Source organism: Phoca vitulina, unplaced genomic scaffold, assembly GCF_004348235.1.
Source record: "Phoca vitulina isolate PV1807 unplaced genomic scaffold, GSC_HSeal_1.0 scaffold7, whole genome shotgun sequence".
Classification (NCBI taxonomy): Eukaryota; Metazoa; Chordata; class Mammalia; order Carnivora; family Phocidae; genus Phoca; species Phoca vitulina.
Genome location: NW_022589710.1, coordinates 45345648 through 45478038, shown reverse-complemented (window position 1 = coordinate 45478038; position 132391 = coordinate 45345648). Strand labels below are relative to the sequence as shown.

The window sequence follows — 132391 nt, the reverse complement described above, 5'->3', positions numbered from 1 at the left end:
TTTCTTTTGTTAATGTATTGTATCACGTTGATTGATTTGCGGATGTTGAACCAACCTTGCAGCCCAGGGATAAATCCCACTTGGTCGTGGTGAATAATCCTTTTAATGTACTGTTGGATCCTATTGGCTAGTATTTTGGTGAGAATTTTTGCATCCATGTTCATCAGGGATATTGGTCTGTAATTCTCCTTTTTGATGGGGTCTTTGTCTGGTTTTGGGATCAAGGTAATGCTGGCCTCATAAAATGAGTTTGGAAGTTTTCCTTCCATTTCTATTTTTTGGAACAGTTTCAGAAGGATAGGTATTAATTCTTCTTGAAATGTTTGGTAGAATTCCCCTGGGAAGCCATCTGGCCCTGGGCTTTTGTGTTTTGGGAGATTTTTGATGACTGCTTCTATTTCCTTAGTGGTTATAGGTCTGTTCAGGTGTTCTATTTCTTCCTGGTTCAGTTTTGGTAGTTGATACATCTCTAGGAATGCATCCATTACTTCCAGGTTATCTAATTTGCTGGCATAGAGTTGCTCATAATATGTTCTTATAATTGTTTGTATTTCTTTGGTGTTGGTTGTGATTTCTCCTCTTTCATTCATGATTTTGTTGATTTGGGTCATTTCTCTTTTCTTTTTGATAAGTCTGGCCAGGGGCTTATCAATCTTGTTAATTCTTTCAAAGAACCAGCTCCTAGTTTCGTTGATCTGTTCTACTGTTCTTTTGGTTTCTATTTCATTGATTTCTGCTCTGATCTTTATTATTTCTCTTCTCCTGCTGGGTTTAGGCTTTATTTGCTGTTCTTTCTCCAGCTCCTTTAGGTGTAGGGTTAGGTTGTGTACTTGAGACCTTTCTTGTTTCTTGAGAAAGGCTTGTATTGCTATATACTTTCCTCTTAGGACTGCCTTTGCTGTATCCCAAAGATTTTGAATAGTTGTGTTTTCATTTTCATTGGTTTCCATGAATTTTTTTAATTCTTCTTTAATTTCCTGGTTGACCCATTCATTCTTCAGTAGGATGCTCTTTAGCCTCCATGTATTTGAGTTCTTTCCGACTTTCCTCTTGTGATTGAGTTCTAGTTTCAAAGCATTGTGGTCTGAAAATAGGCAGGGAATGATCCCAATCTTCTGGTACCGGTTGAGACCTGATTTATGACCTAGGATGTGATCTATTCTGGAGAATGTTCCATGGGCACTAGAGAAGAATGTGTATTCCGTTGCTTTGGGATGGAATGTTCTGAATATGTCTGTGAAGTCCATTTGGTCCAGTGTGTCATTTAAAGTCTTTATTTCCTTGTTGATCTTTTGCTTAGACGATCTGTCCATTTCAGTGAGGGGGGTGTTAAAGTCCCCCACTATTATTGTATTGTTGTCGATGTGTTTCTTTGCTTTTGTTATTAATTGCCTTATATAATTGGCTGCTCCCATGTTAGGGGCATAGATATTTACAATTGTTAGATCTTCTTGTTGGATAGACCCTTTAAGTAGGATATAGTGTCCTTCCTCATCTCTTATTACAGTCTTTGGTTTAAAATCTAATTTGTCTGATATAAGGATTGCCACCCCAGCTTTCTTTTGGTGTCCATTAGCATGGTAAATGGTTTTCCACCCCCTCACTTTCAATCTGGGGGTGTCTTTGGGTCTAAAATGAGTCTCTTGCAGACAGCATATCGATGGGTCTTGTTTTTTAATCCAATCTGATAGCCTGTGTCTTTTGATTGGGGCATTTAGCCCATTTACATTCAGGGTAACTATTGAAAGATAGGAATTCAGTGCCATTGTATTGCCTGTAAAGTGACTGTTACTGTATATTGTTTGTGTTCCTTTCTGGTCTATGTTGCTTTTAGGCTCTCTCTTTGCTTAGAGGACCCCTTTCAATATTTGTTGTAGGGCTGGTTTCGTGTTTGCAAATTCCTTTAGTTTTTGTTTGTCCTGGAAGCTTTTTATCTCTCCTTCAATTTTCAATGACAGCCTAGCTGGATATAGTATTCTTGGCTGCATATTTTTCTCATTTAGTGCTCTGAATATGTCCTGCCAGTCCTTTCTGGCCTGCCAGGTCTCTGTGGATAAGTCTGTTGCCAATCTAATGTTTCTACCATTGTAGGTTACATATCTCTTCTCCCGAGCTGCTTTCAGGATTTTCTCTTTGTCTCTGAGACTCGTAAGTTTTACTATTAGATGTCGGGGTGTTGACCTATTTTTATTGATTTTGAGAGGGGTTCTCTGTGCTTCCTGGATTTTGATGCCTGTTTCCTTCCCCAAATTAGGGAAGTTCTCTGCTATAATTTGCTCCATTATACCTTCTGCCCCTCTCTCTCTTTCTTCTTCTTCTGGGATCCCAATTATTCTAATGTTGTTTCGTCTTATGGTATCGTTTATCTCTCGAATTCTGCCCTCGTGATCCAGTAGTTGTTTATCTCTCTTTTTCTCAGCTTCTTTATTTTCCATCATTTGGTCTTCTATCTCACTGATTCTTTCTTCTGCCTCATTTATCCTAGCAGTTAGCGCCCCCATATTTGATTGCACCTCATTGATAGCCTTTTTGATTTCTACTTGGTTCGATTTTAGTTCTTTTACTTCTCCAGAAAGGGTTTCTCTAATAACTTCCATGTTTTTTTCAAGCCCAGCTAGTATCTTTAAAGTGATGATTCTGAACTCTAGATCTGACATCGTACTAATGTCCGTATTGAGTAGGTCCCTGGCAGTCTGTACTACCTCTTGTTCTTTTTGTTGAGGTGATTTTTTCCGTCTTGTCATTTTGTGCAGAGGAGAATAGATTAATGAGAGAACAAAATGCTAGCAGGGTAACAACGTCCCCAGAAAATATACTCTAAACAAATCAGAAAAGACCTGAAGCAGTGGGAAAAGAAAGGGAAAGAGAGAAAAAAGAAAAGGAAAGAAAAAAAGAAAAAAGAAAAAGATAAAGATAAAAACAAACAAAAGCAGAACAAAACAAAACAAAAACAGAATGTGATCAAATATGATCAGGCTGGATTATAGATCAGTGCCACACACTAGATTTTGGGTGTATTTTGGTCTGTTAAAAGAAAGTCCCTCCCAAAATTTTAAAGAAAGAAAAACTTGTATATGTACAAAAATAAGGGTTGATATGATGAAGGGATGGAATATGACTGTAAAGATGGAAATTATAAAAAATTTTTTTAAAAAAGGATTTGATAAGTTGTTTGAAAAAAGAAAGAAGAGGATTAAAAAAAAAAAAAAGAAAAAAGGGAGAGAATGTGATCAGGCAGGGGAGTAGAAAAAAACCATACACTAGAGATTTAGATTATATTTTGATCTGTTAGAAGAAACTATCTCAAGATTTTAAAGAGAGAACAACTTATATATATATGCCAAAAATACGGGTAACTACTATGAAGGGATAGAATATGACTTTAAAAATGAAAAATAAAAATGTTTTTTTTTTAAAAAAGGGATTGATAAGATGTTGGTTGAAAAAGGGAAAAAGAAAAATTCAAAAAAAAAGAAAAAAGGAAAAAAGAAAAAAAGTTAAAAAAAATAATAATAATTAACTTTGAAAGACTAAAGAATCATGGTAAAAAAGCCATGAATTCTATGTGCAGTGTTCCCCTAGCGCTGGAGTTCTGCCGTTCTCATTGATCGGTAAACTTGGTCTTGGCTGGCTGTTCTCGCTGATCTTCTGGGGGAGGGGCCTGTTGCCGTGGTTCCCAAATGTCTTTGCCGGAGGCAAAATTGCCCCGCCCTTGCCGGTCCGGGCTAAGTAATCTGCTCGGGTTTGCTCTCCGGAGCTTTTGTTCCCTGCAAGCTTTCCGTACAGCTTTGGAGGCGGAGAGTGAAAATGGCGGCCTCCCAGTCTCCGCCCCGGCGGAGCCGAGAACTCGGGGTCCCGCTCCTCAGCGAGCCCCCCAGAGAAAAGCCGTCAGTCACTCCCGTCTCCCCGGTCTCCGGCCACACTCCGCGCTCACCCGGCCTGTGACCGCGCCTTTCTATCTGGCACCCGACCCCGGGTGGAGTCTCCAAACCCAGCAGATCCCCGCGGTGCGCTCCCGCACCTCTCCTCTCGGGGGAAGAAGGTGAGTCTCCCCGGATCTGCCGTTTGTTGGGTCCCTGCTGGAGGAGCAGTGGCCCGACTGTGCCGCGGATCACGGTTTATGGCAACCCCGAGCTGAGAGCCCGCGCTTGGGCTCCGTCTCTGCAGCCGGCTTCCCTGCTCCGATACCTGGGAGCTCTGCCGCACTCAGGCACCCCCGGTCTTTCTGTGACCCCGAGGGTCCTGAGACCACACTGACCCGCGAGGGTTCCACCCCCCACTTCGCCACCAGAGTGACGTCCCTCAGCGGAGCTGACTTCTAAAAGTTCCGATTTTGTGCTCTGCTGCTCTATCACTTGCCAGAAGCGGCCGACGGAGGCCCCTCCCCCGCCGTCTATCCTCCCGAATATCGCCTCGGATTCACTTCTCCGCACGTCCTACCTTCCAGAAAGTGGTCGCTTTTCTGTTCAGAGAGTTGTTGCTATTCTTTTCTTCGATCTCCTGTTGAGTTTGTAGGTGTTCAGAATGGTTTGATCCCTATCCAGCTGAATTCCTGAGAGGAGAGGAAATCCAGGTCTCCTACTCCTCCGCCATCTTCTGTCTCTCGTTTCTTTTTATCTAGAATACGTACTTCCCTCTACTACAATCAAGAAAAAAATTTTCTTTTTTTTTTTTAATTTTCATGGCACTGACTAGCTAAAGAAGCAGGGTCAGTTGTTTAACAAAATGGGCCACATTCTGGATTTGTCCTCTGTTTTCTTGGGACATTATCTAACTTGTTCTTTTGTCACCCTGTCATTTCTATAAACTGGAAGTTAGACTTAAGGCTTGATTATATTTAAATTAAACATTTTTCGTAAAAACGTTTCACAGGTGTTGCTGTTTGCATTGTTGTTTTAGAGAGAGAGAGCACAAGCAAAGGGGAAGGGGCAGAGGGAGACCGAGAGAGAGAATCTCAAGCAGACTCCGTGCTGAGTGCAGAGCCCGATGCTATGCTCGATCCCACGACCCTGAGATCATGACCTAAGCCAAAATCAAGAGTCGGACGCTTAACCAGCTGAGCCACCCAGGCGTTCCATTTGCATTGTTTTAAAAGTATTGCCATAGTATATTGCTCTATTTAGAGTGAACCAGGAAAGGGAAATAAGGTTCAACCCTTGGCTTTGCCAGTTCCTAGTTTTATGTGTCTGGACAAATTACTTGGTTTCTATGAGTCCTGTTTTCTCACCTAAAAGAGGAAAATAATACCATCTACCTTGAATGGTTGTTTTGAGGATTAAATGAAATCATGTCTATGAAAGTATTTTGGAAAATAATACACTCACTTGAGGTAAGCATGGGGTGATTGGCAGCTGTAGCACACAGCATTGTTTGGCTTAGGGCTGTCTTAGTTTGAAAATTGAGAGTTCTAGGGCGCCTGCATGGCTCAGTCAGTTAAGTGTCTGCCTTCAGCTCAGGTCATGAGTCGCATGAATCCGCATCAGGTTCCCTGCTCAGTGGGGAGTCTGCTTCTTCTCCCTCTGCCCTTCCCCCCTGCTCATGATCTCTCTCTCTCTCTCTCTCTCTCTCTCTCAAATAAATAAATAAATAAATAAATAAATAAAATCTTTAAGAAAATAAAATAAAATTGAGAGTTTACATTCCAGAAAATGCTACAGTCCTGAGCAAACAGTTTGTCATCCTACCTGCAGCGAGTGTAAAGGTGTGGATTTTATTTAAAGTAGTATTATTAAAGTATTATCTAAAGTAGTATTAGGAGCTTGTCACAGAACTGTGGCTACAGATCCTTAGAGGTCAGCATTGGAAACCTAGTCCTGAACCGCTGTGACTGGTGACAGTATTGTTTTTTGTTTGGACAGGTGGGGATGCATTCCAGAGGAACTCAGACGGCAAAGGAAGAGATGGAAATGGATCCAAAGCCTGACTTAGATTCAGATTCCTGGTGCCTCCTGGGAACAGACTCCTGTCGACCCAGCCTCTAGTCTCCTGAGCCTGTATGGCCTCCAGGAAACTGGGATCCAAAGAACTTCACAGCACACTTACTGAATGCAGAGAGCGCTTTCCTGGCTTTGTTCACTTGCAGACAAGGAGTGCAAGGCGGAGGCTCTGAAGCACTTTCCGTGTACACTTGGAGAGTGGCATTGCCTATTAGATAGGATCTAGGAGTGGTTTTGTTTTGGAGAATGGAAGGGCCCTGTGGCCCTGGCTTTGTCCTCAGTGACTGCCATAGCAACAGCAGCTCTGTACCTCATCTGGTGATCCCACCTTCGAAGAGGAGACACAATGCTCACCTTAATTTTGCTGGTAGCAGCTTATATCCCATTTATCATTTCACCATTACTTGGAAGCTGCCTTGGGAATTCAGCACCAGGCATTGCACCTCTGGGTGGAGAGAAAAGTGTGAAACTCGAGTGGGCTGGAACCAGGTGGGGCCCAGGCAGGGTCATCTGGAGAGTGGTAAAGCGGTAAAGCCTTCTCTGGAGCCCTGAGTCTGGGAAAATATGTCTGGTGGAGTCGATCTAGGGCTTGTTTTCAGAAAGTTCAGTTACTTTGCGCAGCTAAATGCTTTAGGAGGAAAAGTGGGCTTAGATTGCTTTTCCTCTGAGGGTCAATTAAAATGTCTTCAGTGAGGAGGAGAGAAAGAAGGCTAGGGTCCCTCCTCGTCACACAGCTGGGGTTGCCGTCTGTGGCCGATGCAGGTAGGATTTCCTGACTTTGTAAGGTACCTCAAAAAGGTGAGGTGTCTCTTAGAAAATTTAATCAGTGGGGCAATAGGAATGGCCTTAAGAGAAAACCATGAGGGAGAGAGGTCCTCCTTTAGCTGCCTCTTGGTATCTTAGGAAGGTCTAGAATGCCTCTGCCTTCGTGGCTCTTAGGGTTCTAACTTTGACTTCAGCAGCCCCAACCACTCCCTTTCTGTATGTCTAGTCAGTATTTGTCCCCTTTTGGTGTTTTATGAAGCTATATCAGTGAATCTGTATCATCTTTCCTACTTGAGTGGCCCAAAGCCAGCACCAAAACCTGGTAGTCCCTGAAGCCTAACAGGTAGAAGCTGCCAAGTGAAAGGAATTTGGCTGAGAGCTCCATTCTAATCCCATTGTCATTATTATGTCCTTATAGACAAGGAGCAAGCTAGCTTTCCCAAAGAGAGAGTGTCCTCAAAGCTTTTGATGGTTTTTACTTAAGGATGTGAGCTCTGTGTTTTCACCTAACCTTATGAAATGTTCCTTTAGTATTTTGGGTCGTAGGAGTTGCCTTGATGAGTCTCACCTCCTCCCTCCTTAGAAACCGCTAAATTAATTTTTGTTTCATTTTCCCCAAACCAAAAAATGAATGTTTGATATCTCTTTAATATTTTGGAAGGACCTGTGCAATGGAAATTTTGCCATTGCCCTAAAACTGGTGGGATAAAGGCTGATGCTTGGGGAAAACCCCATGCTGGGGATGGGCAACTCTGTTCAATGGGATTTTCTTTGGTTTGATGTTCCCATTGTTTTCTCAATTCTGGGAAGCCTAGTACAATGGTACTAACGTAATCACTAAAGCCTTTTCTTAAAATAAGGGAAGGGGCCAACCCCGGATTAAAGTTACAAGTTCTGGGGACTTGGGGGTTTGCTGTAAACCCCAGCAGTGGGTTTTGGTTCATCATGTAAATGCACCTTTGATTTTTTTAAGGACTGACTGGCTTTTCACGTTCCTGTATCCCTTATACCATCTCAGCAGGCCTGAGAGGCAGGCTCAGTTTGGGTGTTAATCCTGAGTATTGCTTCTGCTGTGGAACTGAGGAACAGGGGCATGTTGCTGAGACAGGGATGGAAGTGAGCATGGAAGGGAGGAGAGAGCACTGCTCTTGTTCCAGAGGGGAGCCATTCTCTAGCAGGGGAACACTGCTCATTTTCTCTAGCATGTTCCCTCGGGAAGTCTAGTTTGCTGTTAATCTGGCTGAGAATCTGAGTTCTGTGCCTTAGAGACAATTTGCACTTTCCCAATTGTGCCTGGGACAGCCATATGATTTTTCCCACCAAATAGCTATGCAAACAGAAACCAGTTCAAAGGTGGCAGCCATGCATTAGATAAAAATGAAAGGCAGCAGAAATGCCTTTGAATGGTCTTCTGTAGCTAATTCTCTTGAAGTTTGTCCTGCTTTTCTTTCTGCAGTGCTAGGTGTTTTCAGTTTCCCAGTAGTATTGCTTTTGAGTTATAGTATAACCTGAGTTACTCCTCTGCTCTGACATTGTTGCTGAAGAACTAGCTCATTGTTAGCCAGATGTTTGAAAGGTTGAGGGTGGAGTGGTTTGGCATTTCTGTTTTAAATAAACATTTAAACTCTCAATCAGTGCTATGCCTGCGCATGGACCTTAGTTACTGGGGATGAAACACCCAGATACTAGGCCTTCATGAATCTTTGATTCAATGAGTCTTTATCTAAATAAATAAAAGACCTTGTAACAGAAACAACACAAGGGACATGTGCACAGATAATCTTTGCTTTTTTTTCCAGTTTCTTTTTCTTGCTAACAATCATTTGTGCTGCTATAACTTTTTTCCCCCCAAACTTCTCAAATATAGTGCTTAAAGTGCAGAGGGAGGAAAAAAATGAGCCACTGAAAGAGGAAGGAGCATTTCTTATACTTACCTCCTCAATCACAGTGGGCTTTTTCAAGTGATAATGTGTATCTGTGTTTACAAAACTGTTTTCCCTCAAAGAGGGTGAACTGTATTTGGTCTCCCTGGCATAGCACAGCCAAGTTATCACTTCTCTTGGCTGAGCATTTCACTAAAGTGTAAAGTAAAAGCGGCCTTAAACTCACATTTCATTTGATTTGCCATATATTTGGAAACATCCGTAATAGAAAGAACAACTCTGGAGCAAGGATGTATTATAAATAAATTCTTTCAAATGAGTATCCCTGGGCCTCCAAAGAAGTATTATTCATTAGTGTCCTGCAGACTGGGCTAGCCGTCGTCAGGACTACAAAACATGTTCCTTCCTGCCACAAAACCAAAAATCATTTATTACTTCAATGATTAACTATGGAAATAAACATGCTGATCACTAAACCTCACAGACTCAGGAACATTAGAGAGAAAAACACTATATCACATCTCTGCTACTTCCTTTATAGTCGTGAAGAATGATAAATTAATGACCAAAAGCAAATGTTGGCCAAAAGGTACCAGGCTGCATTAAATACCCTGCTGTTAAGAAGTACTATTTCAGCACATCTGCATGTACTTTTATATGAAGTGAGTTTCACCATGAGATCTTCTTCCCATTGCTTAACCTTTTGAACTTTAAAACTTATAACATTTGCTTGTACTGAAGGTTCTTGGATAAAGTATCACACGTGGACAGTACCAAGCAGCATTATCCACTGTCATCCTCTGCTATCCAGGAAGGAACTTAGATAGAAAAAGGGTTCTGACCTCTTCCCAAAGAGCAGATCAAGCTAAATTCAAAAAGACTAATAACTATTCCTAATCTTATCAAGGCCTATGCATTATTAAGATTGGAGGGAACACTGAGGCATTGACTATTGCGTTACTTCTCCAGCAATATAAGAATGAGTAACTGCTTCCTGTGTCTACAGAAGGCATTCCCCACACATACATTTGTTCTCCCCAGAGGGCCCTGACCTGGGAACTTAATCACATCATCCAGGATCCCAAACCCAAGTGCCCGTGGGGCCAGGCAGGAAAGGTGAATAAGTGCCAGCGGGCCAGGTGGGGCTGTGGTGATCGGCAAGGTCAGCCCATCTGAAGGAGCACGCGGTTGGGGCTCTGCAGGGTTGCTGGCCTGGTATTTCCAGAACTTCCGGCTTTTCAAGAGATTCTCCATATCCCAGTTTTTAAATGTCAGATCTATGTCAAATTGTAGGACAAAGCAGTCCATAGGCTACCACTTTGCGGCCTTGGCCACAGCTCATTCTTGCCATCTACTGCTTTTACCATCAAGTGTGAAACTTAACAGTTTGTACTTCACTAGACTTGCCTGGGGAGTGTATATACTGGGTTAAATATGCAGTGGTATGTGAGGTTTCTTCAAGTGGCCAACCTAAAGCCCCACTATGTGATCCCTCTTTTTCTTTGCAACAGTTAAGAAGAGCATAAAGCAATTCAAAAGGTACTGTTTTTTAAGTATGTACATTTTTTTTTTCAGCCTAGAGCCCTGTAGCTTCACAGCTAAAGCCTCAAATTCACATTTCAAATTGGTCTGATCTATCAGCCCAACCATTCAGCAGAAGCTGCAGAGGAAATGGAACAAGAGTGAGTGGTCATTTGTTGTTAGTAGAACATGGTTTTATTGTCTGCTTAGTCACCTTGGCCCACATCAGGTTGGGTGTTTTTTCTCCAGTATTTAATTTTTTTTTTTTTTAAGATTATTTATTTATTTATTTGACAGAGAGAGACACAGTGAGAGAGGGAACACGAGCAGGGGGAGTGGGAGAGGGAGAAGCAGGATTCCAGCCCAGCAGGGAGCCCGATGCAGAGCTCAATCCCAGGACCCTGGGATCATGACCTGAGCCGAAGGCAGACGCTTAACAACTGAGCCACCCAGGCGCCCCTTAAACTAACAATTTGAGTGATGCTCTCAGGACAATAATCCTACTGTTATTTCAGATCTGTTGTTCTATCTTCATCCTATCTCAACTGATACTACCGCAGACAGGCATTACCTTATCATTTCTCCCATCTGACCAATCTAGGACTTACTCATTTTATTAGTTAATTTTAAATCCCCAAACCCATTGATTGAAGGTCTAATTGTGAAGAGTACCTGCAGTATGCACAATTCTGCACAGAAAAAATTTAAAAGATCCGGTATCTTTTTCATCAGAGTTTACTTTCTAAAAGAGAAGTTCACTGTGGTATAATGGCAGGGACATGTGACACGGCAATGTCCCAGCTTGCTTTGATGGTAGATTTTACTGCCGCATTTAAAAAGCCATACACCCAACCTGATTTCAAAGCAGAATGCCAGCAATAACTGAAACTGAAGTTTCTTCCTTCCTTCCTTTTTTTTTGCGGGGGGGTGGGAGGGAACATATGAAATCCTTTAGCCAAGTGCAACTACTGAGGCATACAGGATGCTCTCTCCCAGCCCTACCATGTAAAGCACATAAAGATGAGGTTCCCTTTATGGCACAGTACACCGCAAGGAGGGTTCAGGATATACTGGCGCCCTAACTTTACATACTGGTATTGGCTTTTGGCCAGGACCATACGTCACGGAGGTCAAGGATGAATTTCCATTTGCCTTACAGCAAAATCATATTATCTTTTATGAGATACCACCTGGGTAATCATGATCCTCTGACACCAACTCAGTCTCATGAACCGACGTCTTGCAAGAGCAAGAAGAGTGAACAGGAACCACGCATACATGCAGAGCAGGGCAGGAAGGCACAGCAAACACAGGCACTTAGCACAAACCACAGGTCAGCCTTGCGAGAAGAGAGCTTTAATGTAGCCTGCTCACTACTCCTGAGTCTTCGCCCATCAGTTCTTAGGGCACTAACAAGGCACACCAGCCTGAGGCCGTGATTTTGTGGGAAGCTGAGGCTTCCTTTTGCCTCCCGCTGCTTAGCAATGGGTCTCTCCTCACTGATTTAAGCTCTGCAGGCAGGTGTGGGAGATGTAAAAGTTTTAGTTCTATTTTGCATCAAATTATTCTACTCCCGTTTCTTGCTGAAGAGAAGCAGAGCCTTCTGAGGCTTCCAACCGTTGTCCACTCAACTGTAATGCTTCCTTGGAGGTGGAGGCCGGTTCTTAATGGTCTTACACTTGGGAATGTGCCGCTCAGCCACCTTGGGAGCAAAGTGGCGGCTACAGTGAGGACACTGAATATAATCTGGATTTTCTGCAGGCAGGATGGGAGGCAAGTCTGAGGGGTTTCCACCTTTGGCAATGACCTGCTGGACCTCTCGAGCGTGACGGAGAGTACGGATGAAAGACTCATGCTTCTGTCTCCAGTTGCTCTTCTGAGGAGGTTCAGCCTGTAAGTGTGAGGAAGACTGATCATTCAACTTGGTGTTTACCACATCTCCTGAGTCTTCATCAGAATGACAGTAAGGAAATGGAAAGGGTGTTCATCCATAAGATCAAAGAGAACAGGAAGGGAGCAACAGAGCTGACTTGCCAGAGTGGAGGCACTTAAGCTAAGGGCCTGCTTGGTGCTTACAAGTACAGGCAGTGGAGAGGGAACAGGTGCAGGGCTGAGAATAAATTGGATCCCTGGGGCCCCTCTCCCATCTTGCACATCCAAGTGTCTGTCACTTCCCACACTCTCACAGGAGAACAGGGGTTTATTCTCTGGAGAAACTGAACCAGACAGGTTTCAGACTCAGGAAGTCCAGGCATAGTGGAGAACAGGGTAATATTGAGGCTGAAAGTTGGGATTAAGTGCAAGTATACGTGATGAATTATGGAACTGTTGGCCTCCTTCTCCCACTCAGCTCCCAGGATATCAAACACATTGGCACCCTCATAGGAGATAGGAGTTCTCTGAATGCACCAAGGAGTCGAGAGAAAAGCCATTAGATGCTGACCTTGAGTGACTCCAGTGAAAAGGCTCACTATTTGATAACCCTAATATGAAGGCCTTTAGTCAACATGCCCCACTTAAGCTTAAATATGAATGGACAACCTGGGATCATCAGATATTTGAGTAAAGCTCTAACAAGAGAGAAACCAAAACAGGTACATGAATTCTCTCTCGCTCTCAGGAAACAGGGATAAGACAGGTAAAAGAAAACTTAAAACCAGAGAACCAGAAAGAACTATTATAAATCAAAACTGTGATAGCTAAGGGGCACCTGGGTGGCTCAGTCAGTTGAGCATCTGACTCTTCATTTCAGCTCAAGTCATGATCTCGGGGTCATGGGATCGAGCCCCATGTCGGGCTCCATGCTCAGTGCGGAGTATGCTTGTCCCTCTCCCTCTGCTCCTCCCCCTGATCACTTGCTCTCGCTCTTTCTCTCTCAAATAAATAAATGAAAATCTTTATTAAAAAAAAAGACCATTAAAAAAAAACAGTGATAGCTAAAAATAAAAATAGAAATGTAAAATGTCAAGAAAATTACTCAGAATGGGAAAAAAGATCAAGATGGAAAGTAGAAAAGATTAGGATATTAGAAAGCCGATCCAGGAAGTCCAACACCTGACCAAAAGGAGTTCCAAAAAGAATTAAAAAAGCACACAGAAGAAATTATTAAATAAATAATACAATAAACATTCCTAGAATTAAGGTCACTGCTCTTGAAATAGTCTACCAAGTATCCAACACAATCATTGTAAAATTTCAGAATTTCAGAATAGAGAGAGAAGCCTGTAAGCTTTCAGAAAAAGAGAAACACCGAAAGAGGTTTCATACAGTGGAGCAGGAAGCAATATGGCATCAGATTTCTCAACAGTAACACTGGATGCTAAAAGCTAGTGGGAAAACCCCTTAAAAGTTCTAACAGAAAATAATTTTCTACCTAGAATTCTATACCTGGTCAAATCATCCATCAAATATAAAGCTATTGTATAGATATTTTCATTCATTCTGAGACCAAAAAAAAAAAAAAGCTTCCCATGCACGTTTCTTGAAAGCTTCAGCAAAGCAAGGATTAAAACAAGAAAAAGGAAGACCTAAGAAGCTGGAAACAGGACCCAAGACAGAAAAGAAGCAAAGAGAAGTCCCGAAACAATAGGTCTGCACCAGGCCTACAGAATAACCAGTCCAGACTGGTGCAGGAGGAGAAAGGAGTGATGGGAGGGAAGTTTCCAGAATAAGAAAAAAAAAATCATGGGCGCCTGGGTGGCTCAGTTGGTTAAGCGACTGCCTTCGGCTCAGGTCATGATTCTGGAGACCCGGGATCGAGTCCCACATCGGGCTCCCTGCTCAGCGGGGAGTCTGCTTCTCCCTCTGACCCTCCCCCTCTCATGCTCTCTGTCTCCCATTCTCTCTCTCAGATAAATAAATTAAAAAAAAAAAAAAGAAAAAAGAAAAAAAAAATCAAACCAATGGATTAGGTGTTTGAGCATTTACAAAAACACTAATAGGTGCCTGATATCAGATGGATCATTTAGGAAAAAAAAAATTAAAACATAATTAAAAAATTATTTTAAAAAAATTAAAGACAGGTATGTAGGAAACCAAGCAAATGAAAACATGAGTCAGCTATTAATTCCAGGTACATGTGTTCACTCATCGGTGAACAAAATTTACATGGTTATTATAATGTAAAAGCTGACTACTGGTTTAACCCAAAATTGTGATTCCACTACAATGGAAGGAGAAGGAAGGAGAAAAGTAAAAGGAGAGGAGATGTGAAAGAGAGCTTAACCCGAAGCATTCATAGGAGGAAGTCAACAGATAATGTGCAAAACTGATTAATCAAGAAAATAAGCATATTACTGAGAAATATGGAAACGCATACCAGAAGAGTCATCTATCAGGAACTGAAGCTGCCACTGGGGGCCCGATTAGGCTGGAAAAGGGTGAGGCAGGATCCTACTCGTTGCCCTTATAGGTCACTTAGTACATGATTTTTTAAATGTATTCAAATATTATTTAAATTAATATAAAATGAATTTTAAAAAGAAAAAAGAAAGAAGGCAAGTAGCTGTTTGGTGATCTGATATCATTAATGATGAATGACAGGAAGAGATATTATCAAAGCAAAAGGATCCTTCAGGAGAGAGTGTTACTGAAATAGACAAGAAGGCAAGAGAATTGGTGTGTTAGAGACGGTATCCAAGAACTTTTTAAAAGAATTAGGGGGAAATTCCTCAAGTATATGATAGTTGGGGCGCCTGGGTGGCTCAGTTGTTAAGCTGAGGTCCTGATCCCAGGGTCCTGGGATCGAGCCCCGCATCGGGCTCCCTGCTCGGCAGGAAGCCTGCTTCTCCCTCTCCCACTCCCCCTGCTTGTGTTCCCTCTCTCGCTGTGTCTCTCTCTGTCAAATAAATAAAATCTTTAAAACAAAAAGAAAGAAAAAATCCAACTTATCTTTAAAAAAAAGGATATGATAGTTCATCATATTGAATGAACTATTAATTCATCATATTGAAATCTTATTCAATTAACACTTATTAATCACAAACCACAAAGATGTGGTCTCTGTGCTCGAATGAGACCAGAGCTAGGAGTCTGCTGGAAGCTATGTGAAAATTAAAGGACAGAAGGAAAGTCACCTGTTCTTGTGAATACACTAGAGGAATAACAGGGAGACACAACCACTTGGCTTCCAGAGGCACAAAGCTTTGGAATAAGACTTAGAACATTCCAAGGAGGGGAGTGCATCTCAATCCAGATCCTTTCTGCTTCGGTGTCCTCAATGCATCATATTCCCCCCCAAAACTAGTTTCCACAAAGCTCAGGCGTCTGATCTCAGAAATCCAATTCCTTTGCTTCACCGTTACTGCATTTAGGAATTTAAGAAACACAAGATTCTTTCAGGGGCCTGCCAGAAACACACTATAGTAGGATGGAGAAGACCCCGGTGGATTATTGGGTTGACCAGAAAGCAAACAGGAAAGAACAGGAAGCAGTGATTATATCATTATCTGCAAGAACAAAATGTTAAATTCTTGTTGGAAACTGGACTTCAGGTAGATTATCTCTGAACACAGAAGGGACTTTTTTGTGTTTATCTTCCAAACTGTACTGAAAGAAATAACCGCAATCAACTTCTCCTAACAGCCACCACATAAATTTGGGTTTTTAAAGGCCCCAGCAAGTACTGTAGCTCATAAACTGTAAAGTGCTTAGCGGACAAAAGGTGCTAGTGCGGCATAGGGACGATTGGAAAGAAATGAAAACAGAATATGCTCTCCTATTTTGTTAGAAAATTAGAGTTGGATGGGACTTTGAGATCATGTGATCTAGGTTTTCCCAAACTTTGGTCATTTGCATACCACTTTCACTTTATCCCCCTAACCATAAATTACTTAATATTTTTCTTTAAGTTCATGATTCCTAAAAACCATGGGCTTCATATCTTGTTACATTTTTCTAATACACACTAAAACTACTAAAATAAAAAATGTTTGCCAGCAAACTGCACTTTGAGAAACACTCATTTACAAGCCAAGGGGCATAACGTTGACAGGGTGGTAGACTTATTCATGAGACAATCTCCAGATCTGACTGTCCAAATATGCCTGTGAAGTACCCCTAAACTTACCATGCAAGTGTCTCACAGTCTTTACAACCTAGTTTTTCTGCAGCTGGAATGTTAACCAAAAATAGTATCCTTTACCTTTAAGGTGTTTACACTCTAAATGGGGAGAAAAAGGATTGCAAACTTAATTGTGTTTCATGTATTTACTAAGAAGGTATATCAGAATTGAGCTAATCTTGAAAAGGTAGATACAGTTATAGGAGTTGTAACGAATCCTGATCTTGGGAGGTGGCAGAGTATATTGCAAAGAGCAAGGAACTCTCTCCCAGGGGTGAAGTGCTGCATCATTTTTTTCTTTATATTTTTCAAATCTTTCTAATTTTCTACAGTAAACATTTATTACTTTTATAATCAATAGGACATGTATTTTTTAAGTCTAGATTTTGCAGTCATTCTGACCCAGATTTATATGCTGACTCTGCCATTTATTATTATTTTTTTAAAGATTTACTTACTTATTTCAGAGAGAGTACACAAGCGGAGTGAGGGGCAGAGGGAGAGAGAGAATCCTCCAACAAATTCCCCACTGAGCACAGAGCCTGATGTAGGGCCGGGGCCTGATGCGGGAGCCCAATGTGGGGCTCGTGGGGCTCGATCCCAGGACCCTAAGATCATGACCTGAGCCAACATCAAGAGTCAGATGCTTAACCGACACTTAACTGACTGAGCCACCCAGGCTCCCCATATGTGCTGACTCTGCCATTTAAAGCTGTTTGTGATCTTAAGCAAGTTAAACTCTCTGCGACTTGATTTTTGAATTGATTAAATAAGAGACAACGAAACCCTCACAGGGTTGTGGTGAAGATCTTATGAAAAGCTCCCATCACAGTGACTGGCACACAGTTGTAATCAATAAATGTTAATTCTCACTTTCTCCCTATATGACACATGAATTTGTTCTAAAGAAAACTGATATAACATCCCCTTTACAATGATCCCCACTCAAAGTCAAATCCATAAGGCCCTTGCCTTGTTACCTTGACTGAGGCTGGTCCCTTCCAGTTCAAGTACTGCTCTAGTTCTGTGCCCTTGGCCCGGGCCCTGGAGGAGTCAAACACTTTCCTCTTGGAACCCTGCATCCTGCGGCAGACGTTGGAGTGTCTCTCCAGCCTGAGCAACAGAAACTTGCGTCCACAGTGGCTACATTCGCCAAGTTCGGGCTCTTCAGTGGAACAGCTGGAAACCGAGGAGTCTGGTACCCTAGACAAACTAGGATTGCTGGTGGCTCCCCGCAAAGCATGGCCAGGCCCTTCTGAAGACTGAGGACACTCCTCTGATGGCTCTGAGACTAGGTCTCGGATTTTGTTATTGCTTGCCACCAGTCTTTCCCTTTTGAGCTTCTGTATTCCATAATCAGAGAGCTGAAATGGACTAGAATTTTCTCGAGACCGACCCCAAGTTTTATCCTCCCCCCTGTCTCTACTGAAGACCTCCTCAGACCCGAATTCTGGGGAGAAGGTAGGTTTGTATGAGGTGTTGCTATTACCTTTACCTCTCCTCCTGGGGAGTGTCATTCTCTGTAGCTCTCTTTTTTCATTTTCCTTAGGCTGTTCCTTTTCTTTCTGGATCCTTCTGAGTTCCTCCTCTGTCTTCTTCAGCTTTTCCCTTAGAAGGGTCTCTTTTCTTCGGATTTCCTCCTGTAAGCTCTCCCCTGCAGCTTCTAGTCTTTGGATCTGCACCCACTCAGTCCTGTTGGGGTTTGCAACAACAGCACGAACCACAGCTGGATTCACCCAGTTCCTTGTATCAAAACTGCTGTATGGAAACTCTCTTGGTTCAGGGGGTCTTGGAGAGACATTCTGGTCCCCATCAATGCCAGCCTCACGTGTACTATGAGACTTCGTATGGAACACGGGTTTCAGGGGGTATGCCCGGTCTACCCCAACTCGCTTCTTTGTGAAGGGGATGAATTCCTGATTATTTGCTTTGGAACACCGGGACTGAGGACTTGATGAGTAAAACAAACCCTTTGCTTGGCCCTGGGGATTGCTTCTTGAATCTTGCTGGCTGATTCCAACACAGTGGGGATAGGAGTAGTTCCGGGCTTTTGTGCAGGTGTTCCACTTGGAGTGAGTGTAGAGATCATCCAGTGTCAGCTCTTTGTTGCTCAAAAGCTTCTGCCGGGAATTGTTCCTCAGATGCCCCACGGAGGACCGCTGAGAAGAGTCACCTTTTTCATAGGGCTTTTGTTTAGCTGAGAGGAGCCCTGGAGCTTCTGTTTTATTATAAGGAAGCATAACGCCCACAGGCAGAGGTGGTGCCAACTGGAGGCCAGCCATTCGGGGACTGGACTGAAGCCTGGAGGAGATTTAAACCAGATATATGTGAGGAGTTTGTCTGAGGTTCCCCCCCACTGCTAAAGTAAAACTGTTTCTACATTTGTCCTACCTACATATTCTCTTGAACTTTTTAGGGACAGTGGTGCTGGGTCTGCCAGAGCTTTCCTTCAATAAGCATTTGGTGAATGCTCATTATTTCCTGTGGGTGCTTATTATGTCCTGAGGATAGAAAAACGAGTGTGACACGGGTGTTCCTGCCACCTAGCTTTATTCCAGTACCAGTCTCTGCCATACACAGTGATACTCCTGCCATACACAGCAGACTCCCTAGTTGGGGGAAAGATTTACTGGATCGAAAGTCAGGTTTTAGGCCTGTGACACAGGACAAGCAACTTTCCCTTCCTGGCTGGTTTCTTCACCCGTAAACTGAAGTTTCGCTCAGAGTCACATGACTGGCATTTAGGGACCTTAGGACTCTGAGTCCAGCCCTATCGGTTCACAGGTGAGCAAACTGCGGCCTAGAGGTAAGTGACTGGCACAAAGAGCTCTCCAGCTTCCCTCCTGCTGGAACCGTGCTTGACTCCAAAGAACACAGAGGCCGCTCGTGGCCTGCAGCAGGTGCCCGGCTGTCAAACCCTCACCCAAGAAGTCCCCGCGGCGCGGACAGCGAAAGGTCTGTAACCTGAGAGGTGGAGGCCACCTGACCTGGCCGCCGCAGCTTTTAGATCCGGAACGCTGAAGTCACGCACTGTCCCACAGGGTCAGCCGGGGCGCCCCCACTGGGGACTCCGCTTTGGGAACAAGCCCTCGCTCTTCTGTCCATGGGGCCCTTGGGAAGTTGAGGTGCTGACCCCATGTCTGCCCCCCCTTCCGCGTACCTGAGGCTCTGGCGGACGGTTCCTGCTCAGGGAAAACCCCAGGACTTAGTTTTCCAGACCAGACCCCCCCCCCCCACCTCAACCGATCGCCGCCCAGGCGCTCTCTGCGGGCGTCTGTTTTTCTCGTTGCCTGGAGACGGAGCGCGTGCGCGCCCAGCCCCTTCCTTAGCCCCGAACGCCGCCCGGAAGCGCGCGCAGGCGCAGCCCGCACGCGGTCCGGAGACGCCCGCGAGGGGGGTGTGGTCAGTTTGAGCGTCACTTGACCCGGTGTCCCGCCAACTCTGCAGCTCGGTCCCGCCCTGCCCTTGGGGAACGGGAGAGGGGGTGGGAGAGGCTTTCTGGGGCTCCATCAAAGAGCTTGTATTTTTCTGAGAACGATGCTCGCAGACCTTGGGGTGTGCCCTTCTCTGGCAAAAGACGGCGCCCCTAGATGTGCCTTGGAGTCATCCTGCCGCAGGATTCCGGTGTCCGCCCACTTAGCGGGAGTGGGCCTGCTGCTAGCCTTTCTTAGCACGCTCGGCTGCTTGGTACGGGCCCCAGGTATGGCTGTCCCTCCGTGCTTTTCCTAGCCAACAGTTTGGAGCTTGCGGTCAAATTTTAGCAACTTGGCTAGGTTTTGCTGCTCAATATCTTTCCGAGGTAGTTTTTGTAGCCAGTCTAATTATTTTGATAATATGTTTTACTCTCACGTGGTAACTCTGGCCGTCTCTTCGTGGGGCCCGAGAGTGACTCAGCCAAGTGTAATGATAATAAAGTTAACTACCAGATTGAATATAATCTGTATAACCTGGTTTTCAACGCTAAATAATATTCTATAGCTTGTTAATATTAGAAGAGCGTTTGTCTTCATGCTTTAGTTCGTTTGTGTAAGCTGTTTGGAACAGGCAGTTTACTTTTTTCCTGTAACTACTCAGAAGATTCAGGCACATGGGAAATAAAGTGGACAGCAGTAGTCAGTGTTAATGCTTCAACATGTCATTATTACAGTTTTACATGTTCCAGAGAAATTCCTTGGTGGGCCCTCCAGGGCAGTCCTTGTTTTCTTTCCTAGCTGACTCTGTCGCCTTCTCTATATACGCAGTTTCAGACATTTCCCCCTACTCTCAAGGTCCTAATTATCTCAGCATCTGGCCTGCCTGTCATCAACTCCTGCAGTTCCCCTCCAATCTGGCTGAATTCCCCAGAATGCCTCCCTCCATCTTGAATTCCTTCCCTCTTGTATCCGAGGAAAAAGAATCTTCCTCTTTCCGTGAGTTCTGTTGAATTAGTCCCTTCCCTTACCCTCCAGGAATTGACTCCATCACTTTATCCCTCCATCTTGTTCACTTCAAGTTGTATCTATCCACACACCCCTTCTCTTTGTTTTTAAAATGTTTCACTTTTCCCTGCAAAACAAACTTATTTCCTGTGACCTGCTGCCTCTCATCTTAAGGTCCCACTTATTTCTCCTCTTCTCCACAAGCCTTCTTAATAGACAACTGTGCATTTGGGGTCCCCATTCCCTCCTCTGCTCCTCAGTGTCCAGTCACTGTGGTCTGGCTCCCACCTTTTCCATTTTATTTAACTGCCAGGCTGTTGATGACTTCCCAATGGCCAAAGACAAAAGCTGCTATTTCTTTAGCCTACTCATTTGCCATCATTGATTTTTCACTCCCTCGGAACTCTCTTCTCACTTGCTCCTGTGCCTTCTTGGTTTCTTCTTTACGTTTTTGCTCCATCTTCTTCCAGGTCTTGGGCATTTATGTCTTTTCCTCACCTGCCCACCAAATTTAGGTGTTCTCCAAAGCCCTCTTATTTCTCATATACACACAGTCCCAGACATTCTCTTCCTTAATGATTTCAACCAAATGCTGAAATTTCAGGTCTCTCCTATGTTTAAATGATACTCAGAGCTCTCTCCTTAGTTACAGACTCAAATTTCTAGCTGCCCATTTAGCACCTCCACATGAATGTTCCTCAGGAACCTCAAACTCAATATGACAGAAAACAAACTCATGATCATCTCCCCATTTCCCCATCTACATGTCCAGTGTTCCCATTTAAAAAAAAAAAAAAAAGATATTTATTTATTTGAGAGAGAGAGCACAAGTGGGTGGAGGGACAAAGGCAGAGGGAGAAACAGACTCCCCGCTGAGCAGGGAGCCCGATGTGGGGCTCAGGGCTTAATCCCAGGGCCCTGTAATCATGACCTGAGCCAAAGGCAGACGCCCAACCAACTGAGCCACCCAGGTGCCCCTTGTCCGGTGTTCTCTTTTGTGCTGAAAGCATCAGTCATCTTGCACTCCTCCCTCTCTTTGTCACCCCTTCTGTCCAATTAGTCAGCAGGCTCTGTTTAGTGTACTTTGCAATGTCTCATATATGACTGTTCCTTTGCATTTCTACTGCCCTAGGTGAGTTCTTCCTCACTTTTCTTTTGGGACAGCATCACTCTCCTAACCGCTATTCTTGCCTTCAACATCTGCTCCCCAAGCTCATTTTTTACGCTGCTGCCAGGGTAATTATCTTAAATACCTCTGAGCCCATCATTCTCCTACCCAGTGGCTTCTTCTTTGCCTATACCTTCTTTACTTTTACCTTTCAAGTTGAAACACATAATTTAACATCGTATTTCAATCTGCCAGATTAGGTCCAGCCTACCTTTCCAGCCCTGCCTGCCCAGAGTCTAGTCCAGTGGATATCAACCCTAGCTGAGCTTTAGGACTCCCTGGAAAGCAACTTCTGGGGGTGAGACCTGGGTATTGGTATTTTTAAAAGCTTCCCCCAGTGTTCTAATGTGCAGCCGGGGTTGAGAACCCCTGGTCTAGCCACACCTGACTACTTGCACTTCCTCTCCCTTTCTTTTTCTCTCTCTCTTTTCTTTTCTTTTCTTTCTTTCTTTCTTTCTTTCTTTCTTTCTTTCTTTCTTTCTTTCTTTTTTTCTTTCTTTCTTTCTTTCTTTCTTTCTTTCTTCCTTCCTTCCTTCCTTCCTTCCTTCCTTCCTTCCTTTCTTTCTTCCCTTCCTCCCTTCCTCCTTCCTTCCTCGTTTCTTCCTTCCTCCATCCTTCCTTCCTTCCTTCCTTCCTTCCTTCCTTCCTTCCTTCCTTCCTTCCTCCCTTCCTCCCTTCCTCCCTTCCTTCCTTCCTTCTCAGTGGTATTACCTTGACCCAAGCTCCATGCACTGAGAGGTGGTAGAGCATAACATTTATGGGAGTGCATTCTGTACTCAGACTGCCTGGAAATAAATCCCAGCTCCATCACTTACTGGTTGTGGTTGTGTAACCTGGATAATGTGCTGCTTCCTCCAAGAACACTTTCCCAATCTTCTCAGTCAGAATGAATCTTTTTGCTCCTTTGTACTCTCAAGTATTTTCTGTTCTTGTTGTAGCACAGGGCTGAGTCATGATGAGCTCTCAATGGATGTTCATGGGATTAACTAGCATGTTGTGCACTTTATTGTTGTTATGTGCATGCATATTTGTCCCTTATACTAAATAAAAAACTCTTTGAAGACGAAGATTATATCATTCATCTTTGTATAGCCTACAGTGTCTCATATGTAGTAGACAATAGTTTTTTTTAATTCTATCGAGAAACTTGTTTTTTCAAAATGAATTTTAGGGGCACATGGATGGCGCAGTCAGATGGGTGTCTGACGCTTGGTTTCAGCTCAGGTCGTGATCTCAGGGTCATGAGAGATTGAGCCTGCTTGAGATTCTCTCTCCCTCTCCCTCTGCCCCTCCTGCTAGTGCTCTCTCTCTAAAATAAATAAATCTTTAAAAAATAAAGATAAGGGACTCTTGATTTCAGCTCAGGTCAGGATCTCGGGGTTGTGAGATCAGGCCCTGAATTGGGCTCTGTACAGGATGTGGGGCCTGCTTAAGATTCTCTCTCCCCCTAGCCCTCTGCCCACCTCCCTCTCTAAAAAGAAGTAAATAAAAAAGATAAAAATAAAAGTGAATTTTAGAGAAAGAAATAACATCAGCCAGGCACTCTGTTTAGCCATTATTTTCAAATATTGCCAAGAATAACATTCAGTCCAGCTTCCCACCCCACCCCCACTCTGGCACTGAGGTTATATGATTCTTCAGGATCTGGATCTTCACTTTTCAGTGGGGGAACAAGTGAAATGATTAATCTTTATGGCTTCCATTGCAAATCCATCTCACTTCACCAAGTCTGCCCACCTGGAATATTCACATATGGAGCCTTATGCTATGAAGGGATGTAATGTATACAAGCAATTCAAAGAAGAAAAATAAATACTACAGTTTTCCTTCATACATTCTTAATCATAAGGGTAGCTGGATTCAAATGCCTGCAAGGTAACTGTACCTTTAATAATCATCAGCCCCAATTCCCTTGACAATTCCGTTTTCTCAAAAGAAATTCATGCATTTTGGTCATTTGGCTTCGATGGATTCAGTGGTGATTCTGGAGCCATGGGTTATTTTGCATGTGCTTGTGATTGATTGATTTAGATAAGCATTATTTAGAGGTTTCTTAGTAAGGTAGGGCAGCTTCCAGAAACACAGGAGGAGGAATAACCTCCTCTGGGCCTTCCTATTCACATATCTCCCTTGCTACCAATTCCAGACTGGGGCATGGCCCCAAATTTGAGGAGAACTGAAAGAAGAAGTCAGGGCGGAAAGGTACAGGCATACCTCAGACACATTGTGGGCTCTGTTCCAATCACTGCAATAAAGTGAGTCAAATAGAAATAAAACTTTTTTTTTAAGATTTTATTTATTTATTTGACAGAGAGAGTGAGAGTATAAGCAGGGGGAGTGGTAGAAGGAAAGGGAGAAGCAGGCTCCCCGCTGAGCAAGGAGCCCGATATGGGGCTCCATCCCAGGACTCTGGGATCATGACCTGAACTGAAGGCAGACACTTAACCAACTGAGCCACCCACGCGCCCCAGAAATATAGCTTTTATATGCACTGGTTTCCCCATGAACTATATTGTAATCTATTAAGTATGCATTTGCATTATATCTAAAAAAAGTACATACTTTTTTTTATAAATGTACATACCTTAATTTAAAAAAATTGCTAAAAAATGCTAACCATCATCTGAGCTTTCAGTGAGTTGTAATCTGATCATACATCGCCATAACAAATATAATAATGATGAAAAAGTTTGAAATACTGTGAGAATTACCAAGGTGCAACTCAGAGACACAAAATGAGCAAATGTGGTTGGAAAAAATGGTGTGCTGGACTTAATCAATGCAGGTTTACCAACCTTCAGTTTGTAAAAAACGTAGTATCTGTGACGTGCAGTAAGGTAAGGTATGCCTGTATGTGTCCTATTCGATTTATTTATGTATTTAATGTTTATTTTCCATCTCCCACCTCCAGAATTTAAGTTCCTCCAGGCCAGTGATCCTTTTTGTCCACTAATGTAGGTCAACCACCTAGAACTGTGTCTGGCATACAGTAAATATTTATTGAGTGATTGAATTTATTTCAAGTCCTTCTTCATCTACGCCTTTCTCCCCACGAAAAAAATGAGAAAAAATGTGCTTAGTGACAGAGGTGGGGTGAGGCCTGGGTCTGTAGAATCGGAGCTAAGACTCTGGACAGATCCCCAACCTGAGGCTTGCTACTTCTCTCAGACAAGAGCGTTTGGAAATCCCACCCTCTGGGCGGGCCCTGGGCTGAGCGCGCCATTTCTGATTGGTTGCTGGAGGTGATGGGCGTGAGAGACAGCGAAGGAGGAGCCGCTCTCTAGGCTTCCGGGCGCCGAGGTTACCCGGCTGTGGGAACCGTTGGCGTGCTGGTCGCCGGTGTAGTCACGGGCGCCCGAGAGGAGGACGAGGAGGGTGAGCCTGAGCTAGGGCCCCGTAGCGTGTCCATAGTTTGATACCCCTAAAATGTTAGTAGAAGGGGATTCTGGTGGCCAATGGAAGCTGGGTCCCTGGGAAGAGGAAGGGATGGAGAGGAAGCCAGACGGGGGACGGGTGTGGGGAGGCAATTGGATAAGCAGGTCATTGCCCCAAAGGGGGCCTCTGTGGGCACTTGAGACCAAAGCTCCTTGGCCCAGGCGTCTTCCTGTTACTTCGCACACCCGGGCTTGCACGGGTCCGCTTGCGTGCTCTGGCGTTGGAGGACCATAATGTCAGGGTGAGGTCGCTGTGGTTACAGATGAAGTGTGGGTCTGGCCCTTTCTTCCTCGGGATTTGGGGTCCTGGAATAGGATAATGAGCCCTTTACTTTTCTGGTCTCTGACAGGTGTAGGCATGAACATGGCAGAAGGGGACACCCTGATATCAGTGGATTATGAAATTTTTGGGAAGGTCCAAGGGGTGTTTTTCCGCAAGTACACTCAGGTATGTGGCCTACAGGCTTTGGGGACATACCTAGGTTACGTGTAGGGGAACAAGAGACCATGTTCCTGACGAATAAATGTGCCTTGGGAGAAGCCCGCTTTTTGGTAGCTGCATGGTGGTTTGTAGAGCAGTGGGAATGAAAATGCTTTGCAGTGGATGAAAGGCAATGTAAATGGCAGAATCATGTGCTGTTATTATCGTTCTTTTCTGACAGTGGTACCAGGGTACCTAGACACATATTAATGAGCTTCTCTCTTCCCAAGGGGAATTAAGGGCTTCCCCAGTTCTCCTTGTTGTGGCCTCATCAAACCAGATCACAGTTCTTGTAGGAGGGCTAACGTTGATCAGATGGCATTTAAAGATTTTATTTATTTACTTAAGAGAGAGAGCATGAGTGAGGGAGAGAGGCAGAGAGAGAGGGAGAAGCTAACTCCCCGCTGAGCAGGGAGCCTGATTTTGGGCCCCATCCCAGGCTCCCGGCACCATGACCTGAGCCGACAGCAGACGCTTAACTGACTGAGCCACTCAGGTGTCCCAATCAGATGGCGTTTAGGTGAACTCATGATAGTTATGAAATTTACGTAATTGCTTCCTCCGTAGCTGCTGCATTTTCTTCAGACCTTTTTCATTTCTTCAACCTTCTCCATTCCCCCACTTGATTCCTTTCTATTCATTATGGCTCTGAAAGAAGAGTTACCTCTTTAAAGCTTTTCTCATGAAAATAGTTGATTTACTCCAGGGTAAGTAATGGTAACACTGAACATGGAGTCTAGTGTTCTATTACAGTAATATGGAGTACCTGTGGGGATGAACAAACCATGGACAGCCTGTACCTCTGCCTTAATGTCACTAATCTTCCTGCAACATGCACATGCAGTCGCAATCTCAATTTCCCTTCTGTCTCTGTTAAGGGGATATCAGGCCATTGCCTTCCCAATGTATGGCCAATCCCAAAGATAATGAGTTAAGACTGCGGAACTTTCCAAGTGTCACATTCCTTACTGTGGTACATAAAATTCAATCCTGAAATCTTTGAAAAATGAATGTTACATGTCATTATCTCTTTTCCAATCACTTGCAAATCATTTCCTCCTGTTTCATACTCATATATGAAGTGCTTGTTGAAAGAGAATTGCTGAAAAATCATAGCAAGAGCTATGTTGCAGTTAGCTTTGGTACCAATTATGCAGGGTAAATTCCTGTGACTTAGTAAATGGGGGTGACAGCTTCAAAGATTAAAGGACCAGACAGTAGTATAGCCCATCTTTCTCTACTGTCCCCATACCCCCCAGTTCAGAGAGACAATAAAAGAAACAGACAACAAATATTGATTTGGAAAACTACAAGGAAAATGCCATCTCTGGGCTCCTGTGTGGCTCAGTCGGTTGAGCGTCTGCCTTCGGCTCAGGTCATGATCCCAGGGTCCTGGGATTGAGCCCCACATCGGGCTCCCTGCTCAGTGGAGAGTCTGCTTGTCTCTTTCCCTCTGCTTGCTGCTCCCCTTGCTTGTGCTCTTTCTCTGTCGAATAAATAAGTAAAATCTTAAAAAAAAAAAAAAAAGAAAATGCCATCTCTTTTTCTTCTTAATTAGACTTGTAGCTTATTCTTTACCGCTTACAGTCATTTAACCATGTGTTCATTTTAACAGTTTTCTTTCATGACAGTCTATATGTTGATATCATCTGGCCTCTGAATTCAATCCCATCAATCACTCATTCCCAGAATGAATGATGAGAGTACTCAAAGGAACTTTTTTTAAAAGTTGGAATATAATTGACATCCCATAAAATTCACGCTTTTAAATAAAAGTGTGTAATTTAGTGGTGTTTAGTGTATTCACAAAGTTGTGCACTAATTCCAGAACAAAAAGAAATCCCATTCCCCCCCCAGTCCCTACTAACTTCATTTCTGTCTCTATGGACTTGCCTATTCTGGACATTTAATGTAAATGGAATCATGCAATATGTGGTCTTTTGTGTTTGGCTTCTTTCACTTAACAGTGTCTTCCAGGTTTATCCATATCATAGCATGTATCAGTGTAGTAGTCCCCCTTATCTGCAGGTAATACATTCCAAGCCCCCCAGTGGATTCCTGAAACTGTGGTTAGTACCAAACCCTATATATACTATGCTTTTTCCTATATGGACCTACCAATGATAAAATTTAATTTATAAATTAGGTACAGTAAGAGGTTAACAACAATACTAATAATAGAAAATAATAGAAAAATTACAGTATATTATAATAAAAGTTATGTAAATGTAGTCTTTCTCTCTCTCTCAAAATATCTTATTTTACTATACTCACTCTTCTTGTGATGATGTGAGATGATAAAATGCCTATATGATGAAATGAATTGAGATGAATGATGTGGGCATTGTGACGTAGCATTAGGCTACTGCTGACCTTCTAATGACACTTCAGAGGGATGATCATCTTCTGAACTGTGGTTGACTGAGGGTATCTGAAACCATGGAAAGTTAAACCACGGATGGAGAGGGACTACTGTACTTCATTCCTTTTTTCTTTTTTTGAAGATTTTATTTACTTATTTAATTGACACAGAGAGAGAGAGAGAGAGAGAGAGACAGCATGAGAGGGAACACAAGCAAGCGAAGTGGGAGAGGGAGAAGCAGGCTTCCCGCTGAGCAGGGAGCCCAATGCGGGGCTCAATCCCAGGACCCTGGGATCATGACCTGAGCCGAAGGCAGTCGCCCAACCAACTGAGCCACCCAGGCGCCCCTACTTCATTCCTTTTTATGGCTGAATAATATGTCACTGTATGGCTATACCACAGTTTATATATCCATTCACCAACTGATGGACATCTAGGTTGTTCCCACTTTTAGGCTATTATGAATAATGATTCTGTGAACATTTATGTATTTGTTTTTATGTAAACATTGTTTTCAATTCCCTTTGGTATATATACCTAAGAGCAGATTGCTGGGTCACCTGGTAAGTTTATGTATAACTTTTTGAGGAACTGCCAAACTATTTTTCAAAACAGCTGTACCATTTATATTCCCACTAATAATGTATGAGAATTTCAATTTCTCCAGATCCTTGTCAACAATTATTGTCTATCTTTATTATTAGAGCCATTCTAGTGAGTATGAAGTGGTATGTCATTGTGATTTTTTGTTGTTTTATTTCATTTTAAGGTATTAATGAATTTTAAAAGATTGAAGTCATACAAAGCGTGTTCTCCGTCCACAATGGAACTAAACTACAAATCAATAACAGAAAGACAACTAGAAAATCTCAAATACCTGGAAACTGTGCAAAACACTTTCTTTCTTTTTTTTTTTTTTAACGATTTTATTTATTTATTTGAGAGAGAGAGAGAGAATGAGAAAGAGCACATGAGAGGGGGGAGGGTCAGAGGGAGAAGCAGGCTCCCCGCTGAGCAGGGAGCCCGATGCGGGACTCGATCTGGGGACTCCAGGATCATGACCTGAGCCGAAGGCAGTCGCTTAACCAACTGAGCCACCCAGGTGCCCCTTCTTTTTACTTTCTTGATGAAAACTTTGAAGCACAAAAGTTTTTAATATTGATGAAGTCTAATTTATTTTTTCTTTTGTTGCTTGTGCTTTAGTGTTATATCTAAGAAACCTTTGCCCAATCCAAGGTCATGAAGGTTTTTGCCTATGTTTTCTTCTAAAAGTTTCTTCTAAGGGTTTTATCACTTAAGATCCTAGCTTTAGATGTTTTATCCAGTTAGAGTTATGTTGTGTGAGGTAGGTAGATTTTATTCTTTTGCATGTGGAGCTCCAGCTGTCCCAGGATCATTTGTTAAAAAGACTATTACTTTCCTCCATTGAATTGTCATGGCACCCTTGTCAAAACTCAATTGGCTATAAACATAAGGTTTATTTCTGGATTCTAGTTCTAGTCCATTGACCTGTCCTTATGACAATACCACACTGTGTTGATTATTGTAGCTTTGAAGTAAATTTTGAAATTGGGTTGTGTGAGTCCTTCAACTTTGTTCTTCCTTTTCAAGATTATTTTTAGCTATTCTGGGTCCCTTATGTTCCCCTGTGAATTTTACCATCAATTTGTCAATTTCTGCAAACGAGGCAGCTGGGATTTTGATAGAGATTGCTTAAAATCTGTAGACCAATTTAGGAAGTATTATTATCTTAACAATATTGTCTTCTAATTCGTGAACATGGGATGTCTTTCCATTTATTCACATCTTCTTTAATTTCTTTCAACAATATTTTATAGTTGTCTGTATATAAATCTGGTACGTCTTTTGTTAAATTTAGTCCTAAGAAATTTATTATGTTCAATACTATTTATAAATGGAATTGCTCTCTTAATTTCATTTTTGGTTGTTCATTGCCAGTTTATGGAAATACAATTATTTTTGCATATTGGTCTTGTATCGTGCAATCGTGTGAACTTGTTTATTAGTTCTAATTTGTGTGTGTGTTTGTGTTTATCCCTTAAGATTTTTCTGTAAATGAGACATGTCATCTGTGACTAAAGGTAGTTTTACGTCCTCCTTTCTACTTTGAACGCCTTTTATTTCTTTTTCCCTGCCCTGGCTAGAATCTCCAGTATAATATAGAGTAGATGTGGCAAGAGCCACTTGTCTTTTTTTTTTTTTTTTTAAGTTTTATTTATTTATTTGACAGAGAAAAAGAGCGAGCGCACACAAGTAGGCAGAGTGGCAGGCAGAGGGAGAGGGAGAAGCGGTCTCCCCGCGGAGCAGGGAGCCCGATGCAGGGCTTGATCCCAGGACCCTGGGACCATGACCTGAACCAAAGGCAGATGTTTAACCAACTGAGCCACCCAGTTGCCCCAAGACCAACTTGTCTTGTTCCTGATCATAGGGAGAAAGTGTTCATTCAGTCTTTCACCGTTAGGTATGATGTTAGCTGTGGGTTTTTCACAGATGCCTTTTTTTTTTTTTAAAGATTTTATTTATTTATGAGAGAGAGAATGAGAGAGAGAAAGCATATGAGAGGGGGGAGGGTCAGAGGGAGAAGCAGACTCCCTGCCGAGCAGGGAGCCCGATGCAGGACTCGAGCCGGGGACTCCAGGATCATGACCTGAGCCGAAGGCAGTCGCTTAACCAACTGAGACACCCAGGTGCCCTCACAGATGCCTTTTTATCAAGTTGAGTGTGTTTCCTTCTATTCCTAGTTTGAGTGTTGGATTTTGTCAAAATTTTTTTTCATCTATGAGTTGATCATCTGTTTTCATCTGGTTTCTGTTTTATTTATTAATATGGTTTGTTATATTGTTTTATTAATACTGTGTTTTAGTTAATATGATTTTTAAACTGCGGTGTATTGATTTTTCTATGTTGAACCAACCTTGCATTCCTAGGATACATCCCAATTTTTCATGGTGGGCCATCCTTTTTATATGTTGCTGGATTTGATTTGCTCATATTTTGTTGAGTTTTGCATCAATATTCACAAGTGATACTAGTTTATAGTTTTCTTGTGATGTCTTTGCCTGGTTTTGATATGAAGGTAATACTGGCTTAATAGAATGATTTGGGAAGAGTTTTCTTCTGTTTTTTTGGAAGAGTTTGTGAAGGATTGGTGAAAGAGTCTGATTTAAACATTTGGTATAATTCACCTGTGAAGCCATCTAGTCCTGGGCTTTTCTTTGTAGGAAGTTTTAAATTACTAACTCAGTCTCTTTACTTGTCTTGGCCTATTCAGATTGCCTATTTCTTCTTGAGTCAGTTTTAGTAGTTTGAGTCTTTTTAGGAATCTTCCCTTTTCATCTAAGTTCTCTAATATGTTGGCACACAGTTGTTTATAGTATTCCCTTATAATCCTTTTTATTTTTGTAAGGTTGGTGGTACTGTCCCCTCTTTAATTACTGATTTTAGTAATTTGAGCCTTCTCTCTTTTTTTCTTTATTTGTCTAGCTAGAGGTTTGGCAATTTAGTTGATCTTTCTAATCTTTACTATTTTTATCTTTCTGCTTGTTTTTTTTTTTTTTCTTTTTCTTTTTTTTCTTCTCTTTCAAAGATTTTCTTTATTTGACAGAGAGAGACACAGCGAGAGAGGGAACACAAGCAGGGAGAGTGGGAGGGGGAGAAGCAGGCTTCCCGTGGACCGGGGAGCCCGATGTGGGGCTCGATCCCAGGACCCTGGGATCATGACCCGAGCCGAAGGCAGACGCTTAATGACTGAGCCACCCAGGCGCCCCCTTTCTGCTTGTTTTGAGTTTGGCTTGATCTTCTTTTTCTAGTTTCCTAAGTTGGAAGTCTAGGTTATTGATCTGAAGGGACTTTCTTTTTAGATTGAAACTGGAGCTGGTGATTATATTACTTAAAATAATGTTTCCAGAATATGGTTATGAGGAAAAATTAGCTTTTTGGAATTTTCTTAGGAACAAACACTATTTGCTTCTTTAGATAGATACTCAAAATGGAACATGAGTCAGCAATATTATGGTATTTAAAAATAACAGAATCAAATGCACAAATAAAACCTACAGGAAATTCCCATTCTCAACACTAATCAAATTTGGGAGTGTTTTTTTCACTCTTAGGAGTTCAGATAAATCACATTGCGATTTAAAAACTTATTTGACTTTGTAAACTCCTGCTCAAAACTCAATACAATCATTATTATAGCTAGTTACCATATAAGGTAACTTTGAAGAGCTGGGGATAGCTGACTGTCCTAGGTTAATTTGAAGCAGAAGAGAGCAATTGTTATGCAAAGTAAATTGGATGTAGTCTTCCTTAAAATCCATTCTCTGCATCCTTTTTTATGCCCCCATCTTTGGCACTTAATGCGTGCTATAGGTATCTTCTATTTTTCTTCCTTCCTTAATTTCCTCTGTATTCCTTAAATTGTTATTTGACTGCAGTCTCTTTTTGTTCATTATACAAGCATGTCTTTGCTTTGAACATAACTGATTTGATAGATACTTTAGTTTCTCATCAAACATGGTTTTGCTGTGCATAACATTTTCTTTGGCCAACTGCAGCAATTTCCCATATTTACTAGGTCACTCCTCTGGCATTTGGGCATGCAGTCATGGTAACTCCCATTTTCTTTTGTAATCCAATTCCTTCCATTTAGATAGGTTACTTAAATGATAACTTTTCTAATATTTCTGCTTGCAAATTAAAAAAAAAATTACCTCTAAACATTGCTACCTTTCCCAGTTTTCAGTCATTCCACAGTTTCATGACTTAAAGGAAAGAACATTGGAAAGGCTAAGAGAAAAGCAACTACAATGATTAGATGGTCTTCATAAATTCAACTTTAAAGGTGTGATTATTTAGACAGAAGAGAAGAAAGTCAAGTAAAAACCTAATAGTTATGTAGTCTCATGAAACTTTGATGTTCAGAGGCTGATCACTACATGCTTTTTCCTTCTGTAGGAGGAGGACAGAACGTGGGCTTTGGATGCATCATAAAGACCTTGGGTTAGACAATTTTTCTAAAGTGAGAACAAAGGAATGAGTTGCCCAGGAAATAATGATCTTTAAAGATACAATGGACACTCATTCATCTGGATTTGTTTAGGTGTGGTCCTGGCTGAAGACAAAGAGAAGGATCAGATAACTTCATGCTTTTTCTATTTAATATACCCACTAGATTCTTGATTAGGAGAAGGGAAAATGAGCAAGATACAGCCCAGGATCCTAACAACAATCAGCCTTAGGGAATCATTTTAAAAGCATCTGATTTGCTTTAGTACTTAAGTCTTTAGTACTTAACCAAATTGACTACGTAGTGAAAATTTCTAGTGCCTAGGTTTTATAGGGCAGAAGGAAATGGAGTCAAATGGCCAACACTTCATGTTAAGGTCAGTGAGATTCTCCTTGCTGTAGTTCTCTTGTGACTGTTCTGGACAACATCAAATTAGTTTCAGTGGCTTGATTCTAGGCCAAGATTCTGACAACACATTGTAGTCTCACTGTTTTGTTCAATCTCACTGGATTTTTCTCTCGTATTTTTCTTGCCCTTAGGCTGAGGGTAAAAAGCTGGGATTGGTTGGCTGGGTCCAGAACACTGACGAGGGCACAGTGCAAGGACAATTGCAAGGTCCCGTCTCTAAAGTGCGTCATATGCAGGAATGGCTTGAGACAAGAGGAAGTCCCAAATCACACATCGACAGAGCAAACTTCAGGAATGAGAAAGTCATCGTAAAGTTGGATTACTCAGATTTCCAGATTGTGAAATAATGACCTGAATTTAAATTTTCTAAGATAAACTCACTGGTTTTGTTTTTATTGTTAATATAGAACAGTCTGTGTTCAGTATTAGAATTGGTCAGTAAGTTATGTTAGTATCAGATATTTGAATATTACTGTATATTATATGTATGATAGAAAGATGACAAACTCTACACAATTCTAAATAAATAAAAATACATTAGAACCTTCTGCATAGGGTACTGTCTTTATCTTTGCTGAACTTCATTTGGGGCAAAATAAGAGGTATTTATTCAGTGAACATCTGTGGGAAGAGAATTTTGATGTAATTTAAAGAGAGCTGAAAGAGAAAACAGTTACTTTGAATCACCTTTTTTTTTAAAGATTTTATTTATTTGACAGAGGACAAGTGGGGGGGAGCGGCAGAGGGAGAGGGAGAAGCAGGCTCCCCCCCTGAGCAAGGAGCCCAATGTGGGGCTCGATCCCAGGATCCTGGGATCATGACCTGAGCTGAAGGCAGACACTTAACTGACTGAGCCACTCAGGCGCCCTTGAATCACTTTTTAAAATGGTTTCCATGAAGTTTTCTTCAGGAACTTGCACACCTAATAATAACAAATACCACAATTTCAATTTGTTAGGTGTTCAAATGACATTTTGGACTAATTACTTTTACTTTTCTGGAGTTTCTGCTGTCATTCCTTTCCTCTGGGCAAGGATTTCATACAAAGCTATGTTATGGGCTTAAATTACATCACACACCCCCAGCCCACCCCAAATTCATATGTTGAAGTCTTAACACTCAGTACCTCAGAATGTGCCAATCTGGAGATAGAGCCTTTAAAGAGGTAACTAAGGTTAAACGAGGTCATTAGAGAAGGCCCCAATGCAGTATGCCCCAGTGTCCTTAAAAAAAGAGGAAATTGGCCACAGACATGTATGTGCACAGAGGAGAGAACATGTGAAGACAGGGAGAAGACAGCCATCTGTGAGCCATGAAGAGAGGTCTCAGAAGAAATCAACTTGTCAACACCCTGACCTCAGACTTCTAGCCTCCAGAACTGTGACAAAATAAATTTCTATTGTTTAAGCCACTCAGCCTGGTATTTTGTTAGGGCAGCCCTACAAGCAATAATCAGGATTTTGCTTCATCAGCCCTTCATGTTTCCCAATTTGGCTTGGTCAGCCATTAAACAGGTATATAGGAAATGATTACTGGATTTAACAAGTTTGTCATAAATTACAATTTTTGAAAATAATAGGTTTCGATGAAAATGAGACAGAAAGCAAAAACTGAGGATTGGTTAATAATTTCCCAAACACCTATTCTCGCAATGTTCTTACAGTTCTCATTCAGTCAGAAAAGGAGCTGCGGTGGCATTAGGAACATATCAAAAAAGTAAATGAGTCTTGGTGTCTTTACCTGTAAGTTAAGAGGGTCGAGCTAGTTTCTCAGTCTTTTCCACCTCTGAAATGCTACAACTGTATAAGATGGAAGGCTGTGGATTTATTCATCCACTGAATGCCTAACAGGACAGGCACTGTAAAGTAAACAAAATGGATAAAATCCCTACCTTCAAATAGTTTACATTCTAGTGAGAGAAGACCTACAAAACACAAAATAACATATATATTGAATTAAATGGTAGTACGAAGGAGGAAGGGGGAAAGGAACACAAGAAAAGCAAAAGTGAAAATTGCTGGAAACAGCTTTTCACACCATGCTAAAGGGGTATAACTATTGCGAATTCGGGGACCAATGTGAAGAGACCCCCCCCACATACACACACCCACCTAGTTTCCCAATCAGAGAACAGCTGATGCGCATGCGCACTTGGGTGTCACCGACAAAAGCGCGTTCCCCGCGAGTCGCCTCGGAAGCGCATGCTCGTGGCGCGTGCATGAGCCTCGCGAGCCAACGTGCCCGCGCCCCGCGTCCGAGGCGATTGGTAACCGGGAGTTGGTGAAGCTGTGTTCGAGGTGACTTGGGGGAAAGCACGCGTCGAAGGGACGGTTCCGGGAGCCCTTCTAACGGCGGAAAGGCCCTGACGCCCGCCGCGGGCGTGTTTGGGACCGAGCTGCGCAGGGGCTGCCGGAGGCCTCCTGCGTTAGGGCGGCCGGGCTCGGCCTGCGAGTCGGGGGGAGGGGACGGGGTGGAGCCTGAGCCTGAGCCTGGGGGATGGTCCTGCCCCCGCGGAGCTTTCGCCGATGGAGGCCCGGACCGAATCGTCCCCTTTGACTGTGGCCCGGGAAAGACTGGGATGTCATCAAGAAGTCGTTAAGTTGGGTAACAGTCGGAATACCAGTTAAATGTTTACCTCTCAGTTGCTGCCGGCTGCAAAGTTCCCTACCTTAAAAAACATCAGATCTGCGATTATAGCTCTGGTGTTCCCGGGTTTGGAAAACTAGCCCTGCCACCTGCGAGAGGTGCAGCTCCTGCTGCTGTCTCACTTCTGAAGAAGGGAGGAGACCTTTAGTGGCACTATAATCTTAATATTTTAGACCTGACAGGAAAACGTAAAGTCAAGTTCAGACAGCCCCAGACCATCACTCTTGTGAGGGTAGTGTGTAGCCGTCTGTAAATACCAAAAGACTGTTAATACAGGGACCTTCTGAAAACTTTTTATCAAAGTAATGTGTGAATAAGATGTAAAAATCAACTGATACAGAAAAGTTGATAATGAAAAGGCAAGTCCTGCTTTACCCTTTTCCATTCCCAGTCTCTTTCCTCTGAGGCAACATTTAACCAATAATAATAATGAATAATAATCTCTTAATGCCCATTTCTTCTTGATACACAGCTTGATTTTTTAAATTTCCTCTGTCTTAACACTTCATGATGAGTTTTTACTAAAAGTCGTGGTTATTGTGTAATGTATAAATATTATGAAACTAGCTTGGACTTTTTTTTCGTGAATTTCTAGCTGAATTTAATTTAGACATCTGTTTTTGGTGAAGTGATTAGAATTTTGAACACTGTCTTACGGGTCAACTTCAGTTGTGATTATGATTTCACTTTAGGGCATGTGGGATTTAGAAAGGAGCAGTGAAAATTATGAAATTGTAAATGCTGCTTTGGATATTAAATCCATTGCACCAAACATGAGCTGTATGATCTGCCTAGAGATCAAAGCTGTAATTTGTTTTGTTTTGTTTTTTACAGTGAGGTTTAATAAGAGATTTAATTTACCTCAAATGGTATTTCTTTGTAATGCTTGAGAGAAATGGATAATGCTGTGTAACTCTGAGGCTTTGATAGTGTGCGTGCTTTTTTTTTTTTCTCCCATAGGCAATTATTTCCAGTGAGGGAAGGAAACCCGTGCCTGGCATTCTTACCAGCTTTCTACCTGCCATGATCAAGTGCTTGTCAGTTGAAGTACAAGCCAGATTGCGTTCTGGTTTGGCTATATGCTCCTTAGGCCAGTGTGTTGAGGAGCTTGCCCTCAACAGTATTGATGCTGAAGCGAAATGTGTGGCTGTCAGGGTGAATATGGAAACCTTCCAAGTTCAAGTGATAGACAATGGGTTCGGGATGGGGAGTGATGATATGGACAAGGTGGGAAATCGTTATTTCACTAGTAAATGCAGCTCTGTACAGGACTTGGAGAGTCCCAGGTTTTATGGTTTCCGAGGGGAGGCCTTGGCAAGCATAGCTGACATGGCCAGTGCTGTGGAAATTTCATCCAAGAAAAACAGGACAGGGAAAACTTTTGTGAAACTGTTTCAGAATGGAAAAGCCCTGAAAGCTTGTGAAGCTGACTTGACTAGACCAAGTGCTGGGACAACAGTAACAATATATAACCTATTTTATCAGTTACCTGTAAGAAGGAAATGCATGGATCCTAGACTGGAGTTTGAGAAGGTTAGGCAGAGAATAGAAGCTCTCTCACTCATGCACCCTTCCATTTCATTCTCTTTGAGAAATGATGTTTCTGGTTCCATGGTTCTTCAGCTCCCCAAAACCAAAGACGTATGTTCCCGATTTTGTCAAATTTATGGACTGGGTAAGTCCCAAAAATTAAGAGAAATAAAATTTAAATATAAGGAATTTGAGCTTAGTGGCTATGTCAGCTCTGAAGCGCATTATAATAAGAATATGCAATTTTTGTTTGTGAACAAAAGACTAATTTTAAGGACAAAGCTTCATAAATTCATTGACTTTTTACTGAGGAAAGAAAGTATTATATGCAAGCCAAAGAATGGCTCTGCTGCCAGACAAATGAATTCAAGTCCTCGGTATCGGTCTCACCCAGAGCTCCACGGGATATATGTAATCAATGTGCAGGGCCCGTCTTGTGAATATGATGTATGCATGGAGCCGGCAAAAACGCTCATTGAATTTCAGAACTGGGATACTGTTTTGGTTTGCATTCAGGAAGGAATGAAAATGTTTTTAAAGAAAGAAAAATTATTTGTGGAATTATCAGGTGAGGACATTAAAGAATTTAGTGAAGATAATGATTTTAGTTTATTTAGTGCTACTCTTCAGAAGCATGTGTCGTCTGATGAGAAGGGTGACCAGGTCAGTTTCCAAGAGGCATGTAATAGTATTTTGGATTCCTATGAAATGTTTAATTTTCAATCAAAAGCTGTGAAAAGAAAAGCTACTGAAGAAAACAGAAGAAACACACAGAATTCTAGAGATTCGGAAGGTATCAGAAAAAAGACAAATGATTCATTTTTGCGCATTTATGAATCAGATGGCCCAGGCCATAGTAAAGTGACGGAGTCATCTTTACAAATCAAAGATAGCTCTTGCTCAGAATCAAGGATCTTGGAACAACAGACAGCTGAAGTATCAGAATCAGGAGAAAATGAAAAACATAAAAAACTTTGCTTAGAACTTAACTGTTTAGAAAATCCCTGTGGAACCAGTTCAGAAATGTTGGCAAGCCCTTTTCAGACATCATACTGCTTTGAGAAGAGTGGAGATGATCTAGAAATACAGAATGCAAGTACTATTATTAATGGCATGGCTACCAGTATCCTGACAAATAATGGAACTCGGAATCAACTAGAGAGATTTAAAGATGCTACTGAAATGGGATGCCAACCTCTGCCTTTTGCGACAACGTTATTGAGAGTACATGGTGCCCAGAGAGAGGAAGAGAAAAGAAGAAAACAACCTAGTGATTGTGGAAGAATAAACATTTTTAGTTATGGACAAGTTAAATTAGGTTCCACTGGCTTTATAACACATGTGGTACAAGATGAGCAAACTAAATCAACTGAAGGAGAACATTTACTTAAAAACTGTATTCAACCTGGTTCTGCGAGTGCCAAAGAAACATTTGTAAATAGAGCATGCCATTCAGTTGAGACTCCAAACATCAAAGATAGAACCAGCACTTTAAGTAAAGAATTTGCCCAACTGTCTAACAAAATATTGTGCAGAACAAATATAAATTTGGGGCTAGAGAACAAACCAATAGCAACTTATAAAAATGTTTCTATTTCTCAGGAAAGTGGTAAAAAACCACACGCAGGTTGCTTATTACCTGACACATCCTCTTCTTCCCTGTGGCGTACACATCTTTCAAACTGTAGTAAGAAAATAGATGAATTGATTGGTTCCTCCAAACCCATAGCCCATAAGAAGCTAAGCTTAAGTTCACAGCTAGGATCTTTAGAGAAGTTTAAGAGGCAATATGGGAAGGTTAAAAATCCTCTGAATATAGAAGTGGAAGAAAATAATCATTTTGAAATCTCTACTAGTCTCAGTCCTCAAGTTGAACCTGACATTCCACAGACAGACCAGAATCACTTAGACAACTCAGACATTTGTAAAGTCACTACTATGAAACATAATGGCTCAAATAATAGTTGTCAACCAGTAAGTCACATCCTTTACTCAAAGAAGTTTCCATTCTCCAATGAAGAAGATTGTTTGGAACAACAGATGCCTTGCTTAAGAGAAAGTCCTATAACTCTAAGGGAGTTACCTCATTTTAACAGAAAACCTTTGTGTGTCAAGCAGTCTCCTAAATCTTTAGCCTCTAAATTATCCAGAATGAAAGGTTCGGAAAGAGAGACTCAAGCAATGGAAATGATGAGTCATTTTGATGAACTTCCACTATCAGATTCCAGGAGCAAAGACCATGACTTGTGCAGTGGGTTAACCCTAGATTCTTGTAAGTTATTTCCAAATGAGTATGAAGAAACAGAGCGTGGCATCGTTCCAGTGTTGGACTCTGTCACACAGGATAATTCCTTCCATAAAGATAGTGAAACATACTCTAACAATACAACAGGGAATTCTGTGATACCAGAAACTCCTTTGGTGTTACTCTGTAATCATTCTAAAGTTGTCAGTAAGGATTCAGATGTTCTTGTAGCTTTGGAACCACAGAGAGGAGGTCCTGACTCTCCCCGTAGAATGTCAGTGAGTCACATAGAGGATTCCACCTCTGACCAAAATGGAACATGTTTTCAGAGTGAAGAATCTGTAGCAAGAACTTGTTCTGGAGATGAGGAGTCAAGCACATGCTCTTCAGACTGGCAGCAGCATTTTGATGTAGCCCTGGGAAGAATGGTTTACATCAACAAAATAACTGGACTCAGCACATTCACTGCTCCTACTGAGGATGTTCGAGCTGCTTGTACTAAAGACCTGACAACCATAGCTGTGGATGTCATACATGAGAACGGTAAGCATGTAGTATTCACTGGCACGAAATGCTTTTAAAGGTGGAAATAATGGGCAAGGTGTGAGATAATCATCGCCCAAAGAGATTATCTCAGCTGACAGAACATTTTGAAGTTTAATTATAAAATGTGTTTTATGGTATATGAAGATTTTCTAGGTCCAATACTATTTATATCTAGAAATACAATGAACGACTGATAATAGAATGGAAGTGTATGTATATGTGTCTATGGGTGTGTGGACGTATAGGAGGATGAGACCGTTTTTAATGAAAATGATACTATTAATAGTTGAGAAGATCCACAGTGCTTCCCTACCCCACTTTCTTCTCTCTCCTAAACATAAAATTCCTGCAATGTCAGTATGGTATTTTACTGGAAGTTGCTCTCTGCAGCTCCCAGGTAAAGGGCCAGGATGATCCTGTTATCATCCTAGGTTTCCCAGATAATCTATGGCTCAGTACAGTACTATATATTGATGAACTTTTTTTGTGTTTTTAGAAAAAAGGACTTGACCATAAATTTTTTGGAATGTAGATAAAGTATGTACTTTCCTAACTATACTTTTCAAATATAGTTTATTATAATACATATGCTAACCCATTTGATCTGTTTATGCTATAAGTAGCTGTTATTCAGGAAGACAATGTAGCTTTTTAAATCGTACCACAAGGCTCCATCAGAGCCTACATTGGGACTCTTGAGTTCTCAGGTCCCAGTCAACATTAAAAGTGACATGGTTTCGGCAGTGCGTTGAGAGCCAGATGTTGGGAGATGGTAAAGCTGATTTCCATCTGGCTATAATCTTGGTTTGGCATCAGGAGGATAAACATTAAATGTGCATCCATATTAAAAGTCTTGAATATTGCAAAAGAATGTAAATTGTATGAATGTAATTGCAAATTAATTTGTAATTCTCCCTAGGATGAATATCTCTAGCAGGAGGCTCGATTTATCTAAGGTTAAATAAAACCTTTATTTTTCAGTGGTTTCCAGTTTTGTCCTTGTGAAAAAATAATTACTGTAGTAACTTACAAAGTATTAAGTAGGAGAAAACCCTTGTCTTTCAGTACTGCTCCTGAGACTCTCAGGCTGCTCCTAAAGACATGTATTTTTCAATCTGTGTGACTTAATGTCCGGATTTGTACTGAATGCTTCTCAGAGGTAAGCCTACGGCGCTGGCACCTCATCTTCCTGAAGTGCACCTGCTTCTAAAATGGTGACAAAAAAGGACTTGATTACATTAAACTGAGGCGGTTGTTGCTAAAACAAAGGGGGAATCTTGCTGCCATACTCAACATAAACATCTGCTCCTGTGAAATCAATCTAGATGTTTAAAACACGTCAACCTACTTAACTTTCTGGATTTGCAAGTCTTGTAGTGAACTTTGAAGGATCATGTTAACTCAATTTCATAAGGAAAAATAAAGTGTGTTGGGTATAGAAACAAGTTCCATGGAAAGATGGCCCCTAAGCGCCCTCTATTCACATGGAATGTTACCTGTCTGGAGAGGATTGATGTATGGTAGGACATTGGAACACCGTTGAACCATACGTAAAATGTTACAGAGGAATTGTTAAGAGGTAAATTAAACTGTACAGAAGAGAAGATCTATAAAGGTAATTTTAAGGAGTAGTGTCAAGTTTGCAAGCCCTGGCAGTTTTTTTCTTTAAAATGCCTTTAATTCTGTCCTTTCTATTATGGTGACACAACCTTATTTCTCCTTATCCTTTAATTTTATCATTCTGAATGAATCTCTCCAATCCTTGCTCAACAGATTTATCTTTTTGAAATAATAGTTTCATCATGTTTTGCCCCCTATTCAAAAACTGTCAAATTCAGGCATTATTTCTAAAACTCAAAATCATCGTTCAGAGAGAGGGAAGAATTTGGGCCGGATCTTACTGGACTTTGGAGTTTATATTGAGAACTTTTCATCCTCTTATCTATTCATGTATTCATTCATTTATTGACTGTTCATACTGTGCTAGGTTGCAGATTCACTGACTTGCCTTTTAGGAGTTCACAATCTATTAGGGAAGACAGCTATCTAAACATAATATGGTGAGGATAAATGTTATAATAGAAACATATTTTGCGTATAAGAGACATATAAATTGGGGACTTGTGAAGTTTGCACCAAGTAGTGAAGGATAACAATTAAGTACCACTATATATTTAATATTGGCTATCTCAACCATGACACTGTTGACATTTTAGACTAGATATTTCTTTGTCCTATACATTGTAGGATATTTGGCAGCATCCCTAGCCTCTATCTGATAGATACCGGTAGCACCCCTCACCCAAGCTGTGGCAACCAAATGTTGCCAAATGTCCCGCATACAAAATTGTGCCCATTGAGAATCGGTGATCTATTTTCGGTGCTCATTCTGTGGTATAGATGGATAATGGGACTAAGCATTAATGTAGGTTCCTAAGTTAGCAGCATAACTTCATTAAAGAACTCTGTCAATCTAGTGTTTAGTAGTCTGCCTTATATCTTGATTTGGTTTGTGCAGAAAGATTTTTTATGCAACTTGATTTTTTAATAATTTATATTCTGAGTTCAAATGTGTAGGTTTCCTTTTTACATTTAGGATCTCAGTACAGGTGTCATCCTTTTAGAAGCGACCTCGTTCTTCCTTTCCTTCCAAGAGCTCGGGAAGAGAGGACTGTGATGAGACAGAAGAACAGAGGTAGGGGCAGTAACAGAGATTGCTGGGACGCCTGGTATGTTCTGTAGCACCTAACTCAAAACTTTTTTTTAAAAAAGCAGGTTGTATTATTAAGCTTGATCAGCGCCAGCTGTGGAACCAGGCATTCCCCACGGTCCTATTTAACAGCAGAACTAAGTAATTCAGTGCATGCATTTAGATCAGAAATTACTTTTCCAGACTTGAAGTCAATACTGGTGATGATGCACAGTCTGTGGTGTCTCGTGATTGAGAAAATACCTCTTATTTTTAAAGATTGGAGTTGTGCTCCATATTGTAGTAGTTTTATGTAAGCAAAATTCCTATTTTCAAAAAAAGCTACAGACATTATGTTTGTTCTTTGTTTCTAAAAATACGTAAGGTATGTTTTCATCTAAAGAAAGCAAGACTACTAATTTGAACCAGTTTCTTCTTGACTTGTATTCTGAAATATATCTTGAAAATAGTTCGGAGAAAAACTATAATGCCAGAAGAGACAGTCATCAACTCTAGTTTAAAAAGTAACAGATCAAAACAATTTAGCGATCCAGCAAACACTGAGCATTTGTAGACTATTGGAACAGTATGTCTGATCTTTGGTCTTGAAGCTGCACCACACCCAATATGAGATGCCATTTACTTTTGTCTTCTGAGCTCTTGATGCCAACTATACGTGTCCCCTTTTGCCTTAGATACTGTGGATGGTACTGTTGGTAGAGAATCGCTTCAGTCTTTGTTCTCAGAATGGGAAAATCCAGTATTTGCCCGTTATCCAGAGGTGGGTGTGCAGCAATTTTTCTTTGCTTATTATTTTAAAATTTGAATTTCATTTAAGTTAGTTATGGGCATGAATGACTGTACTAATTTTTAATTACAAATGGATAGTGGGCATGTTTCCAAATAATTTATTTGGAAATACTATTTAATGTAGAGAAGAGGAATCAGAATTCATAGCATTTTGGGAGCTTACACATTTTGGATTAAACGTGTAATGTGTAATCAGTGTGTGAATAGTGAATGTGTTTGCCACTCTTAGAAAACCTGACTTGCAGCTTTGGCAAAGTATTTAGGGGGGTGATAATTTAAAAAAACCAAAAAACACGTTAAATCATTATATAAAGTAGTGAGTTTTCTACTGGCAGGACAGTTCATTGTCGGATGTGAATTTATGTTCTCTCAGTGGGTTATCACAGAATGTACTTCATGTATTGTAATGAAGATAGAGAATAAATAAGCATTTATTTACTGATTTTTCAGCTAAGATGTGTTTAAGAACTTGATCGTGGTGCATAAACAAATTGTTATTCTGAAACAATATTGTTTTGGTTAGTAATTTCATTTATAACCAAAAATTATTATTTAAGACTAATAATTCACAGAGCTTTTTGAATTTCTGTAAGTTCCCTGAATTCAACCCACCTCTAATAGGTTCTATGAAAATGAATGTTTTAAAGCACTTTCAGACCTTTAGTAAAACAGTTCTGCAGATATAAAGAATTAAAATTTAAATGATGTTTATGCTGGGTCTTTCTAGGTTGCTGTTGATGTAAGCAGTGGCCAGGCCAAAAGCCTGGTGGTTAAAATTCACAATGTCTTGTATCCTTATCGTTTCACCAAAGAAATGATTCATTCGATGCAGGTAAAAAAATTGACTTTGAAATCTCATAAAAATATATGTAAGACCTAAACTGGACTAACTCTTGTGAAACTGGATTTATTTGATGATCTAGACCACCCTGGTCAAGGCACATGTGTTTTTTAAAATCTTACTGGAACTTCTATTATCGGAAGAAAAAGCAAAGTACTAATTTTAATTACAAAGAAAAAATGTCTTTAGTAGTGTGAGCAGGTTTGGAGGGATGAATTATGGATTGAGGCTCACAGTTTCAAGAATTATATATATTGACTTTATATTTTGACAATAATTAATAAATCAAGTAAATGCTGTAGAGACATTGTCCTTAAGTGTACGACAGTGCCCCTTTGTAAACGACCTTCTATTGTGTGAGGCTATAAATGACATGGCTTAGGAGACTCCAGATTGAGGACCTCTGTTAACAGAAGGGACCCCTTGTCTCATCTGCTTTGGTAGTTTGCCCTCTCCCTATACCACTCAGGCTGTCTTCATCTCTTTATTTTCAGTATGGAAACAAATTAGGAAGTTAGACAGATATAGGTAAACTCCTAAACTGGCATTGACCTGGTGCCAGAGCAAAGTAAGCTCTTGATCTAGAATTAGGGGAGTGGGGCAGGGAAGTACGGGGAGAACCTTATCTGTACCTGGACAGAGAGGAACCACCAAGGCTTCAAGCCCCTGGTGGCTTTTAACTTACTGCTTTAAGGGACTAGCTCCTCCAAAATGGTTTTCCTTGCTTTTGCATAGATTTTCAAAATTTATTTCAGCCCCATTTGTTAGCAGTCTTTGGTCATATTTTTTTTTTTTTTTTTTAAAGATTTTATTTATTTATTTGAGAGAGAGAGAATGAGAGAGAGCACATGAGAGGGGGGAGGGTCAGAGGGAGAAGCAGACTCCCTGCCGAGCAGGGAGCCCGATGCGGGACTCGATCCAGGGACTCCAGGATCATGACCTGAGCCGAAGGCAGTTGCTTAACCAACTGAGCCACCCAGGCGCCCCAGTCTTTGGTCATATTAATAATTCTCTGGTCATATTACCTATTAATAAGAGTCATTCTACTGGGAACATTTCAGGTCTACTCTAAGGTTTTGTTCGCATGTCCCTTTTAGAATCCTTAGCCTGTAGTCTCCTTCCTTTATGTGTTCTGATCATTCTACTTGCCCATTTTTAAATTCTTCCTAATGACTCCCTCGGGTTCATCAGCACTTTACCATAGTCTTAGATATGAATGTTATAATGCAAATGACTCTTATTTAAGTACACTTTTATCTCTTTATATGCAGATAAGACTTCATTAATTTTTTTTTTTAGTGTTGTACCACTTATTTTAATGTATGGCAGGTTCTCCAACAAGTGGATAACAAGTTTATTGCCTGTTTAATGAGCACCAAGACTGAAGAGAATGGTGAGGCAGGTAAGATTGGAGTTTAAGGGGTGCTCAGTTGGTTGAGCAGCTGCCTTCCACATGGGTCGTGATCCTGGGGTCCTGGGATCAAGCCCTGCATTGGGCTTCCTGCTCAGCAGGGGGGTCTGCTTCTCTCTCTCCCGCTGTGCCTGCTCCTGTGCTCTCTCTTGCTCACTCTCTCTTTCAAATAAATAAATAAAATCTTAAAAAAAAAAGATTGGAGTTTAGCCTTGATTAATAAGCACCTGGTCTTCTGATAGCCTCCTTTTAAGGTATTTTTTATATACAATACAGTTGCAATGATTTGGACAGATTAAAACCAATTGGGAAAACCAATCTAAATTAATATTATGAAAGAACAGTTTTAAAGTACATTAGCTTTGTATACATATATAGAGACATACATATATAAGATACATTTTAAGCTATTAATAGTAGTGACAATGAGAGTGGGCAAAGGGGAAATTTCATCTTTTAATCTCTAAAATATTTTATACTGTTTGACTTTTTTATGATGTTTCATGTATTCCCTTTATAATAATAGAAAGTTTATATAATGAACTCTGCTAGGTTTATCAAGAGTTACATACAATATCTTGGTGACCTGCCTTAATAAAACAATAATAGTTTGTAAACAATAACATTAACTCATCGAACAAATATTGATTGAGTGCCTATTGCATGAAAGAGACTGTACTAGGCCCTAGAACTACAATGGTGGGGAAAAATACACATGTAAGAGAAACAGATAAGTACATAAACATTAAAATTTTAATTCTAGGGGCGCCTGGGTGGCTCAGATGGTTAAGTGTCTGCCTTCGGCTCAGGTCACGATCCCGGGGTCCTGGGATCGAGTCCCGCATCGGGCTCCCTGCTAGGCGGGGAGCCTGCTTCTCCCTCTGCCGCTGCCTCTCTCTATCTCTCTCTCTGACTCTCATGAATAAATAAATAAAACCAAAAAAAAAAAAAAAAATTTTAATTCTATCTAATGTTACAGAAGAGAGAAACAAGATGCTTGTTTTTTTTTTTTTTTTTTTAAGAGAGCAAGAGAGAGAAAGCCCGATGTGGGGGAGGGTCAGAGGGAGAAGCAGACTCCCCGCTGAGCAGGGAGCCCGATGCGGGACTTGATCCCAGGACCCCAGGATCATGACCTGAGCCGAAGGCAGACGCTTAACCGACTGAGCCACCCAGGCGCCCTGAGAAACAAGATGCTGTAAGAAACTGTACTGAGAGATTTGATTTAGTCAGGGAAGCCTGGGAAAGTTTTCTTGGTAAAGTGGGATCTGAAGTATGAGTGTGAGCTAACTAGGTAAAGAAGGGAGGGAAGAGTATTCTAGGCTGAGGAGTGACAAATGACACATGTGATTTCCTCTCCTCTCGTGAGAGGAAGCAGGACAAGGGCAGCTGGAGTGAGAGCATGGAGATGAGGCCAGAGAAGTAGGTCGCAGCCAGATCTTAAGTGCCAGTTACAAGCTTTGTATTTGGTCTCAACACCAATTGGAAACAATGGAAAGTTTTTGTTTTCTTTTTTTATCGTTTGTTTTTGCAGTGGTACATGTCACATCACATTTGTACTTTGAAAATATTGCTCTGGTTGCAGTATGGAGAATGGGTTGGGGATGGGGTAGAGTCCCAGTAACTGCAGAGAGACTGTAGGAGGATATTGCAATATCTAAAAATGATAGTTAACAAAGACCAGGGTGGACTGGAGAGAAATGAGTGCATCGGAAAGGTATGTAGGAGATAAAGTCAGCAGGGTTTGGTGATGCATTGGGTATGCCAGGGACATCAGAGATGACTCCTCGTTTTCTGACCTCCAGAACTGAATGGATGACTTTGCAGGACCAGGTGACAGAGATCCCCAGGAGAGACTCAGAAATCTGTGACATGGAAGAGAGGGACTGAAGGAGGGTGGGGGTGAAAGGCTTGGTTTTTTTTTGTTTGTTTGTTTTTACCCGGAAGACTCTTGGACACATTTACAAGGAATGCTTGGTAGTGCGGGTGGCTGAGAGGCCTGAGCACCAGTGGAGGGTTTGGGTCCAGACAGGTAGACCTGCAGGGGAGTGCTTTGGAAGTTTGGAAGCAGTTTATTCTCTGTGTATTTCAAAGTATTCCCTTTACATTGCTTACATTGTAGATTTATTTCGTAAATGTCATCATAGATCAAAGGCAAATTAAAAGTTCTGTCAGAATTGTTATACATATAAGTGAAAGTCAAATTCTAGTAGTTTTACTGTTTTGGGAAAATAGATTTTTTCCAAGGTTTTGATTACCTGGAATTCTTTGTTGTTTAAAGATTTTATTTATTTATTTATTTATTTATTTATTTGAGAGAGAAAGAGAATGAGCAGGGGGAGGGGCAGAGGGAATCCCAAGCAGAATCTGCACACGCTGAGCATGAAGCCAGTGCAGGGCTCGATCCCACAGCCCTGAGCTCATGACCTGAGCTAAAATCGTGAGTCGGACGCTTAACTGACTGAGCCACCCAGGTACCCCTCTTTGTTGTTTAATACCAAAATCTCTACTAATGGCACCTGAGATGAGTGTAGCCACAAAATCTGAGATGTTCAGAGAAGCAAAAGGGACCTATTTAAATTTCTCTTGAGCTTCTGTATTATCATTGGATTATAGTTGACCATTGGAACAATGCAGAGGTGCCCCAAACCCCCACGCAATCAAAATCCATGTATAACTTCTGACTCCCCCAAAACTTAACTACTAATAGCCTACTGTTGACCAAAGCCTTACCAATGACATAAACACCTATTTTGTATGTTATATATATTATATGCTGTATTCTTACAATAAAGTAAGCTATAGAAATTGTTACTAACAAAATCATAAAGAAGAGGAAATACATTTACAGTACTATATTTATTGAAAAAAATCTGCACATAGGTGGACCCATACAGTTCAAATCCATGTTGTTCAATGGTCGACTTTAATTAGATACCACCAAAGAGTACTCTTAGATAAATACATTTTTTTAAATCAAAATGTGTTTTTACTGTCACTCATGAATACTAGAAGCAATTTATTCCTATAATTGACTTATTTTAATATTTGCACATATTTTTGTAATCAACAAATATATTGTTTTAAATTATAGTGAAATTAATGCCATATAATCATAAATTGGCATTTTATATTGCATATTTCCACCTGTGGTAAAATACAGTTGTTCAGTTATGATACCCGAAAGAATAAGGGTTCATTCATTTATTCTGTAAATATTTATTGAGTGTCTGAGACACTCAATAAATGGTACTATTATACATGCTGGGAGTATAACAGATAAAATTCCTTGCCCTTATGAAACTGCTATTCTGTTGTGTTAGAATATCAAAAATACAGCTTCTGACATGTCAGATTAAATTACCTTCATATATTCTGCTTTATTCAAGGAATGGAAAATGTTGTGAATCCTATGTAGACTATAAATCAGTCTGCCACCATCAGGTACAAAATTGATTTCCTAGGATCCCTGACTCTTGGTAATTCACACCGACTCCAGTTTTAAGTTTGAGGTTACTCCCTCACAATTATTTATTTATTCCATTGTTTTGCCAATACAGGATGTTCCTTATTCATCACAACCAGCTGCAACTCCTCCTATCCTCAAAGGAATTTAAAATTCAACATTTTGGGGCCTATTCCCGTGGTTGAACATGCTGTCAGAAAAATTATTTCCTTTTTCCCCTTAAGTCTTAAGCTCTCATGCCATGAATTTGATGGTGTCATAGAAACATTAGATTCTTTAGTAGAAATAGGAAAAACAGGAATTATCTATTTTGATCAAATTCAAGAGGAGAACTTTTATTTCATTATAGCCAATAGCAATAGACCTCAACCCTTTGGCCCAAAGTAATAAAATTACAAGATAAAAAGATGTATTAACGTAATTGAGAGTCAGTCCTCCTGTCAATGAGAAAGGGATTTTCCTGTAGGTTTGGCTTTTAGGGTCAGGACATTCTGCCTTCTCTCTTGCACTTGAAAGTCAAAAGCCTTGCTACTCAAAAGCATGGTCTGTAAATAGCATCACTTGGGAGTTTGTTAGAATTGTAGAATCTCAGGGCGCCTGGGTGGCTCAGTTGGTTAAGCGTCTGCCTTTGGCTCAGGTCGTGATCTCAGGCTCCTGGGATGGAGCCCGTATCTGGCTCCCTCCTCAGCGGGGCGTCTGCTTCTCCCTCTCCCCCCCAGCTCATGCTCGCTCGCTCTCTCTCAAATAAATAAATAAAATCTTAAAAAAAAAAAAATTGTAGAATCCTTTGTCTCATCTCTAATCTGCTGAATCAGAATCTGCATTTTAATAAGATCCACAGGTTTGGATCAAAGTTTGAGAAGCCTGAGTCTAACAAGGCCAACTATGGCTGAGGGCCAAATCCAGTCATCGCCTGCTTTTGTGCACCCAGGGAGATAAGAATGGTTTTTATATTTTTAAGTGGTTGAAAAAAGCAAAAGAATAATATTTCTTGACACGTTAAAATGATATGAAATTAATGTTTCAGTATCCACAAATAAAAGTTTTATTGGAACACAAGCTACAGTGTTAACATATTGTCTATGACTACTTTGGTTCAAAAGGAACAGTTGAGTAGTTGTGACAGAAGCCGTATGTCCTAAAAAGCCTAAAATATTTACTACCTGGCCCTTCACAGAAAAAATTTGCTGACCTCTGCTCTAAAGTGTACTAGAGGGTGCCTGGGTGGCTCAGTTGTTAAGCGTCTGCCTTCGGCTCAGGTCATGATCCCAGGGTCCTGGGATCGAGTCCCACATCGGGCTCCCTGCTCGGCAGGAAGCCTGCTTCTCCCTCTCCCACTCCCCCGCTTGTGTTCCTGCTCTCGCTATCTCTCTCTCTGTCAAATAAATAAATAAAATCTTTAAAAAAATAAAGTGTACTAGAGGGGTGCCTGGGTGGCTCAGTCGGTTAAGCGTCTGCCTTCGGCTCAGGTCATGATCCCGGGGTCCTGGGATCGAGTCCCGCATCGGGCTCCTTGTTTAGCGGGAAACCTGCTTCTCCCTCTCCCTCTGCCGGCTCCTCCCCCTGTTTATGCTCTCTCTCTGTGTCAAATAAATAAATAAAATCTTTAAAAAATAAATAAATAAATAAATAAAGTGTACTAGATCTGGCGGCCACCTTTTTAATATGTAAATGGTTTGTGAGAAAAGTTTAAATTGTCCAGAAGAAGCCTGTTTTTTAAAAAAATTCTAATAAACTTAAATTTAAAATATACAATTATTATATAATTTAAACCAACAAATTGAATTTATATGTTTGGTTATAATGCTTCTTAAAGCAAATCACATCTGTCATTTATTAAAAGTGTACTCTCTGGGGGAAAAAAAGTGTACTAGAATTACATTCTTCGTAGGCTCCAGAGTAGCTTGCAAATCAAAGTCAGCTGATTATGATAATGTGTTTAAGGTCCTTCATTGTATCAGTTTGAATTAATAAAGCAGGATCAGTATTTAAACATTAGGAATATAGGGCTTTAACCTTGTTTTAGAAATGAAATACAATGAACTAAAGAGTTTTTCATCAGGGATAAATTTGTTGTAGTTTTCCCCATAATTTCAATTTTTTACGAAATGAAAGATACAGTTGTTACTACTAAGTATGTATGGTTCCCTTATGCTTATGTTGTTAAATAGTTTGAATTAACCTTTTTTTTTTTCCCCTCCACACAACATGATTATTTTAATCTAGATCTGAGAATTTGAGACTCCAGTAATCCTTGCTCATCTTCTAGGTGGAAATCTGCTAGTCTTAGTGGATCAGCATGCTGCCCATGAGCGTGTCCGTTTAGAGCAGCTCATTACTGGTAAGGATCTGTTTAGAAATAGAAAAGATTTGAGACTCCCCTGCAGAACTTGAATTTGTATACTGAAGGAGTTTTTCTAACTGTGACTGTTGTGAGGAACAATGAATTATATGTTTAAAAAATTAAGCTGAAGTCTTCTGGTTTGGCTTCTTTTATAACTGAAAGAATGTAGTGATTCACTTTACTGATTCAAACTTGGTGGCATTACATGGTCAAAGATATATTTGCCATACATTTATCATTGACCCTGAGGGTTGAGTACCTAAGAATTAGGCTACTTTATCATGACATCCAGCATAAAGATATGCTCCTCTGTATGCCCATATGATCTTGGTATATATATCTTCTTCACAGTTCATCAGGCAGAGACTACCACCAGCTCAGAAGACCCAATATATTATTTTTATTATAAAATTTGTTTTGAATAGGTGGTATAATCAAATAAGTTCAAGTCTGACAGGTATAAAAGGTAATAATATAATAAAGTCTCCTTTTTACCCTTGTTCCTCATCCCACCTAGTTTCTCTCCCCAGAGACAACCAATATCACTAACTTGTTATATGTTTTTCCAAAGTTAGTATGTGCTTTTTAATCTTTGCTACCCTCTTTTCTCATCATGAGGTAGTATGTTCTCCAAATGGTAAAATCCCAGGAAGATCTTTACTCCTGTGGTCAAGTAATGGAAAACTAATGTCAAAAAGTTAGGGGAGGACCTAGGGAGATAGTTCATGGACTAGAATGGCAATGATATTACTCCGTTCACTTACCCTTATGAGATGAAGACCTAATTGCTAGGAAAGATACAGTAAAATTAGCAGTAGGAAAACTTGCTATAGGCTCAGGACCATTTGAGAACAGTACTGACCAATTGTCTTCAGAGACTGGGAAACCCTTTTGAAGGAGTGGGGAAATCTTCTTGAGCCATAGGATTTTATAGTAAACCAATGTTATTTCCTCAGTAATCAACATTATTCCCCCACCCCCCTATTATTAAAACCACATTTATTGACTATCTACAGGAATACTGCATTGTTCATTTCAATGTAAGACTTAAGTCTTACATTTCTTATTTTGGAAAATACTGGTGAAATGAATAAATGGACTGGATATTTACTAGTTTGACTTTAATAATGGAAATTCAAAGCCTATGACTGAACATTGCAGATATCATTAAGCATAATAATAATTAACATGGCTGTACCTTACCGTGCCTTCTTTTAATCTGATTCTGGAAGACTTCACTTCCTACTCTAACCCATTCATCTTTTTTTCCAAAAGATTCCTATGAGAAGCAACAGCCACAGGGCTCTGGTCGGAAAAAATTACTGTCTTCCATTGTAAGTCCTCCACTAGAGATAAGAGTGACAGAGGAACAAAGGAGACTCTTACGGTTAGTACCACCATGAGGATGTGATGCTTATAGTATAAGCTCTCACAGTAATTCTGTGAGGTATAATTATTGTTCCTTTTTTCAGATGAGGCACCTGAGACCAAAGGGAGGTTATGTAACTTGTTCAAGGTTATAACAACTCTTGAGTGGTGGAGCAGGCGTCTAGATGCAGATCTTCTGACTCCAAATGCTCTTCTTTCCACTATATCACAGCTGTTGAGTATAGGATAGAGTTTCCTTGATAATTTTTTCCAGCAGTTGGCTTGGAATACCCTTACCATTTCTTGGAAAAGTCCATGTTTATGCTGTGCTGTTTCTGAAAGCAACATTACTGCAGTAATTGCTTCCATTGTGCTTTGCCTTGGTGCATTCTAGATTCTTAGTTTTCATTACCATAATCATACTGAGAAGAAAGTAAAACACTGGGCCGCAAGGAAGGGGTAAATCATATGGTGAGTCACAAGATAGGGCATTTTCCCACTTTTGAGCAGCACAGATTATTGGAAATAAGAAAGAATTGTCTCTGAATTTATGTCAGGTTTGGGAATATGCTACTGCCAATAAATCTTTTTCCCTGGGGCATAATAGAGGCAGATTCATTTATTTACATGCCGTTATTCAGGACTTCTCAGTTCCTAGGGCTGTTAATTACCTCCCTGCTTCAATGCTGATTCAAAACATTCTCAGCCCTTTTATTTGTGCCAAACTCCTTGAAGTGCCAGCAATGAGAAGTTAGCAATTCCTCAGTGAAGAATAAAAACTTAGGAACAGGACTTAGAAACAAATTGATTCTCTCAATGGAAAAGAGAAAAAAAAAAAGAGAAAGTTACTATAACTCAAAAAAGGAAATTTGATAATAAAATCCTAAACAAATGACCATAAGTATGAGAAGAACAGTACAATTTTTAAAACTTGTGGCTCGCTTCTCGGCCTTTTGGCTAAGATCAAGTGTAAAACTTGTGGCTGCTTTTGAGAAACTATTCAGTGTTTGGAACTAGTACTGAAATGCAAATGAAGTAATACTTTTGTAATTGAGGTTATCTCTCTAGGTGTTACCACAAAAATCTGGAAGATCTGGGCCTTGAAATTATATTTCCAGACACCAGTGATTCTCTGGTCCTTGTAGGAAAAGTACCACTCTGTTTTGTAGAAAGAGAAGCCAATGAACTTCGAAGAGGAAGATCTCCTGTGACCAAGAGTATCGTGGAGGTAAGACAGAGCTTCAGATGTTGAGGAAATTGCTGAGTGAAGGTAACCTCCTGTTTTCTTTAGAAATTCTCTATATTCATCTTTTATCCAGCAAGCATCTATGAGATCCCTGCTGTGTGCCAGGTGCTAGAGATTCAGTGATGAATTAACTCAAGGGGAAGAGGAAGGACATTTAAGTAATTATAAGTATAATGAAATTTGGCCAGTAGAGGTATGTTCAAAAGTGCTATGGAAATACAGAATGATTACCATGCCCAGGCGGATGGAGGTCAAGGAAACTATCACAGAAAAGCTATTTTTTTTCCTTAGGAAAAATCTTGTAGAACAGTAGGAGCCTGCCAAGTACAGAACAGTGGAGAAGGGCATTCTAGACAGAACAACCGATATCAGAAACACGGAGCAGATCCTGTGTTTAGAGAACTACCTGTATATATGGCTTGAATGAAGATATATATGTGGTGGTGGACTAGATGAGGCTAAATAGGTCATCAAGACCAAGTCATAAAGGGATTCAGCATATTCTGCTAAGTAGTTTGCATTTCATCCTCTACATATATGTTTTGGTAAAGGTCTGGAAAGCTGCTGCTGGGATGTGGCATTGGAGGTGTTGAAGAGAACCATACTTCTTACTTTATGTGTTTCACTTTTATTTTTTTTTTAACATAAGCTCCATGCCCAGTGTGGAGCCCACTGTGGGGCTTGAACTCATAACCCTGAGATCCAAGACTTGAGCTGAGATCAAGAGTCAGATGCTTAATGGACTGAGCCACCCAGGCGCCCTACACTTTATTTTTTACAACAAGACAATTTATTTTGTCTTTGTTGCCTTTTCTTTCCTCCTTTATGGTTTTCTATTAGAGTGTTCTTTATTTCTCCTTTTTTTTCCCTCTGCTAGTTTAGAAGTTACATATTCCATTGTATTCATTTAGATTAGCCTTGAATTTCAGCCTTAACAAACTTTCAGGTAATTTGTTTCTCTCTTCTCCCTAAACTGTACAAAAACCTTACAACCCTTTATCTTCCAGCACTCCCCTCCCATCTTCCATGCTGTTGCTCAGTATTTTAACTCCACCTTGTTTTTAATCTCCTTAGCAGTCATTAATTTTATAGTCAATGTTTATTTTAATTTTTAAATTTAAATTCAATTAACATACAGTGTATTATTAGTTTCAGAGGTAGAGTTCAGTGATTCATCAGTCTTATATAACACCCAGTGCTCATTACATCACGTGCCCTCCTTAATGTTTATCACCTAGTTACCCCGTCCCTCCACCTTCCTCCCCTCCAGCAACCCTCAGTTTGTTCCCTTATGGTTAAGAGTCTCTTATGGTTTGTCTCCCTCTCTGATTTCATCTTGTTTTATTTTTCCCTCCCTTCCCCTATGCTTCTCCGTTTTGTTTCTTAAATTCCACATATGAATGAAATCATATAACTGTCTTTCTCTGATTGACTTATTTCACTTAGCATAATACTGCCCTTTAGGTCCATCGACATCGTTGCCAGTGGCAAGATTTCTTTCCTTTTTTGATGGCTGAGTAATATTCCATTGTGTATATGTATGTATGTATGTATATATATATGTATGTATATATATATATATATATCACATCTTCTTTATCCATTCATCTGTCAATGGACATCTGGGCTCTTTCCATACTTTGGCTATTGTGGACATTGCTGCTATAAACATTGGGGTGCAGATGCCTCTTTGGATCACTACGGTTTGTATCTTTGGGGTAAATATCTAGTAGTGCGATGGCTGGCTCGTAAGGTAGCTGTATTTTTAACTTTTTGAGGAATCTCCATACTGTTTTCCAGAGTGGCTGCACCAGCTTGCATTCCCACCAGCAGTGTAGGAGGGTTCCCCTTTCTCCGCATCCTCGCCAACATCTGTTGTTTCCTGAGTTGTTAATTCTAGCTATTCTGACTGGTGTGAGGTGGTATCTCATTGAGGTTTTGATTTGTATTTCCCTGATGCCAAATGATTTTGAGCATTTTTTCATGTGTCTGTTGGCCATTTGTATGTCTTCTTTGGAGAAATGTCTGTTCGTGTCTTCTGCCCATGACCTGATTGGATTATTTGTTCTTTGGGTGTTGAGTTTGATAAGTTCTTTATAGATTTTAGATACTAGCCCCTTATCTGATATGTCATTTGCAAATATCTTCTCCCATTCTGTCAGTTGTCTTTTGGTTTTGTCAACTGTTTCCTTTGCTGTGCAAAAGCTTTTTATCTTGATGAAGTCCCATAGTTCATTTTTGCCCTTGCTTCCCTTGCCTTTGGAGACGTGTCTAGCAAGAAGTTGCTGCGACTGAGGTCACAGAGGTTGCTGCTTGTGTTGTCCTCTAGGATTTTGATGGATTCCTGTCTCACATTTAGGTCTTTCATCCATTTTGAGTCTATTTTTGTGTATGGTGTAAGAAAATGGTCCAGCTTCATTCTTCTGCATTTGGCTAGCCAATGTTTATTTAGATTAACCAAAATATTCACCAGAGTCTTTGTTCACTGTTGGTCCTTGAATCCCACTGTTCATTCCGTGTTCGGCTTTCTTTTTACCAAAATCTTTTAAAAGTTCTTTTAAGAGTCCATAAATGGGGCGCCTGGGTGGCTCAGTCGTTGGGCGTCTGCCTTCGGCTCAGGTCATGATCCCAGGGTCCTGGGATCGAGCCCTGCATCGGGCTCCCTGCTCAGTGGGAAGCCTGCTTCCCCCTCTCCCACTCCCCCTGCTTGTGTTCCCTCTCTTACTGTGTCTCTCTCTGTCAAATAAATAAATAAAATCTTTAAAAAAAAAAAAAAGAGTCCATAAATGATAAATTGTCTTTGAAAATGTCTTTTTTTTTTTTAAAGATTTTATTTATTTATTTGAGAGAGAGAGCATGAGAGGGGGGAGGGTCAGAGAGAGAAGCAGACTCCCCGCTGAGCAGGGAGCCCGACGTGGGACTCGATCCCGGGACTCCAGGGTCATGACCTGAGCCGAAGGCAGTCGCTTAACCAACTGAGCCACCCAGGCGCCCGAAAATGTCTTTATTTTTGCCTTCACATTTGCATGATTGTCTAGCTAAAAACAGAATTCCACATTGTCAGTCATCCCTCAGCATTTTGAGAACATTCCATTACTTTGACATTCTATATGCCATTGGAGTCCATTGTCAACCTAGTTATCATTACTTTGTAGGTAATCTGATTTTCTCTCTGGTGGATTTTAAGATTTTCTCTTTGCCTTTGGTGTTCTGCAATTTCCCCATGATATATCTTGTTTCCATTTCCTTCTTGAGATTCATCATGCTTCTTCCATTTGGAAAACGTACAGTTATTATCACTTCAAGCACTACTTCTTCCGCCATTCTCTCTCGTCTCCTAGAAATCCTGTCAGATGTCTACTGGACCTTACCTTTTTAACTTCTCTGTCATATTTCCCATTGTCTTACCTCTTTGTGATACATTCTGGGAAATTCCCTCATTTATCTTCTAGTGAACTAAATTCTCTCTTCACCTACTGTTTAATCAGATGTTTAACTGATCCACTGAGTTTATTTCAGTGACTGTATTTTTTTACTTCCAGAATTATGATTAGGTTCTTTCTCAAATCTATCTGTTCTTTTTTCATAGTGTCCTGTTTAATTCACTGTGGTTTCTACTCCTTATTTATTTCTAACTCTTTCTGTTTGGAGCACAGGCAAATCCACATGAACTCAGTCTACCATTTTTCCAGAAATCTGAATTGCTTTAGTCATATCTAAAAATAAAAAAATTAGAAGATCAATTTGGATAAATTATGTGATAGATTGATACGGGAAAGGTTTGAGGCAGGGAGAGTAGGTGAGAGGCTATTGCACTGGTTCAAATAGGAGAGGATGAGGGCCTAAGTCAATAGCATTGGGAATGGAGAGGAGGGATATTTGAAACATAAGATGGAAGGTAGAATCAAGAGGACCTGAGCAATAGAAAGTATAAAGGGGATAAAGGAGAAAAGATAAGATAGGATTCTGAAGGTTCTAGCTTGGATGACTGGAAGGATGGTGGTGCCATTGCCAGAAGAAGGAAGTAGAGGAGGAGGAGTACACCTGCTGGGGAGTTAAATTATGAGCCTGGGTTTAGACGCAGTGAATGTGCCTTCAAATGGGGATTTGCTAATGGTTAGGCAGACTTACAGATCTAGTGCTTGGGAAAGAAGCCTGGGCTGTATGTACCTATCTGGGAGTTAACAGTGTATATATTTTGATGATATCAGAAGCTGGAGAAGGGTCTAGAGGAAGTGAGAGTATCTAGGGGAGAATATGAAGAATAAAAAGAGGAGAGCAAAGGGTGGAGTTGATGGAACACCAGCATTCAGGGTGCATATGTTTTGGCAAAGGTCTGGAAAGTTACTGCTGAAAAGAAGAAACTGGAAAGGATGATTGAAAATATTTGGTCAGAGAGAAAGGAAGAAAATCAGGAAAAAGTAATATCGGTAAAGCCAGAAGGAAGAAAGAAATGGTCTACAATAGCCATAAAGCTTGAAAAGTTGGATTTGGCAGTCATGAGAACAGTGGTGCCATGGTGGAATCTGTTCCTGGGAGTGGGGGTGCAGAAGACAGATTGCTATGGGTCCAGGAGGGAGTGGAGGGAGAGGAGACGGAGCTAGGTATTGCTCTTTCAAGATCTTTGGCTGCATTCAGAAGAAGAGAGAGAGGGTGATAGCTAAAGGTTAGGGGTAGTCTGAAGAGTGGGGCAGGACACAGGGTTGAGGAAAGATTTTTGATTGTTTTCAGATGGGAGAGACTTAAGCATGTCTGTAGGCTAAGGGTGAGAAGACATTCGAGAGGAAGAGGCAGTTAATAGTGCCAGCTTTTGGATTACCAAGAGTTTAGCCCTTCCAAAATTGCCCTTTGATCAGACAATCTTTGCTTTGCTTTCTGCAGTGCTCTTTTTCCCAACACAGCCTTGTTCTCCAAGGCTCCTCCTCCAAACTGTCTTAAATCCAAAAGATAGGATCTGTTAGAATCTTTTATTGTAATTCAATCCCTAAGTATTTAACCAGAAAATTATAATAAAAACTTTTCCCAAAGTGACTTCAAAGACTACTGGTAAGGAGTTTACTTCAAATTGAAATAAAACTTATGGCTTCAGAAAATCTTGACTATGTTAAGTCACACTGATCAGGAAAGATTTTGTTGATTCTGGAAGAAGCTGGAAGTTTTGGTGTCTTAAAAAAGGAGGTAGCTACTTGGATCTTAACAGTTGAAAGCTCATGAATATTTTCTATAAAGTTCTGTCCTCTAGCCTGATGAACAAGCCTTTTTAATATTATTTAAATTATCTAGCATTAATTGAACCATTAAAATGTGAAATGAACAGAGAATATGATCTATCTCCCCCTCGCCAGGCTTAAAAAACGGTATTTCATATGTCCCAGATGAACAAGCACAAGAGAAAATGGCAAAGAGGTTAGGTTTGATCACTGTCCACATTGAGCTCTGTTAGTGGGTCAGGTATTATGAGACATCTTTCTGTGTAGATTTGTTTGGAAAAGTACATGGCTTTTGAAAAATACATGGTATCTATCCCCTAGCTCTTAGTAACTGTGCTCATTTACGAGCATGGTGGACTAGAATGTATATGAGGAAAGGGGGAGAATTTTCTGAGTCTGGTTTAAAAAGAAGATCTATCATGTTGTACTCTTAGGAAGGTGATTTATACATCACCAGTTCTAGGAGTAAAAAAATCTTGTGTTTTCTTATGAAGAAAGTATTAAATGTGCCTTATCTCAAAACAGTTTTTCATCTCCAGAGGTTAAACAGATTGGTAGCATGAAAAAGAGCGTCTGCTTTAAATTTCTTTGAAGTCCTTTTGTAAATATTAACATCTGCAGGGATAACTATTGAAAAGGCTACCCGAGGGACAGAGATGCTAGTGAGGAGAAACTTCTGAACAAAATGCCTCAGAAAATAAGCTTTTTGACCTGAAGGGAATTGTCAAAAAAAAAAAAAAAAAAAAAAGCCTGTGGGAACTGAAGTGACTGTTTATGTTTATGATATATCTAAGTGAGTGTCAGACTCAGTGCCCAGTCGTGTTGATGATCGTTACATATTTATTCTGTTTGTGTGTAATATTATACTCGTTCTGGCTAAGATCATAAATACAAACAGCCTCTTAGTGAGAAGCCTCCCTGATATTTAGACTCAGTTGAATCATCAAGGCTGCTCTCAGCAGTTACATAACCTCATGAGTTATGAGTGATCTCTGGAGGAGGTTTCAGTAGCTAAATATATTCTCCTATTCAGTAGGAGTTCTATTAAATTGTCTTGGTATTTTCATACTCAGAGTGCCTCACAACAAATAAATTATTTGCACCTAAGTGCTATATCGCTGGAACTCTCTTCTTTAGGAGGTGTATTTTAAACTATAAAAGGATATAAAAGGACAATTATAACAGTAGAGTAAAGCCTGTTTTTCTTTCTGCTTTGTAGGAATTTATTCGAGAACAAGTGGAGGTAAGCCTTTCTCTTATTTTGGGGTTTCACACAGAGGCGCCACACACAAAAGGCTCTGTGGTCCCATTTCCTTGTCCCATTAATGAAGAACGTGTTTATGCATTAGCTACTCCAGACCACGGGAGCCATCCAAGGGACTTTGCCACTGACGGTCCAGAAGGTGTTGGCATCCCAGGCCTGCCACGGTAAGACTCAACCCACCAGCTAGTAAGTGCTTCCAAATGCTAAGCGCTGGCAGGGGTGTAACAGTTATGAAAGAAGTAGAAGGCACATTTACTACTCACTTCTTGGAGGGTACAATTTGGATCAAGAAGCTGGATACACCAAAAGTGAACACTAAAAATTGCTTTTACAAAGCAAAATACCAACACGTACGTTTGACCATAATTCTGACTGACATATATGAGTGGAGGAGTCACTCATGGAGGAGATGCATTTTGAGTCAAGCTTTGAATGAGCTGAGGGACATGGATTCACAGGATAGAAGGGAAAGTTTACCACAAGAGGTAAAAATAGCCTGTGCACAGACTCAAAGGCAGAAACAAATTAGTTATATGAGGAGCAGCAAAGAATACCAAGGATACCAAGAAATTAGGCTGGTAAGAAAAATCAGAAGCCTACAACAAAAATTTATAATTATCGTATAATTACTTGTTCAATGTTTGTCTCTCACCTATTAGACCCAGTAGATCATAAGCCTGTGAGGGCAGAGACCATTTGTCTCATTCACTGCCTGCTAGGAAGTCTATACTTATAAATATTGGTTGACCGAGAGAATTAATGCATGCATAAAGGCAGGTTCTGACCACATGAGAGTTTAGATCAGGAAGATTATTATGGAAATAGAAAAAAGCAAATAAAATGGACATTGTAGGGCACAATCAGAGATCTTGGTGATAGATTGGCTAAAAGATGACCTTGATTTCACAGCCTGTAAAAAGTAGGAAAATATTGCCCCTGCCTCTTGAGAAAAACTCTGAAAGCAAACTCCTAACAAGTTAAGGAATGCCTCCTCGAGGGATTAGAAAGACAATGACTCCATAAGGAAAAGCTGAGAGACAGGTCGGTCCTGAAGCCTTAGTTTCATCCATGGTCAGAAAGCGCCAATTTCAAGCAGTGTTAAAGTCACATGAAGAAGCCTAAGAAACCTTTTACTTTTCCCAGATATTTGGCTCTGGCCCAGGGTCGGGATTGGTTTCCCACTATACACACCATAACCTTCTTGTTTCTGTCTTTCTTTTAGGGGCCATTAAGTTTAATGATGGGCTGAGCCCAGAGGAGAGCCGCCGCCTTATTGAGGGCCTGTCCCGGTGCCAGCTACCATTCCAGTGTGCTCATGGGAGGCCCTCGATGCTGCCACTGGCCGACACGGACCACTTGGGGCAGGAAGGACAGGTACAGTGACGGCCGACAGGAGAGGAGGAGGCGAGGCTTCGCTCCTCTTTCCGGTCCAGCTCCTGTTTGCCAAATGCAGTCTACCCTAATCCTCTCCAAAGTACGAGAGTTTTGAAGAGTATGCATTGAAAGTTTATTTATATAAAATCTCACCATTTCATCTTCTCTCTCAAATTCAGCACGGAGCTTAGGCTGCACTGTCAGATTACACACAGGATGCCTTTGTATTTTATAAGCTTAACACATGGACAGACTGACATACCCTGAACATCTGTTGCCTCCTGGCTGTCGGTTCAATAAGATGTAGAAGTTCTCTGTGGGGCTCCAGACAGTGGGTAGAAGCACAGCAAATCCACTGCTAGCAAATACAGTCTCAGCAGCCGTGTGCTTGGCGGTACTTGCTGGAAGTGGTGCCCTTGCTGGGAATGGTAGCCATCTCCAAGGATCTCTAGAGTTATGATTTGGGGATCATCAGGCAGGAAACCAAGCTTAGATTTTCACATTATGGTTTGGCCTTGATTACTCAGCAGCTCAGGAACAATGATGTGGATAATGCAATAAAGGCCCAGAGTGGTTTAAATTAAAGAACATTTTCTGTTCTTGTTATAATCTTAAATGAAACAGAACATGAGAGCATCATAGGAATGTCCGTGTTGCTGCTTTCCAAAATCTTTTCTTTTGCTTGCCTCTCCTTGTAAGGGCTAGAAAGTCTTTCCTTGCATGGAATTTTCTGGTACTTTTGTTTTCTGATGCATCCAGTAGACTTTACTCCATTAAAAACTTACTGTTTCACATGATGTGAAAAAAAGTTTTGTCCTCATTCCTGAAGAAATGGAAATGTAGACTTACAGTTTACAGTCCCCACTTATCCTAAGGAAATCTCTCACCTTTTCTGAAGCCAGAAATTAGAAATCTGAACAGATTGGAATAGCCATAATTAGGAAATTTTTATATGCTCCTTGGCTTTTCATGCTGCATACGGGAGTTACTCTCTTTCTTCCCACAGATTAAACCCAATCTGGCTAAACTTCGCAAAATGGCCCAGGCCTGGCATCTCTTTGGAAAAGCAGAAAGATGTGACACAAGGCAAAGCCTGGAGGCATCCGTGCCTCCTTGTGAGCCACCATGAGAACAGATTTACTGATCTGTAAGGAATCAAAGGGATGCTCCTATATGCCTCTGCAGAGATCATGAGCCGCAGGTACCAGCAGAGTCTTGAGTTGGCCTGTGCCCCCAGGCAACGTGACCGGTCAGTCTTGAGCAGATGATCCCTTCAAGCTAAAGCTAGTTCGTTCATCTGCAGCCCTGGACACAGGAGGTTGCCCTATAATATCTACTTTTTATAACTTATTTAGAGATAAAATTTAATGATTAATTGGTTCATTTGTGGAGTTTTTTGGGGGGGGGGGTGGAAGTGGTTTGGTTTGGTTTTGCAATTTTTTTCCAGCCTTATAGTTGGCATTGATGTGATTTGCCTGACGCTGAACTCCCCAGGATCCTATCTGCCTTCCTGCACAGCCCAAAGCCGCGCTGCATTGGTCCCCTCCTTCCCCCCAGTCTTCTTCACTTCCTGCTCCTGCCTATATTTAGATTATTTTAGGGATAAAAACTATTGGTAAAGAGAAACAAGGACAAGGATAGAATAGAGAAAATTTGAAGTCCCGTCCTGGTTGTTTGTCTTATTGCCTCTTTAAAATCTCATTCAGAATCTGATACTGTTCATATCCCAATTGGTAAAATGGTGAAAATACTACAAACTTGTTTGTTTTTTTTTTTTAAGATTTTATTTATTTATTTGACAGAGAGAGATATAGTGAGAGAGGGAACACAAGCAGGGGGAGGGGGAGAGGGAGAAGCAGGCTCCCCGCCGAGCAGGGAGCCCAATGCAGGGCCGATCCCAGGACCCCGGGATCATGACCTGAGCCGAAGGCAGACACTTAACGAGTGAGCCACCCAGGCGCCCCTATGAACTTGTTTTTTAAAATACAATTTTGGGGGGTACTTTAAAAATCTCTCTATGTGAAAGCAATTTTCATATCAAAATGCAGCATTTATTCTTTCAACCTAACCAGATATGTTCTCTACATTTTTTCAGGAGACAATGGTTCTTTTGGTCCCTTCCAAATCCTATCTTGGTTTTATTACACTATGCCTATCTAATGACCTCATAATTTCATTTGGGACCAGAACTGATCTTTGCTTGTTATGCCATCCTTAAGCTGTATTTCCTCTACCTTTTTAGAAGGTTTGATTTCTGGTTAATAAGACTCAACAGACTAAAGTTTTATAGAAGGACAAAAAGAAAAGCAAAAAACCAGCTGGCAGTGTTTACTGCAATTGGGATACCGTACAATGAGAAAGACGTTGCAGTGAGAATTTCCACTGTTGTATTTTGCAGCCGGCTCAAATTGGCCTTTGTATCAATGGAATGATTTTTCTCATTTTTAATACAGGAAACAAATTTGTGCTCATGGAAGAAAAGTTTGTTTGCCAGTAGCCCTGCAGTGAATCTTACAGGAGCAATGAAGTATTGCATTCATTAGTGTGTGTCTCAGAGAAGGTTCAGGAAAAGCCTTCACTGGTTTTCAAGGGGATCCTTGTAGAATTACGTAATTGGAATCCTGAAGAATAGGCACCACTGTCTAAAAATGGCCTTTATTCTTCTAAATACATATAAACGGTTTCATAGACTGGGAGACATGACCTTCGAAAAGGAGGGTGTTTTCAGGGGATTTGCAAGGCTCTCAGGGACTCTGCCTCCAGGCCCAGTGGGGTGCTGTGGCCTCTGGACCTCTGTCTTCACTCACCAGAGCTATACGGAGGCCAGCTGTCCTGGGAGTTTAAAAATTTTTTTAGGTTAGACCAATTTGTGGGATTAAAAAAAGTGTTATGATACCCCTTATATTAGGATGATGGGGTACAGTTTCAAAGAGTTTTGCTATAATCCCAAATCACCGTGTTTTTTTGTTTCTTTTTTTAATAGCAGAGGATTAGAAAAAGTTCTCCATAAATTATGTAACCAATCTTCCTGGCTAGCCTGACTCAAGTAATGGAAGAGATAATTATCCTATTTTAATAATTTATAAACTCAGTTGCATACATCAGCATAAAACCAACCTATTAACCAAAAATATCTAACATTACTTTTGTTGCCTATTAGGATTTTGTTTTGTTCTGTTTTGTTTTTAACTTACCTGCCATAGAGCAAAGATATATTTAGTTTTCTAACACATGATAGTAATCATTAACACCTTTATGGTGCCTTAAGGTTTATAAAATAATTTTTGCATATGTTATTTGAATTTCTTGGCAACCCGTGAGATAAGATGATGTTATGCTCCCCATTTTACAAAGGCTGAAATATATTAAGTGATTTGTCTAAGATCACATAGGTACTAAGTGTAAGTAGTAGAGCTGAGAATGGTAAATAAGTTTTCTGGCTTCAATAACAAGAATAAATATACCCAACGCTTTGTGTACATTATTTCTAGTCCTTACAACAGTTCTGTTAGCAAGCTAGTGTCTCTTTTACAGTGAGACTGCTGAGCCTCAGAGTAGTTTCCCCTTTCGTTAAGAGAGTCAGAATTCAGACCCAGGTCCATGTGGCTTCACGTGGCACTCTCCTTCACGTGGCTTCCCATTGTTAACCCATACTGCCCATATATTTCTAATTTGTGAGGAACTTACCAGTTTGTCAGCTTAGTTCAACTTTATTAGAGTCTGGCTGGTGGAGACTTCATTAATTTCAGAGTAACACTTGACAGATGCGATGTGCAATGAAGCCACCCTCCAGGGTTCCTTTTTTGGGAATATTCATCACAATTTTAGTGAGCAATAAGGGTGCATGCCTGCAAGAAGCTTAACTTTAGTCAGGGAGAGGACAAGGAAACTGATGATTGAATGCGATAACTTCCTCTAGGTTTAGGGGTCACTCAGTTCCAGCTATGTAGCTTTTACTGGGATAAGGGGAGATAACAGTTCTGTCAGAAAGTAAGGCTATAGATGGTAATAGGAACTAGTATCAGAAAAGCTTAAGGCGGGGGCGCCTGGGTGGCTCAGTTGGTTAAGCGGCTGCCTTCGGCTCAGGTCGTGATCCCAGGATCCTGGAATCGAATCCCGCATCGGGCTCCCTGCTCGGCAGGAAGCCTGCTTCTCCCTCTCCCTCTGCCTGCCTCTCTGCCTACTTGTGCTATCTCTCTGTCAAATAAATGAAATCAGGAAAGAAAGAAAAGAAAGAAAGAAAGAAAGAAAGAAAATCTTAAAAAAAAAAAGCTTAAGGCAAAGCTTAGAGTATAGAAGGGAGGGGAGAGACTGAGGAGAAGGCTAGGGAAAGATCCAGAACCTAGCTGGGGATCTGTAACTCCATGAGCAGTTGAGAATGGACAGGTTCTAGCAATCACACATCAGAGCAAGGCAAAGAAAAGGTCAGACACAAATGAACAGATGGGATCTGAACCTAACAGTGGAAAAAAACAAAGCAGCCAAAACGGGCGGAGCAGGAGGGGGCCCAAGACCAAGTTCTAGAGATGTGTAGGGGGCCGAGGAAGCCATGCCCGGTGAGCAGAACAGACGCAGCCTCTCAGTTCCTAGAACGCACTGACAGCCGTGCTTGGCTGGAGCCTCAAGTGGGCGCCCGCAGGGGCGTATCCGGCGGCATGTCCGAAGGAAGCGGGACGAGCCGTTTCTGGAACAAAGAGCCAGACTCCTCCTACCTGTTTTCTACCTGAAGTACCACCCCATTCCAGGAAAACCTTTACACAAGCAGGCTAGCGAACTGACCGCTGGGTTTGCCATTATCTGTCATGCCCTTTCACCCTTTCTCAGCTGAAGCTGCTTAGCGACAGGAAGATAGCAACAAGGTGGACTCAGAAGGAGGAAGTCTGGGAAACCGAAAATCTAGATAATCGGTACCAATTAAACCCTTCCTTCTCTTTCTCTACTTATTCATCATTCAGTAACTGAGTGTATGAGTCCCTTCTAAATGTATCAGAATTTGTGGGGATATAAAGAAAAAAAGAGGCTCTCTCCTGGCTTAGGATTTTTCAGACCCCTGGATCATTTTCACCCCATCCCCGTTTGTCATAGAGCACTCTGTGCTCAGAAACATCTGATAAAGTGCAGGCGACCGGATCCCGGGCTGGGGGATCTGAGTGTCGGTGGCGCCCGCAAGCTAGCGGGACTGCAGCAGCCGTATGAAGGAGCTAGGGTTGGCCTGACTTTCCCCTTACAACTTGCCCGACTAAACAACTTAATCTTATTTACTGCAAAAGCAAGGAGTATGCAGTGGTGGTGGCCTGTCCACGCCCCCGTCCCCACCCCCGCAAAAGGGAAAAAAAGGTGGTTCAGAGTCGGAGTTCACTACTGCTCTTAGTGTATCATTTATTCAAGGTACTTGGTCGTGCCTCTTTTTTTTTTTTTAAAGATTTTATTTATTCATTTGACAGAGAGAGACACAGTAAGAGAGGGAACACAAGCAGGGGGAGTGGGAGAGGGAGAAGCAGGCTTCCTGCAGAGCAGGGAGCCCGATGCGGGGCTCGATCCCAGGACCCTGGGATCAGGACCTGAGCCGAAGGCAGACGCTTAACGACTGAGCCACCCAGGCGCCCCTTCGTCGTGCTCTTACAGTAAACGGCAGAATTTTACATACACATTATGAATTTTAGGAATCTTGTCACGTTTTCGAGGAGCTTCCTTCTTCTCGAGGCAGGTCTTAATTCTAAATGTAACATGCCTGAAAAAACACTCCCGAAAGGCTCCTTCTCTTCAGCTCAGTATTTAATATAAACATCAGGCAGTCAGAGTTGTGTGGTTAGGCTCAAAGGCGGCCCTCCATCGTGCAAAAGACTGAAAGCTTAGACTATAAGCTCTTTATTAATAATAATTGCTTAGCCATTGCACAATAACCTGGAACAGCTGTTTGGTGAATGAAAGAATAATTCAAAGCGAAGTAGGCCAGATATAAAACCCTTCCAAACCACATTTCAGAAGAGCTCCTTTGTGTCAACGAGGTGCATGTCTGCAGAAGGAGTTTTGCGAGGACAGGTGGATAGTATGGGGCCTTTACAATAATTACATCACCGTCTGGTACTATCTTTATGGCCAGTTCGGATGTACTGAGTTTTACATATGTGGTGTTATAGAGTCACGTAGCTCGATGATGGAACCGCGGGACTGGCAGCCTTCATTATGCCAAAGACTGGTACGACGGATTGCTTTGAGAAATGATTTTCGAAGCACATCTGTGAAATGTATGATCCTACGGGTACCGGCATGTATTTCTTTGAGGTATCACTTTTCGCTGAAGTTTTCCTTGGTGGAGTATTTTTCAGAGACTTTTCTTCTGAGGCTAAATTAGGAATTTCTGTTCCTTATTTGAGTTCCAAGAATTGTGCCTTTCCTGCCCTCCGCCCAAATTGGAAGATATAAACCGTGGGAAAAGTGTCTTTACACACTGTATTGAGTAATTCTCTAACTTGGTTTATTTAGCATATCCAGGAAGGCTTTCACATCCACGGAATCCTCTTTCTATTAATTCTCTTCAAGCTAAAGCTACAAGTTTTTGTCCTTAGTTTCCGGGTCCCGCCTGCGAAAGCAGGGGCGGGAGACAGGCACAAAGGCCAATAGGTATAGGAAGTTAACATGGAGCCGCTGTCTCTCCCTGTTCAGATCAGGCTCTCCGGTTCCAGTATTTACTCTTCCTCAAACAGGAAAAGGGAGAAAGGGAAATACAAAACTGAGGCCTATAAATAGCTTTGTGGGATTTGCTTAATTGAGGTCCTAAAGAGCCTAAAGAATACACATTGGTGCAGTTCTTCTGTCCCAGGAACTTCAAGAGTTGACCAGAACGAGACAGAGCCTCTACCCTTGTAACCTTCGTCCATCTCACTTATGCCTGGGAAGAATGTGGGTGCTAATTTTAGACCCAGAGACTAAGATGCACAAAGGACAAGTATCATAAAGCATTTTTGGAGCCAGAAACAGATTTAAGTTCCTTGACTCACTGCTGCTTTTACTCCAGACCACACAGTTGTACCCAAGTGAATTGCTGTAAGAATTGGTGCCTTCAGAGACAATTGCTCATAATTGGTAGCTATAAGCCACTTCACTGAGAAAGCACGGGGTCTTAGATGCTTTAAGAAATAATTGACAGACTGAGGCCTGAGTGAGTCAGGCTCTTCTGAGTCATAGAGCTTTTAGGTCCATCTTTCAGACTGACCTCTTCAATCTTGTTTTCACCCTCTTTCGGGGAAGACAAGGACCCTAAGGCAAAGATATACCTCAAGTTAATGTCAAAGAGTAGAGGCCTTTCCCTCATAGCCTACCTCTGGCCATTGTTTACCAAAGTGTGGTTATCAAATCACCTGTTAAAATCCCTTGGCGTGCTTGTTAAACATGCAGACTCCTGGTGCTCCCTCCCTCCACCCCATAGACAATGCCGCAGGAGACAGGAAGCTGGCCTCTGACCAGCATCCCAGGGGTTCCTCAGCACACCAAGTCTGCCTTGGACCTCTGGACCAGTGGTTCCCAAAAATGACAGATCGTCTGGATTACCTGGGGAGACTTTTTTTTTTTTTTAAAGATTGTATTTATTTGAGAGAGAGAGGGAGAATGAGCAGTGGGGAAGGGCAGAGGGAGAGAGCTAAGCAGGAAGCTGATGCTGGGCTCAATCCCAGGACCAGATCACGACCTGAGCCTAAACCAAGAGTTGGACGCTCAACCAGCTGAGCCACCTGGGTGCCCCTTCTTCCAGACTTTTATCCTACTGCAGGAACATAATGTTTTGTTTTAATGAAGTAAAGGTCATATTATGCATAGTGCTCTGCAGCTTGACTTTTTCCTAGCTTGTTCTATCTGTCCCATTCTTTTTAACACGAGGCTCACAAAGCAAATGCCTACAGGGGTTAAGCAGGTAATGTAAATGAGTTAAATGGGAGAGGGGTGAAGCAGGTAACCTAAATGAGTTAAATGGGAGGGACTGCAGAAAAGGTTTTTCCATTTAATGGAGTCAGAAGCTGCCCAGCTAGTCAGCTGCTGCCATTTGGGAAATTGGGCCCAGAATTGCCAAAGCTTGTTTTCAAGAGAAGCAAGAAATCTGAATTTGTTTAATGTGCAAGCTCCACATTTTTCTTTTTTCATTTTTAAATATTGGTAACTAATTCAAATTAAATACAGAGTGAACCAGCCAAAAACGTCTTTAATCCAAACACTGCCCTTAAGCCACCCTTTTGAAACCTCTACTGCAGTGTATACATAATGTTCCACAGTATGTCTTACTTGCTTTAAGCAGATTCCAGGTGCCATCCCAAAGATCAGATGAAGTACGTCTGGGATAGAGCCCAAGATGGTACATTTTTTTAAGTTCCCAGATGATTCTGATGATCAGAGAGGTTTTGGAACCACTGTCTTAGATTACTAACAAGTTGTTTGGGACCACTGCCAGTGAATTAGGAAGGAAACTGTAAATACTTTCATTTGCATTTGTTTTAGCTGGCTCCCTCTAATTACAGCACTCCATGAAAGCACAAAAAGGGCTCTGCGCCACTGTTTCAGGCAGTTCAATCACAGCAGAACAATAAATAAACCAACTCAGGAATCTTTAAGAAGCTTTTATTGGCACAGCCCAGGAAAAGGTGTGGTAGCCATTTCTGAGCAAAAACCTGTATCCCAGCAAGGTCTTCAGTGTTAAGTTTAACACCCCACTGAACCAGAAAGTTTAAGTTCCTGAAACTTAAGTTCCAGACTCCCCAGGTCACTAAGAGGTTAAGAGGTACCCCCACCAAAAAAAATTTTAAGTAAACTCTATGCCCGACGTGGGGCTCAAACTCACGACCCTGAGATCCAGAGTCACATGCTCTACCAACTGAACCAGCCAGGTGCCCCAAAAGACTTCCAAAATTTATAGGTCAAGCCCTGCTGCTTCTGTTAAGATCAGAAAGGCAAGAGACAGTCCTGAATGTGCATCCTTGTCATGGGATGACTAAAAGAGCAGGAAACAGTATTAAGTTTTTTTAGATTGACTCCAGGTCACTCCCCATTACAAGGACGATGTTTTCAGCAGTCACACTGAAGTCCCTCTCCATTCTGTATTCGGCTAAGCAGCTTCTGCTTAGGACAGGTGGTGGTCATAGGACATGATCATCAGGATGGTAGAGTTCACTCATCAGGCGGTAGATGTAGGAAGGTGCATTCCCACCAATGTTGGAGATAAAGAGGGTAATGAGCTCTGGGGGGACGTAGTCAAACACAGGGCAGTGAACGCTGACCTTCTCCAGAATGTCCCCTGAAAGGCAATCACACGTGCTAAAGATAAAACCGAGGTCCTGCTCTAGTAACTAACCGCACAGATTGGAGGCTCAATAACGCAGGCATACTTGCTACCCCAAGAAAGGGAAGCTGCAGCAAAGCACAAACCAGAAGAGGACTGCACGGCACGGCACCCCTGCTTCAAACTCTCCGATGCCCTTCCATAGCCCTGGGAATAATGCCATCTGGGGAAAGTCGCCCTCAAGATCTGGCCCCTCCCCACTGTGCTACACTAATTATAACTTATCCCACTCTCCCTCGTGCTCACTACTCTCCAGCCATATGGCCATCTTGTTCCAACTGGCTAAGCCTGGACCTAACTCAGGCCTTTTGCACCGACGCCTGGGAGACTCTCCTTGATCTTTACATGGTGGGGCTCTATTCGTTCTGCACTCAGCTGAAATGTCCTCTCATTTAGACCCTCCCCCACTAACATAGTCTCCTACCGCTTTCCATCCCATCATCCTTATTTGTTTTCTTCCCAAAACATCCCATGACCTGACATATTCGTGTCTGTCTTCTGCAACAGAACATAAGCTCCGTGGGAGCAGGGCCTGTGTTGTTCATTGTTACATCCTTAGTACCTAGAATAGGGCTGTATACATAGTGGGTACTCAAAAGATACAAAGAATCCTTGAAAAAATGCATGTGTGAATAAATGGATGAAGTTATTCAACTTCTAAGAATTAACACCCCAAGTATGGTGCCTCCCAGAGGGCGTTTAAGGCCATCTTATGTTGATGAGGTGGCAGGCTCACTAAGCACAGCTGCTGCCTTCAGAAGTCAGAGAAAAGGACCCCAACACATGAAGGTATCCAGGTTACAGGCAAGTTTTATATTAGGAACATTTAGAGCATGCTTCCTTTGGCAGCCATGTCACCAAAACGACTCCCTACAGCAAATGAGAATGAGTACATTTTCCCATTGGGCTGCTGCGTGTGTGTCAAGCAATGTGCAAAGCCAAACCCCATCAATGCTGAATGATCCAACCCACCATAGCCCCAGTACTCAGTGAAATATATTAGTCTCAGAACAAAATGAACATGGACTAGATGAGGTGCCCCCACACTCTAAGATGCTAAAGAGAAGTCCCCACGAGAATTACGATAAAAAGCACAACCGGGCAGCATTCAATCCCCACTGACTACTAAAACAAAAGCAAAGAGACCAAAACACGTACACGTGCACATGCATGCGCACACGCCCCCCCCCCCCCACACACACACAACACACCCTTCTGTACCTTCTGTGAAAGGCAGGACTTCTTCAGGAGCCACAAACTTGTGAAATGAATCTTCTTCATTGGGGAACTAGACAAGAAAAAAATTAAAAAAAAAAAAAGAGCGAGAGAGATCCAGCAAATTCCAGTTTTAAGTATACACCCAAGGGAAATAAAAAAGGTATGTCCACACAGAAACTTGTACACCAGTGCTTACAGCAGCATTATTCACAAAAGCCAAAAGGTTGAACAGTCCAACTGCCCACCAACAGGTGAATGGATAAATTGTGGTAGGTCCCTGCAACCGAGTATTATTCAGCCACAGAAAGAAACCAAGTGCTGTGCTACAGCTAGGAACCCTGACAACATGCTAAGTGAAAGAAGTCAGAAACAAAAGGCACATATTATGATTCCTTTTATATGAAATATCCCAAACAGGCAAAGCCACAGAGACAGAAAGCAGATTAGCGACTCCTAGGAGGTGGGCAGAGGGGGCAACAGGGAGTGATTACATAATGGGTACGGGGTTTTTTCTAGGATGATGAAGGTTTGAAACCAGAGAGTGGTAGTTGCACAATGCTGTGAATGTAATAAATGCCCCTGAACTGTACATTTAAAATGGTTAATTGTATGTTATGTGACTTTCACCTCAATTTAAAAAAGAGAACTGCAAATAGGTTGGTATTTCAAAGCAAACAGCTTCTATTGCTAACGAAGTGGCTCTTCACTTTGTAATACTGCTTGTATTAGGCTATGGGGAAAGTCCCTCCAACGATGAAAAATAAAACCGATTCTGTGTTCTGGGTTTCAACTTGTTCGGCATTTTCAGAAATGATCAGCGTGATGGGCAATGGTGGCAATGTCAACAAAGGGCCTTCCCCAGCTACGTACTATCCTGACCTTACAATTTTGATTTCTCCAAACTGACAAGTTATAACTATCAATTTTTTTTTTTTCCTGGTTCAAGACTTCTGTGGCTTTTTCTGGCCTCTATGGGGTCTAATCCATTTAGTAAACGCAGATAAAGAGAAGCCCCAGAGTGAGTAGGCTGAAGGCCCAGAGTTCAAGCCTACTCCTTGGCTTCCTTCTCTCTGCTGGCTACAGACAGACATACCTGTGGGGAAAGCTTGAACATGGGAGCACACACGATGAGTGGCGTGGAGTGGTGTTTTGCTGCCAGTGCTAGAGTGTGAGTTCCTGTCACAGCTCTCAGGGCACCGTTGGCCAGGATGGTCTTTGTGCCAATGATCACCTTTGGAACAGGAAGCAAAATGTGAGTCATCCTAGGGATGGAGCCTTAAATGGGCCATTGGGCACCACAGGCTAAATGCTCAGGCCTCAGTCTCGACATTGTGAGGGTCACACACTAGTCAGGGAAAAGGGATTCTATGGTAAGGACCATGAGTTCTAGCTCAAGAGTGGCTTCCCAAAGAAAGAATGAATATTGTATGTGACAGGAAGCTGCACTATCTCCTGCTCTTAGCCCTGCCTTTTCTGGAAGCTATTTGCCACACCTCCTGAGAAAGCTAAGAGCCTTTCTATTCACCATCCATCACTGTCAAGCTCTCTGAGCAGAAGGCAGGGACCCTCTACCCAATCCCTAGCAGCTGCCACACTTAGCCTTATTTCATTCTCTTCAATGCTTTCACCAAAAAGAAGCTACCCTGGGGCACGTGGCTGGCCCAGTCAGTAGAGCATGGACTCTTGATCTCAAGAGTTGTGAGTCCGAGGGCGCCTGGGTGGCTCAGTTGGTTAAGCAACTGCCTTCGGCTCAGGTCATGATCCTGGAGTCCCTGGATCGAGTCCCGCATCGGGCTCCCTGCTCGGCAGGGAGTCTGCTTCTCCCTCTGACCCTCCTCCCTCTCATGCTCTCTGTCTCTCATTCTCTCTCTCTCAAATAAATAAATAAAATCTTTAAAAAAAAAAAAAAAAAAAAAGAGTTGTGAGTCCGAGCCCCATGCTGGGTGTAGAGACTGCTTAAAAATAAAATCTTTAAAACAAAAACAAAAAGAAGCTACTCTGAGGAACAATGATATAGATAAAGGGAAAAGAACTCAGGTTAATATATTAAAAAGGCCCAGCCTGTAGTTTTAAAAGGCGCTAGAACTTTTCTTCTCTTCTCATGTATATTATAGGAGGGAGAAAAAAAAAATGAGTATTTTAGAAGTATAATCTTCATGAATTCAGTATAACTCCAAATACACCCACCTTGTTGACTCTTGACATAACAGCAAAAATGGCAGCATCAGTCATGACAGTTGTCTCAATACCTGCTTTGGATAAATTGACTGCCATTTCATGACCCTACAATAGGAGAGAAAGGCCTGATGTTAGGAGAGAGGGTGAGAGAGAGTGGAAGGCATCTCCAGTGGAACTGGATCTGGAGAATTCTGTGACACTGGGCACAGCAGACACACACCTGCCAACAGGTAATTCCTTTTTCTACTCATGGTAGGTATTCTCTGGTCCACTGCAGAGAAGCCCAGGAGAAGCCAATAAATGCTGAATTTCCCACAGGAGCACTAGCGCAACCAGAAAACTGGAAATACTGCTTGCTTGTGTAATTAGGGAGCGCTGACAGCACAGCTCCTGGCTCATTCTTTTATGACCCCCTGCATCCTTACATATTTCCTTTCTAGAGACCTATTATTTACGTAGGGATTGACTGAGGTCAGAGCAAGCATCAGTCATCCCCAAGGTAATTTACCCTATTTTGATTCCTAAAAGAACCAATATATTTCTTTTCTTGGACCCAGCATTTCCTCTAACTTTCCTAAACCAATGTTTAAGAATGTTGACAGGATGAGGGCACCTGGGTGGCTCAGTCGTTAGGTGTCTGCCTTTGGCTCAGGTCATGATCCCAGGGTCCCGGGATCGAGCCCTACATCGGGCTCTCTGCTCAGCAGGGAGTCTGCTTCTCCCTCTGCCCCTCCCTCTGCTTGTGCGTGCTCTCTCTCTCTCTCTCTCTCTCTCTGTCAAATAAATAAATAAATAAAATCTTAAAAAAAAAAAAAAAAGAATGTTGACAGGATGAACAACTCGAAAATTCCCTTCACGGTTTTGTGTTCTCAATGTCTTACTTATCAAGTCAAAGTTGGCATGGAGCCCATCTATCACTTCTTTATTCCCTCCTCATTTTTCACTTTTCTTAGCAGCTCCAGCAGTCCCCCTACCTGACAGAAAGGAGCACACTCTGCCACAATGACATGGAATTTCCTCTTTTGGGCAGCCTCTTTGAGGAAGGCTTCTACTGTCCGGGAGAAGCCAATGGTCATGATCACCTCATTGGAGTGGATGTGCTCCAGAGCCTGGGCCGCAATGTTCTCTGTAGTCCCTTCTGCAAGAACAGTCGGTTTGGCAAGGAAAATGTGAAACTGCCATATGCCACAACACGAGACAATCGTGACAGAACATGGAAAGAGACAGGTGCCCTTCACACAGACAGCCCACCTAGCAGACCTAGTGGTAACACAGGGTGAAGGGACTTAATGTGAAGGTCACCTTTTCTTAAAAGCCACGCTCCTCTGGGATCTTCTACTTCCCAAGTTCTCAGCCTACCTTCTTTCCCAGCAGAACCCCTACTCATCCACTTACCCCCAACTCTGCCCCACACGATACCAGCTCCTTAGAATTCATTTTGAAGACAATGAATTCAGGCAAAAAAATGGCCCAATTTGAGAAACTGTAAGGTGCTGAGAGTGGGGTAAACAGAGTTTCCCCCTAAAAGAACTCTAAAAGGTGGCTGCAACACCCCCACCTGAAAAGGAGGCCACAGAAGAAAAACGGGAGGAATTTGGAAGCAGCAGCTACAGACACACAGACCCAGCTTCTTCCTCCCTTGGGGAACTCTGATTGTAATGAATACATGCAGGTCTCCTGGGTCACAAAGACAAGGGGAAAGGAGGTGGTGCATCTGTGTGTATAAAAATTCAAGAGGAAATTTAGGGAAGAAGAGTCTACCATCTGTGGTTTTGGGGAGTTCATCTTTAACATGAAAATAAAGCTCTGTCCTAACAGTCTCTGCAGCAGTGGATCTGCAATCTATCAAGGGCTGGTCTGTAAGGACATGTAGAGAGGGCTGTCTTAGTCCTGCCACCCGTTCCAACCCTTTCTCTTAATCAGGATGGAGCACAAAGCTCAGAGAACCACAAGACTGGTTATCTCCTATCTCTACTGATGAACAACTTCCAGGGTCTTCTTTTCCCTCATCTGCCTGTCCATCAGGGATCAGGACTCTTACCCAGTTCCACAAGCAGCTCATTAATTGCCTCAATGATGTTGGACTGGAGTTGGGCATAAGGGAAGCTGAAATCCTCGCTCAGGCCTTCGGATGTCAAGAGTTTGTGCAAGGACTCCTGCTGATCGCTCTCATCGCTGCGCCCGTGGAGTCTAGGAAGGCAACAAGACGCAAACAGGGAGGGGGGCGGAGGTGTAGTAATTTAAGTAAGAGGAGCTGCTCAGCTCCACTAAAGGCTTCAAGCAGGGAGAGGGGCTTGTGCAAAAAGGCCCACATCCTGACCTGCCATACTCCTCCCGGATGATCCTGAGCACTCTCCGCACCATGTTGCCCACTGTGGTCTCTGAGGGCTGCGCAGCCGTCATCCTCTGGCCCTCTCGGCGGATCAGTTCCATCAGTTTCTCTGCAGTCGAGGGAGAGAGAGAGGGCACGAGCGCGATGAGGCTGGGCGACTCTCCGCCTGAGGATCGGGGTCGGACAGTGGCTAGGGACGCGACAGAACTAGACCTGCCTTACCTGCGTTGCTCCAGCGGTGGTCCGTGATGATCCGGCGCAGCAGCCCCAGGGTCTCCCGAGCCATGTCCTCGGAGCTGCGCCGCCCGCCGTCCCGCTTCAGGGCCTCCACGAAACTCTCGATGCTCTCGTACAACTCCGAGCCCTTAGCCGCGGCTCCTGGCATCTCGAAAAAAGCCGCCTCGCCGGCGGAATCCACACCTGTACGACCTCAGTCCTTGCACTTCCGGGGCGGGTGAAGTCGACTTCCGCTCCGCGAGGAAAACGCCAGTTTAAGGGTCCACAGGCCACGCCCCCTCGGTGCCACATCCCGCCTCCTCCATCTGCCTGAGCCAATCAGAGGCTAGGAGCTCGAGTTACTGAGTTACAGCAGAGCGACCACGAGTCTCGGAGGCGGGAGGACCGGAAGTGGCCTTTAGTGCCTCTTCAGACGCTGAATAGAGGTGAGGAGTGAGGCCCCGTGAGGGTGGCTTGTCTCGTTGCTGTGGAAACAACCAGTCTCGGCGTCCCCCTACCCCCCAAGACCCGGGGCTGCGCTGCACAAGTTGCCGCCCTGGTCCTGGTCCCCAAGCGAACACCCGCTCTCCTGACCGAGACGCTCAGATTGCGGGTCCAGGACCCGCTGCATTTTGGGCAGACGCGTCATAATGCTCTTTTACTGCATGGAACTGGTTCGTTTGCGCCTTTGTGTTTCTGATAGATTCAGCTCCCCGAGGGCGGGGACCAAACCTTTTTTGCCTTTGCATTCCCAACGCCTCACACACCTAATGTAAGACAGGAATCAGGGATGAGACCGAATACTCCCCAGTAAGGAGATTCAAAGGGGGAGCTTACATGGGAGCGAAGATGATGTCCTTCCATTTGGACAGACTACAGAGGCTGGGAAGCATAACAATACCAAGAGCTACTATTGACTTAAAGTTCACTAGGTGTTGAGCACTGTGTGTGAATGATCTCATCTATTGCGATTTATGAGGTAGGTCCTCTTATCCTCATTTTACAGGTTAGAAAACAGCCACAAAATTTAAGCAGTTGGTAAGGGGATGCATTCGTATTTAAATCTCTATCTGAATCCAAAGTCTGTGTGTAATGAGAATCCCTATTTCTTTAAGTTCTTAGAATCTTTGGACACACACATTTAAAAGACATTTGTTACTATTGACAAATTGCCCTCCAAAAAGATACATCAGTACCAAAATCAGACAAAGCTAGTACAAGAAAAGAAAGCTACAGACCAGTATCCCTCACGAACACAGATGCAAAACCTGTAACAAATTAGCAAATCAAATCCAGCAATGTATAAAAAAGATTAAGACATCATTACCAAATAGAATTCAAACCCAGAATGCAAAGCTCTTTTAATATTTAAAAATTAATCAATTTAACAAGCCATATTAACAATATAAAAAGTGAAACCACTTGATCATATCGATGCAAGAAGGATTTGACAAAATTCAACAGCCATTGAATTAAAAAAAAAAAAAAAACTCAGAGAACTAGGAATAGAAGGGAACTTCTTTAACTTAGTAAAAAGCATCTCCAAGAGCCTGCACTTAACATAATACTTTATGGTGAAAGACTGCCTTCTTTCTAAGATCAGGAACAAGACAAGGATGTCCACTCTCACCACTCCTATTTAACACTATACTCAAAGTCCTAGACAGTACAGTAAGAAAAGAAAAAGAAATTTTACAAACAGACAGACTAGAAAGAGAGAAAACTCCCTATTCACAGAAGACATTGTCCACCCAGAAAATCTGAAGAATCAATAACAATGACAAAAAACCTCCTAGAACTAGTAAGTGAATATAGCAAGGATACAAGGTCAACACACAAAAATCAATCTTATTTCTATATACTAGCAATGAATAATTGGAAACCAAAACTGAAAACACCATACCTCCCAAAAGCTATAATATATTTGTCAGTTTTGTTTCTGTTAAGTTTAAATTGTCCTAAAAATTGTACCAGTTTACATGCTTGCTGCCACCATGTTCTGGCCAATTTTGGATATTGTTCTTTATTTTTCCAGGCATCAAGCCATTACAAAATAAGGTATGTACTATTTTATATATACAAAATAATACATGTTGTGTGTATATATAATATATATATATATATACAAGTTAGGAAACATGACAACAAAATGAACATACATGAACCCATCTCTCAACTTAAAAACAAAGATTCTTAAATACATAGACATAGGAAGTAGAATGGTGGTTTTCAGGGGCTGGAGGGAGGCATAAGTTGTTTAATGGGTACAGAATTTCGGTTTTACAAGATGAAAAGAGTTCTAGAGATGGATGGTGGATGATGGACGTACATTAATGCCACGGAACTGCACACTTAAGGGTTAAAATGGCAAATTTTATGTTCTGTGTATTTTACCACAATTAAAAAAAAATATGTGACATATACGAAAAAAACCCTGAAATACTGCCAAAACCATCCCATTGATGGGTGTGTTTGTCTATTCCATTTCCTTGTCTTCTCGAATACCCAAGGATAACCACTAAATTTTGATTGATTTTGCTTTGTTTTATAAAAAAAATGTATTATATATTTATAATCCCTAAACAACATATTGTTTAGTTCTGCTTGGTTTTGAGGTTTTTTTTTTACAAATGACATTATAATGTAATTTTCTACAATTTGCTTTATTCACTTGATATGACATTCCTAAAATTCATCTGTGTTCTTACATGTATCTGTGGTTCTCTCGTTAGCACTGCTGCATAATATTTCATCATGTGACCATACCACAATTTATGTATTCGTTTTTCTTCAACAGATATTTGGGTTGTTTCCAATCTTTTGGGGGGAGGGTGGGAGAATATAAACTATAAATATTCTTACGTGTATTTTGGCATACGTACAAGTGGAACAGCTAGGGCATAGTCTATATGAATAGTCAGCTTTACAAATAGTGCTCGTCTTCCAAAGTGATTAAATTAATTAATGCTCTCTCCAGTAGGACTTAAAGAGTTCCAACTGATCTACCTCATTACCAACACTTGGTATTATCAGTTATTTTATTTGGGGGAATCAGATAGATATAAAGGATGTATCATGATCTTAATTTGTTTCCTGATGAGGCTGTTAATTGTTTCGTATGTTTATTGGCCATGTGTTTTTCTCATTTGTGAAACCTGTGTGTGTCTCTTGCCTACTTTCTTAAAAATCCTTTTTAAAATACACTTGTAGGAATTCCTTATATATTCTGAACACTAATTTTTTTCAGTTATTCTATAAATATCTTCTCTCAGTTCATGGCTTGTCATTTTATTCACTTTGAGATGTCAAAGACATCTTGTCTTTGTATAGTTAATGCTTTTCATGTTTTATTTAAAAGATCCTTCCCTAATATAAAGGCTTAAAGATAATCTATCTTTTTCTTCTAAATAATTAAAAAATTTAAATTTACAAGTAATTTTGAGTTACTTTCTGTGTAGGATGAAAGGTGGGAATCCAATTTTCTTTTCTTTTTCCATTCTCTTTCTATTGATTTTCTTTTTTCTTTTTTCTGTTTTTAAAGATTTTATTTATTTGAGAGAGAGAGTGAGCGAGAGAGAGCACAAGCTGGGGGAGGGGCAGAGGGAGAGGGAGGAGCAGACTCCCCGCTGAGCAGGGAGCCCCATGTGGGACTCCATCCCAGGATCCTGGGATCATGACCTGAGCTGAAGGCAGATGCTTAACTGACTGAGGCACCCTCCATTGATTTTTAATGCTACCACTGTAATATGTCAAGTGTCTATAATGTGTGAGTCTGTTTGGGGACTATTTTGTTCCATCGCTAAATTTGCCTATCCCTTACCCAATATCACATTATCTGTTTTACTCTTGTCTTATTTTATGAAAAGTCTTGCTATCTGGTAAGAAAAATTCCCTTGCCATATTTCTTTCTTTAAGAGGGTCTTAACTAGTTTGGGGCCTTTGCTTTTTCATATATATTTTAGAAATAATTTGTCTATTCCTAAAAACAAAACAAACAAAACAAAAACAAAAAAAACCCTAAAGATTTTCCTTGGAATTACTTTAAATCTCTAAATTAATTTGAGGAGAATTGACATCTTTAGGATACTGAGTCTTCCTATCCATGGCCATGGTATATATCTCCATTTATTTAGGTCTTCTTTAAGGTTGTTCAGTAAAATTTTATAATTTTCTCCCTATAGGTCTTACACATCTTGTGTAAGATTTATTCCTAGGCACCTTGTATATTTATTGCTGTTATAGATGATTATCATTCTTTTTCATCATTGCCAAATTGATAGAGAAAATACAAAAACTTTTAATTCGCATTTCTTTGTTCATTAATCAAGGTGAACATTTTTTTCGTGTTTATTTGCCTTTGCATTTCTTCTCTTATGAATTGCTGGTGCACGTGCATTGCCCATTTTTTTCTAATATGATACATGACAGATATTCTGGTTGTCCACCCGATATCCATTTCTTTCTTCTTCCCTGTTAAAAGAACTGATTTTGTTTGGTTTCTACCCACAGAGAAAGTGGGTTTTAGCTTATGGGTAAATCCTCACTGGTCTAAGCCAATCATGGCAATTCCATTCTCCTTTAAAAAAATTTTTTTTAACAGGTTGGTGTTGGATAACCCATTTTCTAGCCAGCAGGATATGAGGGAGATCTGTTTGGAAAAGTTTCTTTGTTCTTAAGTAACAGAGAAGACTATTTTGTCTCTACTATCTCTGATTGTCTGAAATATGATGCCTAGAATTACTGCAGCTATCTTGTGACCATGAGGTCTCAAGACTGAGGATAAAGTTAACATGCCAAGGATGGCAGAACAGAAAAACAGAAAGAATCTAGACTCTTGATGATATCGACACTTAATGGGTATTTTACATATATAAACTCTCTTCATTCTTACAGCAATCCTATGAAATAGATACTACTAATATAACCGTTTTCAAAATAGGAACCTGAGGCATAAATAGGACAAGTAATTTGCTTAATGATACACACCTAGTAAGTGGAAGAGTTGAGATGTTAATCTAACAGTGTAGCTTCAGTGCCTGCACTGTTAGTCTGGGTACTGTGGTGCCTTTTATTAAAGCTGTGTGAAATCAACAAATCCAGAAGTTGCCCTACTTTTAGACTTCTTATTATATAAAGTGATACATTTCTCTATTGATAAAATTTTGAATTTTGAGTTTTCTATCACTTGCAGTCCAAAGCATCCTGATATTGGGTATTTAATCTTCTTCTGGTTGATATGTAAGGTCTATTTATATATTAAAGATACCAATCATTTGCAATTTGTGTTGCAATATTAGTAGTTTTACAAACTTTGCCCAATTCTCATATATTGCTGTGGGATTTTAAATTGAAACGCCTTTCAGTAGGACAATTTGAAAAAAACGTAGCAAGAGACTTTAAAATGTTCATTCATACTCTTTAAGCCAGTATGTGTAAGTGTAGAAATTTATCCTAAGGAAATAATCAGAAATAGGCACAAAGATTTATTCAAAATCACATTTTTCACTTTATTATTTATAATATAAAAATCAGAAATATTCCTAAGTATTCAAAATTAGGAAATTGGTTTGGAAATTATGTACTGCCATCCACGTTTTAGAAGAATATTTAATGACATAGGAAATAATGATAAGAATTGCTGACAACATATTGTTAAGTTTAAAAAGTAGGTTGCATGCAGTCACTCTGGAAAACAGTTTGGCAGTTCCTTTAAAAACTGAAAATGGATTTATAATACAATCCAGCAATTGCACTCCTGGTCATTCATCCTAGAGAAATGAGCACTTGTGTCCAAACCACATGAATGTTCATAGCGGCTTTATTCATAATAGCCAAAAACTGGAAACTTCCCAAATATCCTTCAGTTGGTTGATATTTAAACAAACTGTGGCACATCTGTAGCGTGGGATATGTCTCAGCGATAAAAAGGACCAAACTGTTGATATCTGCAACAACTTAAATAAACCTCAAGGAACTTACGCTGAATGAGAAAAGCCAATCTCAAACTATATTTTCTGCATAATTCCAATAATGTATCATTCATGGAGTAACATATAAAGAGAGATAAAGAATGGATTAGTAATTGCCAGGGGTTAGGGATGGGTGGGGGGCATGAGATGGGTGTAGCTATGAAGGAGCGACACAAAGGATAGTGCAGTTGAGTCTCTGGATGTTGTGGGGATGGTTATGCAAGGCTACACATGATAAAATTTCATAGAGCTACACACACGAGTGCATGTGTAACTGATGAAATCTAAAACTATGGATTATATCAATGTCAATATTTTGGTTTTGATATAGTACCATAGTTGTATAAGTTGTTACCATTAGAGGAGGCAGGGGGAAGGGCACGTGGGACTTTGGTATACATTCCTTTCAACCTCCTGTGAATCTACAATTATTTTGAAATAAATAGTTGAACAAAAACTTCATAAACCAAGATTTATATAATAAAAGCATCTATTTAAAAGAAAATTATAGGGACGCCTGGCTGGCTCAGTTGGTGGAGCGTGCGACTCATGATCTCGGGGTTGTGAGTTTGAGCCCTATGTTGGGTGTAGAGATTGCTTACAAATAAAATCTTTAAAAGAGGGCGCCTGGGTGGCTCAGTTGGTTAAGCAACTGCCTTCGGCTCAGGTCATGATCCTGGAGTCCCGGGATCGAGTCCCGCATCGGGCTCCCTGCTCGGCAGGGAGTCTGCTTCTCCCTCTGACCCTCCTCCCTCTCATGCTCTCTGTCTCTCATTCTCTCTCTCTCAAATAAATAAATAAAATCTTTAAAAAATAAAAAAAATAAAAAAATAAAATCTTTAAAAGAAAATTATAATGGATTACATTACATTACTCTAATTGTTAAATGACTCAGTGCTAAAATAGATAATAAAGGAGACTGTTTAAAGTGCAATTTTTCAAAAAAGCAAGATGCAAAAATAGTATATTTGGTACGATCTCAATTTCACTTAAAAATATTTATACATTGGGGCGCCTGGGTGGCTCAGTCATTAAGCGTCTGCCTTCGGCTTAGGTCATGATCCCAGGGTCCTGGGATCGAGCCCCGTGTCGGGCTCCCTGCTCTGTGGGAAGCCTGCTTCTCCCTCTCCCACTCCCCCTGCTTGTGTTCCCTCTCTTGCTGTGTCTCTCTCTCTGTGTCAAATAAATAAATAGATCTTTAAAAAATATATATTTATAATACTCATATGTATTATATATAAATATATATTCACACACATACACACCCACACACACATATATAAATCTATACACACATATACACATCATATATTTGTGGGTATATATATATATATATATATGGGTGTGTGTGTGGATATCTGTGTGTATAAATGGCATACCAAGATGTTAACAGTGGCTCTCCCTGGATAGTATGATTACGGGTTTATCAGAGACCCCTAATTGCCTCATAAGCCGTTCTTCTATAGTGATAGAGTTTTGGCTTGGCAAATAGGCACCCAAAATAAAGACTACATTTCTTAGTCTCCCCAGCAGGTAGGTGTGGCCACATGACTACGTTCTAACTATTGGGATGGTGTGGAAGTGTTGTGTTGCTGCTTCTGAGAAACTTCCCTGGAAGATAACTGGCATGTGTCCTTTGGCCTCTTTATCCCTTTCTCTTTCTGGCTGCCTTTCTGCTCTGCAGCCTGGATGATGAGGATTCAGGCCACACTGCAGGGATGGCAGAGTAGTGAGCTAGAAGGAGCCTGGGCACCCTAAGGCCTCTGTGGAGCAAAACTATCATACCAGCCTGGACTTTTCAACTTCATGTAGCTGCAAGCAAAATAAACTTCAGTCTTATTTGAGCCACTGTTATCTTGAGGTTTCCATCATTTGCAGTCACGCTCAATCCTAACAAATACAAGAGCGATTTATATTTTCATTTGTGTTCTGTATTTCCCAAAATTTTTAACAGTAAACACATCCCATTTATAATCAGAAAAAAGTTATTTGTAAGAAAAATAAGTCCTTCCATCAGGCCCGTTCTCTCAACCAGGAATAGGATTATGTTGACCCGATCTTCCAGATTTTCCCAGTGTCCCAATTTCAGACATTCTGGCTAATTGCCTGCAAAGTTACCAGATCACAGTTTCTGAACTTAATTTGGAGATAGGGTGGTTACAATGATAATTCTCACCTGTGAGGAGGGAGGCTGACCAAAATATTTGCGTCTTTCTCCTTCTGTTCCAAAGAATCTCTTTTATGCCATCAGATCACTTCCTTTTCCTGAAAGGCTTTGACTCAACACTGTGGCATGTGAATACACTACTGTTTTTATCCTTCTCTGATTGTTTTGGTGGATAAGTCATGTCTCTACGCAACCTGAGAACAAGTGCTATTGTCATGGACACCTGTTGTTTTTGTCTGCCCTGCACCCCCTTTCCTCTGGGAACTGTCCCTCCTTGTGTCATTCAGGTGGAACTGTCAATCTCAGAGCCTCCTAACCACAGGGATGACACACCATCCAGGTCTGGGCAGTCACCCCAATTCCACACTGTTTGTATAAAATCATTCAGTCCTTCCCTGTGATTTGCTATACGGACCCCAGAAGAAAGCAGGTTTCTTGCCTTTAGATCATCTGCTATAAGGAGGTCGGCTTGGGAGTCTTGGTGACTGGCTTTCCTGTTTCATGGAGGAAGCTTATCTTTAGGAGAAAGTCAGGCAACTGCTCCAAAAGCAGTAGAAGTGAACAGAGGCAGGTCTTGGAGTGAGAGAGAAAGGGCAAATGAGCTGATGACTTGAAATGAACTGATGTAGGCTTATAAAACTAGCCAGGCTGGAAGGTAGAGCCATCCTTGGACTTCTCAACAAATCCCCCCTTCGGCTTAGCTTTTTGAGTTACTAGAGGCTTGACTAAGCTTTTCTTTTGTTCTTCAGGGAGACCAACCCTCTTCTCAGCCATTATTTGATTGATTCTGCGAGACTAGAAGCTGATCTTGGTCTAAATGTAGATTTACATTTTAGTGATATCTGGCTGTGTTTTGAATTCCCTGCCACATGACCTTGTCAGTTGCTAGGAATTTGGAGGGAAATTCTAATGGCAGACAGGTAATGGTACCAGGGCATGTGATTAGGAAAACAAACAAACAAACACCCTATTGTTATTAGGACTGCCTGGTAACAGTTGGTCTTCATAGATCAACATATACAGTATATAACAAATATTTGTTGAGCATCTTTTCATACCAAGCACCATATTGCATATTGGAAAAGAGCCCCTGTACTAGGGGAAACTCAATAATAAAACAGCATCATCCTTTAAACTTAGAGGATTTTGCCTTTTAGTTAAAGATTTTCATATTCCTTATCTCTTTTGGTCTCTAAAGAGCCCTAAGCAGTGAGCTGGTTCTGATCAAGAGATCAGTTATACCACAATTGATAGGTTCGTCATAAGTGAGAATAGTACCAAGTACATAGGTAGACAAAACAAATAGTCTGTGATTCTGAAAAAAGAAAAATGTAGAGACTAAGGCCACTAGCCAGTTATCCTCTCATGCTATGTTATACTGTTTAAAGTTTAGGCTTGGAAGTCAGATGAATCTCATTTCAGATCATAGGTCTGCCCCTCCCAAGCTGGGTGATCTTGTCTGCCAGCGGAAATGATAGTGACAGTGACATTTGATAAATGGTAGTGACCTCAGAGATTTAGAGACATTGTACTACTACAGATCTTTATTTTTTTTTTAAGATTTTATTTATTTATTTGTCAGAGAGAGAGAGGGCACGAGTAGGGGGAATAGCAGGCAGAGGGAAAAACAGGCTCCCCGCTGATCAGGGAGCCCAATGCAGGGCTTGATCCCAGGACCCTGGGATCATAACCTGAGCTGAAGGCAGACACTTAACCGACTGAGCCACCCAGGTGTCCCTACAACTAGTGATCTTTAAAGTAGTAGGTCTGGATACCCATTACCTAATCTGGAGAATTAAAAAAAAAAAAACTCCACAAAAGTATATTTTAATATACTTAATAAAGGTCTGGTTATATTTTTTTAAAAAATTTTTAAATTTAATTTTAATTTAGTTAATATTAAGTGTATTATTAGTTTCAGGGGTAGAATTTAGTGATTCATCAGTTGCATATAACACTCAGTGCTCATTACATCAAGTGCCCTCCTTAATGCCCATCACCCAATTACCCCATCTCCCCACCTCCCCTCCAGCAACCCTCAGTTTGTTTCCTAGAGTTAAGAGTCTCTTATGGTTTGCCTCTCTCTCTGTTTACATCTTATTTTATTTTTCCTTTCCTTCCCCTATGTTTATGTTTTGTTTCTTAAATTCCACATATGAGTGAGAAAGCATATGGTATTTATCTTTCTTTGACTGACTTATTTCACTTAGCATAATACCCTCTAGTTCCATCCATGTTGCAAATGGAAAGATTTCATTCTTTTTGATGGCTGAGTAATATTCCATTTTGTGTGTGTGTGTGTGTGTGTGTGTGTGTGTGTGTGTGTGTACACACACACCACATCTTTATCCATTCATCTGTCGATGGACATCTGGGCTTTTTCCATAGTTTGGCTATTGTGGACATTGCTGCTATAACATTTGGGTGCAGGTGCCCCTTCAAATCAGCATTTTTGTATCTTTTGGATAAATACCTAGTAATGCAATTGCTGGGTCATAGAGTCATTTTATTTTTAGCTTTTTGAGGAACCTCCGTACTGTTTTCCAGAGTGGCTGCACCAGTTTGGGAAGTTTGCATTCCCACCAACAATGTAAGAGGGTTCCCCTTTCTCTGCATTCTCACCAACATCTGTTGTTTCCTGCATTGTTAATTTTAGCCATTCTCACCAGTGTGAGGTGGTATCTCATTGTGGTTTTGATTTTGTATTTCGGTCTGGTTGTATTTTAAAGACCAGATAATCCAGATAAAAATAACACCAGCTTTTATTTCTAGAACTCCTCTCTTTCAAGAATGAATGAGTTATTGCAACTACCTGAGAGCATTTTAGAACAGCAACAGACCTTGCACGAGGCTATGTCCCAGTCAGGAAGCCTGGGCCCTCCACCCGAGTAGCTTCCTGCCACCCTTGGTACATAGTGACACTCACTGACTAACCTGCAGACAGAGGCTGCTGGTAGCTTTCAGAGGCCAGAGGCCAAGGCTTACCCTCTCCCGTCTGGCTCCCCTCCTTCCCTGAAGTAGTTTCTAGCCCTGGTTTGATGTCTGTGGCTGGCAACATCTTTAAAAACAGACAGTCATTGTCTAGCCTCAGAGGGTAGTTTGATTAACTGGTTCCTAACCAGAGTGGAAAAAGAAAAGGTGGGGGGACTTCTTAAGAGTGCTGTCTACATTGTGCAGAATGCCATGGGTCGGAAGAACTAAGTTGACCATTGAGATCAGAAAGTTCTTTCCAGTCTCAGCTAATCTCATTTCTTGGGGCTTGTGTATTAAGAATTACAGTGTCTTCCCCTTATTAAGCAGTCACATGTGCCAGAGACTATATATACTACATCTAAACCTTCTGAGACTCTACGGTGGAGGAAGCCAAGGCTTGCAGGGGTTAAGGGACATGCCCAGTCATATCGCTAGTGGGGCAGAGCCTAGGTTCTAGCCCAGGTTTGTCTGTCTCCAGAGACCTCCCAGTGCCTCCTAATGCCACACTATCTACACCCTTTCTGTTAAAGTGGCAGGAGTGGCCTTTAGGGGTCAAACAGGGGCCAGGCTTCCAACAGTCTTTGAGGCCTTCGGGTTCTTAGGGATATAAGCTCTGTGTCCCTACTCTGTCACATGAGTAAGGAGCCAGTGGATGAGACTGGAGTGGGTGCTGAGAGCGCTGAGTAGCAGGCCTCTGAGAGCTGTACCCCAGCCTTGCTGGGATGCCCAGCACACACCTGCGGGTGCTGGGGGCTAGACAGGGAAGAGCCCTGCTGGGTGCTGGATCTGCCTGCCAGCCCCTGTGCCCTGAAGGGAAGACTGCATGGAAAACTCCCAGGGTTTACAGGCCCTAGCCTGGGGTGGATGGCTCTGTAGAGCCCGGTGGCCAGTTGCACCCCGTGGGAAAGCCTTGGCCCTGGCCTGCCTGGGAGCCACGGTGGTGCCGCCTCCTGCCCACGGCTTGGCTCAGCTTGGTTCAGCGGGTTCCCAAGTGGCTTGACTTCCTCCCCTATACCTTCCCCCACCCTGCAGTCTCCAGGGAGCCAGGGAGGCCACTGTCAGAGTTGGCTGTCAGTCTCCCAGTCCGCAGGCCTCCCCAAGTCCCTTCCCCACACACCTGGGAGCCAGGTTTCCCCAGAGAGCAGGAGGGGACCCTCCAACCTCCTGGGAGTACCCCTGCCCCTAGGTCTGTTTAGAACTGGCAGGCCCCATCCCCACTCCTTCCGCTGCATGCTGAGGCTCCACTCAGGGCTGCAATAACAGGGCTTGGGGTATGGGCTGTTGTTTTTGCAGCTGGGCTGGGGCGGAGCGGCAGCGGGAAGGCGGCATGGGTACTGACCGTCTGAGAAAGCCCCGAGCCCGCATTCCCACTAGAGCCGGGACAGCCCCTTCAGGCTAGTGACTGCTGTGCCTGTGGAGAGGCCCCTAGGCATGGCTGGAGTGTTGGGGGAAGGCAGAGAGAGAGGGGGGCCAGCCAGGAGGGGGACAAGAGCTTGCGGGGACCCCAAGCCTTCTCTGAGCCAGCCCTCCCCAGCAGGCTGTGCTTCCCCCCTCATTTCCAGCTGCAGCTGCACCGAACCTCTCCCCCACCCCACCCCCGCACATCTGGGAGATGCTGAAGCAAGCTTCCTTAAAACAAACAACAAACAAAACAAAATATCTCATTTACTAGGGGCAAATGTTAGAAACTAAAAAGAATGAAGGTCACACGTAATCCCTTCACTCAAAAATACCCATTAAGAACATTTGATGTATTTCCCTATGACCTCTTTTTTTTTATTGTGATAAAATGTACATAACATAAAATTTACCATGTTAATCATTTTTAAGTGTACAGTTCAGTGGCGTTAAGTACATTCACATTCTTGTGCAACCATTACCATCTCCAGAACTTTTTATCTTCTCAAACTGAAACCTTGTGCCCATTAAAAAATAACTATCCATTCTCCCCGGGCGCTGGCCAGCAAGCACCCTTCTACCTCCAGTCTCTGACTTTGACTCTTTTCTAGGAACCTCAGGTAAGTGGAACCATACAATCTTTGTACTTTTCTGTCTGATATATTTCACCTAGCATAATGTCTTCAGGATTCGTCCGTGTTGTAGCATGTGTCAGAATCAGATTTCATTCCTTTTTAAGGCAGATTAATATACCATTTTATATATATGTATAAATCATATATATATATCACATTTTGTTTATGTACTCATAACATATTTTCACGTAATTAAGATTATACTTTGTCAGCAGTTAGATATCCTAATTTTTTTTACTCAGATATTGCTATGTCATTAAAAATTTTCCCTAAACATAATCTTTAGTGCTTACTCTAATTCCTGATGTGCATAGATATAGCGTAATAGACTTAGCTAGTCTCCTGCCATTGGCTACTGAAGTATCTTCTTTGTTTGTTTCATTGTTTGTTTGTTCTTATAAACAAAACCGAGAAGAACATCTCTGCAGACATTTTTATGGGCCCTCCTTGCAGCCCTGTCTGCCTTCTGGCATTTCAGATTAGTCCCCAAGGGAGAGTACCAGAAGTGGAATTGCTCACCGAGGTAATAAACACTCCTCAGTCTTGATAACTATCACCCCAAACTTGCCAGGAAAATGATGCCTATTGCTCTTCCCACAAACAATGCAAGAAATCCAGAGCCTTTTCCTTCCTTCGCCACACATTTGGCAAATTTCTGAGCACTCATGTACTTGACACTGAGGAGCCAGATGCCTGTGCTCTGCCTTCTCTTTCTTGGAGAAAGGTGAGGACTTCCACAAACAGGGCTTCAAGGTACCCAACCATCTTCAGATGCCTTCTGACACTGCTCTGCCCTGGCAGGTTGGCCTGTCCAGTTGAGGTGGCAAGTTCTTCATGGCCATGGAGCAAAGTGGCCCAGAAGAGAGCCATCCCAGGCCTGCAGCCTCCTCAGGGAGATGGCAGTGCAGAACCAGCCTGGGAGCAAAGAAGCAATTAGTGGGGTAGGGGTGCAGAGTCTCTATCCTATGTGTGGCCTAGGCTTGGCCCAGGATAACTCTGCAGACTCTAGTGACTGCTCAGCCAGCCCCATGCAGATAGATAGCTATATAAATGGTAGCCATTTATGGAGGGCTTACTATAGGTTAGGCCCAAAGGCTCTGGTAAGGTTCTAGTAAGGCTAGGTTCCTCTCACAAACCCTATGCTGTAGGCTCCTCCGTTGTCACCGTTTTACTGACAGGGCCACTGAGTCCCACAGCCATTTGGTACCTTGTTCAAGGCACACAGCTGCGTGTAGTAGAGCTGGGGATTTGTACTCCAGCGTCTCTAGCTCTAGGCTATGTGATTTCCTGCTTCGCAGAGGGGCTGTGCTGGCACCCCAAGGCCGGGGAGGAGAGAGGAAAGAGCTGTAGCTCAGTGACGGATGGTCTGTGGGGTGGGGTTTGGCTCTGCTCTCTCTGCGGGGCCTTGCCAAATCCTAGGCCAGAGACCCCTGGCCACTGGGAATGAGGAGTGCTTCATGCCCCAAGGGGAGGGGGTGGCTGGGACTGCACTGCACACAAAGAGCCTGATTGTGTTACAGACTCTGCTCTTTGGGAAAATAAGTATCACGAAGTTGTCTTGTTTGGGACAATGTGGTGTCCAGAGAGGCAAGCCAAAGAAAACATGGACTGAGGAATAGGGGCTAGCAATGCTGAAGCCTGCAGGTGAAGCCCGCACTTCCGGGGCTGAGGAGGGGAGCTCCCGTGGGTTCCCAAGCTGGAACCAGGGTGCCAATGTCCAGAGCAACCTCCTTGCTCAAGGCTCCCTGGGGTCCAGGCAAAGGACAGGCCTTGGGCTGGGGAAATTTTTCCACAGACAGATGGCAAGAGGAGATCAGGGGAGACCAGAGCCCCCTGTGGAACCTCGGCCTTGGGGGCCTGCATGCAGAGTGGCCTCACCACACCCAGGAAGCACTGGGGGGCTCAGAGATCTACAAATTCTGTGGGCTCCATGCCCAAGCCAGAGGAACATGCACTGAGATGAGCCAGGTTGGGGGCTGGCTAGGCCTCTTGTGTCAGAGCACCCTACAAGGCAAGGGAAGGCAGCTCAGTGGGAACCCAGGCCGGGAGGGGTGATCTTTTTTTCCGGAACAGGATTCCCTGTGGGGCACAGAACAGAAGTCTGTGGGCTGCAGAGTCTGGGACGTGCTTGTTGGACTGGGCTGGGGTCAAGAGGGCGGCCCACTGGCCTGGCCTCATCGGCCAAAGCCAACACAGGAAATGCCAAGCAGACCTCAATGTCCGGGTACCTAATTTGCTCTGGCTGGCAAGGAGCACTGCCTCCCCAGCTTGGCCCGTGGGCAGCACTGGCGGCGGGGAGGGAACAGTGGCCTCCGTGCTCAGGGGATGCTCAGTCCCGGGGCCGTCCTCACAGGCCCTCGGCGGCTGCGCTGCTGGAGGAGCCGGGCAAACACTCAGGAGGCCAGCAGGCAGCACGAGGAGCCAGGCGTTACCCTGGACGGCGGCCACCGGGTTGTTGCTGGGATCCAGTTTCCTGCTCACGCTCCTCCGAGGAGAGCTGCAAGGGGTCAGCCCCTCCGCCAAGCCCCAGGAAGGAGCCTGGTGGGCAGACAGTTGTTAACGCCGCTGCCGCCGGCCACCGGGGTGATCAGGCCGCTCTGACGGGCCTCACAGCCGGGCGGGGTCGGGCCTGCCAGCCGGGCCGCCGGGCCGTGGAGGAGCCTGGGAGGGAACAGCGAGTGCTGCAGCCGCTCGCGCTGATCCAATTAGCTGGTGCATTGACACTCCCCCTTAATAATTTCCTTTCCGCGGCCGGCCGGGGCCAGAACTGTGGGGGTGGTGTGGGTGGTGGGCAGAGATGAGCCTTCGGCCTTCCCGGGGCTCCTTTAAAGCGGGGCACCAGCTGGCGCGGGTGCAGAGGGTCTTCATCCTGGCTGCCACCTGAGCTCTGCTGAGAACCAGTCTGCAGCCCCTTAGTGACTGATCAGCCGCTCTCTTGCCAGTCAGGGACCGTCTCTCCCGTTTTCCCGGTGGCGCCTGGTACGGTGGGGCCTCGCAGGTGCCATCTGCTCCCCCAGGCTCAGCTGGGGCCTGGCACAGAGCAGGTTTGGCAAGGATATTGGCAACACGAGTGGGTCAGCAAGTGGATTAGTTTTCCCCAATTGGCCTGACTGCCTTGTGGGAAAATCTCTGTGATCCCCTCCAAGGTCTGGGTGGTCCTTGTGAGAACATCTTTCCAGACAGTCTTGGGAATGGAGAGCTCTCCCAAGGCCATCTGATCCATTCCCCTGCCTCTAAGGGCAGCATCCCCTAAGCCATCTCTGATGGGCAGCTGTGCCCCACTTTGGCCAAGTTCCTGCTTTTGGCATGAGTGTGTGTGCACGCACATGAGGGTGCATGCATGTGCCTGGGTCTGAGCACCTATGTCTGCCCAGAAGGAACACTGGATGTTTTCTTCCTTACCAATCCTCTGTGTTCTTTCGTCTTCCCGGATTCCCTCCTTTGGAGGTCCCAGGCAGGGAGGAGGAAGGCTAGGGGTCTGGTGGGGAGGCTTTCTGGGTCACGACCTTTTCAGAGCTGGTCTTGTTTATATTTCAGGCTGAGGCACAGGCTGGGCTGGCCTCCCACCTGCCTGTCCCCTCAGTCACCTTCCGAGGGGGTGCCCTAAGCCCTCAGAGTAGGAGATGGTCCTGGCTGCTCAGGGTCTGGGCTGGGGTAAGGGGTGCCTCCCTCCCCTCACTGATGGACATGCTGGAGGCCAGGTAGCTGGTGGCCACAGAGGAATATAGGATGGTGGTCCTGGAGGGAAAACAGGCCCACCTAGTCAGCATTAGCAGGCGGGAGCAGTGGCCAGCACCCACCAATAGTGTTAGGAAATGCCCCTTGAGGCCAGGGGAGGAATATATGTGTCCCAGGTACATTAGGGGCGGAAATGCAATCCTTCCTTCCCTCTTGACAGGTTTGGTTTGAAAACTCCTCCACTACCAGCTAACCAGCCCTGCTCAGCCCAGGCCTCTAGGGCGCCAGAGCCACAGAGGACACTGCGGGATGCTGGGGGACACTGAAGGAGGGGTGCCACTGCATCCAAGCAGACCTAGTACCCACTCCTAGCCCACTGCTTCCTTCTCAATGCTAGTCCCTCTCTCCCATCCCAGCCCTCCCTCAGGGGGTTTCCAGCCTCTCTGCTCTATCATATCCACCCTCTGCAGGGAAAACCTGGGAGCTCTGGCAGAGTGAGAACAAAGCCAGGCTGTGCTGTCTGGGACAGCCACTAAACCTTTCTGAACCTCAGTTTTCCTCATCTTTAAAATGGAAGTGAGGAATAGCCATACGCTACTTACTGCCTTGGAAGGATATTAATGATGCATTGTTGAATCAAAATGGCAGGATGTAGTACAGAATGCACTGAAGATGGTCTGGAAGGAGATCCAATAAACTGTAGACAGAAGGTATCCCTGGAGTATGGGAGTAGTGAGGGAAGGACTGAGGGGTGGTGTGGCAGAGGAGAATTTTCACTTTTACTTAATATACCTTGATATTGCTTAAATCTTGTTTCAGCAAGTGTGTGCCTCTTTTGCAATGAAAAAAAAAAAACATAAGGGCTCTATCTTAAAGGGTTGTTGCCAGTTTTAAATGTTAATGTAGATTTGTGGAGTGGATGAATGAATGAATGAAGGCCTAGTACATATCTAGCCCAGTACATGCTTCTCTTTTCCCCTCTGAGCCGGGACTCAGGTTCTCCCTCCCCGCTTATCCATTTTCTTACACTGAAGGAGTTAAAAGAGCAGCGCTTCCAAAGCAGTGTAAAGGGAATTCCGAAGCCCCAGTGAGGCCACAGTGGGATGTGTGGCGCGGCATGGAGGCAGCATCCCCCTGCCTCTCCTGAGTCCCCAGCCCCGCAGGCCTCTAGAGCCAGCCCACTCTGCTCAGCTCAGGACCTGCTTCCAATTACCCATGAAATCTGAGCTGGAAGAGACCTATTAAAGCCCCATTTAGTTTGATCCCTCTAGGGGCCAGGGATCTTTTCCGGCGACATTCCCCTCCTTGTCTGACTGGGACTGCAAACCCTTTGGATGTTATCTCCTCCTGGGTCAATATGTTGACAACTCCAGCTGTGACCCAGGCCACCCCGGAGCCAGAGCTGATCTAGGCCTATTGTTGTTCAGGGGGCCCCAAACACAGCTCCCTTCCTACCTAGGGCTCCCTGAGATAGCAGGCAGCACAGCAGGGCTGACCTACCTCCAGCCAGAGCCCAGTCCAGCCTGCTCCCCTCCTTCCAGGCTGGTCTGCAGGCGGCCCTGTGGTTCCTGAGCCTACCTGGTCATCCCACAGGAAGCTCTTACTAGTAGAGGCCATCTTGCACATATTCCCGGTTGTGCCTGGGACAAGGTCCCATGTTTCATAACACCGGTTACATAAGAAATAATAAATAATGGTGATTAATGACCTCCTCCCCTCGTCCCTGGGCTCGCCTGGGTCAGACCTCCCAGGGAAGGCATAGGAGCTCCAGGAGGAGGAGGAGGAGGAGGGGAGCCCAGGGTGTGTGGGGGCATTCACCCTCCCTCCCCATCCTCCCCAAGCACCTCTGCATATCCTCTCCCATGGCCACTCCCTGGGGAGCCAGAGGAAGCCACCAGGAAAGGCAAGGTGGGGAGCCCAAAACCCCTCGAGAAGGGGGATCTCCAGCACCAAGGGCTCCTCTGACCCATGCCAGGGTACACTCTCACATCCAGTTGGCCTTAGCTCCCTGAGGACCACCCAGGTGAGGGATCTTGCCCACCAGGCCTGCTGTCTCCCTGCCTCCACCCCCAGGGCCCCTCCCAGTTTGAGCCTCTAAGCACCTCTCCTCTTGGGTGGGAGGCCCAGGGCTGCTCTCCAGGGACTAGGCAGGATTGGGCTGGGCCTTTGGGGGTGGTCTGCTGGGAGAATTCTGGAGCAGCAGGGAGGGAGTGAGGAAGCCACTTTGGGGCCAAGGCTGGGGCAGCCGCTTGGAGGTGAGAGGAGAGAAGCAGGAAATGAGGGATAAGAAGGTTTCGAAGGAGGGACGGATCTTGGGAGCAGTGCACGGAAGTGCGTCTCACTAGTTCTTGCCCCAGACGCCCCTGTGGGCCCCCTCAGAGCTGCAGAGGACAGAACCAGGACAGTGGGAGGGCACACTTCTAAAGGTCACCCACGCCAGTCTCCTGTCTCTGACCCCCTCCACCAGCCCTGTGGGTGGATACGGATCCTGTTGTTGGGATCTTTGAAGGCATAGATTTTGTGGCCTTTGTCAAGGAAGGGTACTCCTTCGTTACGTCTCGCCTAAGCTTCCTTGCTGCACTTTAAACCGATATATCCTTGTTCCATCTAAAGTGAAATCACATAATGGACTCTCCCTCAGCATTAACCGGGTGCTTTATTTTTTCAAAGTTCGGTCCCCAGAGGAAGGAGGACCAGAGACCTGGCATTCTCTGGGTACTCTGGCCCTGTCACTGTCCCCACTGCCATGGCTCAGCATAGGCAGCGCCTCACAGGCCTGGGGTGGGGTCTTGTTGCCTGAGGCCCAGGACAGAGCCATTATCTCTTGCTGGACCCCTCCTGAGCCCTCATCTTGATTACCAGCTCAGTGGGGGACAGGGGATCCTGAGGGCTGGAGCCCAGGGGCCAGGTCCCCACAGGGTCAGATCCCTGACACTCAACAGCTGCTCATCACCACAGCCCAGCAGCCTCACAAGAATGCCGCGTTTATCTCTGTCATAAGTTAGGATGCAGTGTACAGCCCCTCCTCATGCCCCTGGAGGCTGGGCGGTTTGTGGAAGGCAGACTGACTGGCCTTGGCCCTCCCCGGGGCCCCTGGGCTGGGCAGAAGCAGGTGTTGCAGGACACATACAGCCATGCACACGTACGGATTTGCCTGCATACGCAAGCACCCAGGTAGGTTTACACGTGCGCATATGCTGTGGCATACGGGCTCTTGTGCACGCCCATGCTCACACAGGCCTGACACACCTGCTTTCACACATGGAGAGGACATTCATTCCTCCGCATTTCCGAACACACCCTGTGCGCTCCCTGTGTGCGTGTTTGCTTGTATCTTCCCATGACCATGTATGTGTTCATTCACACACAGGGACACCCTCATTTGTGCTTACACGGGACATTCATGGGAGGTTGTCAGCTGCAGCTTGGTTCAAATTATAGAGTATATGATGCAGGTTGATCAAAAGTCATTGGCTCTAGAGATCAGAGAGGGGGTGGAGGAAGAACCCTGGGTCCCCCAAGGGCAGTTTCTCTTGTGCCCTTTCGAGAGCTACCAGCCTCCCAGGGCCACAAAATGCAAGAGTGGGTAGGATTCAGTAGGTGAGTGTGATGGTGTGTATTCTAGGAAGAGGGGATGGCCTGAGCAGGGGAGTCTAGAGGGGAAGGTTCAGACCAAGTTTGAGGAAGGCTAAGGGACCACTTGACTGGAGTGGAGGGTTCTCTGGCACAGGCTAGGGGATTGATGAAGCCCAAAAGGGCAAAAGGCTTTTTCACAGTGGGGAGCCATGGAAAATGTTTGAGCAGGAGACTGTCAAGACCAGCAGCTTTTTTTCTCTTTGGGGAGCTTCGTTCACTCAGTGCTCTGTGCTAATGAAGCACAGAGCAGGAAATGAGTGATTCTGCCTGAAAAGATGGGGGTGGGGTGGGGTGGGGAGAACAGGAGCTTCACATCCGACCTGGGCCTCAAAGGATGGATAGGAATTGTCTAGACAAGGAAGGACAGAAAAAAGGACCAAAGCTGAACCTGGCAGCTAGGGACTGTGGGGAGGACGGTGTTATTATTCACATATGCCCTGTAGACCCAAACAAAGGTTGTCTTGAGGAACTGAACACAGTGTCTAAACCAGAATCAGGAGTGCAAGCAGCTGTGACCAGGTCTACCAGGATGTTCAAAAGGAGACAAGTGAACAGTGTCAGATGTTACCCTGGGGCAGGCTGACCTGACCCCAGGGAGGAGGGAAACTATTCTGAAAAAGTGAGAGCCGTGGGGTGAGGACAGAGAAGGGAGTTTCAGAGCCAGCTGGCTGGCCTTCCAGAGGGACCTGCTCAGGTCCCAGAGGCACCCAGATAAGGAAGGGGTGGGGGCATGGGGACCACCTGGTCCTAATCCTTTGACATATGCCCTTGCTGGGAAACCTCACTAAGGACAGTCCATCCAGCCTCCGCCCGCCCATGACCCCACCGTCCTGCTGAGATCCGTCGCTGAGGGCCCAGCACTTCAGACTCCAGCCCCACCACGGCCCCATCTCCAGCCTCTGTCTCTTCAGAGCGGGAAACACCACATCCCAGCTGTCTGTCCCAAATCCACCTGGAGGCCAGCCAGCTTGGCTGAAGCCCAACTTAGTTAGGCCAGACCCTGGAGACACTGCCGGGAAGAGGCCAGGACTAGAAGGAAGTAGCTGGGCCAAAGTCAGACCCCTTTCTGGGCCCAACCCTATAGGGTTCCCCCTGGCACACCCATGAGCTTGCCCATTGCCACGTACTAATGAGCCTCTGGTCCCCTGGGCTGCAGACTCTAGGCCTCTCTATGCAGTTCTAGAGATACAGGTTGCCATGACAGCTGGTGGTTGGATTGCACCCTGATTGCCAGAGACCCAGAGGCCTGGCTTTGAGCCCCACTCAGGATAGCAGTGAATCTGTTGAGAACCCAGCATCCCATCTCGCAGACTTGAAAGCTTGTCAACAGGCTTACGAAGAGACCCTCACTCTGAAACCAACTCCCTTCTTCTTCCTGCCCTCCCATCCTTGGCAGCCCACAGCTTGCAACGGCAACCACAGTCCTCAGTGAGGCCTGGGGTCGCTGCCGCCACTGCCGAAGGCAAAAGGTGCGTGGGGGCCCAGGGCTGCTGCCCTCTCCCTAGTCCGCCCTCGTCCTCCAGATGCCAGCTCCACTGGTCCGCCGGCCCCTGAACTGGCTCCTCTCTCCCTTCCCCTCTGCTTTATTCTCTACCCATTCATCTCCCAGCTGGGAGACACTCTTCTGCTGCCCGTGGCAACTGGGTGCCACAGTTTGTTTGCCACATTCCATGCGAATTCCCTCTTTGTCCCCTTTGCCTGCCAGAAGAGCCAGAGAAACCCAGAGTCAGGGCAGGATGGAGACAGCCAGAGGACACAGCATCTGAGAGCCGGTCTCCAAGGACACCTGGGGGTGGGGGGTGCGCGGAGACACAGAAGGATGGTGAGACAGAGGCCTAGGGGCGGGGGACTCCTGCTGAGCAATGCCACATGAGGAACCGGCTTGAGTGCTCCTGTGGGGACCGGTTGTCGGCTGTGTCGGGGGAGAGTTAAGGGTGTGATTTTGCAGTCAGACATGTAGGTCTGCCTCTTACAGGCTGTGTGTTCTAGAGCAAGTGCCTTCACCTCTCTGAGTTTGGGTTTCATCAGGGAAAATGGGCCTACTGTTATACCTGCTATTCTTGTGAGACACGAATAAGTTAAAACATTGGCAACGCGTGCAGCGGGGTTCCTGGCACCTAATAAGCCAACGCTAGGTTAGGCTCTTATTACTCTTATTTTCTGAGCTTTGATTTCCTTTTCTGCCAGAGGAAGATAATAGTTCATACAGCCCAGTGGCGGTGGGGAGTGAGGGGTGCTTTCAGTAGGTGTCAGCGCAGGGTCCCAGTCCTAGCTTGCCGGCCCCAGGCCAGGATGCACCCCGGGTTCCAGCCCCACGCCTCACGCTGTGGCCGAGGCTCCCGGCAGGCCCCAGGTCAGGCAACAGGTGGCAGGGCCAGCGGAGCACAGGTGCAGCCTTGCAGGGGATGTGGGGGGTGGTCCCGCCTGTTTCCTCCCCACGCAGTGCTTCCCCCAGCTGCTGGCGGGGCAGGCTATGCCTGGGAGGAAGGCTGGGTGGAGGGAGGTAGCAAACACAGCCACGTGCAGCCCTGCAGCCGGGGCTGAGTAAGCTCGGCTTCCTGCAGCCACCGTCAGCAGCTTCAGCAACCGTGGCCAGTGGGCGGCTCACAATGCTTGCTGGGGCAGGAGCTCGGCTACCGGGCAGGGTCACTTCCCTGAATTGTCCTCTCCACCGGCGCTCCCCAGCACATCTGGCCGGCCGGCCGGCCTGCCGGGGAAACCACGGAGTGCCCGGCTGGAACCTGACTCCACCATCCTGGGTGGCAGCCAGCACCCAGGCCTCCACAGGCCAGGAGGCAGGGACGTGGCTGGCACTTGCTCTGGGGTCTGGACACGACACGAGGCTGGGGCCCACAAGAGAGCCAGGCTAGGTGTGAATTGGGCCCAAGCTGACCGTATTCTCAGGCAGGCAACAACATGAGCATCTACTCTGCGCGGGGCTCTACACCAGGACTGGGGTCAGGCCACCCTCTCTGCAGTCCTCAGTGGCAGCCTCTCTCCCTGTCTCAGTGGGGGTAACCTGCCGGATGATCTTGCGTAGGCCCTGCGACCTCTCCCTGAGCTTTCTCAGCCAGGGTGTAAAAGAGCCCAGCAGACACACAGCCAGCAGAGGTGCAAATGGAGTATTTCCAATACTCATATGGAAAAATGTTCAACTTGACAGCCTAGTAACAGGGAAACCTATCCAGAGCCAACCCTGAAATGCTCCTTTCACAGCAATGATGGCAAAGATGTCAAAGAATGATAACACCGAGGTTGCCAGGGTGTAGGGATCTCATCGCTCTTGGACATTGCAGGGTGGAGTATAAGCTGGAACAGTCTTTCTGTAGGACTACTTCACAATAAGCGTCAAAAGTCCTTGACCCAGAAATTCTACTCCTAGGAATTTAAAGGACACGAGCAACAAATAGGTATAAAGATGCTTATTATAATGTTAATAAGAGAGGAAACATTAGATATAACCTAAATGCCCAGTTATAGGTAGATTTGAAAAGAAAAACTTAGCCACACAGTTGCAAGTATCCCTTGGGAGTACGATCATTAAAAATGACATCAGGGGCACCTGGGTGGCTCAGTTGGTTAAGCGGCCGACTCTTGGTTTCGGCTCAGGGTCCTGGGATCCAGCCTTGCATCAGGCTCCACACTCAGCAGTGGGTCTGCTTGAGGTTCTCTCTCTCCTTCTGCCCCCCCCCACTCATGTGTCCTCTCTCTCTCTAAAATAAATAAATAAATCTTTAAAAAAAAAGACACCAGGGGCACCTGGGTGGCTCAGTCGTTAAGTGTCTGCCTTCGGCTCAGGTCATGATCCCGGGGTCCTGGGATCGAGCCCCACATCGGGCTCCCTGCTCTGTGGGAAGCCTGCTTCTCCCTCTCCCACTCCCCCTGCTTGTGTTCCCTCTCTCGCTGTGTCTCTGTCAAATAAATAAATAAAATCTTTAAAAAAAGACACCAAATAGCACTCTCATTACCTGGGGATCTTGTTAAAATGAAGATTTTTATTCAGCAGGTCTAATACCAGACCTAAAATCCTACATTTCTAGCAGGCTCCCAGGCAATGCCAGTGCTGCTCTTTCCATAGAATTTTCACTACTGATATGAAAAGGCATCACCAAAATAGGATAAAAATGGAGAAAAGCATGCTACAAAACAATAAGATGCCATTTTATAAGAAAAAAAGATATGTGTGCATAGAAAAAACTTAGAGGGATATCCAACAAAATATTAATAGGTGTTTTCTCTGACTGATGAGATTGGGTGGGTTTTATTGTATTCTTTATGCTAATTCATATTTTCTACAATGGATTTATGTTGTTTAATGAAAACAAAGTGTGTATATACTGCTAGGCCACACCCTGAATATGAGAGGTGGGTCTCGTTGGAAGGGGAGGCATTGCTGAGATCAGTTATAGAGAATGTCCCTTGGTGCAAGAACCAGCCCTGAACTGGAAAGGCCTAGCCAAGCAGCCTGGGAGTGGGGTTCTTTGGACCTGGATCATGAAGGGGGACAAAGTTAGGGGGTCCCCAGGTGGTGGGCTGGCAGATGAGCCATCCACGGGGAGGCAGGCACAGGCCGGGAACCGAGCCCACCAGGACTTTGACACGGGGGCACAGACATCTCAGGTTCTCACAGTGACCCATTCCTATGCCCTCAGTGTGTGTATCCCCTTTGTCCTTCCTTCGTCTGAGTACCCACTGGAACCGACAGGGTGAGAGCAGTGGGAGTCAGGAAGAGAGACACCCCCAGGGGAAGGTGAACCCAGTTTCAAGGGTCGAGATCAGACTTCCAAGATGGCTCCTCCAGAAGCTCTTCTTCCGGGACCAACCTCCAAGGTCTGTCTGGGTTTTCTTCAGTGGGGAACGGGTTTTCTGCCCAAAATGGATGCTGTATTCACCTCCGTGAGGATAGGGGTTCTCTAGAGAGGACCATTAAGGATTTGCTCAGTATTTTGTGGAGTAACCTGTTGAATGACCTTGGGTAGGCCCCGTGACCTTTACTGAGCTTTCTTGTGGGCCTCCCAAGGCTGTGAGCTTCAAATACTTAAAAAAAAAAAAAAAAAATTCTCTTTGCAAGTTGTAAAAGGATATACCTAAGCTGAGAAGCCCAGCTATCCTTTTGTTCTTTTTGCAAGAGAGGATGACATGACCCTTCCATATTGCCCCTGTGAGGTCCATTCTGCAGACATCAGACCTGCCCTGACCACAGGCACTAGAATGTTTGTTTTCCTATGCCACTGGTTCTTAAGGTATGGACATATGAGATGATTTGGAACATGTTTGGGATAATTTTGGCTAGTCTTTAATAACATTGAAATGATGGAGAAAGGGGCGTCTGGGTGGGTTAGTCGGTTAAGCGTCTGCCTTCGGCTCAGGTCGTGATCCCAGGGTCCTGGGATCGAGCCCCACATTGGGCTCCCTGCTCAGCGGGAAGCCTGCTTCTCCCTCTCCCTCTCCCCCTGCTTGTGTTCCCTCTCTTGCTGTCTCTCTCTCTCTCTCAAATAAATAAATAAAATCTTTAAAAAAAAAAAGAAAGAAATGATGGAGAAGAAAATTGTCCCCCTTCCAATCCTCTTTTCCATCCTTCTAATAAGTCTAGAAGAAAGCCCCAGCTAGGGGCCAGTGTGTCTCTAATACCTCATAAACATTTGCTCTTTTAACAAAAAGAGAGCAGGCCTCAGGCTCAGAGTCGTCACCAGCAACATCCACCTAGAAGTTAGTTGATTTTTACAGTTACCTTTCTAATGTTTCCTTTGAAACTAGTTTTTTAAAGTTAAAATGAATCAATATACACAACTAAATAAATAGTAGCATAGGTGACATTTGGATATGGCAAGCATCAGGGATGTAGCATGATGTTATGGAAGATTTGTGGTTCCTGGAGAGAGGTGGGGCGTGGTCCCTCCGATGGACTCTTCTGAGGGAACCCCCCCCACTGCTATTTACATCAGCTCTGGGTCTTAGGGGTGATGCCTTAGCTTTTCTTCCTAGTACTGCTGGTTTTGAGTGTCTCAGTGGCCAAGAATGTGTGTTAGGCCCCAGTACCCAGCACAGGGCCTGGGACAGTGTAGGTGTCATTCAAGAAGTGCTGAAGGGCCTGAGGTGAGAGGTCAGGGCCGAGAAACTGAGTTTGGTCTGGGTCCCTTGCCAGCTGTGTGGCTCCAGACAACTCACTTCCATCTCCTCACTGGACTGCCTTCACAGGGGTGCTTTCAGCACACTAAGTATGCTGGAATTTGGAATCATCAAATCTCTATAAAGGATTATTAATATTATTATTGGTCGAATTACAAATCTAGTGTCACTGAAAAACTGAGTGAAGACATGGCTGGAGGAAAAGAGCGGGTGGTGAGATGGGGTGGGATGCAAGGGAGCTGGGAAGATCAGGACACCCAGGACCGTGCCCCTCCTTCACAACCCGATCTAGGTTTGGAACGACCTGGAAACTGCCCTCTGTGACTTCAGGCAGAGGCAGCCCCCCCACACACATCCCCCCTGGGACTCCCCAGCAACGTCCAGCACAGAAAGCTGGTCTTTGGAGTCACGTGACTAGTGTTCATGGTCCAGCTCAGCCACTCATTGGCTGGGTGACCTGAGACAAGTTACTTAATCTGGGGCCGATGCCAGCTCTCAGGACTGTTGGGAGGATGGGATGAGGTCAGACTTGTGCACGTGAGACCTGCCATATACTAAGTGCTCAGTAAGTGTGCGTTCCTGGGAACTCCCGCAGGTTCCTGGCAGAAAGATTGGGAAGTGATTCAAAGTATTTGAGGTCATCTAGAGCATTCGATTAGTACTTGGGGAGAAATCGACTCCCCAGAGCTTTCCTGACCTAAAGCTAGAGCTTGAAAGTCGGAGAGTGCAGCTGCAGATGTCCTTTGCAGCCCAACTGCCCCCCTGCTCCCACTCCTTCCATTTTACCCTAGGCAGGAGCCAGTGCTGCCCCTTAGGGCCTCCAGGGCTATACACTCAAGGACCCTGTTCTTCTCCAAGATGAGGGGAGCTGGAGGCAGAGAAGGATCTTTGGAGAAGCAGCCAAGTGTTCTTTGACTCAGAGAAGAGCCTGGGGCCTGGAGGGCCAGCCGGAGGTCCACTGTCTGTCTGCTGAAGACTCTGCTAGACATTCTGTCTCCTCCACCCCTGGGAATCCAACCATAAGAGGAACTAATCTGGCTCCCCTCTGCACCCCTTGCCCCCAACACAGTTTCCTTCCTGTGCTCTCTGGGAGAAGATGAGCGCTGGGAAGGGAGGGATGTGGCTGCGGAGGCGGGTCCAGCTCAGCTGGGCCCCAACATCTGTATCCTTAACAGTGGCCTCCCCATTCCTGCTTTGAACTGTGGGGGAATGGGAGAGCCCCGATTCTCCCCAGGAAGCAGTGATATTCCCCAGGATAAGCCATGGGAGAATGCAGTCTTTTTTCTATAAAACCCATGTAGAACTGTGGAACTCATTTTTTCACCTTTATGAGGCAAAATGGGAACAGCCCATATGTTAACAGAAAACTCCAAAATAACTGTGACGTGAATGAAATAGAAGTTTATTTACCTTTCACATAAAATCATTCTGAATATAAGCACACCAGGGCTTATATGGTGACCCTGAACATTTTTAGGGACTCAGTGTCCTTCCAACTCATCTTCCTACTCCAAAATGACTGCACAAACTGCTAACATCATATTTGAGTTCGAGGCAAAAACTTGGCAGATAGAAATGCCTCTCTCTTTGAAAAGACTTCCCAGGGGTCAAACCCAACGCTTCCACTTATCCCCAGTGCCCTAAGAAGCCGTAAGGGGCAAAAGTTGGCCAGAACTTAGTCATCAGGCCATAGCCAGCTCTAAAGAAGGCCTGAAAACGAGCTTCTATCTGGGTAGCATTGGCCTCTCCCATCGCCTCCCACAGCCACTACCTGATTCAGGCCACTCTCAGTTCCGTGATAATGACAGATCCGGTCTTCTTGCCTCCAGGCTGAACCCTCCACCTGCCCTGAGTTGCTTCTACAAAATACACATCTGGCCATTTCACTCTCCTGCTCAAGAACTTGCAATGGCTCCCTGGAGCCCTTGGAATAAACTATGAACCCTCAACACTGCCTTCAAAGCACTTCACAATCTGACCTCAGCCTTTCCTTCTACATCTTGCTCAGCTCCAGACACAGTCCTCCTCCCCTGCTCACAGTCGAGCCCCACCAGATTCCTCAATGTCCCTCAGCTAATCCATACCTCTCCAAGCTACTCCCCTTGACTGCAATGATCCTTTGGCCCTTTGATTCCTGATAAACTTCCATTCATCCTGTAAGACGCAGCATAAGCATTACCTTCTCTATGCAAAGCCTTTCTTGCCCCTCTGTAGACCTCCTGGGAATTCTCTGGAACATTCTCTTTCACATGCCTGAAAGTCCTCAAGAGGATAGGCCATCTGAGATTTAGAGCTGCTCACCTGCCTGTGATCGTAAGTCTGTGGCAGAAGCCTTGTAGGGTTTTGTTTGCCCAGATTTGGTATTGTTTGAGACAACATTAAGCCTTTCCTGCTGGACCAGAGGCTCCTCAAAGGCCACCATCTTGGTGTCCCCAGCGCTGAGCCCAGGGACTGGCACTGAGTAGGGCTGAGTGCACAAAGAACCTACAGAAGATGCAGTCCCAGCCCTCCCCTCCCCCATCGTTAGCTTGAGTCCTGCTGATTCACCAGCCGCCCCCTCCCTCTGAAGTACAGAATGACAACTTGACCAGTGGTTAACACTCCCAGAGATGACATTAAAATGGCACAGATATAAGCCCTCATAGGGATCCTCACCCACATCCACGCTGTTCCAATTATGAGATGTTTAGTCTGTACTGTCTCCCCCGGCCTTTCGACCCACGACAGAGACGGCGTCATTCCTGACAGAAACAGAAGCCCCCTCTCCCCCCACCCCGGGATTCTCTGCCTCGGGGTGAGCACCAAGCAAAGACTCCAGGCCTTTGGCCCACTGCCGGTTCTGGGATGCTGAGCGACTGGCTGCTTCCCTAAACTCTGCAGTCTCTGGACACAGTGTCGTGAGGTCGAGGGGTGGGGATGGGTCTTTTGGTTGCTGTTTTCCTCGACCTTCCCACAAGTGCTCAGAGAAGTCCTTCAGTGACTACCTGGAAAGCAGGCCTTATGTTTTTGTTGTTTTGGGGTCTTTTTTTCCTTTGGGGGAGTCCCTGCAGAAGATTTTTGTCACATTGCCACCTTGAAGAAATGGCTGGGGCATGAAGACCTTCTTCCCCAAGAAGCCCCAGGCGCTGGTTCTAGGGCCCATCTCCCTTTCCCTTTCACAGAATCTTCCAGTTTCTGGGGTGAGTGCCTTCCCCGGGAGAAAGGATGACCAGGATTCCCAGGCCAGGGAGATCTAATACTTATTTTGATTCTCCACCCCCATCCACACATGCCAGCATCATGTTCCCCACTCTTTATGCTCCCAGAGCGCTTTGCACCTTGATTCTGGTTTTTCAGATGTGAATTCATAATTATCTGTGATAATCTATGAATGAGGAGCATCTCTGCCTCCTTATATGAGTGACACAGAGAAGGGGCCCAATGGTTGAGGAGGACCCCTTCCCTCCCACCCTTTCCCTGGATTCCACTCTATGGAGAAGGAGGTCCCTGAGGCTAGCTCCACCGCTCGGAGGGCAGAAGAATAATCTAGAAGCCTTACCTCCTCCGGGATGGCTTTTCTGCTATCCACGGTGATCATCTACTTGCAACTTGACAATTCCCCTTTTTGCAGGAAATGATCATAGTAGCTGAAGTCATTAAGCACATACCGTGTCCCGGGCACTGTGCTACATGACCGACTTCCATTTGCTCATTTAAATCACACAATCAGCCTCTGAGTTGGGGTTGGAAAGCTGAAAAGACTTGCCTAAGGTCACGTAGCTAGTAATCCCTGCACAACACTGCCTCCTTGTATGGCCTCAGCTGGTCCCAGTCCGTCCCTCTCCCTCCTGCTGTTTGCTAGCTGAGGGAATTCACCTCTCTGAGCCTGTGCTTCCTCATCTGAAACGTGGGAAAAACAATACTTCCCTCGAAGGTGGTTGCGGGATTCCCAGATACTCAGTGTGTCACACGCAGAGCCTGTTGCGCAGCGGTGTTCCCACCCACCATCAGCCCTCAGGCCTCCCCGGCAGGGTGGGGGAGGAGAAGGGTGCCCTGCCGTCCCCAACCACCCAGCTGTCGCAGCGGCGGGACAGCCCTGAGCTGTCGGCTCCCTGAGCTCCGTTCCACATCACAGCCGATTAGTTACAAATAGCTTCCTCTCCTCGTGTATCACTTACACAACAGAGAGAAAGGGGCGATTGTTCCTGAGGAGGAAGGTCTCCCAGGCCCCTCTCACCAGGGCAGCTGAGAGACGCAATGGGGAAAAGATGAGGGCCAGGAGGAGAATCAGGGCATAGTCACAGGAGATAAGGATGCGGAGGGGTCCCTGCAGTTGGGAAGGGACCAGCTGAGCCTCCATCCTGGTGGGCAGCGTGCAGGCAGGGGACCAAGACTTAGCAAGGCTCCTGGGCTGGGAGGGCAGGAAAAGGAGGCAGCTCCGGCACCCGCTCGTGAGCCTGATTCCTCGACATCAGCTTGCCAAGTGGCCCCAGCTGGGGAGGGACTGCCCCCCCGCTTTGGGTAGCTGGAGCACAGCAGGTGCCTGGCCTCTGGATGTCTCGAGAGCTTTGGACACCACCAGGATCCAAACAAATGCCCTCCCTCCAAGCAGCCGTGGCTGGCCAGCCCTCCAGCCCCTCTGGTTTCAATAAAGCCCCGTCTGGGACCAGGAAGGAGGCTCAGCGTCAGAGAGGCTGCTGAACACGAGGTGCTGACTGTGGCCCCAGAGCCTCCCTTTGCCCTTGGTGGTCCTTGACTCTGCTGTCACCACTAAGCGAGGTCCCTCCATTAAAGTGGAGGGCCAAGCACACACAGAGGACCCCTTTGTCATCCTCTTAGCACAGCTGAGACCAGCTGGCATTTTCACAAAGGGCTTTACTAAATACTAAGGGAGAACAAAAGGGAAATAATTACAGAAAACACGAAAAACCCAGCCCTGGCTGCCAAGTTCCCAAAGTACAGGTTTCCGATCCTCTGGTGACGACGCGTCGCCCCAAAGGCCTGGGACAAGGCGGCGGGCACCTTGCCTGGCTTCCCTTGTTCACAGCCCTCGTGCTGATGCCATCTTGTTTCCCGCCCCCCGGGAACCACTTGGTCACCCGTGGGCTCTACTTTTGTCTCCTTTCCAACTTGACCCCACCCCAGGCCCCCCACTGGGTTCTGGTCTCTGGCCAGAAGCATGAGCCTTGTCCCCTGGGGGCTGGCGGGGCTGTGGTGACCAACCCAGGGCGTGATTACATAGTAATGGGAGGTTGTCCTCCCACACTTGCCCCTACCAGAGAGGCCCACCCAAGTTGTCTCGGGCATGGGGTCTAGGAGGGCTACCTCTGAAGACTGAAGGACAATTGGGTAAGGAATGGGCAGACTTGGGACATAGTCCCTGTGGGGAGAGGAGAGAGTGCTTGGAGGAGTGATCCAACTCAACAAACATTAAGCCCTTATTGTGTGCCAGACACTGGACAAGGTGCTGGCGATCCAAAGGTGAACAAGTGCCTGCCTTCTCAGACCTACAGTCTGAGGGAAGACAGACAAGTAGCTAGGCAGTGATGAGACTGACGGCCTGGTGCTATGATGGAGAAACAATTCAAGGTGCTGGGTGCTGGATGAGGGGTGTCTCACCCAGCGGTGGTGGCCAGCCAGGCCATTGCAGCCCGCCCGGAAGAAGTGCGTGGAGAGAAGGAAAGGGGCTCAGTGTTAAGGCTGGGGTGGGCCCACAGGAAATCCCAGCCCGAGGGGAGGAGGAGAAGGTAGAGAAGGCCAACCAGGCAGCTTCCCGCTGATGACCTTGGCTAGCTGGTGGCTACAGCTCATCCAGCCTATAAAGTCGAAAGGCCCTCGGCCCCAGCTGCCCGCTACTGCTGTCCCTGCCAGCCAGGAAAGGAGAGATTCTAGTCCTTGGATACTCTACTTCTCACCCACCTCTGGCCATACCCAGGTCTGGGGCTCAGGGACAGTGCTCCAGAGGCAGATGCTGAATTGCCATCAAGGGAATAGGAAAAGGTCATAGTTAGGAAATAGTTCAGAGGGTCAAGACAATGAAGAGGCTAGACCAAAATGGGAAAATGAGTCAGGAAGCTGAAAGACAAGAAATTGGGATGGGTTGAGGCAGGTGTTTCAGGCTAAAACTGTGACTAATGCAAGGTGTGGGAAGCTGAGTGTTTGGGGGCAGCCTTGGGAGGAAGGGGCTGGCCTGGCAGCCTGACATGCAGGACTAGACCCCACAGCTGCTCAGGGTGACTATTGTCATGGCCTAGACAGTGTTTCCATGGCCTAGACTCCTGTGTTTACCTATATTTGCCTGACTCCCTGTGACAGGGTCAGCTCCAGGCCTGGGATGAGGGCTTCTCCATCCCACACATCAACGTTTCAGAGTCTGCCAGGCATCCACTCTGCTCCGGCAAGGGGAAGACTCAGAAAAGGTTCAAGACATGGACCCTACCTTCAAGGTATTTGCAATATGGTTGGCAGAGACAGCTTATGCTCACTGGAAAGAGCTTGGAGAAAGACCTAGGTTGACCCTCATCTCATCACTTCTCTAGTAGCTAAATGACTGTGGGCAAATTACTTAAACTCCCTGCACCTCCATCTTCCCATCTTCAAAATGGGAATAATTCAAACTACCTCCCAGGGCTGTGGTGGAATTCAGCCAAGTTGAAGTGACTCAAGCACCAGGCACAGTGCTTGGCCCATCATAAGTGCTCACTAAACGTCATCTCTCTCCCTGCAACACCAACAAATGATTGCGACGATAAACAGTTCAGTGTGGAGTTGTGGCGTTGACTCTGCTAGTGGATCTGCTCCGAAGGCCTCGATGACAGCTGGGACCTGACCGCCTGGATGGTGATGGTGAGAATATGGGGGCACGGGAGGTGGAGGAGGCTGCATGCACATGCGCCTCCCCCCATCGTTTGCTCCTTGCAGTTAGCAGAAGCATACAATTCTTTATTTTCCATCTGTCTCATGTCCGTGATGGCAAGGACCCTGCTCTGTAACTGGAGTGTTTTTGTATCTCTATTAAGAATCAAAAGTTGAATCAGAAATCAGGCGATCAGTAAAGAGGACTGTTATTATTCCCACTTTGGATGGAGGCAGTGGGGGCTCTGAGAAGCAGAGGGAGTGACTTTAGGTTATATGGCCGGTAAGGGCTAGACTCGCAGCTCAGGAGGGCAGAGCCACCAGCACACCTGCCCTGGACTGGATGTGAACAAGAGTAGGCTTCTATCTAACCCATGGAAATGTTGGGTCTCATTGGTTTCGGCCCCCAGCCTACCCTAGCTATTTCATCTCACGATGCAAGAAGCCAGGTTTAGAAGCCTATGGTCCCCAGGTTAGTGACAGAACAGGCCCACTTGTGGGAACCGCAGACATTGTCCAGGTATTTTTTTTTTAAAGATTTATTTATTTGACAGAGAGAGATAGCAAGAGAAGGAACACAAGCAGGGGGAGTGGGAGAGGGAGAAGCAGGCGTCCCGCAGCGCAGGGAGCCCGATGTGGGGCTCGATCCCAGGACCCTGGGAACATGACCTGAGCCGAAGGCAGATGCTTAACCGACGGAGCCACCCAGGCGCCCCAGACATTGTCCAGGTATTGAGCTCACTCAAGAGTGTAGAAAGAGAGGAGACGCCTCAGCCGTCTGTACCAGCCCCCACGAACAGAAACTTTGAGGGAACCTCTGCACCGCATGCCCCCGGGGGCAGTGCCTAAAGCACAGTAGGGCTGAAGCTTTGCGTCAAATGAAAGAATGAATGAACGCAAACACATGCACATAAACAATATATGCACACCTCTACATACACAGTCACAGGCAAACATGCCCAATGCATAAGTGCTCAAACCCTTCAGTTACAGACAAGCAGATACAATACAGATATTTAAATACACATACTCATGCACAACACACACCTGTGCCCACATACACAAATCCAAATCCAAAATAAAGACACACATAAACGCATGTACTACGCATACACAGATGTTATGGGCAAACATACATGATCGAGATATGCACAAACACACATCTACTCACCCCCATACACATACACAGCAATGCCCAGACAACCCTCCACCATGACCCTGGGCCCAGGAAGGAGTCTGTCTGCTCCACGAGCCCTAGCATGTTGGAGCTCGTCGGAATGTTCTGTGCAGCCCCCGCTTAGCTGGCCGATGACTGGCCCCTGGCTCTTGGACCTCCGGGCTTGGCCAGGCAGGGCGGCAGTCTCTCTGGCAGGCCCGCGTGGGTGGGCAGGCAGGCAATGGACACAGAGGTCACTGGGGTGAGAGTTGGGGCTGCCCTGGCCTCTCTGCTTCTGGCTGGAATGTGAGCGGTAGGGGCTGCCTCCCAGGCCTCCCCCTCTCCCACGGCGCCCACCGGCCCCAGGCCCAGGCCAATCCTTGACTCCTGCCAGGTTCTTGCAGCCAGGGGGCTGTGCAGGGAGGGCAGTGGGGGTGATGAACACGCAAGGACTGCAGGAGGGCACACACAAATGCCCAGAGATGCACAGTCTTTCACGGAAGCCAGTCCAGATATTCACCCACACAGAAAGACACACAAAGACAGGCAGGCATACAGACTCACAGTCACACTCAAATGCACATTCAGACACACTTGCAAACACACCTAGAGACACAGCGGACACAGACACACAAAATCACGCAAGCATACAGAGCTACTGAGAGGCCAGACCCACACACAAGCCGCACTTGAACATACGGCAGACACACGCAGATAGACAGCCAGACCACATAGACTCCTGGCACACGTGGACCTCCACAGTCACACACAAATGCCCCTACACATGCACACCCACACACCCACACACACAGACCCCTAGAGGCAGACCCCTGCCCAGTTAGAGCATTTCCTCCTCCTGGACCGGGAGGAAATGCAGCACTAGGCCACTCTCCAAACTACATGTGGCAGCCTGAGAAAGCCGCTTCCCACAGGAGAAAATGGTGCTGGACCCTCAGCCAGGTGCCCACAGCTGGGGTGCCCTGCTGTCTGCGTGCTAGGCCAGAAGTATGCCTGGGGTGGAGAGGCGGCTCTGGAGCCCCACGCTTGTGTGTTGTCTCTGTCAGTTCCTCAAAAACACACAGACACACACGCATACCCTTTTCCAGAGTGCATATGTATGTACAACATATACAGGCAGGGGCACTCTGGGAACCTCGGTGTCTTCATCTATAAAATCTGTAAAATCCTCCTTTCACCCCTGAGGACTGTGGGGATGGCACAGGGGGCACGCTGCTGCCTTCCTAGGGTTCTGGAGCTGCAGTTTCTGCAGGGGCCGCTGAAGTCAGGAACCTCGTGGCAAACGCTGGGCTCCACCACCCGGCTGCCCGCAGCCACGCCGGCCTAGAGGAGCGGGAGCGCAGCCGTCGGCCCCTCTGCGGGTCGGCACCGGGTGCCGCCTAGGTCACGGGCGCCCCGCGGGGCACCAGGCTCCGAGCGGCCCCGGGGGCAGCTGCGGGCTGGGCGGCGGCGGCGGCGGGGCGGGAGCCGCAGCGGCGGGGGATGGGGGGTGGGTGGGGTTGGGTGGGGGGCGTCCCTTCCGCGCGCTGCGGCCCGGGCGCGCTCGGGTCCGCGTCGTCGCCGCCGCCGCCGCCGCCACCCCAGCCCCGCGAGGCGCTCGGCCGCTCCCAGGCCTCGTCGACGGTGGGCGGGGCGGGCCTGCAGCCCCGCCCCACTCACGGCCCTTGAAACCCAGTCGCCAACAGGCTGCAGTCCCAGAAGGGAGCTGCAGTCTGAAGAGGAGACTGCGTCTCCACTGGCCAGCCAAGAGAGGCCCTGGGGTCGCGCTGGGCGCCCGACGGGCCCTCCCCAGGGACCCGCCTGCCCCACACCGCCCCGCCCCGCCGGGCGCTCCGCATCAGGTGCCCCGGCCCCAGCCCTGCCTGCGGGCTCCAGGCTCCTGGGGCTTCCAGAGGATGCTCGGGCCACCTGCGGGGACCTCGGGGCAGCAGTGAGGTCCTCTCCTCCTGTGCCAGGGGCTCCCCCAGGGGGCCGAGCATGGTGGTTTTCCCTTGGAACCTCCTGGCTTGGGACGTCTGAGAAGATGCCTGCCATGAGGCTGTTCACTTGCTTCCTGCAGCTCCTGGCTGGGCTGGCACTGCCCGCTGTGCCCCCCCAGGTAAGACCTATCCCAACCCCAGCCTGGCCCCCCTAATCTTCCCAGCCTCCAGCACTCGAGGCAGGGGTTCTGAAATCACAGACCCCCTTGGGGGAGCGGCACCTCCATGGATGTCCACACACTTCCCAGGAGCCAGGCTGGACCACGTCTTCTGGGAGGAGACCTCAGGCTGGGCTGTCCCAGACTCCAGCTCCGGGGTCTGTCTTGGCGGGGGCAGGGAAGCCACAGGGAAGGGAGGGAGGTTTCCTGTCTGGCCCCTGGAGCCCTGGTGGCTTTGCTAAAAGCATCTCTGCGCTAATCCCTGGCGGGTCCCTGGCCTTGTGGTCAGGGTCGGGGCCCCATGACCAGGCAGGCGCCCCCAGGACCTCTGACCTGGCCTGGTGGCGGGGAAGCCAGCTGAAGAGGCCATTGGTGGGGAGGCTGGGCCCTGCCCCCACCGGGGCTCTGGGTGAGCCCAGGGCTTCTGGGTGGGCTACGGGTGAGACAAGAGGTCCTGCTGTGCCCTCTTTCCCCGAGTGGGCAGTCACAGTTCCTGCGTGCAGGGCCTGGGGAAGCGAGCAGGGCTCTTTTCCCAGGAGCCGGGTGAGTCTGGCTGGGAGCCAGCTTGGGCAGTGAAATCCTGACAAAGCCAATGAGATCCCTTCCCACTGCACTGTCCTGCTGCCCCAGGAGTCTCCAGCTCCAACCGGGGAGCGGGTGGGCTGGGCAGCCCTGTGGGACGGAAGAGCCCCACTACCTACCTGCCGCTGCCTGTCCGCTGTGGGGCTGGCCAGAGGTGTAACCTTACCCGCAGCACTGGCTCCTGGCGCCACCCGCTCCAGCCCCTCAGCTTCCACCAGCTGATCACCTCCCCCGAGCTCTGGCGCCCAGCCAAGGCGTGTTGCACAGGGGCCCGCAGGGCTGGCCTGGGGCTGGGGAGAAGGGAGACCCCGAAGGATTGCAAGATCTTTGAGACACAGAAGGCAAAGGGTCTCCCAAATCCTCTAGCCTCCCACTCTTTCCAAATGAGGAAACTGAGGCCAGAGAGAGGGATGGGATCCATCCAGGGTCCAGGGAGGTTTTAGCTGAGCTCGGAAAGAGGCGGCTCTGAGACGGGGCAGGGTGTGGGCAGCGGGTGGCAAGGAGCTCAGAGGGGCCTCTGCCCTCTCGCCAACTCAGCCACAGAGTGCAGAGGCCCCAGGTGGACCCCCCTCACCTCTGCCCCTTTCTGTCCGCAGCAGTGGGCCTTGTCTGCTGGGAATGGCTCATCAGAGGTGGAAGGTAAGCACACTGGGCTGGGGATGCACATGCTCACCAAACCCGCTCCTCCCAGTCCTCTGCACAGAATAAGAAGGGATTGGCGTCAAGGATGGGCACGGGCTGATAGGAAGTTCGGGAGAGTCTGCACGCTGGCTGACATCCTGGCTGACAAAGTTGGCAGGACCTGAGAGATCCTTCATTGGGACCTAGAGGTCTAGTGAGGTGTGTTCCTGGGCCAGGGTCACCCAGCCCACAGAGAGTGAGGCTGGGGCCGGTATACCCAGGGATCGTCCAGTTGGCTCGGAGCCCCTTCCCAACGTGATGTAAGGAGGCAGATGGGGTCTCGGAGGGCAGTGCAGGCAGTGAGAGCTAGGGGCTGCACTAGGGGTCTGGGAGCTGGTTGCAGTGGGCAAGCAGTCAAGAGGATTAGGGAGGGGTGAGGGGACCTTCCCAGAAGCCCAGCCCTGGCGGAGCTGCGGGGATCTGACCAGGCCTTTCCATTGATTACAAACAGACAGAACATGAGTCCTGCCCTCCCAGGCCCCTCCACTCCCCACCCTGGGTTGCATCAAGAGGCAATCATCAAAGGGTGTGTCATTTGCCAAAGAGACATACGTGCAGAAGGCAGGAGTCCCATGCCAGGCCCCCTGCCTCGCTCCTCCCTCCCTGCCTCTCTGGGACGTGCAGCAAAGCCACACACCACTACCGAGCCTTCCTATCGTGCCGTGGGAGAGGGAGCGTGTAGGGGCGTGCACACGCACACTTGTGATAGCCTCCGAAAGCGGGAACACCCTCCCTCTGCTGCCCTACCCGCCTGGTGGCCAACCTCTCCTGGGCCTGGCTATGCTTCTGGGCCCCTTGGGCACAGAGTCCCAGGCCCCTCGGGCACTGAGAAGGCGGGGGAGGTAGCAGCCCTTAACTTCACTGACACTCCCCCCCTCTCCCTGCTGTGCCCCCTGGGACTGGCACAATATCATGCTCTCGGGATTTGGGGAGGGGCCCATCAACCATCTCCACCCCATGGCCTCTTTGATGCTTTTAGTGTATTTCAGGCAACAGTCACCAAAGAAGTCTGAGCCTCCGTTTCCTCATCTGTAAAATGGGAATATTAGATTACATGATATCCAAGGTTCTTTCTCTAAGATTGTGCACTTCTCCGACTCCAGGGAGGAGACACAGGAGTATATGTCTCCCAGGAACAGGGGTGAGGAGGCTTAGACGTGTCAGTTCGTTAGGGCAGCTCACCTGTCATCCCAATCAGTCAGGGATCTGTATTGTGGCCAGGGCAAGTACCATGAGTTTGGGACCCCAGTCACCACCATATGGAAATGCCATCCCCTCTCGCTAACACCAGACAAGAGACAGCATGCTCTGTATTTTGCAGCCATGGACGTTGATTTTTACTATTACTATTCATGGTACTAGCATTGGGCACTTACTGCAATTCTGAGCTGCCCACAGGCTGTGAACTGGGAAGGCATTCATATGCTCTACCTTTTATAGAAGGAGAACCTGAGGCTCAGAGAGGCCCTTGGGGTCTCCTAAAGCCTCAGACGCGCCTCAGTATATGTGGCAAAGTCGGTGTGCATAGCACCAGGCCTCCCCGTGGCTCACGGCTGAGCAAGCATGAGCAGGATGTCCCTTTCGGCAGGCTGGCTGTGTGCCCTGCCAGTGCATGGAGGGGACACCTGCTGAACCCAGGCTGGTGGCCCGTGGCTCCGCCCAGCCCTGTGGCCCCTCCCTAGGAGCTTGCTCTCAGGATTAAACACTTCCCTTCCTCGATTCCTCTGTCCTGGCTGCTAGGCAGCTGGAGCAGGATGGGAGGCTCGCCCCTGGAGCTGGTGAGAGATTGCGGAGAGCCCATCTGAGGCCCCAGCAGCAGCCCATGGGACCGGCCAGCCCTGGCCAGGAGCCTGACGGAGCCACGGCCTCCAGTCCATCTTACCTCACCCTGCCTCTGGAGCAGGTCTGGGGCCAGAGGAAGTGCTCTTGGGGGCTGCTGAGCAGAGTTCTCTCCTGAGGGGCTCAGCCTCCATCTGGGAGCAGTCCCCATGCTCCAGGAGCCAGCCCCTCACAGCCCGCTCTGTTTCTCCCACATGCCCAGACTGTGGCCTCCAGGGATGAATTGCCCTCTTTCCTGGTGGCCGCCAGATAAACCAGGCCCAGCCCGCCTCCTTCTTAGCCCTCTCCCCCTCCTCCTCCCCACACGGTCTGGCCATGTGGCCCACAAAGTGGCAGATTCCGCGGCCCTGGAGCATAGCGGGGTGTGGGGTAAGGAAAGGAGATCCATTCTGCCGCCAAACCCAGGCAGCTCTACTTGACCTGGCCGTGGCCCTGCCTGCCCAGCCGGGTGGGGGTCCGTGTGGAGAATGGGAGGGGGTTGAGGTGCCCCTTCTCTGCTGCTTACCTCCCCCCCCTCAATGGCTGGTCCCAGAGCAGGGGCCTGAGCTTTCCATGGCGCTTTGGCAGCTGGCTGTCCCTCTGCTGTTATTTATGTTGTCCGTGGCGGAGATGAAACACTCCGAGTTCCGCAGTGTTCGTGGATTTCAGACTGAACACGCGCTCCTGCAGTTACAATAGGGACAGGCTCGCCCAGCCTCAAACCGCACAGGCCGGCTTCCCCAGGGCACCGTGGCTGCTCACAGGGAGAGGGCTTGTTTCCCACTTGGGTCCAGGGAGAGTATCCCCGTGGCCTGGAGAGGTGGGACCAGGGGAGTCATCTGGCACCCCGCGGGTCCCCAGGCCCAGCCCCTAGTACCCCCTAAGCAGACAGGGCAGAATGGAGCGGCAGACACCCAGATAAGCGTGGTTTATTGCCTCTGTGGCTGCCTTGGCCAGCTCCACGGGGACACACCACCTCTTGGGTATTTTCCACCAGCTTGCAGCCCTTTCCAGAGGGCCTCTGTTAGGGCTGAAGTTTATTTTTCCTCCAAGATTACCCTGAGACTAGGCCTTGCAGGCTCAGTGGAATGGACTTTGGCCCCTTCTGTCTCCTAGGAAAGGCCGTGGGGAGAAGTGAGGGGCCGTCAGGAGAGGCCACGGCTCTGGGACAGAGGCTGTGGGGTCCCCAGGTGATCCAGCTGCCCTATCCTCCCCCATCAGCTGATGACAACTGTCAGGTATAGGGCAGGATGACCCAGTGTGGGAGAGGTCTCTCTGCCCACAGTCTCAAGGCTGGGCAGGGTTGCACGCACAGAATCCCAGACCGTCTGTCAGAGCCAAGAGAGGCCTTAGCAACCATCTAGTCCCAACCTTTTTGTTTTCCCCTGGCTGAGGAAACTGATATACCCAGAAAGGTTAAGTGACCTCCCCAAGGTCATACAGCCCAGGATAGGGCCAGGACTAGAAGCCAGGTCTCCTAGCTCTAGCTACTCACTTCCTATGAGCCTCTGTTTGGGACCAGGCCCCAGGCCTTTCCCTGAAGGAGCAGCATCTTTTGAGAGATTCCAGATCAGCCCACACGAGATCCTGGTCATGACCACACCAGGACCTAGAAGGGGTCAGGGGTGTCTGTGATAAGTCTCAGTGAACTATCATCTAACCAATCAGACATTACTTAGCCTGTGTTCCCCATGGTGCTTGGGCTCCTGTCCTCACGGACCCTCAACTTGGTTGTAGAGGAGATAAGATCTACTAGTGGCCAAGATAGGGCAAGGCCCCAGGGGCCAAATTCTGCTGCAAGGAGGAATATTGTTCAGACTGGGGAAGTTGGGGAAGGCTTCAGAGAGGAGGTGGGGTGGTGGGCTTTATTTGGTTAGAAAAGGGAAGGGGACACGGAGCATATCCCAAAGGTGGGAGTTACAGTGATGCAGCCGGGCGTGGTGTGAGGGTGATGGATACGGAGAGTGGGCTCGGGGCACATTGCTGGCTGTGGCCTTGGCTGCCAGGTAGAGGAGCTGGCTCAGAGCGGGGCAGAAAATGAGGACTAAGGGGAAGGCTAACCCTCCCTGTGGGACTCTACAAGCCAGTCATGCTGAACTGACTGCTTTCTGCAAATTCCCCATGATCGAGAAAGCACTCGATCAGGCCTGAGAAAGACCCAGAGGGCCTGAGGAGCTGCCAAGACACGCTCCTCCAAGCTCCAAGGGCACCAAAGCCGATTTGGGTGCCTGCGCGGAGAACAGAGTGGAGAGCCCGGCACTGAGCAACTCCACAGGGCTGGGATTTCTGTGCGGCAGATGAGCTGCGCGGCCAGCAGTCACCCCAGAGGCCTCGTGTCAGGGGTTCGGAGCACAGGGAGCTCACAGAGGCTGGGGGCTTCCTGGAGGAGGGAGCGTGGGCTGAACCTGCAAGGCCCTGCAGGGCCTGGGGAGCAGGGACTGGAGCCCGACGCGGCCGTGTGTGCCTCCTTGTAGTGGTGCCCTTCCAGGAGGTGTGGGGCCGCAGCTACTGCCGGGCACTGGAGAGGTTGGTGGACATCGTGTCGGAGTACCCCGGCGAGGTGGAGCACATGTTCAGCCCGTCCTGCGTCTCCCTGCTGCGCTGCGCCGGCTGCTGTGGGGACGAGAACCTGCACTGTGTGCCCGCAGAGACCGTCAACGTCACCATGCAGGTAGGCGCCCCGGCCGGGAGGCGGGCGGGCCGCGGTCCCCGTCATGGGCCCCCCCGGGCCAGCATGGGGCCCACTCACGTCCTGCGGTACCAGCTTTCCCCAGGCTCTAGCCTGGTCCCACCCCGAGACCCAAGGATATCCGGTTAGCTTGGAAAAGAAGTCTGTTCGGAATCAAGAAGTCCCTGTGTGTGTGCACCAGGAGCATTTGACACCCTGGGCTTTGCGCTCATGTACACACACACACACACACACACACACGCACACACACTCTGGTTTATTGAGCCCTTGCTAGTGAGGCCGAGCCCTGCACAAGGCGCCTCCTAAATGTGACTTCTGTTACCTCAACATTCAGTCCCTCAAGGCAAGTGTTAGGTACGTTGCCCCGAGGAAGAGCTTGAGGGTCAGAGCTGCTCTTTCACTTGCTCAGCAGGTAGAAGAACCAAGATGGCACACAGGTCTCTCTGACTCCAGGGCAGGGCACCCCCTTCCTACGCTCGTGCTATGCTGGTGGCTCTGGGTGAGGAGGGACAGGGGCCTCCCCCAGACCCCCACACAGGTGCAAGGGCTGTTTGCCCCCCACTCAGAGCAGAATGAGAGTACGCCATCCAAAGGCTGGTGGGAAACAAGAGTCTGGCCCTCCTTGCGAGGAGAGGGTGGAGAGAATGTTGGAAACCCACAGCCATCCCCCAATCCAGGCATCAAACTCTTCTCTCCCTGAAGCTCCTGAAGATCCACTCTGAGGACCGGCCCTCCTATGTGGAGCTGACGTTCTCTCAGCACATCCGTTGTGAGTGCAGGTAGGTCCTCAGGGAGCAGCTGGGACAGGCCCTTCGTACTTGGCAACCTCAGCCGAGCGGCTGCCCATCCCTCCTGCACCTTCCTCCTGCTGAGGAAGACCAAGGAAGTCGGGGAGCAGCGGCAGCTGCCTTTTATCCCCCACATGGGCCGGGTTGGCCTGGGGAAGGGGTCCCATCAGCTGGAGCACAGCTGCCCCAACGCCGTAGGGGCAGCGGAAGCCTGGGTCCGTCCTAGACGTGCAGGGGTGGGGGGCACGCTGTCCCCCTCCCTGAGATGGGAGGGAGCTGCCACAGCCCTGGAAGAGGTGTGTGGGCCAAAGACATTGCTAGCCTGGACTTCATTCCGGGCCCGGCTGGCTCCCCGGGGGAGGGGACGCTGGACTGCGGGGCACAGAGAGGGATGAGCTCGGCAGGAGAAAAGCAGCAGAAAGAAGGAGTCAGTGGGCTTTCTTTAAAGTCATGCCTCTACCTGGCGGAGACTCTGCCCAGCACCGGTCTCACCACCTTTGCCCAGGGCACCCTGAACATTAGTTACCAGGAGTAGCAGGCCCAACACTTTAACCAGGCTCAGGGAGGAGAGAGATGGGCTGGAACCTGGTACTCTCCTGGTACCCCTGGGCCATGGATGGAGGCACCGGACCAGACGTCCTGAGCCCTGTCTTGGGGCCAGAAGACAGGGGGAGGACCATTATTTATCGTGTGCACCTCTTCTGTGCCTAGCCCCACACGAGGCCCTTAAATGTTTTCTCAGTTATTCAACAAACATTTATTGACTGCCTACTGTATGCCAGGCGCATCCTAGATGCTTAAATACAGTAGTGAGCAAGGCAGACAAGGTCCCTCCTCTGGTAACAACCCTACGAGGTAGTAGGTACTATTGTTGTCCCCATTTTACAGATGAGGAAACTGAGGCTTGGAACAGTTACATTATTTGCCACAGCTAGTGAGTGAACCCCTGCCTATCTAACGCCTGAGCCTGCCCTTTCTCATGTTTCTTCAGGAGCCCCAGCACTGCCCTGGCCTTGCCCTGCCTACTGTCCAGGGCTCTGGCCACCCCTTTTGGACCTGAGCCCAGGCTCTAGGCCCTCTTCACTGTACCTCTGTTGGAGGCCCTGCTTTAATCCATTGCCTCCCTTCCGTCCTAGCCAGGGCTTAGCCATGTAACAATAGTTCAGTAGTGAGCCCTCCCGGGCCCAGTGCCACTCAGTGACCCTTCACCTTCTATGTCACCTTTGCCCTCCAACCACTCTTTTGGGGCAGGTGGACTGGGGAGACTGAGGCTCCAAGAGTGTCTCTTACAGGCCCAAGATGGCAGAGACATGACCAGGCAGTCCAAGAGGCCCTGACTGGCCCGGGCCGTGCCCCGCGCTGGCTCCCAGGGGAGATACCCAGGGCAGCATTCCCTGGCGCCAAAGCGGACGGTTACCACACTGCCCACGCCCCCACCCTGTTCCCAGGGGAGACTGAGGCCCTGTCCCCTTCCAACGGGCTGGGCAACAGGGACACCTTTCTTCTCACTTCTGGGCCACCAGCCACAGCCCCGCAGGCTGAGCCAGGGCATGCGTGGTGACTGTGGGGCTTGTGCTCACCTCCCTTCATTCCACCCCCTCACGCACTCCCCCTGCTGTTGCCAGCAGCGACATACATCCCCAGGGTGGGGGTGGCGGTTGTGCGCTGACAGGCAGAGCCTCAGCTGGTGGCAGCCATCCTCCAGGCCAGGGCCTTGCCCCTCACTCACTGTCCTTGCAGAAACTCCCACAATGCACTCTGGGAGGAAAGGCAGGTACAAGGGAAGGAAGTGAACAGAGAAAGTCAGCAGAGAACAAACTCACAAATCCACACACTTAATGCCAAGAGGCTGAGGAGTGCAGAAGGGTGTGGAAAGGGGCCCCAAGAGGAGATTCCTATCTCTCTTGGTGGGATCACAAGAGCCTAGAGTGGAAGCTGAAGCCCAGAGGCCTCTGGCCATCCCTCCCTCGCTGGCTCCATCCTGCTCCCTAGTGGTGTCAGCACTAACTGCAGAACCCAGGCTCTGGAGGTCTGAGAGATGTGGGGGTGGCAGGGAGCCCCACTTACTGGTTTCCTGACTCTCCCCTGGTCTCTCTATTTTCCCAGGCCTCTGTGGGAGAAGATGAAGCCAGAAAGGTAAGTGGCCTGGCTGGGGCTCCGGGCTATTCTCGGCCCTGCTGGCCCCTGTCCTAGCATGGGGGCCCCCCCAGCCACTTTGTCTTGACGCTTTTGGCTTATTGCAGGAGGAGACCCAAGGGCAGGGGGAAGAGGAAGAGAGAGAAGCAGAGACCCACAGACTGCCACCTGTGAGTGTGCGGAGACGGGGACCAGGGATGGCAAGGAGGCCGGGCCAGAGGGGAGCCCCAGCCCTGCCGGCAGGGATCAGTGGTCGGGAAGGGAAAAGGAAGGCCCAGGGCAGTCTGGGGGCAGAACAGGGAGCCAGCATCTCCTGGAGAATCTAGGGCCCAGGAAGCATCAGGGGACCTTGGTTCTTGATCAGGCTTAGCCCCGAGTCTCTTCATGGCCCCGAGCAAGTCATGTCACCTCTCTGAGCCTCATTTCTCTCTCTGTGTAGAAGGAGGGGAGCCCTCAGTCATTCTGCAGACATCTACTAGGCACTTACCGTGTGCCAGGCACCTCAGGGAACAGACCCACACCACACTTGCTCATGCTAGTGATGACAAGTCCGACACTGCAGACGTACCCAGGCCTACTTCCTAGTGGCCCCGGGGAGGTGCAACCCCCCACCCCGACCAGCTCCCGGGCCTGTATTTTTGCCACCCCTCCACTCCCCACCCATGCAGGGGACCTTGGGGGTCCACTAGCTTCCTCTTTCCCTCTCAATGTTGCCTGCTCATCTTGGCTTCACACCTGGAGGCCCAGGCTGGAGCCCAGGCCCGCGTGTGTCTGGGGGAGGATTAGAGCAGGAAAGCCCAAATCTGTGAGAGTAAATAGTAAAAATATTTCACAGGCACAGAAATTCAGCCACACGGTGGTTCTCCTTTAGAGCCTGCCTCTTCCCCATGCCAGACTCCAGGAAATCATTTCATACCACGGGACTGGAGCTGACCCATGTCCTACCCCATGAGCCCTCCCCTCCGTGAATGGAGACTTCCACCCCATTCCATGAGGACAGGGATTCTGGGGATGTTGGTCCCCTGAAAGTGTGTGGCCCTCATTTCTCCCTTGGGCCCAGGCACAGACTGGAAGGAGAACCCAGTGGTGAAGTCAACGTGGGGCTCCCCCAGCCCCTGCCAGGCAGCCCCAGACCGAAAGTGTCTCGTTGCTCCATTTGCCGGGACAGTGGTGCTCAAACATCTCATTTGGGAATCTCCTGAACAAATTTTAAAAACTCAGGTGCTCCCTTGCTTATTTTTAAGTTGATGTTGAACTTTTTCATCAAAATTATAAACAGTTGCAAAGGGTATCGTTTCTGGTATGTTATAAATGTTAATATTTTAGTAAAGTCATTATATGCCCTCCACGTTACCCCACAGGATAAGCTATCCTAATACTCACCATCATTCACTTTTTTTTACAAAAAGATTTTATTTATTTGACAGAGAGCACAAGTAGGGGGAATGGCAGGCAGAGGGAGAAGCAGACTCCCTGGGGAGCAGGGAGCCCGATGCAGGACTCGATCCCAGGACCCTGGGACCTGACCTGAGCTGAAGGCAGACGCTTAACCGACTGAGCCACCCAGGCGCCCCCTCATCATTCACTTTAAAAAAAGAAATGTGAACACTCTGCTTTAGTGGTTGCGTGTTTACATTGCTTCTTTTTCCCTTGACCTTGTGTTTCCCTTCCACTCCCCACCCCCAGAGTGGCCTAGCTTAGTACGTTTTAATGTTCAAAAGTCCCTGATCTATCACCTTATTGTATTTATCTGCCATGACAATGGTATATAAATTTGAATGATTTTTCATTTTCCTGTGAACAGAAAACTCTAAGTTCTCCCCTGGAATAAATCGTCACAATAATTATTAGTAGTACCAATTGATCAAAACAGCACAAATACATCATATTTTAATAAATGCGAAACACAAAAGTATAATCAATCTTACCGGGAGTGCATCTCAATGAGATGGAGGTGGCTACCTCTTTTTAATTAGTTAGTGAATCCATTAATGAATGTTACCTCTTGCCAGACTGAGACAGGATTCAGCATTAATTCCATTCTCATTTTTTTAATAGATGGAAAGGTTGAGAAACCGTGCTCACATAAATAAATAAATGGGACTAGATGTCACACAGTCACTTGAACTCCTTCCAAGTTATTTGCCAAAAGCCTCAAGATGATCTGCTAACAAAAAATCGCTCCTCTTGACATATTAGCTGACAATTCCGTTAAATTGTTCTTCAGTTTTGTTGAAAGCAGAAGACTTGGAAACCACTTGACTTGCAAAAGCCTTGGTGGCCCAGTCGTGGGCCCTATCTCCTTTCCTAACACTTACCTCCCTAATATCTCAAGTTGTCCTTTCGTTCACTGTCCCCACCCCAGTACTTTTACCCTGGGGCAAAGTACTGACCCAGTTTAGGAAGGGGCAAGATGCTCCTTTCCTTCCCAGAGGGAGCGGGGCAGTTGTGGGCGAGGCGGTGGGAAAGCAGACCTCAGGCACTTTCTCACGCAGATGGTCTTCAGGCAGAGGGTATGTGCAGGCTGCAAACCCATTCTCTGAGCACCATCGGTACTCACACGCCCCTCGGACAATCTCCATGCACATCTAGGGTTGCCTAGACCCCCCGTTAGGGGACTGCTGTCCTAGAGTAACCAGAGGCATTATTGCGTGGAGCCCAGACTGGGTTCAAAGTTCGCTCTGTGACTGACTAGCTGTGTGACCTCGGGCAAGTGTCTTAACCTCTCTGAGCCTGAGGTTGGTTTTGGGTTTTGTTTTTGTTTTTGTTTTGTTTTGTCTTCGAAAGGGAAGTGACAATAGGGTCTTCCTCATAGGCAGTTGTTAAAGGGCAATGAAAAAGTGCTTAGCATGGGGCTGGGCACCGGGATAAGTGCTTGGTGAAGAGTAACTCTTAGCTTCTTGGCCTCAGTGCAAGCAGACACCCAGGAATGCTGCAATCTCCCTGTGTTCCCTGTCCAAGCTTTCCCTCCAGGTTTGCCCCCCCCTCCCATAGGAGGGACCCCCGCCCTCACGGGGTGCTGATACCCCGTCTCTGTGTTTGGTCTCTGGCAGGTGCGGCCATACTGTTCCCCGGAGGTAACCGGCCCCTCGGAGGAGAGACGTCTCACCCCCGGCTCCTGTATTTATTACGGCCACACTCAGTTACCTCCCTGCTGACACCTGCCCTCTATTTATTAGCCAATTGTATCCCTGCTGAATGACTTGCTCCCTCCGCAATGAGGGGCATGGAGGGACAGGACCCTCAGGAATTCAGTGCCTTAACCAGAACGTGAGAGAAAGAAGGCAGCCCCAGACCCACGTGCGCTGCAGCTGGAGAAGAAGCAAGACCTGGGGCTTCGTGAGGGGCCAGCGGGGCCCCAGCGGGCTTCCCTGCACTGGGAAAGGGAGCGGGGACGGCCGCCGGGTCCCGGGCCTGGGGCTCCGCGTGCACAGGCATCCCCGGCTCCCGGCGCTCCTGGCCGACGTAGGGCTGGACGGGCCTGCTCTGGAGCCCTGGCCCAGGCTGGGGAGGGGAAGGGGAAGGCGGGGAAGGCAGGCAGCGGTGGAGGAGGCCCGCGACATCTTCCTCCGCCTGGCAGCCCCTGGGCTCCCTGCAGAGCCAAAAGCTCCGCTCTGGAGACCGGCGGTTGCCCGGGGGCCTCTGCCACTGCTTGTCCCCTAGGTCTCTCTCCACGTCTTGTCACTGCTCGCGCTGGGACATTGTTCTTTACGGTCAGGGCATCACCGCCTGCCCCTCTCAGGGACACAGGCAAAGAGGGGGCCTGTCCATTGACTGGACGTGGAGCCAGCTGCCCCTGACTGCGTCTGACCGCCAAGCCAGATTCTCTTGAATAAAGTATTCTAGTCTGGAGCCGGCTTTGCGGGGCGGCGCGTCCGCGGGGCACAGTAGATCGCGGGAGCGGGGCGGGAAGAGGGGCGGCGCGCTCGGGGCGGCTCCCGCAGGCCCGGCGGTGGTCCCTTCGCAGCTGCTTCGGGCAAAAGCCTGGGCTCCACTCCTGCCGTGCTGAGGGGTTCCCAAGATGTAATCTTGGCCTCAAAGGGGGGGGCCCCTGGCCCCAGCCACCCGGAACAGCCTCAAATTCAAGAGCACCCTCCTCTTTCCCTGCCCCCAAGCCCCGCCCCCCACGCAACTCCAGTGCCTGGCCCCCACCCCCACCCCGGACCCTGAGTGAAGGGGGGCTCCCGGGCTTCTCCCAGCCCTTGGAGGAGATGTCCCAGCTGCAACACCCCCAGCCTGCTTGGGCGGCTGAGGGCGGGAATCTGCAGATGCCCGATTTCTTCTTTTTACCTCCCATCTTCCTCTGCCTTCCTCCTGGACACCTTGGCATGAAATGAGAAAAAGTTCCCTTTTTTTCTTTTTTCAGTCCAGACCGCATACTGTCAGATTCCCACCTGCCTGTGACCTGCAAGGCGCACGTGTGTGTTTCTGTCGTATGTGTTGCGGGCGGGGGACTTCCCCATTTCTGTCATCTGAGGCTGCTCAGGACAAACCCACAGGGACCCAGGGGGCAAGGGCTGGCCTCGGGCTCTGGAGGGAAGCCAGGGAGGGTAGGGCGCGGTGGGGTGGGGTAGGGTGGGGTGGAGCAGCCCTGCTGAGGCAGCTGCCCTTGGCAGTGTGTTCACGGAGGCCTGGGCCCTCCTGGAGGACACTCTGGTTCTGGCCTGGTCACGGAGGATGTGTGGGCCAGCCTGGGGGGACATGCTTTGCAGGAGAAATGCACTTCTCTCCTACTTCTCCACGTTAGGGCTGTAGCCATCCTGAGCTACTGCCTTTGACAGACTGAAAGCTGGGAAGAGCACCACTTCCCCTTGGTCAGGCCTCTGGCTCAGCTCCAGGGACCCCAGCCCAGCCCCTGCAGCATGTCCAAGGCCCTCAGCCTCACAGGGCCGCTCACTTGGACATCAGCCTCCCCTCCCAGGCCAGCAACCCCTGCAGAGAGCTAAACAAAGACCAGAGAAGCTCCTGGAGGCCAGAAGTGAAAATCAGCATTGGTGGCTGGGAGGCTCACAGCAGGAAGGAGCAGGAAGGGAACTGACTGGTCCGTTTGACCATATTGGGTGCCCTTTAGGCCTCAGAGGGCCCTCTTCATTTGCTCATTATATGTTTGTGGAGCACCACCTGTGCGCCTGACGCTGTCCCCGGCACCAAGGATTCAGTGGGGAATAAAGCACGCAAGGCCCCGCTCTCACGGATCTTAGATTTGAGTGGAGAGACAGACTATGACCGTATGTTGCCAGATATTGGGTGGACTTTTCCATTGCTCAGATTGATGACGGGACTCAGGGCCAAGGAAAAGGGTCTTGAGTATCTCACACTCTAAAACAGAGGGAAATAGTTTGGGGCGGGACACCTCTGCCTACAGAATTTATCATGAGATGGCTGGTATTTGTGAGTATCAGACACCACCCAGCACCCCCTTCCTCAGTCTTCGTAAGCAGAGACCAGGGAGGGGGGAAAGGGGGAGGAGGTGAGGTTAGCGGAGACCTGGGTTGCCGGCCCCTTCCCCTCCTCTCCCTGGGGCTGGATTTGCCGCGCAGATGAGCCCATGTGCTAGCTGGATGGCGGCTGGGGGGAGTGGAGAACAGAAGCATGACAGGACAGAGAGAGGGGCAGCCAGCAGGAGTTTCCCATGGGTCAGCGGGACAGGGTGGAAGGTGAATGGCCCTAAGCTGCCCTCCCGTTTTTCTGAGAGGAAAACCCACTGGTGAGGAGGCTGTGGGCTGTGGGTGGAGGGTTGGGGCAATCACTGAGTGGGGGCTGTCAGATATAGAGCTGGAAGGCGAGCACATCGGGGAACAGTGCTGTGGGGTGCCTGGCGTTGTGCCCCACAATGGAGTTGGCCTCCAGATGCCCATCATGGTAGCTGCATTCACAGCTGGAGAAGACATGACCACAGCTAAGTAGTCCTTTCCCCAAGTCACTCCTTCCTGACCCCATGTGAAAGAACAGAAGGGAGCCGTAGGGAGGGCAAGGCGGGCACAAGGGCCAACTGTGCCCTCCCCACTCCCTTGGGCCCAATCCAGGCCCTGCCTGGGGGAGGAAAAGGGATGGGTCTTCAATTGGGCAGAGCACCCTAGATGGGGCTGGACCTTTCCTAAATTAAAGTGACAGGAACATTAGAAAGTCTCCCCAAAATGCTATTAGGAGACAGGAAAAGGACAATCAACATAGTTCATCTAGAAACCATGATGAGAGAAAAAAACTAGTTTGTTTTATACCCACCGTTTGCTCAATGAGCAAGTTACACATGTAAACAAAGAAATTAATAAGAAAATGTCTTCTTGCCAAAATGTGGCTCTGGCAGATTAGAGATGGCCTTGAATTCTTTGACGTTACGTTCCTCGAGGGGTAAGGTCTCTGTTTTCCTCCCTCTGAATCTGAGTTGACCTGGGTCTTCTCCCTAAGGTGGAAGAGACCCAAAATGGTTCCTTCTGAGCGGACTGGCAGCTTCTGCCTCGGTCTCTTGGGAGACTGAGCTGCCACATAAGAAGTCCAGTTATGGCGAGGCCACCATGCTGGAAGGAAGCCCAAGCTGCCATATAAAGGTGGAGAGAGAGCGCCTGTGCAAGCAAGAGCGAGTGAACGCAGCCGGCCTCCAGCTCTTCTAGCTCCCAGCCATCATAGTCCCTTCAGCTGAGGCTCCAGACCCCATGGAGCAGAGAAGAGCTATACCCACTGTGCCCTGTTTGATTTCCTGGCCCACAGAATTATGAGATACATTAATAATAAATTGTTTGGGGCCAGTGTGTCATGCGGCAATAGGGGCTGAATAGAATATAAGGAAAACAAGGAAAGGGGATGAGATTGTGTTTGGGGGAAGGTGCTGTAGACCAGGAGGCCATGGAGGGCCTCAGTGGAGGTGACACATATGGTGAAGTTTGAAGGACAGGAAGGAGTTGGTCCTGTGAAGATCATGAGTAAGAGCACTCAGCCAGAGGACACAGTGGTGCAAGGGCACGGAAAGAGTTCCAGGCAGGGGGAGCCTGATGAGCAAGGGGGGAAGGGCACGCGAGGGGATGTCTGGGGTAGGCGGGGGTCGGGTCATAGGGTCATGACGGGCTTTACAAGACAGGGTGAGGAGCTGGAATTCAGTTATAATGTGGAGGGAAACCATTGGAGGGTTGCAAGCAGGGGAGTGAAGTGATATTAGGTACGTTTTTTAAAGATCTAGGGACTCCAGGGACACCAGACTTCGAAGGCTGTAGCAAATCCAGGCAACCCATTACAGTGGCTCAGTCTGCGAAATACTGGGAAGCAGAGAAGTAGCATTTGGTCTTCATCATGCATGTGAGCTGATTATCCTGATCATTCATTCACTCATGAGCATTCTTTGAGGCTCCTAGGAGCAGGCATTCTGTGGTAGATACACGTGTGAGGGGCAAACGATATTACCCCGTGAAAGTCTTCCCAGTTTCCTGCTTAATAGAGAAAATCCCACTCTGCAAGACAGAAGGAGGATAAGGAGAGACGTCTTAGCTGGAGAGACTACGTTGATCTACCTACGAACTAAGAGAGAGAACTACGGGAAGCTGGGGAAGGGAAATAAAGGCCTCGGGGCTGGATCTGGAGAAAGAGCTCAGGGTTTTATTGTAGAGCTCTTGAAGGCTTCGGGTCCTTTGGGAAGGGAAGGAAGGGTTTGGGGGCGTGTTCCTCATGTTGAAGGCCCTAATGTTCTTTGAGAGATGCTCACTCCGAGAGACACCAGGCGGAGCCCGAGCCCAGTGGAATACTGGATTTGCTAGGGTTACACAGAGAGAGGTAAGACATTGTTTCCGACCTAAAAGCCGTCGGTGAAAGGAATCAGATATGTGCAGGTGATTATAATAGAAGGAAAGAAGGCCGGGTAGCTTAAGCAAATGCAGATGAAGTGCTACTAAAGAAACCCGAGATAGCAGGCATGATTGGCCCACGGGCAAAGCCAGGGCCAGCTTTGAAAAGCCCGTGGCGCTTGAGCTATGACTTGAGGAAAGGCAAGACTGAGTGTGGGGAGATGACCGGGGAAGGCGTCTACTGGGAGGCAACCCATTAACAAAGAACCCAGAGGTGGAGAACCCATCGTGCTTTGGGATTTTCGAGTGGTGCGGTTTGGCTGATGCTTAAGGTACGTGAAACCGAAGAGTGATGGATAAGGCCAGAAGGTAGCCCGGGCCCTGGATGCTATCCTAGGGAATTAGGGCTTTGCTAGGCAGTGGGAAGCAGCAGAGTGACACAATTTTGCATTTCAAGGCTGAAAGAAAATTTGCAAATAATCTATTTCCACCTCCTTTTTTTTTTTTTTTACAAATTAAGAACCTCAGGCCCAGGCTTGTCCAAAGCCCTGAAAGTTAAGTGAGCCAGAATTTAAAAAATTATCAGTGAGTGAGATGAAGGAGAGGAAACGGGGAGGAGAACTGTGTCTACTCCAAGCCTGAGGAGCAGGCCAGACATCTGCGAGGTGGGTCGGGTGGGTCGACGGAATAGGCCCCTCCGCAAACTCTGGTGGGAAATCAAGGCTCCAGACAGGGCAGTGACAGGACAGAGGCTTGGTGGGGAGAGACGGCTGTCTGTCAGCACCAGAGCCCAGCAGCTGTTTTCCCAGAGAAGGCTGACCCTTCCCTTTCCTGAGGGAAGCCTGGAGCGCTCCCCCTCCCCCCGACATTGGCTGCGACTGAGGCAGATGAGGGCCCGGGCCCCCGCTAGCCGTCTGTGGGCCCCACCTCAGAGGCCATGGGGCTCCAGGCCAAAAAGATGGTGTGTTTCGAGTCCCTGAGGTAGCTCGTTACCACGGAGACCACCAGGCAGGAAGGTTGGGCAGGGAGGAGGTTGAGGGCTTCCTCCCGGAGTTGGGCCCCCTCCCTCCCTGTTCCTCCCACTGAGAGGGTGTGACCTGGGTTGGGGGGGACAGGGCCCTGCCACCCTACTGACCTCTCATGGAGGCCCTCTGGAGAGTCGGGCCTGGTCTCGGTGGGACTCCCCGACCCCCATGCTGCAAGTCCTCCCCCTCTCCCGTCTCCTCTGCGGCACCCCCGCCGCCAGCCGGGACACCCACGGGGGCCACGCGGTACCGGGAGGCTCTGTGCTTGCGCAGTGCTGCTCGTTCACAGACATGGGGCCGCCTGCCGCCCGGCCGGGGCCTGAGGCTTAGACTGTAAGGGTGATGCCCTCCCCTCCTTGAGCTCCTTATCCCTTCCACAGCGGCTCCACCACAGTCCGCTTCTGAGGCCTGTGAAGCCTTCTCCCTGGCCGGACAAGCTGGAAGGAAG

At 46.0% G+C, this 132391-nt stretch overlaps 6 protein-coding genes across 18 annotated transcripts in view; 4 read left to right on the top strand and 2 right to left on the bottom strand.

Moving 5' to 3' along the window:
* Positions 1 to 8906, top strand: part of NEK9 (NIMA related kinase 9) — a 45966-nt gene extending 37060 nt beyond the window's left edge. For all 3 annotated transcript variants that reach the window (XM_032405611.1, XM_032405612.1, XM_032405613.1), the window contains one exon: positions 5859 to 8906. In XM_032405611.1, coding sequence (XP_032261502.1) covers positions 5859 to 5981 — 123 coding nt within the window. In that variant the 3' untranslated portion in view covers positions 5982 to 8906. The remainder of the gene's footprint in view (positions 1 to 5858) is intronic.
* A 2159-nt stretch (positions 8907 to 11065) lies between these two features.
* Positions 11066 to 18465, bottom strand: ZC2HC1C (zinc finger C2HC-type containing 1C). Its single transcript, XM_032405610.1, has 2 exons — positions 17147 to 18465; positions 11066 to 11996 (listed from the first exon to the last, which is right to left on the bottom strand). Exons 1-2 carry the CDS (start codon positions 18446 to 18448, stop codon positions 11733 to 11735), a joined length of 1566 nt encoding a protein of 521 aa, XP_032261501.1. The 5' UTR covers positions 18449 to 18465; the 3' UTR covers positions 11066 to 11732.
* Positions 18466 to 19580: 1115 nt separating this feature from the next.
* On the top strand, positions 19581 to 34076 carry ACYP1 (acylphosphatase 1). 2 transcript variants are annotated; one of them, XM_032405608.1, is made up of 3 exons: positions 19581 to 19866; positions 25537 to 25634; positions 33598 to 34076. In XM_032405608.1, exons 1-3 carry the CDS (start codon positions 19704 to 19706, stop codon positions 33811 to 33813), a joined length of 477 nt encoding a protein of 158 aa, XP_032261499.1. In that variant the 5' UTR covers positions 19581 to 19703; the 3' UTR covers positions 33814 to 34076. The 2 variants fall into 2 exon arrangements, with proteins under 2 accessions (XP_032261499.1, XP_032261500.1); XM_032405609.1 differs by lacking the exon at positions 19581 to 19866 and adding an exon at positions 25022 to 25127 and having other exon boundaries at positions 33598 to 34014.
* Positions 34077 to 35634: 1558 nt separating this feature from the next.
* MLH3 (mutL homolog 3) lies at positions 35635 to 63831 on the top strand. 6 transcript variants are annotated; one of them, XM_032405604.1, is made up of 13 exons: positions 35635 to 35763; positions 37073 to 40430; positions 43030 to 43128; positions 43818 to 43903; positions 44660 to 44764; positions 46103 to 46175; positions 51917 to 51988; positions 53267 to 53378; positions 54428 to 54587; positions 61035 to 61058; positions 61165 to 61243; positions 62302 to 62453; positions 63460 to 63831. In XM_032405604.1, exons 2-13 carry the CDS (start codon positions 37136 to 37138, stop codon positions 63580 to 63582), a joined length of 4380 nt encoding a protein of 1459 aa, XP_032261495.1. In that variant the 5' UTR covers positions 35635 to 35763; positions 37073 to 37135; the 3' UTR covers positions 63583 to 63831. The 6 variants fall into 6 exon arrangements, 5 of the variants coding, with proteins under 5 accessions (XP_032261495.1, XP_032261494.1, XP_032261497.1 ...); XM_032405603.1 differs by having other exon boundaries at positions 46073 to 46175; XM_032405606.1 differs by lacking the exon at positions 43030 to 43128.
* Positions 63832 to 71054: 7223 nt separating this feature from the next.
* Positions 71055 to 77982, bottom strand: EIF2B2 (eukaryotic translation initiation factor 2B subunit beta). Its single transcript, XM_032405601.1, has 8 exons — positions 77729 to 77982; positions 77495 to 77615; positions 77216 to 77364; positions 76149 to 76312; positions 75184 to 75279; positions 74090 to 74227; positions 73000 to 73066; positions 71055 to 71733 (listed from the first exon to the last, which is right to left on the bottom strand). Exons 1-8 carry the CDS (start codon positions 77889 to 77891, stop codon positions 71576 to 71578), a joined length of 1056 nt encoding a protein of 351 aa, XP_032261492.1. The 5' UTR covers positions 77892 to 77982; the 3' UTR covers positions 71055 to 71575.
* A 102-nt stretch (positions 77983 to 78084) lies between these two features.
* Positions 78085 to 126962, top strand: PGF (placental growth factor). Of its 5 annotated transcripts, XM_032405599.1 has the most exons (9): positions 78085 to 78168; positions 79758 to 79780; positions 111043 to 111132; positions 115631 to 115673; positions 120008 to 120204; positions 120925 to 121001; positions 123117 to 123146; positions 123254 to 123316; positions 126200 to 126962. In XM_032405599.1, the coding sequence occupies exons 3-9, from the start codon at positions 111124 to 111126 to the stop codon at positions 126225 to 126227; spliced, it is 447 nt and encodes a 148-aa protein (XP_032261490.1). In that variant the 5' UTR covers positions 78085 to 78168; positions 79758 to 79780; positions 111043 to 111123; the 3' UTR covers positions 126228 to 126962. The 5 variants fall into 5 exon arrangements, with proteins under 5 accessions (XP_032261490.1, XP_032261491.1, XP_032261488.1 ...); XM_032405600.1 differs by lacking the exons at positions 78085 to 78168; positions 79758 to 79780 and having other exon boundaries at positions 110715 to 111132; XM_032405597.1 differs by lacking the exons at positions 78085 to 78168; positions 79758 to 79780; positions 111043 to 111132 and adding an exon at positions 114027 to 114413 and having other exon boundaries at positions 115634 to 115673.
* The last annotated feature ends 5429 nt before the right edge of the window (positions 126963 to 132391 follow it).

Bases quoted from the DNA above. Each gene is read 5' to 3' on its own strand.
- ACYP1 (XM_032405608.1), top strand. From the start codon at position 19,704: ATGCTCGCAGACCTTGGGGTGTGCCCTTCTCTGGCAAAAGACGGCGCC. The intron at 19,867-25,536 runs GTATGGCTGTCC...GGTCTCTGACAG, and splicing joins CTGCTTGGTACGGGCCCCAG to GTGTAGGCATGAACATGGCA. The intron at 25,635-33,597 runs GTATGTGGCCTA...TCTTGCCCTTAG, and splicing joins TTTTCCGCAAGTACACTCAG to GCTGAGGGTAAAAAGCTGGG.
- ZC2HC1C (XM_032405610.1), bottom strand. From the start codon at position 18,448: ATGGCTGGCCTCCAGTTGGCACCACCTCTGCCTGTGGGCGTTATGCTT. The intron at 11,997-17,146 runs GTAACAAGGCAA...TCACACTTACAG, and splicing joins AGGGACCAGCCTCAGTCAAG to GCTGAACCTCCTCAGAAGAG.
- PGF (XM_032405596.1), top strand. From the start codon at position 114,339: ATGCCTGCCATGAGGCTGTTCACTTGCTTCCTGCAGCTCCTGGCTGGG. The intron at 114,414-115,630 runs GTAAGACCTATC...TTCTGTCCGCAG, and splicing joins TGCCCGCTGTGCCCCCCCAG to CAGTGGGCCTTGTCTGCTGG. The intron at 123,317-126,199 runs GTGAGTGTGCGG...GGTCTCTGGCAG, and splicing joins AGACCCACAGACTGCCACCT to GTGCGGCCATACTGTTCCCC.
- EIF2B2 (XM_032405601.1), bottom strand. From the start codon at position 77,891: ATGCCAGGAGCCGCGGCTAAGGGCTCGGAGTTGTACGAGAGCATCGAG. The intron at 76,313-77,215 runs GTAAGAGTCCTG...CTGTTCTTGCAG, and splicing joins TGAGCTGCTTGTGGAACTGG to AAGGGACTACAGAGAACATT. The intron at 74,228-75,183 runs GTGGGTGTATTT...CCTGTTCCAAAG, and splicing joins TTATGTCAAGAGTCAACAAG to GTGATCATTGGCACAAAGAC.
- MLH3 (XM_032405603.1), top strand. From the start codon at position 37,136: ATGATCAAGTGCTTGTCAGTTGAAGTACAAGCCAGATTGCGTTCTGGT. The intron at 43,904-44,659 runs GTGGGTGTGCAG...GGGTCTTTCTAG, and splicing joins TATTTGCCCGTTATCCAGAG to GTTGCTGTTGATGTAAGCAG. The intron at 62,454-63,459 runs GTACAGTGACGG...TTCTTCCCACAG, and splicing joins ACTTGGGGCAGGAAGGACAG to ATTAAACCCAATCTGGCTAA.